Source organism: Ziziphus jujuba, chromosome 3 (genome assembly GCF_031755915.1).
Source record: "Ziziphus jujuba cultivar Dongzao chromosome 3, ASM3175591v1".
Lineage (NCBI taxonomy): Eukaryota > Viridiplantae > Streptophyta > Magnoliopsida > Rosales > Rhamnaceae > Ziziphus > Ziziphus jujuba.
In genome coordinates, this window is record NC_083381.1 from 21781419 (window position 1) to 21898658 (window position 117240).

General features: G+C 33.2%; 14 protein-coding genes across 19 annotated transcripts; 4 read left to right on the forward strand and 10 right to left on the reverse strand.

Annotated features, from left to right (window-relative positions):
* Positions 1-25269: 25269 nt before the first annotated feature.
* On the reverse strand, positions 25270-27012 carry LOC107422975 (enoyl-CoA delta isomerase 2, peroxisomal). The gene has a single exon (XM_060815251.1). It carries the CDS (start codon positions 26914-26916, stop codon positions 26197-26199), a length of 720 nt encoding a protein of 239 aa, XP_060671234.1. The 5' UTR covers positions 26917-27012; the 3' UTR covers positions 25270-26196.
* Positions 27013-28846: 1834 nt separating this feature from the next.
* LOC107422964 (protein BIG GRAIN 1-like A) lies at positions 28847-29320 on the reverse strand. Its single transcript, XM_016032467.3, has one exon. It carries the CDS (start codon positions 29318-29320, stop codon positions 28847-28849), a length of 474 nt encoding a protein of 157 aa, XP_015887953.3.
* Positions 29321-57488: 28168 nt separating this feature from the next.
* On the forward strand, positions 57489-59519 carry LOC107422843 (polyubiquitin). Its single transcript, XM_048478271.2, has 2 exons — positions 57489-57676; positions 58249-59519. Exons 1-2 carry the CDS (start codon positions 57620-57622, stop codon positions 59350-59352), a joined length of 1161 nt encoding a protein of 386 aa, XP_048334228.1. The 5' UTR covers positions 57489-57619; the 3' UTR covers positions 59353-59519.
* Positions 59520-61173: 1654 nt separating this feature from the next.
* Positions 61174-64309, forward strand: LOC107422844 (uncharacterized). The gene is made up of 2 exons (XM_016032353.4): positions 61174-61360; positions 62355-64309. Exons 1-2 carry the CDS (start codon positions 61271-61273, stop codon positions 63306-63308), a joined length of 1044 nt encoding a protein of 347 aa, XP_015887839.2. The 5' UTR covers positions 61174-61270; the 3' UTR covers positions 63309-64309.
* Positions 64310-64495: 186 nt separating this feature from the next.
* LOC107422876 (CRIB domain-containing protein RIC7) lies at positions 64496-67251 on the reverse strand. Its single transcript, XM_016032383.4, has 5 exons — positions 66943-67251; positions 66376-66539; positions 66018-66115; positions 65719-65791; positions 64496-65539 (listed from the first exon to the last, which is right to left on the reverse strand). The coding sequence occupies exons 2-5, from the start codon at positions 66431-66433 to the stop codon at positions 65064-65066; spliced, it is 705 nt and encodes a 234-aa protein (XP_015887869.3). The 5' UTR covers positions 66434-66539; positions 66943-67251; the 3' UTR covers positions 64496-65063.
* Positions 67252-68505: 1254 nt separating this feature from the next.
* On the reverse strand, positions 68506-69715 carry LOC107422862 (uncharacterized). Its single transcript, XM_016032370.4, has 2 exons — positions 69526-69715; positions 68506-68835 (listed from the first exon to the last, which is right to left on the reverse strand). Exons 1-2 carry the CDS (start codon positions 69661-69663, stop codon positions 68602-68604), a joined length of 372 nt encoding a protein of 123 aa, XP_015887856.1. The 5' UTR covers positions 69664-69715; the 3' UTR covers positions 68506-68601.
* Positions 69716-72193: 2478 nt separating this feature from the next.
* On the reverse strand, positions 72194-75387 carry LOC107422846 (cysteine-rich receptor-like protein kinase 10). Its single transcript, XM_048476904.2, has 5 exons — positions 75376-75387; positions 74266-74535; positions 73832-74042; positions 72889-73729; positions 72194-72785 (listed from the first exon to the last, which is right to left on the reverse strand). The coding sequence occupies exons 1-4, from the start codon at positions 75385-75387 to the stop codon at positions 73488-73490; spliced, it is 735 nt and encodes a 244-aa protein (XP_048332861.1). The 3' UTR covers positions 72194-72785; positions 72889-73487.
* LOC107422863 (large ribosomal subunit protein eL14z) lies at positions 75297-77404 on the forward strand. The gene is made up of 5 exons (XM_016032371.4): positions 75297-75451; positions 75585-75686; positions 76470-76599; positions 76686-76798; positions 77152-77404. The coding sequence occupies exons 1-5, from the start codon at positions 75449-75451 to the stop codon at positions 77203-77205; spliced, it is 402 nt and encodes a 133-aa protein (XP_015887857.1). The 5' UTR covers positions 75297-75448; the 3' UTR covers positions 77206-77404.
* Positions 77405-77535: 131 nt separating this feature from the next.
* LOC112492311 (uncharacterized) lies at positions 77536-82617 on the reverse strand. The gene is given in 8 exon segments (XM_060815406.1): positions 77536-78959; positions 79022-79283; positions 79496-79795; positions 80161-80338; positions 80340-80628; positions 80631-81027; positions 81078-81431; positions 81475-82617. Coding segments are annotated over 8 exon segments (2244 nt in total). The 5' UTR covers positions 81787-82617; the 3' UTR covers positions 77536-78807.
* Positions 82618-85009: 2392 nt separating this feature from the next.
* LOC107422869 (putative protein phosphatase 2C-like protein 44) lies at positions 85010-87110 on the forward strand. Of its 2 annotated transcripts, none has more exons than XM_016032375.4 (5): positions 85010-85334; positions 85629-85919; positions 86186-86447; positions 86620-86747; positions 86834-87110. In XM_016032375.4, exons 1-5 carry the CDS (start codon positions 85302-85304, stop codon positions 86969-86971), a joined length of 852 nt encoding a protein of 283 aa, XP_015887861.1. In that variant the 5' UTR covers positions 85010-85301; the 3' UTR covers positions 86972-87110. The 2 variants fall into 2 exon arrangements, with proteins under 2 accessions (XP_015887861.1, XP_015887860.1); XM_016032374.4 differs by having other exon boundaries at positions 85011-85334; positions 85626-85919.
* An 822-nt stretch (positions 87111-87932) lies between these two features.
* LOC107422877 (COP1-interacting protein 7) lies at positions 87933-97809 on the reverse strand. 2 transcript variants are annotated; one of them, XM_016032385.4, is made up of 13 exons: positions 97389-97809; positions 96514-96693; positions 96023-96143; positions 95899-95938; positions 95676-95728; positions 95534-95589; positions 93949-94101; positions 93612-93820; positions 91199-92790; positions 90001-90948; positions 89144-89552; positions 88289-88354; positions 87933-88198 (listed from the first exon to the last, which is right to left on the reverse strand). In XM_016032385.4, the coding sequence occupies exons 1-13, from the start codon at positions 97445-97447 to the stop codon at positions 88128-88130; spliced, it is 3957 nt and encodes a 1318-aa protein (XP_015887871.3). In that variant the 5' UTR covers positions 97448-97809; the 3' UTR covers positions 87933-88127. The 2 variants fall into 2 exon arrangements, with proteins under 2 accessions (XP_015887871.3, XP_015887870.3); XM_016032384.4 differs by having other exon boundaries at positions 95899-96143.
* A 3972-nt stretch (positions 97810-101781) lies between these two features.
* On the reverse strand, positions 101782-103988 carry LOC112492241 (epsin-3). The gene is made up of 4 exons (XM_048478170.2): positions 103636-103988; positions 103145-103267; positions 102754-102915; positions 101782-102511 (listed from the first exon to the last, which is right to left on the reverse strand). Exons 1-4 carry the CDS (start codon positions 103740-103742, stop codon positions 101887-101889), a joined length of 1017 nt encoding a protein of 338 aa, XP_048334127.2. The 5' UTR covers positions 103743-103988; the 3' UTR covers positions 101782-101886.
* Positions 103989-106171: 2183 nt separating this feature from the next.
* On the reverse strand, positions 106172-106960 carry LOC125423145 (formin-like protein 2). The gene has a single exon (XM_048476724.2). It carries the CDS (start codon positions 106898-106900, stop codon positions 106235-106237), a length of 666 nt encoding a protein of 221 aa, XP_048332681.2. The 5' UTR covers positions 106901-106960; the 3' UTR covers positions 106172-106234.
* A 2204-nt stretch (positions 106961-109164) lies between these two features.
* On the reverse strand, positions 109165-116762 carry LOC107422884 (probable serine/threonine protein phosphatase 2A regulatory subunit B''delta). Of its 4 annotated transcripts, none has more exons than XM_016032397.4 (12): positions 116174-116762; positions 114462-114698; positions 114276-114381; positions 114031-114130; positions 112992-113097; positions 112737-112827; positions 111985-112126; positions 111115-111262; positions 110386-110495; positions 109980-110130; positions 109733-109858; positions 109165-109641 (listed from the first exon to the last, which is right to left on the reverse strand). In XM_016032397.4, the coding sequence occupies exons 1-12, from the start codon at positions 116324-116326 to the stop codon at positions 109504-109506; spliced, it is 1608 nt and encodes a 535-aa protein (XP_015887883.3). In that variant the 5' UTR covers positions 116327-116762; the 3' UTR covers positions 109165-109503. The 4 variants fall into 4 exon arrangements, with proteins under 4 accessions (XP_015887883.3, XP_015887882.3, XP_048333526.2 ...); XM_016032396.4 differs by having other exon boundaries at positions 109974-110130; positions 116174-116760; XM_048477569.2 differs by lacking the exons at positions 110386-110495; positions 111115-111262 and having other exon boundaries at positions 109974-110130; positions 116174-116760.
* Positions 116763-117240: the final 478 nt, after the last annotated feature.

The window sequence follows — 117240 nt, forward strand, 5'->3', positions numbered from 1 at the left end:
ATTTAAATCTAAATTGATTTTCATATACTAAAAATACATAAATAATTAATTTTTATGTAATTTAATATTTTTGAAAATAAAAAAAAAATTCAATATAATAACCAATCATGTCAATAAAATAACTATTCCTTTTTCCTTATTTAATTTTTATGAATAATTATTTCTATTCTGAATAATCTTTCTTTATACTAAACTAAACGTGACCTAAGTTTTTTAATAGCCAAAATAAAATGTTAGTCTTTTATATTTATAGAGAAATTAACGAGAAGAATAAAAAAAAAAAAGAATAATTGTGATCAATGGGGTAGGTTTCAGGAGTGTTATAGGATTAAAATTATTCCAATTGATAAGGTATACATACATATATATATATATATATATATGATCAAAATAATAGGATATATATTTCCATGATTATTATCTTAATAGTGTTTATAATTAAATAATAAAATAAGAAATGTAAATATGCTACCAAATTTTAGTCGTTAAAGCAAATCATGTTACTCAATTGCAAGTCTTAATCAAAGTTCTTGAATAACAAACTTATAGTGTCAAATTTTTGAGAATTCACCCATATATATTTTGAAATCTTGTGCATTTAAATTTTGATTACTTTAGTCATACTTAAAAATTAAAAATATTTTTATCAACAAAAATGAATATTAAAAGTTGAGTATAATAAATATTGCAGTCTCATAAATCGGAAGAAATCATATATGTGGAACTACACACTGCTTATCCTGTAAATAATGAAATAATTAATTAGAAATATTGTTAAAATATAATTATTATGGAAATATATTGTACATTATTTTTTATTTAGTCTGTATTTTTTTCCGTAAAAGTTATTATTTAACCATTCGATTTTAGAAACCCATATTTTATTAATTTATTTTAATTCTAAAATCATATGAAAAAAATTAGTACTGATTAATGAAATTTTTTCCAAATAATTGTGAAGACGTTGGCCGTATTATATATTATTCTGATTTTGATTTAATTTGTGATTGTTTTTTTCATTAAAAAAATAATAATAACAACTACTACTATCGTTTTAAAGATAAAAAAAGGAGGAGTGAATAATTAAAAGAGTTCCTAAAGCCCGGTATTTCCCTGGGCCAGATCCAGAGCATTTTTAAGTTGGGCCACACACATGCCCTCCAAGTCGAAGAGGATCACAGAGAAGCCGAATTTGTAGCAGTAAAATGAAAAAGGGGATTGTTAACTTGTGGATTGTGAACTTGGTGGTCAAACAGTGAGAAAGTTGGTGAAGGTTATCAGAAATGTTAAAGAATCTTCAGATACAGAAAAGAAAAGCAACTCAAACAGTGCATTTGCATTTAGGGATGATTTCTTTTCTGTTGTGTTAGTTCCTTTTTCCTTTTCGGATAATCAAATGGGTTGAGAATTTTAACTCCATGGCAGCCTTCCCAGCCAACCCAAATTCCTCCATCTATGGGTTTAATCCTTGAAGTTCATTGAGCTAAAATTCTAGTAGGAATATATAGTTTACTGTAATTTACAATCCACCATCCTTGTGGAGTGTGGATTTGAAGGAAAAAATTGAAGTGTTTTTGTTTGGAGAACTAATTATTTCGCATGAATGTTCTATTCAACTATCAAAATATGGAGTAAATCAACAAAGGCAGACCAGAGAGACCTTGGAATTAGATTCTGTCATTTTCATGAGTTCAAGATATTGATATTGATTGGGATCCTCTATGTGAGATTTTTTTTAAGCACTATTAACCAGAAATTTTTAAAGTATCGTTGCTTTGATAATTCTCTTGAAAGATTTCACAAGGCTTTCTAACCTGCAGCATCATGAGAGTTTATCTAACTGGTGTACATATTTTTAATTGGTCTTGATAAACTATCAACTTCATAACTCATTAGGAGAAAATTAAAATTTGCTTATTGGAATCTGTTCTAACCAGCAGCATTATGAGAGTTTATCCAACTGGTGTACATAGTTTTAATGGGTCTTGGAAAAGATGGTCTTCATAAACTATCAACTTCATTAGCTCATTAGGAGAAAATTAAAATTTGCTTATTGGAATCTGTTCTGCAGATTTATTGACTCAATATTAGATGATCACAAACAGGTGTCGTATGGAATCTGACAAGCTCCACAAAGACCTAGAAGCTAGAATCTGATTTGCTTTGCATACATATTTCGTATTTACATTTGATTGCCTCCATGAAAAATTTTGACACGGTACAAATGATATCCACTTTCTTGTCATTTGTGGCTTGAGTGTACTTGTCCTTTGTGGCTTGATCGTAACAATTCTTTATCTTTTGTCATAACAGAATTTCTCTCCTCTCACCTTTTGTTGTACCAGAACACCACCTGCTTGACCCTCTGTTGCCTGTTTAAATTTTGATTGTATCTTTCTGTTTATCAAACAAACTTGAAGAATTATAAGAGGATATTGACTAATGTTTATTTTCTTTTTTCAATGCTGATGAGTAAAATCAGGCGGTCACGGTTAAGGTGGCATGTGTAAGAAGTATACATCTTTTATCACTCTGATGCCTAATGTTTTGATGATGTTTTGATGCCATTGCTAAATATACCAATTTCTGCAAAACTATCTTCGAGTATATGTGTAAAAATTTCTTTTAATGTCTTTCACCATTTTCTAAGTGAAGGCAATAATTGATTTTGTTCCCATACGTTAATTACTTTCGAACGAAGATTTTTAATGTGATGAATCATCATCACTACAAACCATTCTATATTTTCCCTGTTAAGAGTGTTTGTTCATTGTATATGCGGATTAGAACACCAAACCTGTATTTTTTATTTTTTATTTTGGTTATATTATCTTGGTTTTCAAGTTTGTATGCCACATATATATGTTTTCTTATGGATTTCTGCTGATTCTTTTTGAGAGATGAATGCTAAATGATGCAAATGGCTGACATTAAAATGCCAAACTTGCTGAACTAGACAATATATTTGACATAAAGAATGTGGGAGTTGCAACACCAACTTTACAAGAATGGTGTGAAGCTGATGCTTGATGTTCCTATGACCAAGTAGAAATCTATTCGATAATATGGTACGTATGGATATGTACATATTGATGCTAGAGCTGCTTGTTAGACAGCTAGTGGTTTTCACATTACAACAAGTTCTCTTATTTATTTTCTTACCAAAAAAATCGGTTCTCTTATTTATTATGGAGGGGAAAGTGGTTTTGTCATCTTGGTGTCAGAAACATTAGCGGGATTGCAATAAAGAATTTAATAAATTATAATAGGATAGAGAAATAATAAGATTACATTTCATTTGGATTACCTTAGAAGGCCTGACAAAAAGAATTGTGTTAGTCTCTTTTTCTTTTTTTTTTTCTTTTTCTTTTTTCTTTTTTTTTTTAACAGTTTAGGGTGTTAGTTTCCTTTTCACACCATGCTTATATACTTGTTACTTGACACTCATGAAAGCAGAATGTGTAAGTTTCCTTCTTGGGACATTTAACTGATACTTACGTTTTAGAGGTCTTATTAATATAATTCATATCTAGCCTTTTATTTTATTAATTAAAAAAATATATATATTGCATGAATGGAAAATTTTATTAAATAGTATTTAAATATATTCATGTGAGCATACTTTGAGTTTGATATATTTGTACTAAGCTTAGTTAAAAAATATATCCATTTAAAAACATATTTTTGGAATCTCTTAGTCGACGTGATGTATTTATACATGTGCATCCTCATCACATTTAACGACTTTATATACCTTACTATTGTTATCAATAAAGTTCAAATTTTGCCTCAGATATTAATGGGGAAAAAGATGAATGCTCAGATAGAATATAAAACTCAGAAATATTTGCTTATGTTGTATAAATACCAAGCTAACAATTGGGTATGCAAAATAAAACTCGAAACATCAACGGAAAAAAAAAAAAAAATCTATATATATATATATATACACCTCTCTGATAGACTTTTCAATGTCACTATCATATATATTAAAAGCACATAGTTAAATGCACCAAAAATTACCCTTCATATGTCTGAACCTATATGTATTAGCATCTCTATACACACTCTCATTCACGTTATTATTCCCACCCTTATTGACATCTGACTATGCGTCCATCCCTTTCCCACATTAAGATTTTCCCACAGAGTATTATGGTTGAGCCCTGCCCATTTGAAGGAACATCTGAGTATGAAAATATTGGAGAAATATATTCCACAAGAGATCTCCCTTTTTCACTTTCCTCACCTCAATTAGGCGTAGTCTCTGTCCTGTGTGATACACGTGAATCATTTCTGACCTTGACACCCCCCACCCAATGATTACAAATTAATAAAGTTTACAATTACTCGGTAGTCTTTCAAATTCTTGGTTTTTTTTTTTTTTTTTTTTTTTTTTTTTTAACCTTCCCACAAAACAAAAGCTTATTAACTATTGGTTATATAAATATATATATATATATATATATATATATTTTGTTTCTTTTGTGTCGTTTTTAACTTTTATATACATGTATATAAAGTGGTTGCTAATATTGGTGAACGTCATTTCATTAACCTTTCACGGGAAGAGAAATGAGTCAGTTTATATTTAAATGATGTAAATTAATTACATGTAATAAATTTTTATCTATATAATAATTTTTTTCATTACTTTTTAATTAATGAAATAAACTTTTACAGTCGAACAAAAATATTTGAGTGTTGCTTATATAAAAATGTATTAATTTATCTTTAATTCAAAATCCATTGAATTTTTGTTATAGTATTTAGTACCTGTGCCTCGTTAATTATTAAGATTTTTCATTTTAGTTTCTGAATTGTTTTATTCGCATTTTGATCTTTAAATTTTATTTTTTTAATGCATTTTTACCTTTAAAATTACTTTTGTAAAATAAATTTTTATCTATTTTAAAATATATAGTGAATTTGATCAAACAAACAAATATTGTGTGGGATTTTTTGATTTTATAATATTGTTGTTTTGTTGTTGCAGTAAATATATTACATATTTCAAAACTATTAAAAAGTAGATAAAAATAATTTAAAAACCCATTATGTATGAAAAATTGAACTTTACGAATTAAAATGCAAGAAAATAAAAAATAAAAAATAAAACCCAAAACCAAAGTGCAAAAGCCTAATAATTGAAAAATCTAGATGATAAAAACCCTTATCATTAATACTATTTTAGCCTTACTCTTAAATTAAAAAACTTTTATTAAATTTTTATTGACTTGAAACTGGATAACAATGAAAGTGTGGCCATGGTGACAGTAATATTGTGAAGCAAAAGTATTCTCATTTGTGTTGCCACATTAAGAACTTGTAGATCATGCACTACTAACCAATGGTAATTCACATAAACCAACATTTAAAAGTTCCTCCCTAAAAACCTCCATCATATATGTGCTGAATTTTATTCAAGTTGCAGAAGAGAATTTGCAACAGCTTTATTGCTAATATTGATATTTTATGCAGAACAGGTTATAGCAATGCACCGTCCAGCATTACAAATAGACCCAATAACTTCAAGATGGAACTTCGGTATTTTGCCTGTTTAATCATGGGCATTTATGTAGAGGAATGTTATTGAGTGAAACCTGGAAACTGTGTGTTACTTTCTTTACCAATACAAAAAGTTGAGTTAGATTAAAGTACGTTCCTTTCTTTACCATTACAAAAAGTTGAGTTAGATTAGACTTTATCTTTATATAGGGATTGTGTCTTGCATGTATATTTGCATTTTAGTGATTAACAATAATCACTCACATTTTGTTTATATTATCACTCACCTTTTGTCATTAATGGTATTATGGTATAGATATGGTAACGATCATCTAACATGATTCTTATATCAATATCATCTTCTCTGCTTTATGTATATGATATGCGTTGCAGTTATTCTTCTCCATTATGTCCCACATTAAATGCTGTATGCTGCCTACCGGAGATAAATATGTACTTGAAAACCATAAGAAAATTAAGCTTACATGTCAACAAATCTGACACGGTAAAGGATGTCAAAGCACTGTTTCATGTTAAACTATGGATTTTCTGAAAGTCTTTAGGAACTCTGTTTTAATGGTGGTTGGCTCATGGATGGACAAAGACTTATAACAGGAGCATATTGAATTTTTAATGGTTCACAAAATTCAATCTGCATCAAGAATCAAGAGAGACAAATACAAAATAATATGATGTCCGTTCATATTTTTGAAAAGAGCCAACTGAAATTCCTTCCGACACATATAATGGGAACTAAGCTATGCACATAACATCTTTTGAGTATAGAATAAAATTAGCTATCTGCTTAAAGAGTTTAAACTGCGCAAGCACAGATAAATAGCAATACCCTTACACATGTTTAATTTAAAGTCCAGATCACAAATAACTTAAATATGGCGTTATAATGAGGAAATATATAATGGGTATCTTTGGAAGCAGCGTTACAAAGGAAAGGATTGAGACACAGTTCGTAACATCAAAGCAATTTTTGGGACCAAGGGAAGGTTCGAATTGGACCGATTTACTCTTGTCTACCATATAAAATTACTTGAAGAATGATATGTCTCGTAGGTTTCAGATATTTGTCAAGACTTCGGAAAGAAAAACCATAACTCTAGGGATAAATATTGTCAAGAATCTGTCTTGGAAATTAGTCTATCTTAGAATTTTTGGACAAACCCATTTCTATTTTAAAAAAATTTCACCAAATATGTATAGCCCCTTACATTTCGTTTTTGAAAAATAAAATAGTCAAAGAACCAAATGTTACTTCAAACTGACAAATATTAACACGTTAATACTATTCGAAAGAAACAAAACTCAATAGAAAAATATAGCTCTTTTCTTTTGCAAATTGCAATTTCTAATATTCTTTAAATATATAAATATCAAACCAACTTCAATCCAAAGTATTAAAGAACATGGAAAAGAAATGATAAAATTGTATCAAATATAAGTTCTATGACTTCTATATAAGCAGATTCTGTGTTGCTGGCTTGGGCATTCTTTTCACCTCTTTGCTCGGTACTCTCTTATTGCTGGAAGCTACGAAAGTTTTCATAAGTAGGCAGTACATATTGCCAATCTCTGATATTCTCAGAAATCTCAAACCATTTGAACTTTTTTTGTTTGGGATTATATAGACACAAGCCTCCATTCTGTAAATGAGATGGTGGCTGAGGATCTTTCTCATTCCTCACATGCAATAGTACCTCACCATTCTTACTAAACACATAAATGTCAAGTATATTTGCGGCTTAAAAGTGAAGGGTTCCATGGATATTTCCGAATATTGAATGCTCATCAATTTTGTCCACTTGAACTCTATCCACTTCACTAGTCTACTTATCGTATTATTACTTACTTTATTATCTTTTGAAACCCACATGTCGATCATCATCCTTCCAACGTGGTTTTGACATGCACAGAGTAGATTTTCTTGGAAAACAATCGACTCTGATTTAATGCTCTCATCAGCATCAGGAGGTAGTTCAACCCAGGTATAATTTTCATACGCTAAGTCTAATCGAAGAATCCTACTTGTGTGATAATCTCTTTCATGAAGATTCGTAAATGTCCTTCCACTAGTAACAAACCAATATAGAGCTCCGTTCACCAGAGTGCCGATATTAGGTTCATTGATTCCACTTTTATAGCTATTGAAAGCAGTTGCTTCTATTTTCAATTGTCTCCAAGAATTTGTCTTCAATGAATAAACCATCATGGATGGATAAAACTTTTTCACAATCTTATAATCATTACTAACAATGTCGTAACCAAATCCAGTAAACTGGTTCTTCAGGTTGGAAGTTGTTGAGATATTATGATATGTATTAGGAACGTAGTTGCTATTGTTTAGGATTGTTTCCTAAACTTAGAGTTTTACCTTAATTAGGATTGCTTGATGTACTATAGATATGCATGGATGAATATCAATTAGGGTTAAGCTTTGACCCTTTAATTAATTAGACAAGCCAGCAGAGGTCCTTGGCTTTGTTGTCCGTACAGGCGCTGGAAGAGGACGAGGAAAAACGGAGAGGCCCGTGTGTAGCCACTGCAAGAAGACGGGGCATGAGTCTTCAACTTGTTGGTCCCTCGTTACTTGTCCTCACTGTCACAAGCATGGCCATGACAAAAATAATTGCTATGAAATAGTGGGATATCCCGAGGGGTGGTCAAATCAAAACAAGGCTGATAGGGGTGCTGGCCGTAGTCGTCAGCAGGCTGGTCGTGGGCGTGGTTCAGCTCGTGCTAATGTAGCAAGTAGTACAGTTGGAGCATCCTCTACTAAAAGTTCTACCCATCAACTCTTCACACCCGAACAATGGAAAGCTCTTGCGGGCTTAATTGGTAATGCTCAAGTTCCGGATGACAGGTTGAATGGTAAGTTTGACACGAAGTCATGGATCATTGACACCAGGGCAACACATCATGTGACCAGTGATTTGTCTTGGTTATTTGATACTATGGCGTTGTTTGAGTGTCCGGTTGGACTTCCTAATGGTGAATCTGTTGTTGCGACCCAATCCGGTTCAGTTCGATTGTCGGCTAAAATCACTTTTAAAAATGTTCTTTATGTGCCGAAACTCAATTGCAATTTACTTTCGATTTCACAATTGAATGATGACTTACATTGTATTGTCCAATTTAACTCTTATATATGTGCTATACAGGACCACACCAGGGAGCTGATTGGAACGAGAGTTAGGCGAGATGGACTTTACTACTTCGGCGGAGCTGAAGGTGATTCGGTACAACATGTTTCTATCCACAACGCAACATCGACTTTGGAGTTGTGGCACAAAAGGATGGGCCACCCTTCAGAGAAAGTAGTGAAGTTACTTCCTCCAGTTAGCAATCTTAAGGGTAGTTTAAATAAAGCTTGTGAAATATGTTTTCGTGTTAAGCATCCTAGAGACAAATTTCCTTTAAGTGACAATAAGGCAACTAGAATTTTTGAGAAAATACATTGTGATTTGTGGGGCTCTTATAAACATGTCTCTTCTTGTGGAGCTCGTTATTTTTTAACTATTGTTGATGATTTCTTAAGAGCTGTGTGGATTTATTTGCTGGTCGATAAAACAGAAGTTTTTTGGATGTTTATGTCTTTTATTGTAATGGTAGATCGACAATTTTCTCAAACAGTGAAAGTTGTTCAAAGTGATAATGGTACGGAATTTAAATGCCTACTTGACTATTTTTCTGCAACTGGTATTTTATTCCAAACTTCATGTGTGGGAACCCCGCAACAAAATGGGAGGGTTGAGAGAAAACACAAGCATATTTTAAATGTGGGGAGGGCATTACGCTTTCAAGCAAATTTGCCTATTTATTTTTGGGGAGAAAGTGTTCCTACCGCCGCTCATTTAATAAACCGCACTCCGTCTCCTTTGTTACATAATAAAACACCATTCGAAATCCTATTTGGCACCCCTCCTTCATATGAGGCAATTCACACCTTTGGTTGTCTTAGTTTTGCTCATGATCAAAAATCCAAAGGTGACAAATTTGCAAGTCGAAGTAGAAAATGTGTGTTTTTGGGTTACCCGTTTGGAAAGAAGGGGTGGAAGTTGTTTGATTTTGACAAAAAGGAATTCTTTGTTTCTAGTGATGTCAAGTTCTTTGAGGATGTCTTTCCGTTTGGTAACCCGGGTGCTGTGAATATTATTCCGGAAAATATTGTGCCTACGGTAAATGTTGGAATTGATAGTGATTTTGCTGATTTTGTTGATGATGATGCTGATTTGCCTAACCCACAAGCCCAAACACAAAATCCCAACCTCATCCAACCTGAACCCCAAGCCCACCAAGATCAGGCGCCCCATTTTGATACAGATCTAGACCTGGGCTTGAGGGAGGGTGGGCCGGCCCATACTGAGGCTTCATCAGAGCCACAAACAGAGGCTTCTTCAGTGCCTCTTTCACCTGGGTCGGAAGTTGTTCCCACAGCTGGGCCCGATTCACCTAGGCTTGACAATACAAGCAATGGGCAGTCTGCTCCTATGGGAAAGGGAATGAGGGATAAATTTCCTTCGGTTCTATTACGAGATTTTGTTACTCATACGGTGGTTACTGAAAGTCCATCTCCCGCCACTCCGTCTCCACAGCATCCCTCAGGTACTCCTTATCCCATCGCACATTATATAAATTGTGACAATTTGTAACACCCCGTCCCGAACCATGTCGGAATTTTTGCACGTTAACCGAGGTTGACTATTGACCGTTGATCAAAGGGGTCAAAAGTTGACTTTTTGACTCGATTGGAATTCTAGGTTGACTGAGGTACTATTATGAAGTACACGTTGGCACGAGTTCGTAGACTAGTAGCACGTTGAAAACAGAGCTACGGTTTGAAAGTTATGAGCAAAACAAGTTGAGGTCCAAACTGTCCAAGGGGTGCCGGAGTTGACTTTTTATTCATGCAAAGTTGAGCTTTCACTCATGCATGGTTGTAAAGTGTTCATCGATACGAGTCCGTAGACTAGCGGCACGTCCGATTTGGACATGTGATTTGAAAGTTATGGACCTGTAGAGTTTTTCAAACACCGTATTATTTTAATATTATTTTTAAAACATGTAACGATGTGCCACGTGTGACTTAATAAAGGTGACCATGTGTCACCATGGTGAGATGCCACATGTCAACCATGTATAATATCATGTTATTTTATTATTATTTTATATAATATTGTTTTTATTATTATTTAATTATTTAATTATTTTTATTTTATTTTATTTTCCTTTTTCTTTTTCTTTTTCTTTTCTTTTTCCCCACGTGGGAAAACACCTTCTCTTCTCTTTTCCTTTTCTTCCCTTCTTCTTCCCCGAGCTCGTCAAAAAACCAGAGGAATTTTCCCTCCCTCTCTCTCTCCTTTGACTCTCTCCCCTGCTCTCTTTGACCGGCCATTTGGCCGGATTTCAGTCGCCGAAAAGCCACACGCGCCGGCCACTGGTGAAGCCCAGCTCGTCGCGACCTCAACCTCCAATTTTCCCGGCCAGTCGCCGCTGGATGAGCCCAGATCGGGCCGGTGAAGTCGGCGGCGGCCGGTTAAGTTTTTCCGATGATTCTCGCCATTTCCGACCAACCCAGCCCGATCCATACCTCTATTCCACCATTTTTGACCCCTCTGAGTCCATTTCCGAGGTTAGATTGCCCAAAATCCCCACCGTTTGAGAGATCCCTCAAGTTTCCGGCTGAAGCTTTCCGGCCAAATTCCGGCCACCTCCTGGGGAATTGGGGTCGATGGAGACCGAATTTGTAATCCTCATCGCTCAAGCTTTGATTCAGTATATTATTCAACTATTTTGGATAACGTTTGTGTTTGACCCCCGCGTACCGGGTATTATTTACCCGATTAAAATATTAATTGATTTGACTATGTGTAAATTGTGTTCTAGGAGCATCGGTGAGTCGTGGAATTGATCCCATGGTGGATCATGGTTTAATTGCGTGCTCCAGGTGAGTAACCCACCTTTGAAAATGTTTTTGGGATAATTAATTGTATTTATGCAGTGTTAAATTGATATCTGTAATTGGTGCTCATATGGCGTATTTTAAATATAATCGGGAAAAATATTATTCTATATATATATTTACCCATTGGTGCTAAATGAAATTTTGAGGTCATTAGAAATTTCTGATTATTATTTTATTGTGATTAAATGGTATTTATTATACATGAGCAAGTATTTTCAGTAATTCGTTGTGTTTGAATTTTATATTATTTTTGGACATAATTGGTTTGAATATTTTAAGAAAATTATTTGTTCAAATTGGTGGTTTAATTTTATAAATTATGCCTGCGGTATTTGAATTGTTGAACCTCGTATTACGAGAAAATTATGGTTTTATTGGTTATCGATGTTTTCGTACCGGTTTGTTAAATAAAAATATGTGGGATGGTAAGTGTGAAAATTTAGTATATTTCCCACGGTAATTTTGGAAAAAGGTACGGTTGGTTTAATAATTATTTTAGACGCATTCACACAGTATTGGTGTTCTGGTATATGTATATGTGGTTCAGTGCGCAAGTATTATTATTTCACCCGTGAGTTGCCATTGGACCGTGGGCAGGCAAGTTTGTTATTGGCCACAGTCGCCCCCCTCCTTGGCCGGGATGATGGTTTCAGCAGCGGTACTGTCGGGATGCCGAAGTGCCGTTTGCAAGTTTTTCTCTTTAATCTCCCCACCAGTCGGTGCTGAGGACGCTGGGTATCGGAGGGCATCACTGGTATATGGTTTGGTGCGTCAAGTACAAATTTTTCGGATAAAAATTTTAAACCCCAAAGAGTACAAAATTATTTTTTATAATTTATTGCAGTTTATTTATATTTGGGGTATTTATTTATTTATTTGTTGTTTATTAAATTATTTGGTCCCTTGGTTTTCGGGAGGTACGAATATCGGGTTTTGTGAAAATGTTTTAAAAGGGGAACATTTCCAACAGAGTGAATAATGAGGGTTTTGAGAGAAATTGTTACCTCAATTGTTTATTTATTTATTTATTTAATTGTTCAGTATTGATTAATTAAATCCTTTTATTTGGTATATTAATAATATTAAAGGTGTTCAGTAGTCAGGGTCACTCACTGAGATGATTAGCATCTCACGCTCTTAAATTCCGTTCCCCTAGGTCCAGGTTGGAGACTTTGATTGTCCGAGGCGAGCCCAACGTCTCAGTTCGTTGCCGAAAGTTCATGAAGTATTTCTTCCCTTTTTCCTCTCCATCCTGTATTACTTCTTATCTGTCGTGGTATTAATTCCACATTTGTTGTATAATGCTCTGTATACTGTATTGGACATGTAGTTATTATTTATGCACTGGGTTGTTGCTGTTATTATTTTGAAGTGCTGTAAATTTGTGGAAACAAATTGTAGTAATGTGGGAGGAATAAGGGGATGTTTATAGAAGTGTGTTTTCAGTGCAGGAAATTTTTGATTAGTCCTACCCTTAGGGGAGGTGCTGCCGAATTTTCCGTTGGAAGGTTCGGTGGTATTTCCCTGGGATCAGGGCTTGTCTAGGGTTCCGGGGAGGAATTCTGGACGGGTCCTGACAGTTGGTATCAGAGCTCTAGGTTCTAGTATTCCTAAGAGACTGTGCATTGTTGTGCATCCCATCTGCGTCTAATCTCTCGTTTTACCCGTCTTAAGGCGTTCTTTCCCTTTATCTCGAAGTAAATTCATGGTCCGAGTTGACATAACTCTAATCTTCGAGGGTGTCAAAATATTTTTCCGATCGATTATCAAAATTAAATGCTTTTCAAAGTGGTATTTGAAATTAGAGGTGTTTTATTCAAGTATTGTTTTGTTTATGTTCGTACATATATTCGTATGTTATATTGTTTGATATTATACTGCACCATGTGGAGGCGGCGAACCAATGTGGTCCATGTAGAGCTAGCCCCATAATCATGTTGCCTACGAGTCCAGGGGATCGGACGGCCAATATAGGCAACCACCCTGGTTTGTATTGGTAGCAGAGTGTCGGCGACAGTTGGAATCATGGATCACGTAGTATGTCAGAAGGTATCGTACGTACCTCCATTACAAGCGTGCATATTTTATTTTATACTATGGATTTTAAGATATGATTTTATGCATTTATTCATGTTTTTATTATTGTTCCAATGTGGAGTTTTAACAATTGCCTATGCAAGTTAGGTATATTTGAAAAATATATTTTAGTATTTGTTCTATGTTATGGTTTTTCCAAGAGTGCCTTAAGGGTTAAGTATCGCCAATTGAGAATTCAAAGTAGGATATTATTGAGTTCAAAAATGAGATCCTATATGGAAGGCAGCGCCGAACTCCGCAGTGTTGGAGTGAAGTGGGTGAGGAGAAGCACCATACGATGACCAACGCGAATTGGATGCAAACACCTACGGGTGACTATGAATAAGGTGAAGGTTATCCAAGAGAGTCTAAAGACCGCTCAAGATCGACAAATGAGTTAAGCCGACGTGCGTGGAAAAGATGTTGAATTCGAAGTCCGAGATTGAGTTTTCTGAAATTATCTCCATAGAAGAGAATCGTATGCTTTGGTTGATAGAGAAAGCCAAGTTCTTGTTACATTGGTTCTACGAGGTTACTGGAAGAATTGGTTTTGTGGCATGCAAGTTAGTACTTTTGGGAAAGCAGACATGGGTATGCAGCGTAATTCACTTATTGTTGCTACGAAAGGACATCGAAGACCTGTCATGTAAGGAGCGACCAGTGCAGATTTTAAATCATGAAGAATGCGTATGGGTCAATAAGACTATTTTCTTAGGTCAAAAGTCTCGTGGTGAATTAATCTAGTCGAGGAAGCAACGTGGAAGCTCGAGGCACAAATCCGCGACTGATGTTCTTATACGTTCAGCGACGTAAAAAATTTCGAGGATGAAATTTTTGTAAGGGGGGAAGGTTGTAACACCCCGTCCCGAACCATGTCGGAATTTTTGCACGTTCACCGAGGTTGACTGTTGACCGTTGACCGAAAGGGTCAAAAGTTGACTTTTTGATCCGATTAAAACTCTAGGTTGACTGAGGTACCGTTACGAAGTACATATTGGCACGAGTTCGTAGACTAGTAGCACGTTGAAAACGGAGCTACGGTTTGAAAGTTATGAGCAAAATAAGTTGAGGTCCAAACTGTACAAGGGGTGCCGAAGTTGACTTTTTATTCATGTAAAGTTGAGCTTTGACTCATGCATGGTTGTAAAGTGTTCGTCGATACGAGTCCGTAGACTAGCGGCACGACCGATTTGGACATGTGGTTTGAAAGTTATGGACCTGTAGAGTTTTTCAAACACCGTATTATTTTAATATTATTTTTAAAACGTGTAACGATGTGCCACGTGTGACTTAATAAATGTGACCATGTGTCACCATGGTGAGATGGCACATGTCAGCCATGTATAATATCATGTTATTTTATTATTATTTTATATAATATTGTTTTTATTATTATTTAATTATTTTTATTTTATTTTATTTTCCTTTTTCTTTTTCTTTTTCTTTTCTTTTTCCCCACGTGGGAAAACACCTTCTCTTCTCTTTTCCTTTTCTTCCCTTCTTCTTCCTCGAGCTCGTCAAAAAATCAGAGGAATTTTCCCTCCCTCTCTCTCTCCTTTGACTCTCTCCTCCGCTCTCTTTGACCGGCCATTTGGCCCGATTTCAGTAGCCGGAAAGCCACATGCGTGGGCCACCGGTGAAGCCCAGCTCGCCGCGACCTCAGCCTCCAATTTTCCAGGCCAGTCGCCGCCGGACGCGCCCAGATCGGGCCGGTGAAGTCGGCAGCGGCCGGTTAAGTTTTTCCGGCGATTCTCGCCGTTTCCGACCAACCCAGCTCGACCCATACCTCTATTCCACCATTTTCGACCCCTCTGAGTCCATTTCCGGGGTTAAATTGTCCAAAATCCCCACCGTTTGAGAGATCCCTCAAGTTTAAATCCGGTCGAAGCTTTCCGGCCACCTCCGGGGGAATTGGGGTCGATGGAGACCGGATTTGTAATCCTCGTCGCTCAAGCTTTGATTCGGTATATTATTCGACTATTTTGGATAACGTTTGTGTTTGACCCCCCGGGTACCGGGTATTATTTACCCGATTAAAATATTAATTGATTTGACTGTGTGTAAATTGTGTTCTAGGAGCACCGGTGAGTCGTGGAATTGATCCCATGGTGGATCATGGTTTAATTGCGTGCTCCAGGTGAGTGACCCACCTTTGAAAATGTTTTTGGGGTAATTAATTGTATTTATGTGGTGTTAAATTGATATCTGTAATTGGTGCTCATGTGGCGTATTTTAAATATAATCGGGAAAAATATTATTTTATATATATATTTACCCATTGGTGCTAAATGAAATTTTAGGGTCATTAGAAATTCCCGATTATTATTTTATTGTGATTAAATGGTATTTATTACACATGAGTAAGTATTTTCAGTAATTCGTTGTGTTTGGATTTTAAATTATTTTTGGGCATAATTGGTTTGAATATTTTAAGAAAATTATTTGTTCAAATTGGTGGTTTAATTTTATAAATTATGCCTGCGGTATTTGAATTGTTGAACCTCGTATTACGAGAAAATTATGGTTTTATTGGTTATCGATTTTTTCGTACCAGTTTGTTAAATAAAAATATGTGGGATGGTAAGTGTGAAAATTTGGTATATTTCCCACGGTAATTTTAGAAAACGGTATGGTTGGTTTAATAATTATTTTAGACGCATACACACAGTATTGGTGTTCTGGTATATGTATATGTGGTTCAGCGCGCAAGTATTATTATTTTACGCGTGAGTTGCCATTGGACCGTGGGCAGGCAAGTTTGTTATTGGCCACAGCCACCCCCCTCCTTGGCCAGGATAATGGTTTCAGCAGCGATACTGTCGGGACGCCGAAGTGCCGTTTGCAAGTTTCTCTCTTTAATCTCCCCGCCAGTCGGTGCTCAGGACGCTGGATATCAGAGGGCATCACTGGTATATGGTGTGATGCGTCAAGTACAAATTTTTCGGATAGAAATTTTAAACCCCAAAGAGTACAAAATTATTTATTATAATTATTCTCTTTTTACTTACACTAAGGGCAATATTCAAATAAATGTGCTAGTGTATGTCGACGATCTTATTATTTCTGGGAATGATTCCGCTGCACTTAAGACCTTTAAAGCCTATCTCAGTGATTGTTTTAAGATGAAAGATCTTGGTGCTTTGAAGTATTTCCTCGGAATCGAGGTGGCAAGGAGTTCGGCTGGTTTTTTCTTGTGTCAACGCAAGTACACGCTTGACATTTTATCGGAGGCCGGATTACTGGGAGCCAAACCGTGTGGCTTCCCAATCGAGCAAAATCACATATTAGGACTCACAAATGGGGAGCTCTTATCGAACCCTGAGTCCTATCGCAGATTAGTAGGTCGACTCATTTATCTGGCAGTGACCCATCCAGATTTGGCCTACTCGGTTCATATATTATCTCAGTTTATGCAGGAGCCTAGAATTGAGCATTGGGAGGCGGCTTTGAGAGTCGTTTGTTATTTGAAAGGTACTCCGAGTCAGGGTATCTTGTTACGTGCAGATAGTGATCTGTCCCTGCATGGTTGGTGTGATTTTGATTGGGCAGCATGTCCAGTCACTAGACGCTCTTTGTCTGGATGGCTTATGTTTCTTGGGCAATCTCCTATTTCTTGGAAGACAAAGAAGCAACACAAAGTTTCCCACTCGTTTGCAGAAGCGGAATACCGAGCTATGGCAGCAGTTACTTGTGAGCTCAAATGGTTGAAGGGGTTGCTTCTGAGCTTGGGTGTGCACCACCCAAAGGCAATCAAGCTCTTTTGTGATAGTCAGTCAGCCCTTCATATGGCCAAAAATCCAGTATTTCATGAACGCACCAAACACATTGAGGTTGATTGTCACTTTGTTCAGGATGCGATAACAGATGGTTTGATTGCTCCGTCATATGTTCCTACTGTTACACAATTGGCGGATATTTTTACAAAGGCTCTTGGAAAGAAACAATTTGATTATCTTCTTGCCAAGTTGGGCATTTTTGAACCTCATGCTCCAACTTGAGGGAGGGTGTTGAGATATTATGATATGTTTTAGGAACGTAGTTGCTATTATTTAGGATTGTTTCCTAAACTTAGAGTTTTACCTTAATTAGGATTGCTTGATGTACTATATATATGCATGGATGAATATCAATTAGGGTTAAGCTTTGACCCTTTAATTACTCTTTACAGAAGTACTACCATCATTGATCCATTCAGAGTTTGGTGGTGGATTAATATTCTTGTATTCATTGGTTAATGAATTCCACAACATAAGATTGTAATTGTAAACAGCCATTAGAGGAACCAACTACATACTGACCTCCTCCTCCTCCTTCTTTCAGTGGAAGAGTAAGCCATTTGATGTTGGATGATGATGATGATGATGATGCGTCATGATCTACAATCTGAATCTGTGTTGGAGATGAAACTATGAGTTTGCAACTTTTGTAAATCCCTGGTATTATGGAGTAGAACCATGATTTGCAAACACTTTTGAACCTTGCAAGATCTTCAAATGAAACTCTCTCGAGTATGTTATCGATGATATCCTTCAAAATAAAATCCTCTGCCCTTGTATATTTATCTTTTTTACTCATTATCCTATGCTCCTCCATTCTCTGTCATTAAATATGTTACGCCGCTTAAGCGAATACAATTGATCTACGAGAGAAGGGTTTTCAGGTTTATATAATATAATTTTGTTAGGTTAATTTCCAATTAAAAAAGGATTAGTGATCAGTTGGCAATTAATAAATAAATAGAATTCCAAAACCGATTAGAGAATTTTTACCTCTTTCCTTGTTACTTAAGACGAAAGCAATTAGTCAAGTTTTCTTTTGCAATAAAATTACCAATTCGGATTTTCGGAGTCTAGTCGATTGGTTGCTATTAATACGTTTTTATTTTTTATTTTTTTATTTTTTGAAAATCTTATGATTATATGTAGCCTTTTGTTCATCATGAATCATCAAATAAATATTAGGATTACCATTTTTTTCAATAAGGATTACCAAAATTTCAAAACCAAATAATGAGGCAAGATTGTTTCAACACAATAATAATAATAATAATAATAATAATAATGTGGCAGTATAATATTTTCATAAATCTTCACATAAGTGTTAGGACTATCCCTTTTTTTTAATAAGTATTTCCAAATTGGCAAAACTAAATAATGCGGCAAGATTGTTTCAATAATAATAATAATAATATGGCAAGAAAATATTGAGTTCACTTTTTCTTAAAAACAAATAATCTTAAATAAATAATTTTGATCGTTAAATCAGTTTAACCTAACGGTTCAAATTTGTTATTTTTTCAGAAAAGAGAACTCTTAAAAGTCTCATACCCCATCCAAATACTTCTTTTTTTTTTAATAAAAAAACTTAGGATATGAAATAAATAGTGGAATAGAATAAAGATTCCTAAAATTTTGATATTCCTTTATTTCATTGGATTTTTAAAATTTATTTTATCTATTTCTATGGAATCCTGATTTTTTAAAATAAGGATGTATTATTTTTTCTAAAAAGCTCAGAATCTGCATTCCCTAAAATAAAGGAATACAAAATACAAAACACGCTACTTTACATCGTTTTTTTTTTTATTACGCCTTGATATTTTTTTAGTTTCATATTAATTTGTTTGTTTTTTTTTTCCTACCAAACTAAATAATAGGAATAAATATTTTATTCCATCTTTTTATTCCTAAAAATTACTAATCCATAATTTTTTAAAATAACTAGACTTTTAACCAAACATAACCTTAGTTAATTTTTTTTAAACCCCGCCCCTTTAAATAAGGTAATTATATTATTTAATGTTTTTTGAACATTGTCTGGAATATTTTTGTTAATAAGTACCTTTAGTGTTTTATATATATATATATATACACACCAACAAAGTACTTCTTAGATTTTTGTCAAATACTATTACAAATGTTTTTTTTTTTTTTTCGTTTCCTATTAGAAGTGCTTTATTTTTTTTTCATCAAATTTCTTAGATTTTTGTCAAAAAAGCACTTCTAAGACTATCTAGCAATAATAAGTATCCCTTAATTAATTATCAACTAGGAAATAGTGATTTATGTTAAAATAAATATTTGAAATAACACTTATCTAATCTAGTTTTCTTTTTTCTTAAAAAAGAGTCCATGAAATTTTATTTTATTTTGTATAAATTCAATGACCAATTCATTTGTGTTAGTAACAATTTTTTTGGTAGAAACTTTGTGTTATTAACCTATTAATTAGGAGGACTAAATTTTTATTTATTTATTTTTTTTATGTAGTCTCCATATAATCTTCTACTTAATTTAATATAAGTATAAATAATAATATTTCATATTGCATGTGTTGGAACAGGCAAATATGAATCCGGAAGGTCCAATGTCTTATACCCCTCATCTTGAGGAGGAAGCATTGCATCAGTGTCTTGATAAGTCAAGGGACGATTTCTGTCCTCAATTTCTTTCTCTCATCAGCTCATCAGTAAATTATAGTGCTCTGTGGAGGATTAATAGCCATTGGCATTGGTGTAACAAGCTCAGCTTCTCTTAGAGGGGGGGGGGGGGGGGGGGTGGTCACTCCAGGTGTGTAAGCTGCTGCTGCCATCGGAGTTGAATTACCCATAATGGTTGCAGCAGGGGTCACATCCCATCGAGACGACCTCTGCCTTTTGCGGCTGGGTGTCTCATCCCATCTGTTCCTCCTCCTTGCAAAAGACAACAACGATGATGATGATAATGATGATAATGATGATGATGTGGTTGAATTCGGCAGATTATATATATATATATATATAATTGGCTTACGTTTGATTGGGTTTCCTAAAATGAATTCAGTCAGTTTCCTTTTTGTACCATACTTTTTTATTCCTCCTTACTTGACACGAAGAAAAAAATTTAGAAAAAAGAGAAGAAAATCTGATTAATTGTTGTGGTTCTCTGACCACTTTAGAGAAGAAATATGAGAAGAAAATAAAAAGAATTCTATTACTCTCTTGGAAATAGAATACAAAAATAAAAACTTCTCTCGTGGAGGATTCTTACATGGAACCTCTCTCTACATTGTTAAATTCTCTCTGGAATTGCTCACTCTTCTCTTAAGCTCTCTCTGGAACTTAAACACTCTCTCTCTCGGAGTTTACTCTCAATACTCCTCACTTGGGATGATATTGAGCTTGCTCTACTTAGCTTTAATATGCATGCAACGGGCCTATTTATAACCTTACTAAGTCGGCTGCATGGCCACCATTTTCAACTTCTTCTGACAGGTGCCCACAATTGTTGAGAAAATTATTTTTCGGTGTTAATTGCAGCAACCATTGTCAACAATGGTGGCTGAGCAGTCTTCACATTGTCGGTGCAATGGTGGTGCGGCTGGACTTCACAATTCTCCCCCTCCAGCCACATTTAAAAACTGATGGTCATCTGCCATCCATTCCAGCTATGTCTCTGCACAGCTTCAGCTTCTCTTGAGCAACAACTTTTGTTAACATGTCTGCTGGATTCTCTTTTGTGTGGATCTTCATCAGTTTCAGCAACTGTTGATCTATTACTTCGCGTATCCAATGATAGCGGATGTCAATGTGCTTTGTACGGGAATGATACATTGAGTTTTTGCTCAAATCTATGACACTTTGGTTATCACAATGTATCTTGTAGTCTTCTTACTTGATGCCCAATTCTATGAGAAAATGCTTTAACCACAACATTTCCTTACCCGCTTCCGCTGCGGCAATGTACTCTGCTTCAGTAGTGGATAAAGCAACACACTTCTGCAATCTTGACTCCCATGACACAGCTCCCCCAGCAAAAATGTAGAGATAACCTGATGTAAACTTTCTATTATCAGGGTCTCCGGCCATATCTGCATCTGTATAGCCTTCTAAGATTGGAGCACCTCCCCCATAGCACAAGCACAGCTTCGATGTACCTTTAAGATACCTGAGAATCCATTTGACTGTTTCCCAGTGTTTCTTTCTAGGATTTGAAAGAAATCTACTCACAACACCTACTGCGTGAGCAATGTCTAGTCTGGTACACACCATTGCATATATCAGACTTCCTACCGCTGAAGAATATGGTACTGAAGCCATCTCCTTTATTTCTTCTTTGGATGAGGGGCACAATCTCTTGCTTAACTTAAAATGATTTGCAAGTGGAATGCTAACCTATTTGGCTTTATCCATGTTGAATCTCTTTATCACCCGTTCAACATACTTATCTTGAGATAGCCATAACCTTCTATTCTTCCTGTCTCGGATTATTTGCATTCCCAAAATTTGTTAAGCTAGTCCTAAGTCTTTCATATTAAAGGACTTAGACAATTCTTTCTTCAACTGACTAATCTTCATTGCATCTTGTCCAACGATCAACATCTCGTCCACATATAGCAAAAGTGCAATGAAGTTTCCATCTGAAAATTTTTGAATATAAACACACTGGTCTGTTGCAGTCCTTTTATAACCTTGACTCACCATAAATGAGTCAAACTTCTTGTAATGGTCTTGGTGCTTGCTTGAGGCCATACAAGCTCTTTTTCAGCTTGCATACGAGGTTTTCTTTCCTTGAAACCTCAAATCCTTCTGGCTGCTCCATGTAGATTTTTTCATGTAAATCATCATGAAGAAATGTTGTCTTCACATCCATCTATTCAAGCTCTAGGTTTAGACTTGATACTAAACCAAAAATGACTCGAATTGAAGTCATTTTTAACACCGGTGAAAAAATCTCATCAAAGTCAATTCCTTTCTTCTGAAGAAATCCTTTGACCACCAATCAGGCTTTGTGTTTCACCACCCTTCCGCTGCCATCTTTCTTGAGCTTGAACACCCATTTATTCTTTAGTGCCTTCTTTCCTGTTGGAAGCTCAACTAACTCATAAGTATGATTTTTCTACAAGGATTCCATCTCATCTTGCATTGCTTGCAGCCACTTTCCTTTGTCTTGATAAGAAACAGCTTCTTGGAAACTCTCTGGCTCCCCTTCTTCAATAAGCAGAATATACTCAGATTCTGAAAATCTCATGATGGAATTCGGCCTCGCTCAGATCTCCGAACTTGTAAACCACTGGTTTCAAGAGGTGTACCATCATCTGACCGCTGTGATGATTTCTCATATTATTTTGGCTTATTTATGTATTTTAAAGTCAATTTGTAAATAAACCATCTTGATTTCTTCGATCTCGTTGTTTTGTGTTACTTAATAACACAAATGCTAATTCGTGTAAAATAATTAATAATTCTTTTAGCAAATAAAGGACAAACATGTTTGTAAAAATTTCACATAGTTTTATCATTCATATTTAGGAAAGTCTCATTTAAATTGCAATGTATTTGTTAATTTGTGATATTAGAAAAAAGGAAGAGAATCTTATCAATGCCTCAATAGTTTTCATGTATATGCTGGTTGAGCTAATAAATTATCAACTGGTCTTTTAGTAATACCCATAATTTACTAAGACCCATATATATATATATATATATATTTGGCATGATATTGACAAAAAGGCTTTAATATTTTTCCTTTCTTCTCTTGTTGTAAGCCTATAGATTCTTTATTTCTCATATATATCCTAAAAGTCGATGAAGTAAGGAGAAGAATAATCCAAATATATATATATATATATATATATATATATGTATAAGGCAATTGAAGTAGCATAACTAAGAAAAACAAGCATTTGGTATATTAAAAAAAGCGTTGAAAACTCAAAGATTAATTTAGAGTTGGAAAAGCACCCTAATAGCATAAGCAAATTTCAGTTGGCACGTCCATGATCCTATTATATTGATTAGCTTTCAGTTTCATTTCATACGGAGTATAATTTTCTTTGTCCACTAAACGTTTCCTAAATTTGGTCATTTATTTCAGCATCTTCGAATATTACATGTCAGGTAACTCTTCCATATTGCATGTAATATTTTGTTTTCTAGTCTGAAATTCTCAAAACATCTACATGATCAATCATATTTGAAAATTATTGTATATTGTTAAAATATAATTCTTTGTTTCCCTTCCTAACAAGTCTTTGGTTCTTAGATCGTATCTTATTCGGCCGTGCTTTTTCTATACAATGAAATTAAAATTGAGCATTTGGAATTTAGGTTTAGTCCAAATGTGTAATTTGCACTTTATCCATCCATGTAAATTATTATTATTATTGCTGTTTATCCATCAATGTAAAAATTAATTAGTTATTCTCCCATATAGACGTATTTACAATTTTAACATTAGAACTTTTGTTATTAATATTTAAATCATTTTAAAAGTTGATAATATACTAAAAATATAGAAAACTAAATTCAATATATTTAGATTCATATAAATTTCAAATATAAATTTAATTTTTTAATCTCTAAATCAATTCAAAAATAATAAAGTTTAATGGATGATTGTCACATAAAAATTTCTAAAAAAAATTATGGAAAAAAAAATTATTTTTTCAGATCCAAAAAAAAGTCTCTCTTTTTTTTTTTTATTAAGATAAAAATAATAATAATAATAATAATAACTACTACTATCGTTTTAAAGATTAAAAAAGGAGGAGTCAATAATTGAAAGAGTTCATAAAGCCCGGTATTTCCCTGGGCCAGATCCAGAGCATTTTAAGTTGGGCCACACACATGCCCTCCGAGTCGCTAGGCAGCGTGGCAACCCAAAAGGATCACAGAGAAGCCGAATTTGTAGCAGTAAAATGAAAAAGGGGATTGGTAACTTGTCTGTTTTCACTTTTTGATTTCTGATGGTAAAATGGGTCGCCAACCGTTAGGTGTGGGAAGCAGAGCCTGTTGATAGGGCTGGTGATTGAATCAGAGGGACTATACCAGTTTTAGTGCTTTTTTTTTTTTTTCCCCACCCATCTTCAATCATTTCTTCAGGGTGCTGGAATGTGATAGTTTGGTTATCGCTGGTATGTAATATTATTCAATTCTATCTGAAATTTCCCTTTTTTATTTTGTTTAGTTTTTGAGTAGCATTCACGGCTTAGATGTTCAAAGTTAAACATCTCTCATGTGCCTCTTTTCAATTTAGAGGTGTTAAATGGATCGGATCGTGCTGGCACAATTTCTGTACTAGCTCATTTTTTTATGGTGTCGTACTTGTAATGGCACATTCTTTCTCATGCTAATCTGTCTTATATTTGTGTCAATATATTTTTTATTTATTGATTAAAATATTATAAGACGTAAAATTAACAAATAATTTAAATTCATCAGAGTAAATTTTATTTTTGGTTTGTTATATGCAATTAATATTTACATAAAAAATTACATAATTAAAAAAAGTTGTAAATAAACGATTACAAATTATATCATAAAGATTAATTTAATAAAGTATTATATATATTGATTATTTTGAAAAGATTAACATGTGCATGCACCACATCTAACCCATAATAGGTTCATGGCAATGTGTAGCATTTGATCCATTGTGGTTCGTGGCATGCTTAATCAGTTATTTGTTTCATATCATAGGTTTATGTCATGGTTTATTATTTGTTTGGTCAAAGTTTATTATGTGTTTGTGTTTAATTTTAATATGTTATGTTTTCGCTGTATTTCATTTTTGATAACTCTATTCCTATTTATCAAAGTGCCATAACATAAAAACGAGCTTTTTATTATAAAAACAAATAAAAATGATAAAAGAAGGAAGATGTGTAAGGATGAGAGGGTATTAAGTGCATCTTATGTAGAAGAAGAGGGTCTTGTTCCAGTATCTAAATAAAAGCAATTAAAAGCAGATAATTATCGTAGATAAAAATAAGACAGTCATTGATAACATAAACGACCAAGCCCTTCATTCAAACCACTGGTTGGCAGATGGAATTCTAGAAACTATTATCCGGCTAAAAACCTGTTTCAAAGATGTTCGTTTTGCATGGATCCCTAGAGAAAGAAGTTTTGTAGCCCATTTTGTCAGCAAATGGTGTCAGGAAAAAAGCCTTGTAGGTCATATTAAACTGGATTGTTTTCCCTGGTTTTTGCCTTTTTTTTGTTGCCCAGGAGAGAGGCTTACCGGCTATCTCTCCCCTTTGTAGGCAGTTAGCCTTTGGGCCTTTTGGGTTTTGTAAACCGTTTCTGTTTAGCACTGTGTAATGGGTCGCAGCTTCCCCGGTTTATTTGGGTTTGGAATTCAGGACCGGTACATAGAGGAAAACTGAAAGGTCAAGCTCAAGAGTGCTTTTTTGAGCTTTTCCAGTTCCTTTCCGGGGGAGACTTGCCTTATCCCTATCACTTGTTTGCCGAATTTCCCTTGCCAGAATTCCTTTCCCATCGACTGGACCTTTCACAGGGACCAGGACGAATAGGGAACGGGAACTACACACGTAAAAAGCTGGAATCCGAGAAGACAAGGTCATGGAATGGTTTCATTATCTAAAATGAAGAACATTTCCCACCATAGGATCAGTCCAATAATACCACTCACTGGTAACTCGGGAGTTATGCACAGCCTCAAAATAAGACTCAAGGAAGATTTTATCCAAAGAAAGAATTTTCCGTAGTCAAAAGAGTGGCTTTCTAATAAACTCATTATGATTGTACGTTACCTGTACGAGGAAAGGCCTCAGTATAAAAGTCTTATTTCCGAGATGGAACTGAAAACAAAAAAATAAAATAAAATAAAAATTAAAAAAAAAAAAATTTGTTGTCAAAGATTCGGAGTAATGACTTTGGCAGCCAATCCAAGCACGCCACATAACTCCGGGTACAACCCCTTCCTAATCTCGGCGTACACTTCACCGTCCCACTTCCTCGACGCCAACTTCTCCCCCAAGCGCACCGCAGCCTCCACCGTGCTCTCCGCGCTATCGTGCGCCGAATCCACGATCCCCATCCTCACAGCTTCCTCGCCCTTGATCTTCATCCCTCTCAGCATCACATCCCTCCGAGCCGACACCGATCCGATCTTCGACCTCATCGCCACCGTGAAGTAATCCGGGAACGGAAGCCCCAAGTCCACCTCGCTCATGTACAGCACACCTCTATCGCTCCTCATGAGGATGTAATCGTGGCAGAGAGCGAAGAGGAATCCTCCGGCAGCGGCGTGGCCGGGTAAGGCGGCGATGGTTGGCATCGGAAGAGAGAGAAGAGCTCCGACAACCGGTTTGAAGGAGACGACCATCTGGTTGAGACGGTCCGCGGCGACTGATTTGGAGCCTGCGGATTGGGCCCAGGCGAGATCGAAGCCATTGGAGAAGAACCTGTTGCCCTGTGCGGTGGTGATGAGGGCGGAACCGCGGGTGGCTTGGGAGGCGACCTGAGAGAGAGAGGAGATGAGGGAATCGATGACGGCCGGACTTAGACGGTGGTCGTCGTCGCCGGTGAGAGTGAGGAAGAAGAGGTTTCCACGCTTCTCTAAGGTGCACATGGTTCTGTGGAAATGGTGAGCCTCGGCCTGCGTGTTGGTGTTGGTGTTATATCATCCTCCTATCTATATGTGCTTTGCTATGCAGCTTATTAAAGTAGCGAGTGTATAAAGTAATTAATATCACAAACAGAGTATTTACCAAAAAATATCACAAACAGAGCTTGACTTTTAGTTTATTATTTTTAAAATTAATATGGTTGGTAATTTATAAGCTTTTAAATATATATATATATATATATATATGTATAAATAGATGATTATTTTTGTTGTTGTTATTTTTTGAATTCATAACCGTGTTGTGCGAATGATAATATGACAAAATTTAGTAATGTAGGTTTGTTTTTGTTTTATTATATATTACACATTTTTAATAATAAATTCATAGAATATTAAATTATGAACAAGTACCATTTTTTTGTCATAGGATATCCAAACTTTATTGAAAAGATATTGGAGAAAACATCATTTTGCACGAAGCAAGCCAAAGACTGAATAATACAACTTTTCGTGAAAATATTTATCTCCAAACAAAGTGAAAAAATAAAAAATAAAAATCATTTTAAAGATTTTGGACCAACACAAAAAGCGGTTTTTTTTAATGCAAAAATTTGCAAGTTACTTTAATAGTTTTTTTTAACTCCATACCAAAATTAAACAAATATGAAAGATACAGAATGAGGTAAATAAGGTGAATGAGAGCAAATTGAGAGGAGAATTTAAGGCAATAAGACAATCTATTTCAATATGTTTTAATAAATAGTAATAAAAATGATTAATTACGCCAAGATTTTTTGGTTAAGGAAAAAAAAAGAAAAAAAGAAGAAGGTATATTCATTATTATTTTGATGGCTGGGAATAGAGATGGTTATATTTAACCTATTTTCCCTATCATCCCTGACCATGCAAAGGATCGGGTGGGAATCAGGCCAAAAACATTGTCCTGGGTACAAGTAGGAATAGATACAAGGACTACATATTTAGTGTTAATAAAAATACATAATTTATATTTATATTTCATTTTTTAATACTTAAATATATTTATATAAAATAAATAAGATTATATTTTATAAATATTATAATATATTTTACAAAATATATATACTTTTAAAGTTAAAACTTTAAGGGAATAAAATCAAGTCAATGAAGTCCATATATAGCATCTATCAATACGGCTAATACGATTCAAGATCAAAAATGTCGATACCCTCTCAATTGTTGTGAATTAAGAGTATATGTGAACCAACCAATTTTTCCTTTTTTTTTTTTAAATTTTTTTTTAGGGTTAAAACAGCTAATGTTTTCCATGTATATTCAATGAAGTATTTTTTTCTTTGGTAATATATTCAATTATCTCCTTTATAAAATAGTATTCCATATATATAATAACCTAAACGTATATCAATCAAAATTAATTTATTTCAGTGTTGAAAAGGAAACGTATATCAATCAAAATTAATTCATTTCCTTTATAAAAGTTGCATTAATCTTAAAAATCTCCAAAAAATAATATTTTGAAAAATATAGTTTGAGTATTATTTTATTTTACTTTTTTTTTTCTTTTTTTGGGGGAATTCCTAGTTGGTAATGCAACGTTTTAGTAAAAGGGAGGACAAGCCGATAGATAATCTAAAATTGACTAGTTTTTTTTATATAAAGCAATCATTATCAATAGGAAAATAAAAACAAACGATGAGGAAAGTAATGGCATATACAAAAGGCTTTAAACACAATTTATATTATCGAAGAATACGAAAAAACGTTGTCATGGTTAGATTTCTGGTATCTCATATTTTGGCCAGTGCCAGTGTGCATGAAACAACATCAACAAGACTAATACAAGACAATAATAATAAGCAGAAAAGATATAAAAGAAGAAAAAATGCTGGTTTATATTATTCCGTATGATATTAAACAACAAATGCTACATTATTTACTCAAGATTTTCAAGCTCGAAAAGATCCGAACTTGAATAGGAAACTGCATCGTCATCCCAAAGAAAATCTCTCTGGATTTGACGATAGTATCTCCTAAATTCCTCTCTGGCTACTTCCTCCACTCGCCGCGTTCTCTCGGACACTTGGGATTCATGCGACCGTTTGTGACCGCATGAGCGACCACTCTCATCCACAATGACAGTCACAGGGTCGAAACGAACGGTTTTTTTAACTTGATCAGGACCACGTTTTCCACTCCTACCAGAAGGTGATTGAACGGCATGGGCGGAGGACGAGCTCTTGGATTTTTTGGCAGTGAAAAGAGAGTTAAGGAAATGAGTTGGCTGTTTCACCTTGCTGTAAATCTTCAAAGCCCCTGATTTCAAAATTTTGTCAAGCTTAGTCCGAGTGTGTGTGCTGTCCTTCTCTGTTTCGGTAATGGATCGAACAGGCTTTGGCGGCTTGGGCATCGGCGATGTGAGTGTCGTGTAACACACAGAGAATGATGGCATTTTCTTTAAACAAAATGAATAGAAGATGACACACAAACAAAATGGTAACAATGAGAGTGTCGTATAACACACAGAAAATAATGAAGGACTAGAGGTTGTTATGCTTTCTCTCTTCTTCTTCGTTGAGACTTTATAAAGGACAAAGATCCTTTCCATCTCCCTTGATTAGTGCTAAATTTTCTCTTACCCAAGATTTAATGGTTAATTGATTGAATTACGCTTAAGGAAATTAAAATCAGTCACAAAATATGATCAAAATAATAGGAGATATATTTCCATGATTATTATTTTAATAGTGTTTATAATCAAATAATAAAATAAGAAATGTAAATATGCTACCAAATTTTAGTCGTTAAAGCAAAACACGTTATTCAACTGCAACTCTTAATCAAAGTTTTTGAATAACAAACTTATAGTGCCAAATTTTTGAGAATTCATCCATATATACTTTGAAATTTTCTGCATTTAAATCATGATTACGTTAATCATATTTAAAAATTAAAAATATTTTTATCAACAAAAATGAATATTAAAAGTTGAATATAATAAATATTGCAATCTTATAACTCGGAAAAAATCATATGTAGAACTACACACTGCTTATCCTGTAAAATATGAACTAATTAATTATAAATATTGTTAAAATATAATTATTATGGAAATATGGAAATATATTGTATATTATATTTTATTTAGTCTGTATATTTTTGATAAAAGTAATCATTTAGCCATTCAATTTTAAGTATCCATATTTTATTAATTTATTTTAATTTTAAAATCATATAAAAGAAATTAGCACTGATCAATGAAATTATTTCCAAGTAATGGTGGAGACGTTGGCCATATTATATATTATTCTGATTTTAATTTATTTTGTGATTTTTTTTCCTTAAAAATAATCCGTTGGTCATTCAATTTTGGCTATTCATATTTTATTAATTTATTTTTAATTTGAAAATCATATAAGGAAAATTAACACAAATCAGTGACTAATGAAATTAAAAATGTTCATAATTGTTGTTTCCATGTTATAATCTAGATAAGTTTTACTTATATCTCTGATATATTTGTAAAAAAAATTAAACTTAAATAGTTCGTTATATGGTAAAAATATATTAATAAATATAAAAGTTTACTTTTAATATTGATTTTGACCATATTTGATTTTTTTTAAATATTTATAAAAGGCTAAATTTTGAATCAAATTTAATATTCTTACCAAACATATAAATAAGAATAATTAATTTTTTTTCTTTGTTTTTATCCCCATAAATAGCTATTTTTGGTCAAATATAAATTTGCCATAAGAATACAATTCACTATTATTTTTTTTGGTATATTTCAATTTTAAAATTATTTATTCCATAAAAATACATGTTCTCCTAATTTAAGAAATAGTTATTAATTTTTAAAAGTTCAAAATTGATATTCCTTTCTTTCCACGATATTACCATATTTAAAATATATTTAAATCTAAATTGATTTACTAAAAATACATAAATAATTAATTTTTATGTAATTTAATATTTTTGAAAATAAAAAAATTCAATATAATAACCAATCATGTCAATAAAATAACTATTCTTTTTTCCTTATTTAATTTTTATGAATAATTATTTCTATTCTGAGTAATCTTTCTTTATACTAAACTAAACGTGACCTCAGTTTTTTAATAGCCAAAATAAAATGTTAGTCTTTTATATTTATAGAGAAATTAACAAGAAGAATAAAAAAAAGAGAATAATTGTTATCAATGGGGTACGTTTCAAGAGTGTTATAGGATTAAAATTATTCCACTTGATAAGGTATACATATATATATATATATATATATGATCAAAATAATAGGATATATATTTCCATGATAATTATTTTAATTGTGTTTATAATTAAATAATAAAATAAGAAATATAAATATGCTACCAAATTTTAGTCGTTAAAGCAAATCATGTTACTCAATTGCAACTCTTAATCAAAGTTCTTGAATAACAAACTTATAGTGTCAAATTTTTGAAAATTCACTCATATATATTTTGAAATCTTGTACATTTAAATCTTGATTACTTTAGTCATACTTAAAAATTAAAAATATTTTTATCAACAAAAATGAATATTAAAAGTTGAATATAATAAATATTGCAGTCTCATAAATCGGAAGAAATCATATATGTGGAACTACACACTGCTTATCCTATAAATAATGAAATAATTAATTATAAATATTGTTAAAATATAATTATTATGGAAATATGAAAATATATTGTACATTATTTTTTATTTAGTCTGTATTTTTTTCCGTAAAAATAATTATTTAGCCATTTGATTTTAGGAATCTATATTTTATTAATTTATTTTAATTCTAAAATTATATGAAAGAAATTAGCACTGATTAATGAAATTGTTTCCAAATAATTGTGAAGACGTTGGCCGTATTATATATTATTCCGATTTTGATTTATTTTGTGATTGTTTTTTTCATTAAAAAAATAATAATAATAGCTACTACTATCGTTTTAAAGATAAAAAAGGAGGAGTGAATAATTGAAAGAGTTCCTAAAGCCCGGTATTTCCCTGGGCCAGATCCAGAGCATTTTTAAGTTGGGCCACACACATGCCCTCCGAGTCGCTAGGCAGCGTGGCAACCCAAAAGGATCACAGAGAAGCCGAATTTGTAGCAGTAAAATGAAAAAGGAGATTGGTAACTTGTGGATTGTGAACTTGGTGGTCAAACAGTGACAAAGTTGGTGAAGGTTATCAGAAATGTTAAAGAATCTTCAGATACAGAAAAGAAAAGCAATCCTCAAACAGTGCATTTGCATTTAGGGATGATTTCTTTTCTGTTGTGTTAGTTCCTTTTTCTTTTTCGGATAATCAAATGGGTTGAGAATTTTAACTCCATGGCAGCCTTCCCAGCCAACCCAAATTCCTCCATCTATGGGTTTAATCCTTGAAGTTCATTGAGCTAAAATCTAGTAGGAATATATAGTTTACTGTAATTTACAATCCACCATCCTTGTGGAATGTGGATTTGAAGGAAAAAATTGAAGTGTTTTTGTTTGGAGAACTAATTATTTCGCATGAATGTTCTATTCAACTATCAAAATATGGAGTAAATCAACAAAGGCAGACCAGAGAGAGCTTGGAATTAGATTCTGTCATTTTCATGAGTTCAAGATATTGATATTGATAGGGATCCTCTATGTGAGATATATATATATATATATATATATTTTTTTTTTATGCACTATTAACCAGCAATTTTTCGAATATCGTTGCTTTGATAATTCTTTTGAAAGATTTCACAAAGCTTTCTAACCTGCAGCATCATGAGAGTTTATCTAACTGGTGTACATATTTTTAATTGGTCTTGATAAAAATGGTCTTTATAAACTATCAACTTCATTAACTCATTACGAGAAAATTAAAATTTGCTTATTGGAATCTGTTCTAACCAGCAGCATTATGAGAGTTTATCCAACTGGTGTACATAGTTTTAATGGGTCTTCGAAAAGATGGTCTTCATAAACTATCAACTTCATTAGCTCATTAGGAGAAAATTAAAATTTGCTTATTGGAATCTGTTCTGCAGATTTATTGACTCAATATTAGATGATCACAAGCAGGTGTCCTATGGAACCTGACAAGCTCCACAAAGACCTAGAAGCTAGAATCTGATTTGCTTTGCATACATATTTCGTATTTACATTTGATTGCCTCCATGAAAAATTTTGACACGGTACAAATGATATCCACTTTCTTGTCATTTATGGCTTGAGTGTACTTGTCCTTTGTGGCTTGATCGTAACAATTCTTTATCTTTTGTCATAACAGAATTTCTGTTCTCTCACCTTTTGTTATACCAGAACACCACCTGCTTGACCCTCTGTGCTTATTGATGCTAGGGATAAACCTGTTTTGCCATTACTAGATCACATTCGTGATGTCTTGCAAAGGTGGTGGTATGAACGTCGAACTAACGCTGCTGCAATGCAAACTCCTGTTACTAATTGGTTGGAAAAAATCATGCAGGACCGCTCAAATAATGGCAGAGGCTTACGTGTTATGCCAATGAACTTATATGAGTTTCAAGTTGTTGGCCATGGCATGTTCGTTGGAGTTGTTAACTTAGAAAATAAGACGTGCTCATGCAAGGAATTTGACATTGATGGATTTCCTTGTGTCCATGCAATTGCAGCATGTAAGCATCGACATATTTGTCCATATTTCCTTTGCTCGGCACATTACTCAGTTGACTCACTCCGTTATGCATATTCGGAAACCATATATCCACTTGGAGATAAATGTCAGTGGTATGCTCCAGATGATGTCATAAACCAGGTTGTACTTCCACCTCAAATTGGCAAACAGTCAGGAAGACCGAGAAAGAAGAGGATTCAATCTCAAGGAGAGGAGCGTCATCAATATAGATGCGGGAGATGCAAACAGGTTGGTCACACCAGCCGATCATGCTCCGCTGCCGTACCTCTTGATAGCACTAACAACCAACAGCACCATTGAAACGAACGCCCATCAATCGCATGATGCTATATTTAGACAATGAGGCCATGTTATGTGGTATGCGTGTGTATGAAATGTAGTCAGGAATGCAATTAGTTGGTCAACCGCGTAACATGTGTTTTGGCGTAATAGACGTTGGCTTTATGTGTTCTTTTATTGTCAAATTCATCTGTCGTATTGTTTTGATAACATATCATTCTGTCTTCAATTTTTGGTTCAGTTGTTTGTATGTTTCTTACTATTGCATGGATGATATTACTGCCCAATGGTAATGACCAATGCATCATCGGTAATTGACATTTGTACACCGTCATAAAAGACTCACAACAATTCCAGCCGGCAACTTCAATCATGTGTGTTCCAACCAATAACATGCTAAATGTAGCATTATTAATGATAAATTCTGGCAAAGTTTGTGATCAAACGGCATTAAAAAATGAAAACGTTCAATTTGTTTTTGATTCAAGAATTACCGAAGGTTTCGTCGATAATTACCGAAACCCTATAGCAATCACATTTTACCAATTGTTTGGGCCCCACAAGTCTCCTAAGGCGTGTTGAATGCAAAAAAATGAAAAATATGGATTCTAAAATTATCCTAAGGAGAGAAAATCCCAAAGTCCTTAAAAAGTTCTCAAATTTTGTAAAAAAATGGGATGACAGTTCCCCCTCGGTAATTCCCGAGGAAACCACCGGTAACCATCAAATTCCCTCTGGAATCATTACCGACTGTTCCGTCGGTAATTCCCGAGGGTGAACAGCATATAAAATTTTACCAATTTTTTGGGTCCCACAAGTCCCATAACGTGTGTTAATGCAAAACCATGCAAAACAGGGATTCTAAAATTGTAATAAGGAGAGAAAATCCTAAAATTTCATAAAAGTGTATCAAATTTTTTTTAAAAAAAAGATAACTGTTCACCCTGGGTAATTCCCAAGGAAAGCGCCGAGAAACTACAAATTCGCTAAGGAAAATTTACCGACAGTTTCATCGGTAATTCCCGAGGTTGTACAGTTCATCATATTTTACCAATTTTTTGGACCCCACAAGGCCCCTAAGGTGTGTTGAATGCAAAAACATGCAAAACAGGGATTCTATAATTATACTAAGTAGAGAAACTCCCAAAATTTAATCAAAGTGTATCAAATTTTGCAAAAAAATAGGATAACTGTTCACCCTCGGTAATTCCCGAGGCAATCGTCGGTAAACCCAAAAATGAACTCAGGAAAACCTACCGACAGTTTCGTCGGTAATTCCCGAGGGTGTACAGTTTATTATATTTTACCAATTTTTTGGACCCCACAAGGCCCCTAAGGTGTGTTGAATGCAAAAACATGCAAAATAAGGATTCTATAATTTTACTAAGGAAAGAAAATCAAAAATTTAATAAAAGTATATCAAATTTTGCAAAAAAATTGATAACTGTTCATGCTCAGTAATTCCCGAGTAAATCGTCGGTAACCACCAAATTCCCTCTGGAAAAAGTACCGACGGTTTCGTCGATAATTCCCGAGGGTGTACAGTATGTAATATTTTACCAATTTTTTGGACCCCACAAGGCCCCTAAGGTGTGTTGAATGCAAAAACATGCAAAACAGGGATTCTATAATTGTACTAAGGAGAGAAAATCAAAAAATTTAATAAAAGTGTATCAAAGTTTCCAAAAAATAAGCTAACTGTTCACCCTCGGTAATTCCCGACGAAATCGTCGGGAAACTGCAAATGCCCTCTGGAAAAATTACCGACAGTTTCGTCGGTAATTCCCGAGGGTGTACAGTCCATTATATTTTGCCAATTTGTTGGGCCCCACAAGGCCCCTAAGGTGTGTTGAATGCAAAAACATGCAAAACAGGGATTCTATAATTGTACTAAGTAGAGAAACTCCCAAAATTTAATAAAAGTGTATCAAATTTTGCAAAAAAATAGGATAACTGTTCACCCTCGGTAATTCCCGAGGCAATCGTCGGTAAACCCAAAAATGAACTCAGGAAAACCTACCGACAGTTTTGTCGGTAATTCCCGAGGGTGTACAGTTCATTATATTTTACCAATTTTTTGGACCCCACAAGGCCCCTAAGGTGTGTTGAATGCAAAAACATGCAAAACAGGGATTCTATAATTGTACTAAGGAGAGAAAATCCCAAAATTTAATAAAAGTGTATCAAAGTTTCCAAAAAATAATCTAACTGTTCACCCTCGGTAATTCCCGACGAAATCGTCGGGAAACTACAAATGCCCTCTGGAAAAATTACCGACGTTTTCGTCGGTAATTACCGAGGGTGTACAGTGCATGACATTTCGTCGGTAATACCCTCTGGAAAATTTGATGTACTGTACACCCTTGGTAATTACCGACGAAACAATCGGTAATTTTCCAGAGGGTATTTTTGCGATTATTGACGCTTTCCTCGGGAATTACCGAGGGTGAACAATTGTCAGTTTTTTTGCAAAATTTGATATGCTTTTATGAAATTTTGGGATTTTCTCTCCTTAGTACAATTATAGAATCCCTGTTTTACATGTTTTTGCATTCAACACACCTTAGGGGCCTTGTGGGGCCCAACAAATTGGCAAAATATAATGGACTGTACACCCTCAGGAATTACCGACGAAACTGTCGGTAATTTTTCCAGAGGGCATTTGCAGTTTCCCGACAATTTCATCGGGAATTACCGAGGGTGAACAGTTAGCTTATTTTTTGGAAACTTTGATACACTTTTATTAAATTTTGGGATTTTCTCTCCTTAGTACAATTATAGAATCCCTATTTTGCATGTTTTTGCATTCAACACACCTTAGGGGCCTTGTGGGGTCCAAAAAATTGGTAAAATATAATGAACTGTACACCCTCGGGAATTACAGACTAAACTGTCGGTAGGTTTTCCTGAGTTCATTTTTGGGTTTACCGACGATTTACTCGGGAATTACCGATGGTGAACAGTTGTCCTATTTTTTTGCAAAATTTGATACACTTTTATTAAATTTTGGGAGTTTCTCTACTTAGTACAATTATAGAATCCCTGTTTTGCATGTTTTTGCATTCAACACACCTTAGGGGCCTTGTGGGGCCCAAAAAATTTGTAAAATATGAGGGACTGTACACCCTCGGGAATTACCGACGAAACTGTCGGTAATTTTTCCAGAGGGCATTTGTAGTTTACTGATGCTTTCCTCGGGAATTACCGAGGGTGAACAGTCATCAATTTTTTTTGCAAAATTGGACACACTTTTATTAAATTTTGGGATTTTCTCTCCGTAGTACAATTATAGAATCCCTATTTTGCATGTTTTTGCATTCAACACACCTTAGGGGCCTTGTGGGGTCCAAAAAATTGGTAAAATATTATGAACTGTACACCCTCGGGAATTACCGACGAAACTGTCGGTAATTATTCCCGAGGGAATTTAGTGGTTACCGACGATTTCTTCGGGAATTACCGAGGGTGATCAGTCATCAAGTTTTTTGCAAAATTTGATACACTTTTATGAAATTTTGGGATTTTCTCTCCGTAGTACAATTATAGAATCCCTATTTTGCATGTTTTTGCATTCAACACACCTTAGGGGCCTTGTGGGGTCCAAAAAATTGGTAAAATATAATGAACTGTACACCCTCGGGAATTACCGACGAAACTGTCGGTAATTATTACAGAGGGAATTTAGTGGTTACCGACGATCTCCTCGGGAATTACCGAGGGTGAACAGTCATCAATTTTTTTGCAAAATTTGATATACTTTTATGAAATTTTGGGATTTTATCTCCTTAGTACAATTTTAGAATCCCTGTTTTGCATGTTTTTGCTTTAGCACCCGTTATGGGACTTGTGGGGCCCAAAAAATATGTAAAATGTGATGGACTGTACACCCTCGAGAATTACCGACGAAAAAATTGGTAATTTTCCGAGGGAATTTGGTGGTTACCGACATTTTCCTCGGGAATTACGGAGGGTGAACAGACAGCCCATTTTTTGGCAAAATTTGATACACATTTATTAAATTTTGGGATTTTCTCCACTTATTATAATTTTAGAATCCCTATTTGCCATGTTTTTGCATTCAACACACATTATGGGACTTGTGGGGCCCAACAAATTGGTAAAACTTGATGGACTGTACACCTTCGGAAATTACCGACGAAACCGTCGGTAATTTTTCCAGGGTTTATTTGTTGGTTACGAAAAAGCGTTTCTGTAATTACCGATGGTGAATCGGGAATTATCGATGCACCATCGATAATCATCTTTCCTTTAATTTTTACCACAACCGAGGGTTTTTTTTATCTTTTTTCTTTTTTCTTTTTTTTTCAACGGTTTTCATTAGTAAAGATAGGTTCAGCATATTAAGATAACATTAGTATAACATTAGTATAGATCGTCATAACATTAAACATACGATCTACGTTGAAAGTTTATTAAAGTACAAATCAACAGCATATTTTTTTCTAAAAAACATAATGTCTTGCGGACCAAATGAAGGGTTCTCCTCACTACTCATGTATTCAATAAATTTCAGAGTGTAGACGCCACAATCACCCCTGCAGAATAGCATTAATGATTAGCATTAATGAAAACCAACCACGTGTATTTTCACACGTAACCACAATAAAAAATAGCAGCAATACAAGTTGTTTGAAATGACAACACATTCATACCCATTATCTTGGCGGGGTGCATCTTTGATCATGGTCATCGTGAATGGCTCTAAAGTGGGAGACATGTCCGGATTCTTCCCGTAATATCCCCTATCCCTCAATAGGTAAGGCAGCATATACGTAAGGCATTCCGCATTCTTCAACTCTCTATTCTGGACATATTTATTTCCCATATTTGGATCGTATAAATCAATATGTCGGGCCTTCAAGTCCACACATGCTGTCAACCAATGCGCGCCTCCATTGTTGACAAGGATGTACACCTGCAAATTAGAACATAACCTCATTATCCACAAAATGGGAAACTTAGTGAGAATTTTTTTCAATATATGTATGGACTTACATAATCACATATCTGCCACGACACGCTAGGTTTGGGTGACCTCCCATGTACATAGTTACAAAGGGTCGCATCACATGAATATGTGCCACGAGATGCCCTCCATATGGGATAACGCCCTTTGATGGATGACTGCCAAATAATGAAATATATACAATATAAAATATCATCAATATAACATTAAGCAACGCAGTAACATCCCATCATCCTACCCAAAATAACACGTCTAATATGGCACAGGTGTTGGTGAACATCTTCTCATTATCAAACCGCCTTTTTCGTATGAAATACAAAATAGTGTCAATATGCTGCAAAACCCATTAAAGGAAATAAGTAACAACTGCGAGGTGATAAATAAAACATCATTCCAAACGTAGGACCACAATGATTTTACATGAACATAAAGCATATAACTTACATCGGAATTCAACCATCCTTCATCGGTCAGTAGCTCAGCAAAAAATTCCTTTCCCACCGTCATATAAGATGTACACACGGTTGCTTCCTTCGGTGCCACCCTATACCACTCATCGAACGCCCTCTCCTTTGATGCATCAATAGGTCGAGTAAGATTAAATTTGACCTTCTTTTTACACGGGTCGGTGTAAGGAGAGATGACGTGATGTGACTGGTGGTAAACTCGACCGAATCGGCTTGTATCACCAACGTTATGCTTCCGATCTTCCACCTCAATCTCAGCTGATTGGTCATGATGTGGACTGTCAACTGAAGCACCGATATCCCACCCTAAATGCAAAGGCCAATATGGCACCAAAGCCCAGGAATCCTCCACATAGGGTCCTCCAGGTACGATAGGCTCAAACGGTGTAGTACAATCATCATCCTCCTTCCTACCATTGGAACCGTCTATGGGTGCATCAAATTCTTTAGCTTGCTCTCCAACAGACGGTGCCACAGGGGATGATGGTCTAACCGAAGATGACGGTGAATGGCTATGCATATGATGCTCGGCCTGCAAAACACAATGATTATTTTTGCAGTTCCCAAACTCTAACAACAAATAATTGCTGAATTACAATATGTAATTTAATAATGCTGAAGCACTAAAGTAAAGTATACTAAGTTGTCTAAATGATACCTGATGCTTTTGTTGGTCAATAACAGAACTAAGCATCTTCCTTAACGCTGCCATCTCTTTATTTAATTCATCAACTTTTGCCTCCAAGCAAGCAAGCTAATCAATATTAATATCCAAAACATAAGTCAACATATATTAGTACAACATATGAAATACAAATTTGCGTGCAAGTAACAATTGCGTACCCTGAAATTAGCATCTGGAGGGCCACTAGAATGCTCCTCAGCTTTGGATGCATCTTTAGTGCTAACATCTTTAGCGCCAACATCTTTAGCGCCAACTATTGGTGCTACAATTGGAGGTGACGTGTAGCGAACTTCATGTATGTCAACTGCTATTGTTCGCCAGTAATCCATAGTCTTCTCCTCATCGGTAGCATCTAACGTCCAGTGCACAACATACTACATGCAATGAAGAAAGGAAAAAAAAGTAAATTTGGAAACTGACTATGGTAATGTAACTTGAATGTAGTCATACCATGTAGTCTAAACAAAATTTGCCTTACATTGCTATTGGAGGAGAACCAATTATGGACAGCAAAATGGTTCGGTTGCCTTGGAGTATGCCATCCAAGGATCCTCGGACAACGGGTTTCCAACCAGTCGGCAAATTGGTTACCAAAATCAGGGATTGCTTCAAACCCCCACACCTACAAAATACAAATTATAGGTTATTAAATATAAATTTTAAGTAAACGCTACATGTATTAAATATATTACCGTACCTGAAACACCAATGAAAACCTTTTAGGTCATAATACTGTGATATATTCTTTACTGCACGTCCTCGTCCTCGTTGCTGGAATGCATTGTGGAATGAGTTGATCGTCTCTTTGTAGCTTAGAATGCCCCAAGGGTAGGAATTAAATACGTCTAGATCAGCAACCAAATCAATGAATTTTTTTTTTTATTTGAACCTTCGGATCCATTCCGAGTACACCATGAACTAAGAAATATAGTAACGCAATTCTAACAGCATCCCAATCATCCACAAAAAGTGTATCCTTGAATAGTCATTCCAGTTCAGGCGGTTTCAAGTCACTCCTGTCATCTAGCAACCTCGTGCGCAGCTCATTTCCTTTGGAAATTTGCATATCATACATCGAAGGGTACCTACAAAACTTTAACCCACTAATGAGTGCGAATTCCCACTTCGTAAACCGCACTGCAGATCCGCCGAAGTTAAACTCCAGTACTTCTGGATTGTTGGACACAATTGTCTGCAAAGCAGGTGATGCACTAACTGACCAGAGAACCGGAGGTTCTTCATGTCAAGTAAGTGTCCAAAACATGTTTGTCTATACTTTTCGAGCTGCTCACTTGTGAGGACACTTGTAATTACTTTGTTCGCCCCTATTGGATTCCCGAATGAATGTGCCCTAACTTTATTTATATCGGCATCCTGCAACATCCGTTCCTTTGGAGCATCGATGGGCTGCAATATGAATTACATAAATGGAACTGACATCAACGATTTAATCATACCCTATTTTTCCACCCTAACTTGATAATAATAATTTCCAACTAAATCTTAAGACATATGGGTTCACATTTTTGCACAAGTGGTAATTACCGATGAAACCATCGGTAATCAACCTACAATGAACTAAAAAAAAAGCCCGATGGCCTATCGGCAATTACCGATGGCCATCGGGTGAAGTTTTTCTTCAGTTTTCACATTCATGAATAAATACTGTCACATGTCTTATCATTTACCGCACAAAACAACATAAATGAATATAAAACTTACCATATCAGATGGGGGAGAGGAAAGTGGAACGTGCCCTCGAAGTTTGGTGCTTTCCGTCTCAGATTTGGATTTCTACCTAGTAGTACGTTGACGCTTAGAGTCGGGTGCTGCTGCTGTGCTACCACCACGTCTCTTACTTTCCACCTTCTTAACTCCCTTCTTCGGTTGACGTCGCAAGTTCCTCTTTGGTGCCATTATAAAGTACAACCTACAAATGTACATTGACAACATTAATAAACTTTTATCTACCTTTAACAACATTGTCAACTATGTATACATACATGTATAAATATCCGCAATCCTCAATTTCATACGCTCTCTTCCTAAGGATATTGTGCATGCCATAACATTTACTAAACATTTAATGTATAGCAGTGTGCATGCCATCTAAATCTTTCTATCTTCTTCTGCTTTAATTTTTTATTTTTTTCTTTTTTGGGGATAAAGTGTTTGCGTGTTTTCTTCTAGCTAACCATGTACCTAAAATTTTATGCATCGATCTTCTCTCTCTCTTTCTCTCTCTCTCTCTCTCTATATATATATATATATATATATATCTATACCTTTAGAAAGTACTAACTCTGGAATTCTCAACTTCAATTCTAATTAATCATAAAGTATTTTTCTCTTATCTCCATGTACTGATTTTTAGTAATAAATTACCCTAGCAAAAAGGAAGAAGAAAAAACTTAAAAGAAAAAAGAAGGTCTGAAAAGCAACTAAGATTTCTAATGCAGCTATAGTCTAAAGTGAGGTTTTAATAGAGCAACCCACAATTGTGGCCAATTATGATGCTACATGCAGAAGCAGATAAAGTGAAATATTGAAATGACTGGAGAGGAAGTAGTCAATTCACCCAAAATAGAAAAACAAGAAAGTGAAGTATAGAGGTGGAAGACTAGATAGAAGCGACGCAACAGACAGATTGTTATAAGCCAATCAAAAGCAATCCTTAGACTGTATATATACATATCATATTCATGTTATATTTAATTATTTCTTACCATACAATATATGTCTAAAAAATGTGCACAGAAAGTTGCAGACTATAATCTGAACATATAGGTTAAGCTGGACTGCAACATGTCCACCACTTCTATATGAGTATGTCAACTAATGTAGCTACATCTCTTCCCCATACTGCTTGTGTTTAACTTGATTTGGTTGTAAAAGCTCAGACCTACCGACACCTATATATACTATACAAATCATTCACTTCATATTTATTTTATCTGTATACAAATCCAAAAAGAAATATAATTAGTTTCCTAAGGGTCAAGTACGTTTTTTAAAAAATTCTTTTTTTCAACCCACAAAAGCAGTTTTCTAGACAGAGTTTGAGTATCATGCACTAGTGAGATAACACCTTTAGCTTAAGGATTTAAACTTTGATCAGGGTAAAAATCCTTATATCCCTAAGTTGTAACAAATACATATATATACATATGTTATGTTTTTTTATTACAAACTAACATTATTACAAACTAACATTATTCTTCATCAAATTCATTGATTTCCCTGCCTTCATCCTTTATTTATTTTCCATGCTCAGGGATGTCTGTCGATGGAACCCAAAAAAAAACATTTTTTTATAAAAATTAAAAAACGACGTGTCGTCTGGGTGTCATTCATCCCAGACGACATGTCGTTCAATCCATCTTCAACCCTTGTCCGGGTCGACCCGAACCCGCCTAAACCAGTACGGACCCGATTCTTGACCCGGTTATTTCTTCCACCTCCGGCCACCGATCAAGGCCAAACCAATCCCATTTTTTTCCTCTCTTCATTTCCTACTAATGCCCAATATCAATCTATCCTAAATTTTCAAAAAATAAACCCGCCTAAACCAGTACCGACCCGATTCTTCACCCGGTTATTTCTTCCACCTCCGGCCACCGACCAAACCGGTCCCATTTTTTTCCTCTCTTCATTTCCTACTAATGCCCAATATCAATCTATCCTAAATCTTCAAAAAATATAAACACAAAAAATATAAATAAAAACCCACACTCCACGGCAACGAAAGAAATAAACATAAAGCCAAATCCACACAAAAACAACCCACACCGGTCCCATGGCAACAAATAAACAAAGAGATTCAACCAATTACCTTATTCCCTGTGCTGAGATGAGATCCTAATGTTTGGCTTTTCCACGACAGCTTCGATTTGGTTGTTTGTATTTGTGTGTTCGTGTAAAGCCGTTTGTTTGCTTTTTTTGTATTTTTGTATTTGTATGAAAGTGTAAAGACATTTAGAAAAGGAAAAGTTGATTTTTGTTTGGTTTTAAAAATAAGAGGATATGTAAGTAATTGTTTTTTGTTTGAAGGTTATAAGGGATATTAAGGGGTAGATCAAAAAAAAAATGAATTGAGAGGGCAAAATTCATGAAGCTCGATCCTATGAGGGTATTGGGCCAAATTCCCCAATTGAAAATTAAGCATTTGGAGTTCAGGTTTAGCCCAAATGTGTGATTTGGGCTTTATCCATCCACATAAAAATTAATTAGTTTTTCTCCAATTTAGACATACTGATAATTTTACCATTATAACTTATAATTAATATTTGAATCCCTTTAAAAAGCTGATAAAATACCAAAATAATGAAACGACAATATAATTCTATATAAATTCTTGTAAACTCTAAATGAAAATTTAATTCTTGGCTTTCAAATCAATTCTAAAATAATAAGGGAAGTCTAACAGACGGTCATCGTATGAAAATTCCTAAAAAAAAATAATTAATTTTTAGATATAAAGAGAAGTCCTTTTTTTTTTTCTTTTTGGTTTTTTGGGAAACCAAAAAACTCTCGTTAAAAAACTTTCTTTGTTAAAATAAAAAAGGAGAGAATAATTGAAGGAGTTCCTAAAGCCTGGTATTTCCCTGGGCCTGATCCAGAGCTTTTTAAGTTGGGCCACACGTTGAAATCAAGGCGGTCCAAGTCGTTATTCGGCAGCGTGGCAGTTTCGTAATCGGGGCATCAAGATTTTGTAGTCTCTCGCTCTCTCTGTTGTATTCATTCTCACTTCAATCTTTCTTTGTTTTTGATTGGCGGGGTTGTAATTATCAATGATACAAAAACCCAAAGGCCAATAGAGCACAAAGAAGCAGAATCTGTAGCAGCAAAATGAAAAAGGATGTTGATAACCATTTTTTGCTTTTTAATTTTTGATATTTGAGTCCAAACCGTTAGTGTATATATATTTATAATACCTATTTGCATTTTAATGATTAACAATAATTACTCACATTTTATCTTTATCATCACTCGCATTTTATCATTATTGGTATATTATGTTATGAGTTACAATGATCGAACATGATTCTTATATCAGCATCATATTCTCTGCTTTTTATGTATAAAAAAATATGCATCGCAATCATCCTCCACCCACATGAAATGCTATATGCTGCTTGCAGATAAATATATACTTGAAAATCATAAGAACAATAAGCTTAAATGTCAAGAAATTTGACACAGTAAAGGATGTCAAAGCATTATAACATGGTAAGTACGGATTTTTTAAAAGTCTTCAGGAACTCTGTTTTAATGGTGATTGTCTTAGGGATGGACAGAAACTAATGGACTGTGGTGTTCATAAAGAGCCTCCAGCCTTCATCCTTCATCTTGGAATCCTGATAAGCGTAAAATATATGTCAAACTGCCACCAAATCCGCACACCATGGTTGTTGAAGCAAGCACTCGAGACACTGTTCAAAACATTATCAAGACAAAGAAAGGATTGAATTGGATCAGTTTATTCTTGTCTACAATGGAAAATTACCCATAAATCTGTCCTCGGAGATTTTCAGATATAACTTGGAATGAAATTAGTTTATGTTAATAAAACTTACACCTAAGAATATCACTTGGGATAAATTTCATTTTTGGCCAGATTTTTTTTGACAAACACATTTCTGTTTTGAAAAATTTCACCATGTGTAGCTCCCCTTTATATTTCATTTTTGTAAAATAAAATAGTCAAAGAACCAACTGTTACTTCAAACTGATAATACTGACACATTAGTACTATTCAAAAGAAACAAAATTGTTTCAGAAAATGTAGCTCATTCTTTTGCAAATTGCAGTCTATAATTATTACTTAAATATAGTACAAACCATCTTCAATTCAAAGGAAAATGGAAAACAAAATTATAAAATTGTCTAAAAGATATCAAATCAAATATGAAAGTTTGTGGTTTTTATCTAAGCAGATTTTGTTTTACTCAGCTACAAGGGAACAAATTTCCAGTGCTCCCGAGAGCACAATCGATTTTTTTACTCAAGATGTCTTAACCATCGTTGAGTCCCTTGGCAAAAATAACAATAATTTAATTTATTATTATTTTTTTTATCTATATAGATAGATATATATATATATATATATATTTTTTCATTTTAATGCAAAGTTATCAATTAAATCTTTATATTAAAATTTTAATAATAAAATCTTTTTAACTCGTAAACAACCAAGTAAGAGCAGTAAAAAAAATTATTTTGTTCTATACTACCAATTTCCATTAAAAAAAAAAAAAAAAGGTGTACACCTTGAACTACAACAATAACTTTTAAAATTCATGCAAAATAAAAAAAAGTTTTGAGAATAAATAATAGATATAAATTTATTAAATAAATAATAACAAATAGAAAATATCCTAGTTAACCTTTTGACATTTTAATTTCAATTTAGTCCTTTATGATTTAAAAATTACAACTAACACCATATGGGATGTCGATAAAATTATTTTAAAAGGTGTGAATAAAATAACATGGGAGGAACATATGGAATTATTTGAGGCATGAAAGGAGAAAAATGATATTTTTAAAACCACATATATCAATTTGTATTTAAATCAAGCCTTATAAAAGGTAATGAAATTAACCCTAACAAATAATATCACATTCTTTTGTGGTACTTTAAATCAAAATATGTAAACTATATAACAAAATTTAGCAACTTTTAGATATGAAACATGAATAAAAGAAAATTAGTAGAGTCAAAGGAGATGGAAAAATCTTCACTGGTTAAAGCTTTAACTTTTTTTTTTTTGGGCCATTTTAACACTTTTGCTTTTTTTTTTTTTTTTGGGGTTCTTAATCTTCTATGGTTAAAGCTCGAGACAAATATAGTAAATAAAGAATTTAATTTTTTTATAGAGAAAATTTAATAGTTGACTGATATTCTTTTTCAAAAATAAAAATATATTAATAACAATTAAACTAAAAACACGAATTGGACTTCTAAAAATTCAAAATTTTATGTTTATAAAAGGAAATTTTTCCATCTTATTTACTAAATGAAAAGTACTAAAACAATATATATATATATATATATATATAATTAGTATAATTCTATGGTCAGGACCAAGAAAAAAGAAGACATTTTTTTTTCCCCAAAAAACGTCGCATTTTCCCTGTTTGTATGAGAGAAATGGCAATGTTTTTTTTTTTTTTCCCCCAAAAAAGTCACTTTTTTCTTTGGTCCGCATGCGGATGATCCTGGTCATAAAAGGACTTTATATAATCATATATATATCAATTTTAACATGAAATTATTTTAATGATAAATATATATTTTTATATATATATATATTCTTTTTTTTTCTTTTTTGTAAAAAAATATATGAATTTTTTTTCGAACCCTCTTTCTTGTGGGCCGAGAGGCCCATGCCTTTCAACCGGCCATGTTTTTGCTATACGAAGAGTTATGTAGATCTGTCATAAAATTTCGTTAAGTTGACTCCTAGTTAGCAAAGGATTAGTGATGAGTTGGCAATTAATAAGTAAATAAAATTCCTTGCACAGTAAAATTACGGATGGCAATGGGATGGATCAGGACCACGATAGTCTCTCGTGTTACCTGTCCTATGGGGATTCCCCATCCCATCTCCAATCCTACTCCTTGTGTATTGTTGAGTTGAGGCAAGACAGGGATTCCTCATATTGGAGTGGAGATTCCCATTTTCCCATTTAATTATTTTTAAAAATTTTTAAAGAATATATTGAAAATAAATAATAGCAATAACAATAATAATAATAATAATAATAATAAGCCTAATTGTATATATATGTATAGGAAAATTCTATAGTGTGGTCGGTCCACATGCGTACCTACAGTATTGACGATGGTTTTTGAAAAAACTGTTGTCAATATTGTTTCTGTATTATAGTATTGACGACGGTTTTTGAAAAATCGTCATCAATATTGTCTTTGTATGATAGTATTGACGACAATTTTTAAAAAACTGTCGTCAATACTGTAGGTCCGCATGCGGACAGACTGCACTATAGAAGAACTCTATATGTATATATATAAACATAATTTTTCTATGGTATAGATATTCACAAGTTTTAACTTGCAAATGTCTACATCAAGTAACATGTTGTAATATATTACTAATGTGTATTCACAAATTAAAAACTTGTAGATATCAGTACCATAAAAAGATCATATATATATATATATATATATTTAAATCATAACATTTATTTTTATTAAATCTAGACCTTTGTTAGATGATCATGAATCGTTACATAAATGTTAGGAGTACTAAATCTTTATACCAAATTTCTAGTTTAGTGAGGCAAAATGTATCATATTAAGGCCATACTCCAAAATGTTTTTTGAATCCTTAAATCTGAGTTACCCATGCATATAAACGTAGATTATATGCTTGGGAAACCACTAAGCATAATTGCAACCTTTATCCCTTGACATGCTTCAACCACAATCGTTGATGCAATAACACCTAATACAATTTTCAAATCACACATCATGATCATATATTTCACACATACTGAGCCTAAACTGTAACATCCCGTCTCGAAATACACTGGAAATTTCTCAAATTTAATCGAGGTTGATCGGATTTGACCATTGTTGACTAAGAAGGGGTCAAATGTAGAATTTTTGCTTCTGGTGGAATTTCACATTTACCGAGGTCCCATTACGAAGTACACGTTGGCACGAGTTCATAGACTAGTAGCACATTGAAAACGGAGCTACGGTTTGAAAGTTATGAGCAAAACAAGTTGAGATCCAAATTGTCCAAGGGTACCGGGTTGACTTTTTATTTATGGGGATATGAGCTTTGACTCATGTACGAATGTGAATTACTCCTCGATACGAGTCCGTAGACTAGTGGTACACCTGATTTGGACATTTTGTTGAAAAATTATGGATCTGTAAAATTTTTCAAATACAGTATTATTTTAATTATTGGATTTTTAAAATGTTTTCAATGTATATATTGAGTTCTAAATTAATATTTGTATTTATGTGCATTCTAAATTGCATTCCGTTTAATTTGATATTTTCTTGATTATTTTTTTATGTAAATTTTATTATGATTTTCCTTATTTTATTTATGACATTTTGTGTATAATTTAATAATTGTTATTAAAATTATTCTTGTTTCTTATTATACATTCTAGATTTTTAATTTAATGTATTTTATTTATAATTTATTTAATTAATTATTCCTTGATTTTTGGGGTACAATCATTGGGTTTTGTGAAAATGTTTTAAAAGGGGAATTTTTCCAACTGAGTGAATTGTAAGGGTTTTTGAGAGAAAACATTATTTCAAATATTTATTATAATTATTTATTTAATTGTTTGGTATTGATTAATTAAGTTTCCTTTATTGTTATATTATTAATATTATAATTGTGTAATAGATTGGGTCACTCACTGAGATGATTAGCATCTCATGTTTTTAAATTTCGTTCCCCTAGGCCCAGGTTGGGAGACGTTGATCGTCCGGGACGAGCCCGACGTCTCAGTTCATCACCGAAAGTCCAAGAAGCATTTCCTTCCTTTTTCCTCTCCATCTTGTATTGCTTCATCTGTCATTGTATTAATTTCATATTTATTTGTATAATACTCTGTATACGATTGGACAGATATTTGTTTAATTGCTTACTGATTCCCTGTTATTATTTTGGAGTGTTGTAAATTTGTGGAAACAAATTGTAGTAAGATGGGAGGAATAAGGGGATGTTTCTAGAAGTATTTTTTGTGTAGGAAAAATTTGTAGTAAGTCCAACCCTTAGGGGAGGTTCTGCCGGATTTTCTACTGGAAGGTTAGGTAGTGTTTTCCTAGGATCATGGTTTATTTAGGGTTCCGGTGAAGAATCTTGAACGGGTCCTGACATAAACAGTCTACAATAAAACTCTTTAACATGAATTACAATATATAAAGAGTAAAAAAAAGTATATATATATATATCATTGAGTACCTTTAAGAAGAGGAAAAGTTGCATCGACCAATTCCATTTTCACATCGTTCAATGCATCAGCAGTTGGTGTGAAATCAAGCAAGTGTAGGATAACAGGCTAATCAACGTCCAACATCAATCCCCTAGTAATCATGGGGACGAGAAGTGATATATGTAGGCTATATAACCAATTTCACCTGCACACCAACAATTATACACAAACATAACATAACATTCAAATGAAAAGCATTAACTCTAAGAAATGGGAAAAAAAAAAAAACCAATGATATATGTAGATCATAACCAATTTCACCTGTAAACTAACAATCATACACAGATATAACATAACATCGAAATGAGAAGCATTAACTCAAAGAAATGGAAAAATTGTCAGTGATATATGTAGAACATATCCAATTTCACTTGCAAACCAACAATCATACACAATTGTAACATAATACTCAAATGACAAGCATTAAAAATAAAAAATGGGAAAAAGACTAGTGATATAAGTAGGCCATACCAAAAGTGAACTAAAATGTGCAAAGAAAGGTCCTCACAAACGAGAAGACATCATATTACTAAACCAAAAGAGAAAAAAAAATCATTCTAGAATTTTTACAACTAGAACAAGCTGTTTTACTTCTAACATAGGCATTTTTAAATCTCCAAATAACACTAGTGGAGAAGAAAGCGTTACTTGGTGTTATTTAGCTTTTTACCAATGTCGTTTATTTTCTTTACCAGTGAGCTTCGTTTCATTAAGTCCTTTTATTTTATCATTTACTTAACTTTTGAGTGTTAATTAGTAAATGACTTAGCTATAATAATTGTTGATCAAAATGACCTGTGTAACACCCCGTCCCGAACCATGTCGGAATTTTTGCATATTGACCGAGGTTGACCGTTGACCGAAGAGGTCAAAAGTTGATTTTTTGACCCAATTGGAATTCTAGGTTGAATGAGGTACCGTTACGAAGTACACGTTGTCATGAGTTCGTAGACTAGTAGCACGTTGAAAACGGAGCTACGGTTTGAAAGTTATGAGCAAAACAAGTTGAGGTCCAAATTGTCCAAGAGGTGCCGAAGTTGACTTTTTATTCATGCAAAGTTGAGCGTTGACTCATGCATGGTTGTGAAGTGTTCGTCGATACGAGTCCGTAGACTAGCGGCACGTCCAATTTGGACATGTGGTTTGGAAGTTATGGACCTGTAGAGTTTTTCAAACACCGTATTATTTTAATATTATTTTTAAACGTGTAACGATGTGCCACGTGTGACTAATTAAGTGTGACCATGTGTCACCATAGTGAGGTGCCACATGTCAACCATGTATAATATCATATTATTTTATTATTATTTTGTGTAATAATATTATTTAATTATTTTTATTTTATTTTATTTTCTTTTCTTTTTTTATTTTATTTTATTTTTCTTTTTCTTTTTCTTTTCTTTTCCCCACGTGGGAAAACACCCTCTCTTTTCTTTTCCTTCCCTTCCCTTCTTCTTCCCCAAGCCCGACAGAGACAAAACAAAATGCAGAAATTTTTCTCTCTCTCTCTCTCCTTTGACTCTCTCCCTCTCCCTGTTTGACCGACCTCTTGGCCGAATTTCAGTCGCCGGAATGCCCCACGCGCCGGCCACCGGTGTAGCCCATCTCCTCGCGACCTCAGCCACCAAATTTCCTAGCCAGTCACCGCCGGACGCGCCCAAATCAGACCAGTGAATTCCGCGGCAGCGACTTGAAATTTTCCGGCGATTCTCGCCGTTTCCGACCAACCCAGCCCGACCCATACGCCTATTCCACCATTTTCGACCCCTCTGAGTCCAAATATGGCCTCCAATCTCAAAAATTCGAAGCGGTTTGCGAGATACGAGGAATTGAAAACCGGCCGAAGCTTTCCGGACAAATTCCGGCCACCTTCGACAGAATTGGGGTCAATGGAGACCGAATTTGTAATCCTCGTCGCTCAAGCTTCGATTCGGTATATTATTAGACTATTTTGGATAACGTTTGTGTGTGACCCCCCGGGTACCGGATATTATTTACCCGATTAAAATATTAATTTATTTGACTGTGTGTGAATTGTGTTCTAGGAGCACCGGTGAGTCGTGGAATTGATCCCATGGTGGATCTTAGGATTATTGCGTGCTCCAGGTGAGTGACCCACCTTTGAAAATGTTTTTGGGGTAATTAATTGTATTTATGTGGTATTAAATTGATATCTGTAATTGGTGCTCATGTGGCGTATTTTAAATATAATCGGGAAAAATATTATTTTATTTTATATATATTTTACCCATTGATACTAAACGGAATTTTGGGTTACTAAGAATTTTTCGAGTATTATTTTATTGTGGTTTAATTTAATTATTGTGCATGAGCAAAGTATATTTCAGAAATAATCGTACGTGGTTTTAAGTGTTATTTTTTCGGGCATAATTGGGTTAAATATTTTATGAAAATATTTGTTTAAGTTGGTGGTTTAATTTTATAAATTATGCCGCCGGTATTTCAATTGTTGAATCTCGTATTACGAGAAAAAGGTATAGTTTTATTTGTTATCGATGTTTTCGTACCGGTTTGTTAAATAAAAATATGTGGAATGGTAAGTGAGAAATTTTGGTATATTTCCCACGGTAATTTTGAAAAACGGTACGGTTGGTTTAATAATTATTTTAGACGCATTCACACAGTATTGGTGTTCTGGTATATGTATATGTGGTTCAGCGCGCAAGTATTATTATTTCTCCCGTGAGTTGCCATTGGACCGTGGGCAGGCAAGTCTAATATAGTGCACACAGCCGCCCCTCCTTGGTCGGGATGATGGTTTCAGCAGCGGTACTGTCGGGACGCCGAAGTGCCGTTTGCAAGTTTCTCTCTTTAATCTCCCCGCCAGTCGGTGCTCAAGACGCTGGGTATCGGAGGGCATCACTGGTATATGGTGTGGTGCGTCAAGTATAAATTTTTCGGATAGAAATTTCAAACCCCAAAGAGTACAAAATTATTTATTATAATTTATTACAGTTTATTTATATTTGGGGTATTTATTTATTTATTTTTTGTTTATTAAATTATTTGGTCCATTGGTTTTCAGAAAATACGAATATCGGGTTTTGTGAAAATGTTTTAAAAGGGGAACATTTCCAACGGAGTGAATAGTGAGGATTTTGAGAGAAATTGTTACCTCAATTGTTTATTTATTTAATTGTTCGGTATTGATTAATTAAATCCCTTTATTTGGTATATTATTAATATTAAAGGTGTACAGTAGATAGGGTCACTCACTGAGATGATTAGCATCTCACGCTCTTAAATTCCGTTCTCCTAGGTTCAGGTTGGGAGACGTTGATTATCCGGGACGAGCCCGACGTCTCAGTTCGTTGCCGAAGTCCAAGAAGTATTTCTTCCCTTTTTCCTCTGTATCTGTATTGCTTTTTATCTGTCATTGTATAAATTCCACATTATCTGTATAATGCTCTGTATATTGTATTGGACGTGTAGTTATTATTTATGCACTGGGTTGCTGCTGTTAATTATTTGAAGTGCTGAAAATTGTGGAATCAATTTGTAGTATTGTAGGAGGAATAATGGGATGTTTTTTGAAGTGTGTTTTCCGTGCAGGTAATTTTTTGGTTAGTCCTACCCTTAGGGGAGGTGCTGCCGGATTTTCCGTTGGAAGGTTCGATGGTATTTCCCTAGGATCAGGGCTTGTCTAGGGTTCAGAGGAGAAATTCTAGACGGGTCCTGACAACCTATTTGTACCCTCTGTGTTGGTATAAAGTCTATCTTCTTTCTCTAACAGAGACAAATTTCTTTAGTTTTTCGTTGTAAGAGAAACTTTCATGAAGCTAAAGCTTCTCTAATCAATGAAATCCTCTCTCCACTTGAATCTTTGTAGTTTTCATAGCTCTTCAATTGGATTTAGTTTTATTTTCTCTATTTGCTACATCAAAGATGAATTTGATTTTTTTTTCTTGATAACTGATAACATCGGTATCACTCAGTACCGTTCTAGCTTATGCATAATCATAGACAATCATCGATGACATAGAAAAAAATGCTAAAGGAAAAACAAGATTAACAATGAGAAAAAATCAAAACAGGTTGAAATCGAAAAACATGGTTTCATAAAATTTGAAATCCCTTTGAAATTAGAAAATCACATTTTGATAAATCTAAAATTGATTTGAAGAAGAAGAAGAATAGTGATATCGGTATCTATAGCTTTAGTAACGAGAATGCAAAGTGGCTCATTGAAATCCATTGGAAACGATATCAAGGAAGCACAAAGAGAGAGAGAGAGAGAGAGTGAGAGTGAGAGAGGAATCAATCTTGAATGAAAACAATGTGAATTTGGGGAAGTAGTCATTGAGAGAGTGAGAGAGAGAAAGAGAAACTCATCGTATGAGACTCAGAGCAAACCGCCTTTGTGTAGCTCATGTTTAAAATGCTTTAAGTTATGGCGGGAAAAAGGAGTGGACGGCGTTAAATTTTGTGTCAAAGAGCTGATGGATGTCTCATGTCCTAGAAAGGAAGATTCTGTTTCCATTAGAATGCTGCTATGGAATTCAGAGAGATTGAGAAAGTGAGCTCACTTTCATATTGAAGGTGAGCTATGAAACGATGATGTTTTCAAACGGTGACTAATATATTTGTATTGATAAATATGAAAATTTTAAAAATATATTAATAATGATTTTCTAAAAATATGAAGTCTAAATGAAATCATAGCAAAATTAATAAGGTTGAAATGAAAGTTGCTTTTGACTTTCATCAATTTTTCAATAAAAAATTCCAAAATTAAGGGTTGTTTGGTCAACTGTTTTCAAAATTGGAACACACATGTTTATCCATTAGTTTTCAAAAATAGTTTTTGAAAACAAATTAAAAAAAAATAAAAATTAGAAAGCATAAAAAATTTGTTTTTGTTGTTTTCACTTTCATCGAAGCCATCTGTTTTCACCTTCACACCCATCATAGGTCTTGAATCGCATTTCTTCGACACATCTTGAGCAGATCTCAGCTTTTGGAGTTCCAGGTTTCCTTCTCTTCTCTTTCTACCCTTATCTCTCCATTTCCACCCCCTCTTTCTCTCTCTCTCTCTCTCTCTCTTTCTCTAATCCATTTCTTTGGCTTTTTCGTATTCTGATTTTCTTTACCCAACTACAAAGTAGAAAATTGAAACTGAAGGACAAAAATCATAGAGAAAGAGAGAGAATGAGGGGGTGAGTGAGAGAGCACAGGCAATGCAAGTAACTGATTCGTCCAATTCGACTATGCAATGCAAAAAATATATATTTATTAAAATATAATATAATATATATATATATATTATATTATAACATAATATAATATAAAGAGAGGATGAGACGAATCAGTGATTGAGCTGCATAGATTCTTTAAAAAAAAAATTCAATGGAAAAAGGAATCTTGTATTATATTTTAATATTATACATATAATTCATTAATACATGGATGAATTAATATTATGTGTGTGTATATATATATATATTTATATATTTTATAGTTATATATATCATATATAAGGTTTTTTGTATTAAAAAAAAAAGGAACTGTTTAAAAAAATTTAAAAATTATTTAGCCAAACATATTTTTTATTTATTTTTTTTAAAACTGTTTTCAAACATTATTGTCCAAATATTTTTTATTTTTATAAAACAAATAAAAATATTTTTTTATTTTTTATTTTTAAAATAATGTTTTGAAAACAGAAACAAAAAAATGGCTAAAAAAGGCCTTATAGTTTTCTTTTTTTTTTTTTTTTTTTTTGGGGGGGGTCCTAGAAGTCTTACATTATACACATATTGCTGAGCTTGAGTATTTATGATCAAGCATATAATTTTTTGGATTCGCTCAAATATGAAATAAGCTTTAGGAAGAGTAACAACAAGCTTAATAGTACCCGTCCATGCAATAAGTAACCCCATCCTCCATATAGTATAGTTTAATTTACTACCTTCGTTTAATTATTACAAAAATACATATTTTTAATTTATGGGAATAATTTATTAACATTTTTAAATTTTTGTATTGGTTTTTTTATTTTATATTCTCTTATAAAATTTCAAACAATCAATTGTTCTGAATAATTTTGTCTACCCCAAATCATATAAAAAATAATATATATATATATATATATATGTAGTTTGTATAATAGTATAACTTTTAGATTTTTATGAGCCATGAATATTTTTAAAATTTAAAATTATCTTTAAAAAATCTTTTTAAAAAATATTTTTCTCTTACATTTTTTAATTATTGGCTCATAAGATTTTGAAAATTTAATAATTCAAAAAAAAAAATTTTTTTACTTACCTAAAAACAAATTAACTAAATGGCATCTGATTTTAAGAATAAATAATTGGAGAATAATTTATACATATTTTAAAAATGTTATCTTTTTTAAATATTTCAAATAATAAATTACTTTCATTTTATATAAAAAATATATTTAATATCTTTAAATATTTATTTATAAAAAATATTTCTTTTATTGAAAATTATATTTAAAACTTTTGGGTGTTTAGGATTTATTATACATGTAGTCCCTAAACTATATAAAAGTTTCACTTTAATATTTTGTGATAATCAAATTTTGGATGGAAAGCTAATTAGAAACAATAGGATAACAAATTAGCAAATTCATAGATTAATTTGTTAAAAAAAATTAAAAACCTAGATATAATTAGTAATATAATTTAAAGACTTCTTCTCGCATTATCTCTAAAATTAATTATAAATGTAGAAAATGATTTTTTCTTTCAATTTTGCTTTTTAAAAAAGGTCATAAGATTAAATCTTTCGAAAAGTTACTAACTGCATCTTGCCAAAGTTTAAAAATTTTAAAATGACCAATGTCCAAAACTAACGCAAAAAAAAAAAAATATATATATATATATATATATATAATTTTATAATTGGATCTTTTGACCAAACTATAATTAATAACATATTTGATTAGATCTTTTGACCAAACCATATTTGCAAAGATAATTTATAACCTAAGTTTAAATTGTTACATATAACCTAAGTTTAAATTGTTACATATACTCAACGATCCCAACACAAACATAAAAGTATATGGAAACTAATAAAACAAATTAATGACAATACTGGATTAGTAATGGTTTATTAGTCCTCTACACATTTATTATCAAATCATTTAGCTCACACTAATTTATTAGTATTACGGTATTATGCTAGTTGTTTATATTTGCACCTAATTAAATGCGGAAAGATGGGGGAAAAAAAAAATTTCAATTGAGATTAAAAAAAAAGTACAAATAAACAAAATCATTGCAGTTTGTTTTCTCTCATTTTGTATTTTTAAAAGTGAAATTATTTTTTAAAATTTCATCGAATTTATCTCCATCAATAAATAAATTTTGGGTTTTATTCTGGAAAAGAAAATAAAAATACTATATCTTTTAAATTTATTTTTGAAAAACAGTATTTTTTATATAAATAAAATTTATTATACTTTTGCAAACTACTAATAATAATAATAATAATAATAATAATAATAATAAAAAGGGCAAAACTTTTGTACTATGATCGTCCGCGTAGGGTTTACAAAAACGTCGTTGACACATTTCAGTCAATTTTGCTGGTTTGGATATTTCGTGTAAACCCAGAGTTAGAGATTGAGCGATCGCCATGGAAGTGACCCCACTAAGACGATCCTCCGAACCCTCTGTCGAAACCCAAGAAGAGGTTCAGCAAATTTTTATTTTATTTTATTTTTTTCTTTGAATTTCGTTCATTTTTATTTATTTATTTATTTATTTGTTGTTTTATAGGAAGTATGTTGCTATTGCATTTTTCACTGAATTATTTGATTTCTCAGAGTGGAATTTTTAAGGTTTGGAATTAGTTTATATATATATATAGTTTTTGACCCTGTTTGGTCGCCGACAAAACATAAAAGAAAATGTTGCCTTGGAATTAGAGTGTTATTTTGCCTATCTAATCATTTGGGTTGAGTGAAACCTAGAATTTTTGGGGGTGATTTTCTTAACCAATACAAAAGTTGGGTTAAATTAGATTAGACTTTTATCTTCTTATAGGAATTGTGTCTTGCATATATATATATATATATATATATAAAATACCCATTTGCATTTTTAGTGATTAACAAGCACTCACATTATGTCATTATTGGTATAGACATAGTAACCATGATCTAACATAATTCTTATATCAATATCATCTGCTCTGCTTCATGTATAAAATGTGCTTTGCAATTTTGCTCCACCACTTTAAATGCTATATGCTGCCTGTTGCAGATTAATATATACTTGAAAATCATAAGACCAGTAAGCTTAAATGTCAAGAAATCTGACAGAGTAAAGGATGTCAAAGCATTGTTACATGATAAGTTTGGATTTTCTGAAAGTCTTCAGGATCTCTGTTTAGATGGTGATTGTCTTAGGGATGGACAAAGACTTATGGACTGTGGTGTTCAAAGAGACTCCACACTTCATCTCGTTCTCCGGAATCCTGATGAATTTAAAATCTATGTCAAACTACCATCAAATCCAAGCACCATGGCTGTTGAAGCAAAGGCTCGAGACACAGTTGGAAACATCAAAGCAATTATTAAGGACAAGGAAGGGATTGAGTTGGATCATTTTACTCTTGTCTACCATGGAAAATTACTTGAAGATGACAGTACTCTGGTGTCACTTAATATTCAGCATAAGTCTACCCTCCACGTGGTTTTAAATCCTAAAGATTTGATGTCAATTTTTGTGAAACTACCAAGTGGAGAGTTTATTAAAGTCGAAGCAAGGGCTTTGTTTGCTGTTAGTGATGTGAAAACAATAGTCGGGAGCATTGTAGGTGTATCGGTAAGTGACCATACTCTGTTCTATGCAGGAAAGAAGCTTGATGATTTCAGGACATTGGCTTTCTATGACATCAAGGAAGAATCTGTGTTGGAGATTTTACTTCTTAAATTTCAGATATTTGTCAGGAATTGGGATGGAAAAACCATAACTCTTGCTGTGGAACGACATGATACTATTGAAAACATAAAGCAAAAGTTTTTCCATAAGTTGAACTTGAGGATGCCTGCTCATTTTCTTAGTCTTGTATTTTCAGGCAAAACACTTGAAAATTCCCGGGATCTGGCTAGTTACAATATGCAGCAGCATTCCACTCTTATTGCTGTCCATACACCGAGAGCAAGCCGGATTAAGTTGGCTAATATTGGGAGTTCTGTAACAGAATCCACTACCATTCCTCAATTAAAGAATATGATACAAAGAAAAAGGAATATTCATGTAAAGGAAATATACTTCCAAGGACTGGCACTTCAGGATGACCGTAACCTGTCTGATTATGGTGCTTTTGACAATAATGCTATATTTTGGATCGTTTCTGAATAGTTCAAGTGACTTTTGTATATGGAAATTGGATTTTTATGGAAGAAATATGTAGGGAATTGTATCTGGATCTACTTATGTTGATGTGAAACATTTATTTAGTTATTTTGTAATTAGGTTTCTGCATCTATATGTACTTTTGGGTTCTTATTATAGTTTGTTTTGATTTAGTTTCCTATGTAGATCAGTTTGCCCTCTGCACAGAAATTGTTTTCATTTTCTTTTCTTGGTAGTGATATGTTCTTTTTTTACCTTAGAATGTTTAAGCTCTGCCACAACCCGTTAATAGGCTTGCTTTGCAATTATTTGGTTTTCTCATTCTTGTTGTTGATCATGTATATAGGTTTTGACATAGATCAACTTTTTGGATATATTGGAAAAGAGGAATGCAAAACCAACTTTTTTATTCCTTTCACCAGAAAAACTCATATCAGTCTAAAGGCCGTCAAGTTTGTTTATTTAATTATTTTTTGGGTCTTACCTAAGGGCCAAGCCTTAAGGCCATCAAGTTAGTAGGATTAATACTTTTCTTTCCTTGTTGGTGGGTTTTTTTTTTTTTTTGTTTTTTTTTAAATATTTGGATATTTTATGCCTTTTTATAATGTAACTTGTTCAATAGCTTCATTTAAATCATTATCCAGCCACTAGTGTAACATATAATATGAACATAATCATATGCATGTGACTCACATTCTTGATATTATATAGTCACAGATTGCTTAAAAAAAAAAAAATTGCAATTGATCCAATTTCTTTAAAGAAAAAATTTAGACATTATTATGAGGAGTAAGTTTAGAGATACTGGTTTGACCTAGATGAGATGAATTATTTAAAACATATAATAAATAAATTATATATATATATATACACACACATGTCACAAAGTGATCGTGCCACAAGCTAAATTACTAATAACATAGTGAATATTCATTTATATTTATTTTATGTGTTTAAATATATATTACGTATGAAAATTAAAATTTTGTGACAAAGTGAATCCTTTCTTTTGGTTCATTGGTCAAAGAGCACTTTTTCAATGCCATTCAAGTACAGCCACTTCGTAGCACTACAATTATATTCTATTGAAAGTTGAAACTATTTGGAAAGTTATGGTAGTTGGTCATTATATTTTAGTATTTTTGATTAATAAAGAATATTAACATTCAAAAAATACTATATATATTTCCTTTGCACTTAGGTCAACTACACGTTTTATGCCACATCATAACTTATTATCCTTTTTGCAAATTGAGAAAACTCTCCTGATTAAAAAATTATTATTATTATTATTATTTGGACAGAAATTATTATAGTTTTGTTGGAAGGCATTACTATAAACTATCCTATAATTATATAATCCTCCCATCTTATATCTGAAATTTTTTTTATAAAAAGGAAAAGAAAAACGTACAATGTTGCATTTTTCCTCAAAATACATGAAACAATTTTTTCTATAAATTAGAATAATTAAAAATTGTACATGCACCCATCAAAACCCAAAGAAAGATCCATAAAATTAATATATAAGAAATTAAAATATATTAAATTACATGTATACATCATCGTTATTATTATCTTGTCTCCCCATATTATTTTTATCTTACACGTAAAAAAAAAAGATTAAGATATTTATTTAATTATATATATTAAAGGTGTTATAACCATCCAATTTGATTGGGAACCAATTACATATTAAATAAAATAAAATAACCACAATTACAGTTTTTATGAAATTAAACTTCTAAGAGAGAGAAAGTAATGAATTTTTCCTGCTTATACACTCCGTCTGATGATAAATTAGAAAGTTTCCCTATAAATAGGACTTCATAGTTCATAATACCAAAACTTCAAAATTCCTCAATAGCTGAAAAAAAATCAACATTCTGGTTCTGGGTTTTTTGGGTTTTGGAATTATCCTGCAATGGAAGAAACGCCAAGAAAATGCAGAGTCCTAAGCAAAGATTACCAGAAAATCCCATCAAGCAACTCCTCCTGCCCATCTAAAGAAAAGGTTCTTCTATCTCTCTAAAACTAAGATTAATTATCATTCATTACTGTTTTGCTTTCCAATATCATAATCTTTAATTTTCAATTCCAAATCTGCATCTTTTTCTTGTTTCTTGCATTGCTTTTTGGGTTATTCTTTTTCCTGCTGTATACGACACTGTTTCATAACTTCTTGTTTGATTTCCATGGTGACTGAGTGATTCTTGATCTTGTTTTTTTAACGCTTTGTTTATCATTAATTGTTTGTTTTAACACCATAAACACGTTAATCATCAAAGTTAACATAATTTCCTCTCGAGTTTCATAAACGACTCTGTTTCATAGTTTCTTGTTTTGATTTCCATGGTGGCTGAGTGATCCTTGATCTTGTTTTTTAACGCTTTGTTTATCATTAATTGTTTGCTTTAACATCATGAACACGTTAATCATCAAAGTTAACATAATTTCCTCTCGAATTTCATAAACGACTCTGTTTCATAGCTTCTTGTTTTGATTTCCATGGTGGCTGAGTAATTCTTGATCTTGTTTTTTAACGCTTTGTTTATCATTAATTGTTTTCTTTAACATCGTAATCACGTTAATCATCAAAGTTAACATAATTTCCTGTGTTGGTTTTTATTTTATTTTATATTATATTCTTTTTATGTGAATCTTTGTTCCTCTGTTCAGAGCTTCTTGTTTCCGTTTCCATGGTGGCTGAGTGATTCTTGATCTTGTTTTTTTAACGCTTTGTTTATCATTAAATGTTTGCTTTAACATCATAAACACGTTAATCATCAAAGTTAACATAATTTCCTCTCGAATTTCCTGTGTTTTTTTTTTTTTTAATATATATATTCTTTTGATGTGAATCTTTGTTCATCTGTTCAGAGCTTCTTGTTTCCGTTTCCATGGTGACTGACTGACTCTGATCCTGTGTAACAATTTGTGTACAAACCCTTTTGGCTGTTTCCATGAAAGTTACACAATCATGTTTTCGTTTTTCTTCTTTGTGGCAGAGTAATATGTTCCGGAGGTTCATGAATGTAGTATCCTTGAAGGTCAAGAATTCTCGGACAATAAAAACTTTCAAAGCCATATTACACAGGAAAGAATGCAATTCAAATTCTGAGAATTTTGAAGAAGAACCGCTTTTGGCCATCGATTCGTCTGAGAATGATCAGAGACTAGTTGATCAAGGCCTTCAGATGGTGCATCAAACTCACAGTGTTGATAGCCAACTGTATGGTCGAAGGACTATATATGTGAAAATTCCTTCAGACCAGAAAACCATGGTTCTTGGTGCAAAAGGTTACCATTCAGTCCATGACATCAAATCCATGATTCAGAACAAGGAAGGGATCGAACCGAGGCAGTACACTCTAGTCCATGGTGGAAATCTACTCGAAGATTACCGGACATTGGAATCACTTAACATTCGAACAGAATCAACCCTCCATTTGATCTTGAATCCGAGACATGTGTTACCAATTTTTGTCAAAACGCCAAGAGGGAAGACAGTGAAATTTGAAGTTGAGTTTTTGTACAAGGTCAGAGATGTCAAAACACTCGTGGAGAGCTTTGTGGGATGCCCTGTAGGTGACTGTAATATGTTCTATGAAGGAAACCAGCTTGAGGATTGCAAGACTTTGGCCTTTTATGAAATTGAAGAAAATTCAGTTCTAGAGCTTCAAGCTTCTTGGATTCAGATATTTATTAAGGTTTCGAATGGGAAAACCATCACACTTGATGTACCACGTTCATGTACAATCAGAGAAGTCAAGGAGAAACTTTGTTGTAAGGTAAGAGTACCAATTTGTATTCAGAGTATTGTGTTTGCTGGAAAGCAACTCGAAGAAGACCGGAACCTGGCTAGTTACAACATTCAGAAGCACTACACTCTTCACATGGTACTAACGCCTTCAACATTAGTGATTAGGCAGCAAGTTGATGATTCAAAGGAAAGATTATGATACAGAAGAGAAAATTGAGGTTTGAAGTTACTTGAGTCACTCTGAAAATAGCATTGGTGAGGAAGTGGGATTGAGTTTTCTGTGACAGCTTATGAGATTGGCAGTAAGGAAATGTAAGAAAGATTCCCAATTGTTACAAAAGATTTACCTGTTTGACTTTAAAGGGAGAAAAATCAGTTATGCCTCATGATGTTTCTACTTCATGTTGCCTTTATAATTTTGGTATTTAAAATTCAAAAAAAAAAAAAATACCTGGGAATCTCTCTGGATAATATAATATATAAGTATTTAGAACAGAAGACATCAATTCCTGAAGAAATTTTAGAAGGTAAGAAGAATTTCTGAAGGAAGAGGATTGGAAGCTTAAAAGAAGATTGATGCAATCAAATGAGATCTTTTTTAATCTCTTGGATTTGATTTCAAGGACATGGTTATAACTTTTTAACATTGTCTTGAAAAACAGGAAGAAATTTACCATTTCATAGACACAAAGGAAGTACGGGTACAACTTAGAAGAAATTGGAAACTCTGAATAGAAATTGGAAAACCTCACCTTACAAAAAAATTTCTTCTTTTCATTTTCTATTTGTACATGAACGTGGCACATAAGTGTCATTTTCTTCCATATCATAGAAGGTCAAGATTTTTCTATCCTCGAGCTTTATGTCTCAACGAACGCATGGTTTGACATCAGTCAAGGTGATTTCAACTTCAGATTTTACAGTATTCCCACTTTCTGCTTTCACAAAAATTGGCAAACACATATTTCTTGGATTCAATATCAAATGAAGGGTCGATTTCTGTTCATATATTAAGCGAGTCCAGTGTGCAGTAATCTTTCAGGAGCTTTCCACCTCTTTGGATCCCTTTCATATCCTGAAATCGAGATATGGATTCTTGCTTCAAGGGCAATGGTTTTCTTGTTTGTTGGTATTTTTTATTTATTTTTTTTTTTTTTAACATGTATAGTCCTTAGGGCACACAGCTGGCTACTCAAACTGGATCTTTTCGTCAATTCGATTTTATACAAGGAAAGCTCATTTTTCATAAGTTACTTGGAAAAGAAGTTAGTTTGGAAGTTGTTTGAAGAATGTTCTTCCCAAGACTTTTTTTTTTGGGGGGGGGGGGGGGGGGGGAATTTCCCCAATAAAGCATACAGTGAATGACATTATACAAAAAGGTTCGTTTCAAACTATATTATCTATATCTTGGAATTACTATAATAGCATGCATTTATATGTTTGGAGATATGCATATTTTGAATCACATCCATGAATTTTTAAGCTTAATTTTCACTGCAATTCTTTTTCTTTTTTTCTTTGTTTTTTTGTCTGTATACATATAATTTATCCAATCTCAACAAGTATATCCCTCAAGGGACAAAAGTTTACTATAATTACAGTAAACATTATTTCTTAATGCTTAAGGTTGATGTCTAGCTTGGAAACAAAAAGAAAACCAGGAAAGTTTCATTGGCAGAGTTACATTATATTCTAACCTCAGCCAGTTGAAACTTTCTTTGTGTTTTCTAGGAAAGACAAACACAGCTTTTGCAAGAGAAACCAAAGTTTGTTGGGTTTGGCTTTGTTTTTGCAGGAGAAGAGCTATCAAAATGAGAAGTGAAAAATGACAAAAGGAGGATGAAGAAATGTAAACCAACAAAAACTCACACCTTGCATTGGAGGATTATGTTAAAAATCTCTTCGAAAAATTAAAGGGGAAAAAAAAAAAAAAAAGAAAAGAAAAGGAATTCACTCATTCAACCTTGACTTCCCCCACAAGTCTCTTTTCCTCCACCAATCTCTCAATGCCCTTCACTCCCTCCCCTGACTCAGTCACTGATCCAAGTTCAGCAAATTGCATTTCTGTTAAAGAATCCTGACCTTTGGATCTCGATGATCTAGTTGAACCGCCTCCAGTTGATCCTTTTGACTTCCTGTGAGACCTTTTTGGGATGCCGGGTGGTTCTTGTGCAGGGGATTCAGATCCAAGATTTGAACTTCGGTGTGATCGTCGTGCATGCCTGCTGCTGCCTGATGAATCTTTAGATGAGTCTGGTGGTATACCATCACGGGAGCGGTGGCGTCTAGAATGCTTTGATCCATCTCCTCGTTTGGTTGGTGAACCTAACGGTGAAGAATGACCACTCCCGGATGAAGAATGGCGTCTTGATCTCGGTATTTCATTTTTGACCACTTGTTCTTGAGCTCCAAGACCAGCTTTGCTAATATCTACAATACAATACACATTGATTTTTGTTATGTTTACTGCTAGGCAATGAAAATTAAATTTTAACTTCAATCTGTTCAACCTCCCTAGTTAGAGTGTTAAGAGTCTCTTATTGAAAATTCTAATCATTACTGGTTTCATATACAGTTTAAATAAGAATGTCATAGGAAAAGAAGCAAACCTTGAGAGGATAATTCTCCATTAGAATCCACTTTCCCGGATGAGACTTCCGAAGAAGATTTGAAGTCATTCATCTGCAAAAATTTTGAAAGCATATATATATAATCACATTTTTTCTTTTTTTCTTTTTTTTTTTATTTGTATAGCGTTGCTAATATGCTTGAATCTCAAATTTGGATACTTTTTTTTTTTTTTTTTTTTTTTTTAAGGAAAATGACTGAAGAAAATTTACGTTTTGCAATTTGGGTTGTTAAAGGGAACAGAGGAGGAAGAAGACAAGAAAGAAAATGGTTGGCATACCCAGCTTGGAGTGTTTGCCGAAGGGCCATCGCATCCAATGTGTGCTACATGCTTTACATCTGTGGGAAACCCAATTTGCATTTCTTCTTCTTTCTCATCTGCAAATTATTTTTTTTTTTCCCCAGTTTTTAATCATTTATTACAGATTGCAAAAACTAGTTTTGGTAATAAGAAAGTGGTGCACATGTATTATGGATTTGAAGTACATATATACTATATGAAAATTCCAATATTTTCCACATTTTCTCGGAGACCAAACAAAGATTTAGTTTGTTTCTCTCTGTAACATGTTAAAATAATGAAGATAAAAATGATACTAATTGATGAATGGAAAATAAAATTTGTTTGTGATACATACCAAAAATCTGTGAAATGTATCTTAGGCCTTTCAAGAGGCCTTTCACTTTGGTCGTCATAATGGAGGAAGAACTTGATTACAGGCTTCCTCAAAAGTTGCTGGTTTGTGTACCGTTTCTGCTTTCTAACTTCAAATTCAAAAAAATCAAGATCTGCAAAATGCTCCTGAACCAAAAAAAAAAAAAAAAAAAAAAAAAAAAAAAAAAAAAAAAAAAACCATTTGTTAATTAAACCATGAGGACAATCCCTGTAGCCAAAATTGGTGAAATTTTTATTAAAATTAGCCCATTAATGCCACTTGCTTCATCTCTTTTGGGGGGAAAAGGGTTAGGATATTATTAGAATAATGGAAGAAAGGATTTTAGGCAGAGGTTTGATTTCCATGGTTGATATGCTATTTGTATGAGATAACATTATTTTAGTTGGGAAAGATGTTGATTCACCATGGAAAATTGAGGTAGAAAAGTGTTTTTTGTTTTTTTTTTTTTTTTTTGAATTTTTTGAAACCCCATTTAGAGGAAAAAAAAAAAGTACAAATTAAATCGAAAGCATTAATTAGAAGCAATACCTTCAGAAGAACGAATTGAGATAGCGGCATGATATCCCTAAGTCTTGCAACCTTTCATGAAATTTTCCAAGCATAGTTTCATAACCTGATTGCATCAATGTTAGATTGCAAGATGTGAATTTTGTTTTTTTTTTACCCTTTCAATTCTTGATTGCAAATTAACAAATTGATTAAATTTTCAATCAATTAATTTCAATCAAGAAAAGAAAGAGTGAGAAGAGAAAAAAAAAATGTTCTATTAAATTTGGACAATATTACAAAAAAAAAAAAAATTATCTGAGGATTGAAATTCGAAACACAGAGTTTTCTCGATTACCTCGGAAAGACGAGGATGGTGTCAGTGTGTGCCGTGGTGGCTAGTCAATCAAAACCTGTAGTTAACCGGAATTTCAGGTAGAAACCAAGAGAGGGGTTGGACTAAAAAAATTCCCAAAGTTTTAATTTATTTTTTATTTTTTTAATTTTTGCATAGCCTAATATTGAGGGGTTTAACGGTTTTTTAGTGAATGCGCGGGAAAAACGGTTGGGAAAAAAAAACAAACTGTGTGGCAATTGTGGCCCAGCAGCTGAATTCCTACCTATTTGTATATTTCACATCAATTTCTAGTCTGGTAATTTCCACAACCCACACCTCCCAATCTGATGTTGCAATGGGACCCACCTCAGCCAAGTGGACATTATGTGGAACCCACCGAACCAGCCAGAGGACAATCATGGGGGATCCACCTTTCACAATATTGCTGATGTGCTAAAAGACGGGCCCCGACGTGTGCAACAAGAGTGGGTCCCACATGATATTGTGATTTGCTTGCTTTTTATTTCTCAGGGAACAAAAACAAATTGTAAAACGTTGCTGATGTGCCCAAAAAAGTGGGTCCCACATGATATTGTAATCTGCTAGCTTTTTATTTCTCAGAAAAAAAAAATTGTACAATATTAATGTGCTAAAAGTGGGTCCCACATGACATTGTAATTTGCTTGCTTTTTATTTCTCAAATAAATAAATAAATAAATAATTTTGGTTGCTTTCTATTTTAGATGATGGCAATATTGCATTATCCATTTTCCCACTTTCTTTGCAGAGTTTTTTCTTCCTTTCTATTTGTTTATTATTATCTATCATCCTCTTTTGCTTTTTGAGAAAAGTAGTACAGTAATTTGGTTAATAGGAACACTTTAGCACGTATAGGCTGCCGACAAAAAATAAAAACAGCTCTATAAAGCAATCCCTAAACATTTTTTTCCTGTGTGGAAAGTGAAAATTGCTTTAGATATGTCATGTTGGTCTCCATGCTATGGTTATTGGGGAAGAAGATGTCTCCTTGAAGTGGTGCACTTGATCATTCCCCTTTCGGTTTTGGGGTAAACAAATTTTAATTAACATATATTAAAAGAATATATTAGCATATATAAGACTTTTATTAAAAATATAAAAAAATAAAAATAAATTGTTGTACTCATATATGTTAGTAAATATTGTAAGATGGATGAGCAGGCTACTTTTGTTTTCAAACCAATACATATTCAAAATTACAAAAAAGAAAAGAAAGGAAGATAAAAAGATTCTGTGAATTACAATTTGATTTATCATCAGTAGTAAATAGATGAAATATCCATCTAAGAAAACAAAAAAAGAAGTAGAAAGTAGAGATATTAGAATTAGGTTATGTTGTTAATGGTGGGTGGGTATTTGATAGCATTTTTAAGGATCTTTTTGGAAGCAGCATGGCCCAAATCAATACCACAAATATCAGACAGCCTGATGAGGTATAAAAGTACATCAGAAAGCTCTTCACCAAGATGCTCCTTATCTGATTCCTCCCAATTTGGCAATCCTCTGTCCACTTCTCCCTTCCATTGGAATATCTCTGATAGCTCTCCTACTTCTCCAACCTGCTCATCATATCATATCCATACACATACAAAGATTTTTAAATATTTAACAACCCTTCGCTCTATTTTATTTTATTTTTCCTTCTTTGTCAATTTTAACCTCCTTGTTATGTTTGGTCAGTTGTATATGCATAGTATCCTTATGTACATAATCAAATTTCTACAAGTTTAGGTTTCTATAAAGCAAAAGTAGAGGAAAACATATAAACTCAAAAAATCTCCCTTTTGATGCTTTCTACTAAACTCTTGAAATGGGTTTTAATATACAAATCCTATACATGATCAAGGAAATATTGCCTTTTTTTGTTTTTTGGCATTTGAAGAAGACCAGAGATTTTGACATTTTGACTGTTTGCACTCCAATTTTGACCTGAATTATAACTCTACTTTATTACCAAAGCAGATTTTTCATGTATACAATAACAAAGAAATTTCATATATTGGAAACAAAATATGTTTGGCTCTGTTGGTTATATATCCATCATGTCTAGAAAACATGAAGAAAAGTGGAATTGCTCTTTGAACTGAACATTTATATCTATATATAATATTTTCCTGAAAAAGCGGTTAAGATTAGTTTAATGATGTATAGCAAACTATATATGCATGAGGTATTAGCAATACATACATGAATTAAGGCATATAAATACAGTGTATAGACATAGATATGAGGAAGCTATAAGAGTATACCATAGCAAGGAGTAGATTTCTGGGACTATGGTATTTTTCCCAATCTCTGGCTTTGGCAAATTCCTCAAGCTTTTTGGAAAGGTCCTTAAGACTAATGTCAACCATGTTTCTCTCCTCCACAATCGCTTCTTCTCCCATGGTTTAATTGACTTGAGTCTTTCTGGGTTTGCATGAAGAGAAATGACAACTTTTATAGCACCAAAAAGGTTATAGAAGGAAGTCACTATCCTTTTTACTAATTTATCTTTTCAAGGGAATGAGTATCTATGTGCAAATAAAAATTTTAAAATTTAAATTTAAATTAAAAAGAAAAAAAAAGGGAAAAATTCTAGAGCTTCTTCCTCTCCATGGTTTGTACATTAAATTCCCCTAAATCCCTCACCAAGCAAAATGGCCAACTTCATTGCATAAGATACATGATAGAGAATATTCCAATTTGACCACTGCTCTCTCATATGTTTATCTTTGACACACCGAAAGGCGAATTAACCCAACCATAAGGTACAATACCAACTCCTAAGGTTTAAAAATGGCTACAAAAAAGTTTTCTTATTTTATATTTTGTTGTTATATGCTAAATTAGAGGAAAGGATTTTTCTATTTCATAGATATGATCAATCACACAATCTGAAGATTAAAAACTAAAGTTTATTGTCATTTAGAGTGTTGTATACCACGATAAATGGGTCATCCTGTATTTTTGTTTTTTTAATCGTATGAATTATTCAAAAGATTAGACTGATCATAAATTATAGAAATTATAGTCATTTTCTTTTCACATGATTTGATTATTTTATTATATATATATATGTATATTTTGAGAGACATGATTTGATTAATTAGTCGTAATGGGGTAAATAAAGCTGAAGCATATATACCTCAGAAATTCTGCACCGGCCGACCATCTGGCTTGTTAAAATAATTCATAATTAATCAATATTTTCACACAATCTTCAAAGTGGGCCTCTTAATTTGTCAACTGCCGAATATGCATGCATGCAATTAACGATGGACAAAATTAACTAAAAAAATAAAACTTTTGCAACCAATAATTAATTATAAAAAGAATATGCTAAAAAATTATAAAGTTTAGCTTCTTAAAGTCTTTATTTTTGTCACTTCAATATATAATCAACTGAAAAAACTAACATGGTGAAATTAATAGTATAGTACTCTTCGTCATTTGGAAATATTCCACAACTCAAAGATTTTTTTAACGTTGCTCTTAATTAAAACATGTTTTATTTCCTTGGTTCTTTCTTTCTTCTTCTTTTTTTGTTTTTTGTTTATATATATATATATATATAATACTTAATTTCCTTTCATTGTTAAGGGAAAAAACAAAAACAAAAAAAGGAAAAAAGAAAAAGAAAAAAGAAGAGAAGGTCCTTTATTGGCTACATGCATGCATTAAGACATGTCCTCTTACCACATTGTTTGTCTGTCGAGAAAAAAGATTAAACAGTCCAAAAGTTAGCCAATTTCTTTTTCAAAAAATTTTGAGACCTTTAGATTATATTCATATTCAGTGATTCCATAGTACGTTTAAAAAATAAAAAATAAATAAAAAATCCGAAAGGCTTTCTCAGGCACTCTTTAATCATTATAACTAAAAGCCACGAAAGCAAAGCCATCAAAGTGTGTTTTGCAGTTTAACCGATAGAATTAGGCCGATGTTAAAGTTCAAATATTTATCCTATCAATCACTTATAAATCAGTAAATTTTTGGTCAAATTTAGATGTTAAATGACTTACTGCTTAATTTCTTTGTATTAAGTAATTAATTAATTAATTTCCACTCATTTCTATATGAAACTAATTTACTTATTCTTTTAAACGACCAAGATGGTATTCATCCGAATTTTGATTAATTAATTTGATGTCTATATGAATATATATTATTTGATGAGAAATTAGTTGGGTTTACAACAATAAGAATATTTATCATGAAATATGCAACAAATAGTGACAAAACATAGAAAGTGAATATAATTCCTAGCAATATTTCTGTGAAGAAACAAGCAAAAGCAAAGTTACTGAAAAGAAATGCTGTCTAAAGGCATCAATTCTTTGTCCTATTCCTTATATATATATATATATATATATATATTAATGTAAAGCAGTATTTTTCTTTAAGTATATGTATATGTGTATAGGGTATAGGAACCAGGAAAGGGCCTAAATCATATAGGCTCTGCAGAAATTAAGATGCAATAAGATAAACTTAACAATGGCTTTAGTGCTACAGATACGATAAGATAAATATACTGATGGCAGCAGCAAACCGAAATAGGTCCTTCATTTCGTTTTCTTCCACTTTAATAATATAAAAGAAACTTCTTTCACAGAATTTCCAAGAATCTAGTTGTTCTTTGTAGATATGTAGAATGAAAAGATTCATATTCTTGAATTCATTACCAAAAAAAAGAAAAAAAAGAAAAATATAACCACTAATCATGTATATATATGATTGTTTATGTAAAGGCAAATGATCTGATCATCATATAATTAGTGTTTTGTTGTTTGTTTTCCTAAGTTTGGCAGAGAACATATGTTTAGGCCATATTGTACTTGATATATGTATATGTATGTTAGAGATTAAATATTTGTAGAAGTCTAAAGGAATATTAAAAAGTAGATGGAAACGTATGTATATAATCTTTGGCGACTAAGGAAGTCAATACACATTTGGAACCAAATTCTGAACCAAAAGATTGTAAGTGAAGCTTGAGGTGTTATGGCATGAAGATGGAATATGACTATGATGGAGATTGATTTGATACTTTATCTTACAAAGATGATTTGACATATAGGGTTATTATAATACTGGACTGGCAAAATAGGCAAAAAAAAAAAAAAAAAAATTGTTTTTATGATTTACAGTTGCATGGTAAATAAGTTTAATGGATTATATGGAAATTTCATAATCAGAATTCATCGTGCAAGAGCGAAAAGGATTAACTATCTGTGCGTGCAGATTGCTCTGCCTCTGACTCAGTCCCTCCTGAATTAGTCCCCAAAGGCAGTGCTGTCTCTCTGCTATGGTACATAAAAAATGCAGGCTGTGAAGGCAGTGGAAGAGTGAAGGAATGGCTAGTGAGCATTAGAACAACTTTAGCCATGGTTGGTCTATCTTCTACTTTTTCTTGAACACACAACAATCCAATATGAATGCATCTTTTTATTTCGCTTCTCGAACTAGCCTCCAGTGTTGGGTCTATTATGTTCGAAACTGTACTTTCTCTCCAGTTTTTCCATATCTGCAACAAGTTTTTTGTATGTTAAAACTTAAAACTAAATATTTGCATATAGAATAGTAAAACACAAGTGGTTAAAGGGGGAATCTGGTAGTGAAAAACTTACATAACTTGGAAGGTGTACCACATAAGCTGAACCGTCCAACCAGCTGTTCTTCTTAGCACTCAATATCTCTAAAATTACTACATCGAAACTGAAGACATCTGATTTCACTGAAATATGCCCGTGTAATGCATATTCTGGAGCCATATAGCAACTACATAAAACATTATAAACCAAAACAATTGAGTTTTAGACCGGATACAAAAAAGTAATAAGAGAGGCACACAGAACAATCAAACGTATCGGACGTATTCTTGAATTTGGAATGAAAAGAGGAGTAATGCTTCCTAGCACGGCACACAGAATAAGACCACTTAGATCAGAATAGCATTCACAGAAATGTTACTTAGATCAGAATAGCATTCACAGAAATGTTCTAACATAGAGTAGAATCGAACATTGAAGAGATTAGTTGACAACAGTAAAAAGATGGGAGCCTACTTCCAATACAATAGGGGTCTATCAGTGCAAGTCAGCTGAACAACGTGATTGATGAGTGGGTAGGTGGGTTAGGTGCACCTCTCGCAAAGTTTTTCCCCTTTCATTTCTCTGTTTGAGTACAAAAGCATGTGATTAGTATTTAGGGCGAATTTAGTGCATGCTTACAGGGTTCCCATTTGTCTACCAGTATTGTCACGACTTTGATCTGCAAAAAGCAGCCTTGCCATACCAAAATCTGAGATTTTTGGATTCATCTCTTCATCTATCAAGTTGTTACTCATTTTCAAGTCACGATGGATAACTTTGAGCTGAGAATCTTCATGAAGATAAAGAAGTCCTCGAGCAATGCCACATATGATTTTATAACGCAGTTCCCAACTTAACTGGGTAAGCTTAACAGGATCTACATGTTCATTTTAACTCAGCGATCAGTTTCAAGTTGTAGTTTTAAAGATGCTTAATATGCAGATGGATTTTCTTTATGAAAAATGGTGAGAAGCTATACCAAACGTGAAATGATCCAGGCTCCCATTTCCTACAAACTCATGTACCAGGAGTTTTTCCTCAGCTTCCGAGCAATAACCTAGAAGACTTACAAGATTTCTGTGTCGTAACTTAGCCACTAACAGAATTTCATTCCTGAATTGTTCTTCTCCTTGCACAGAGTGTCCGGATAACCGCTTGACAGCAATGTTTTGACCACTTGGAAGGCAGCCCTGAAGATGTATACCAAAGTAAAGAAAGAAACAAAACCTTCTTGAAAAAGCAGTCTAATATTGGTTGAAAGTCAATGAAGAACAGGAAAGCTTTTCCCTAATATTGATGTGATTCGATTTTTCTTTAAAATAAGATTGAAAAAGATCAATTACAGTTTGTTAAGCCTAAAAAAATGATAAATTTGTATTTGCCAGCTCTAATTATGAGAAATTTAGATATTACCTTATAAACTGCACCAAATCCACCTTGTCCAAGCTTATTAGCATCAGAGAAATCTTCTGTTGCTGCTCTTAACGTGTGGAACTGGAACTGCAATGCCTCGAGCCTCTGGATTGCATCATCACCGGCGGTGACATTGTAAAAACCACCGTTGGCGGTGAAATTAGAAGGAATAGAAGAGAGGACGGCATTAAGATTGTTGCTGTAGGCACTGTTGGTATAGAAAGTACCTCTATTGGAGCAAAGCTGTGTGGTTGTGCAAGGGTCAGTAGTCTAAAACGTCCAACGAGAAAAACCAAGCTTGAATAACCTATTACTGGAAGGACTAATGGGTGACTTCCATTTATTGAGTTGGATCTTATAGAACAATGAAATTGACATGAAAGCCAAAACCTTTGCTAGTCTTGACTTTGAACAAAGCAAGCAAAAAAAAAAAAAAAAAAAAAAAAAAAAAAAGAAAGAAAGAAAGAAAGAAGGTACCTGAGGAGATATTGGAAGAAAGAAACAAAGAAACAAAGAAAGAAAGCGAGAATTTACTGACTAAAAATAAATAAATAAACCAAGTTTAGAATAATATATTCATGGGTTTGATTATATTTGACACATTTAAGTTTTTGGTTAGGGAAATGATGGTGAAGTGTCTAGGAAAGGCAAATACATGTAACATAGACTGTACAAGTGGTTCTCATGGAGTAGGAAATTCTTATCGTCGGAATGGTTGTAATAGGAGACTATTTATTTATTTATTTTTTGATAATAGTCTTAAAGGGAGACTCACTTTCTTTCTTTCCTTCCTTTTTTTGATTTTAATTTGTTAGGATGAGGAATTTATCCAATAAATAAATAAAATTTAAAAAATAAAATAAAATAAAGTACATTTCACGCGGCATGGGCCTTTTTTCACACAGCACAAATCGTGTATGTTTGGATCTCTTTTTCTAAGGAGACAGAGAAGGGAAAAAAAGACCAATTAGAATTTCAATGGGCTAAAATAAGGCCAAGAGGCCCAATAGACCCAAAAACCTTTGACCCGTATCATTATCATAAGCCCTAGATCGGACGGTCCAGGACTACTATAAAAATACACATAAACAAAAATAAAAACCCTAATACTCTGCTCGTCATTTTCGTCTTCTCAACTCCGCCTCTCTTCGCTTTTCACGGGCACACAGCACACTACCCGAAAATGGTGAGCTCTCTGTCTCTCTCTCTCTCAGCAGCTCTCTCGGCTAATACGATACCATTTTGACGTTCTGTGTGTTGTTCTGTTATAGTCTTCCTTCTCTTTCTGATTTTCATGGTTTGTGTTTTTGGCTTTGTAGCCTTTCAAGAGGTACGTTGAGATCGGAAGGGTGGCTCTCGTCAACTACGGCAATGACTATGGAAAGCTTGTTGTCATTGTCGACGTCATCGACCAGAACAGAGTACGTTTGATTTTTTTAATGCATATTCATTCGTTTGCTTCGCGAGAAAACAAGAGGAAAAAAAAATGTTTTTTTTATATTTTTTTTTTGTTTGTGGAGGTAGAAAAAAATTGTTGTTGTTTGTGGTTGTAATTTTAGTCAATTAGGTTAGTCTATGTAAGCAAAAAGGGCATTGATGTTAGGATTTGTGGGCACTGAAAAAACCGAGTCTTTTAATTTTGAATTGGATTTTATAGAACTGAAAATAAACTATAATGGTCCGGATTTTCTATTTTTATTCTTATTCATTAGTTTGCTTCCCGAGAAACCTGAGGAAAAGAAAAAAAAGTGTTTTTTTTTTTTTTTTTTTGGTTTTTTGTGGAGGTAGGAAAAAAATGTTGTTTGTGGTGGTAATTTTAGGCCAAATAGCTCTTATCTACGTAGGGAAAAGGGCAATGATGTTAGGGCACTGATGTTCGGTTTTGTAAGCACTGAAAAAACTGAGTCTTTTAATTTGAGTTAGGTTTTGTAGTACTGAAAGTAAACGATAATGGTACTGGTTCTTGTGTTTACTTTTGGTATATAAGAATAATATGGTTCAGTTAAATCTACAGGTTTTCAATTTGTTAGGAATTCTATAGTACAGTTTGGTTAAGAGACAGTATCGTGTTTTTGCTTAAAATTTGTATGCTTTCCTTTCTCTTCAGTATGGATGAAGAAATGGTTGTCTTAGACCTATGGCATTGTCACATTTTAAACATGTAAGACTTTATCTTATGGTCTCTGCTTCACATGGCTGCACAGGCTCTTGTTGATGCTCCCGATATGGTGAGGTCTCAAATGAACTTTAAGAGACTTTCCCTCACTGACATCAAAATTGACATCAAGAGGGTTCCAAAGAAGAAGGAACTTCTTGCAGCTATGGAAGCTGCTGGTAGGTTTTGGTTGCCTGTTAAAAGTGGCTGATATCGTTTTCCATATGGTGTACTACCTTTGAGACTAAAATATGTTTGTTTGCAGATGTAAAGAAGAAGTGGGAGAACAGTTCCTGGGGACGAAAATTTATTGTTCAGAAGAGAAGGGCATGTCTCACTGACTTTGATAGGTTCAAGCTCATGTTAGCTAAGATTAAGGTCAGTGTCGTCATCTGTATGCCATTACCTTCTTGTTGTGATAATTCGCATGCACATTAGTTTTAGCTTTTTTTGGTAGATCATGTTCCCTGATTGTGTAATTACCATTCCATTTGATAAAATTCATGTTTTTCATAAAAAATATTGAACTCATCTTTGTTTATTCTTGATTGGGACACAAATTTTTATAGTTGGTAGCTTCAGATGTCTATGTTAAAAAGCAGTTTTCTGCCTTTTATGCGGGCAACATGCTTTACAGATGACTGGTTTTTGTTTGTTTATTTTATTTTATTTATATTCTCTTGAACCTTGACTTGGAAGGTGACTAACTATTAACCGCTATTTATATGCAGAGGGCTGGACTGGTCAGGCAAGAGCTTGCAAACCTGAAAAAGAATGCAGCTTAGACCACTATAGTGATTTCACAATTTTGTTATCAATTCCTGGAATTCTACTTTTGGATTTAATCTTTTTATATTTTCAATCAATTTAGAGTTTCAGCAGTTTTTTATGGTTTTCTTTTTCTTTAAGCATTGTTGCCTTGTTGTTTCTAGTTTGATGACATCACCATTTAATGTAGAATTTCTAATCTGAGTGTTTGTGCTACTTTCTTCAGTTATATGCTTGTTATATATGTTTACATTGAAGGGTCGTTGTGCAGTGGTGCGTAACGAACCCATGAGAGTACGATCCTTTCTAGAAAACGCGGCAAAACCCTTTTGGATCGAAAATGAAAACTTGTAGTCATGACCAAGGTTAGCAAGTAGATTTCAGCGACCTTGTTGCATTCTCAAACTACCAAGTATCTAGAAATATACATTTTGTAAAAAAGATATATTTGCAGTCAATAATGAGACTAAAGCATGAATGGTTGGAATGTAGGTTTTTTCCTAAAATAACTGTTCCAGAACCAGTCTTGACCTGCTTGTTTTTGGAACTCCCTCTTTTGGTTAACCATGAAGTATGGAAAATCGTTTTACTACAACCAGAAAACCATTAGCTTTACCAATATTCGACTGAAAAATGGAATCCACTGACCCTATGCCCATTGAACACTCAACCAGCTCTTAGTCCATTAAGAAAATAGCAATTTGGTATTTAATTCACCTGTTCCTATGGCCATTGAACATTCAACCAGCATCCAAGACCATTAGGAAAATAGCAATTTCTTTGAGATTTTCTTATCTGCCTTTTGATTATTACGAAGAACCGAATTTGCTAACGGGAGTTGATGAGATGCTGTTGTAGGTACCACTAGTAAATATGAAATATGGTCACTGTCATCAAAACCCACCAATGTTTTCCTTCTTTAAACCCGAATTGTAGCATAAAAAAAGGTTTTTGTTTGGTTGCTGAGAAGGAAAAGAAAATGACACTGTTTCAGAACTAGGAGAGGTGTGAGTTAGGTTCTACTTCTAAGATGGTATATCCCACACGAGTTGCACGAACTGGATGGACGTATAAAAGAATGTCCTGATCATTTGTCACCTTAAAATGCTCCAAATTGTTGAGAGAACTGTTTCTTGTTACCAAATAGTTTTACAATACATCAACTGTCATTTTTTTTTTTTTTTTTTTTTTTTTTTTTTTTTTTTAACTTATCTCTAATTGGACAAATGAAGTCAGAGAATAGCATATTCACCATTTGAATCCATGGTACAGACGGAACATGACCTAATTCTATCCAAGTTAAGAAAAACATGAAGAGAAATAACAAAATGAGAAACTAAAGTAAATAGTGGAACATGGTTGGATCTTCATGGTAATTTTAAACCCAATCTACGTATAAAAAAACTGCACCATATATATACACTTCTTATTGGGCATTTGTGATTTTGATGGGTTAGTAATTAGTATTACCATGCTCTATAAAAAATCCAACTAGAGAAGAACTACCTTGTGTAGGAAAAGAATTTTCCTACTCAATACTAACTTTAGGATCTTGCATAGCAAATTCAATCAGAACCATCTAAATAATATTTAGCAGCCAGATTAGTGATTTTAGTGCCCTATGGAGAATCCTTGAGATTTTGCAACAATCTGTGCAAAACGAATATCACATGCTTTCTTTCTGTAGGCTGAGTCCATAGTAGTTCAAGAACTTCTGGAGGGTAAACTGGAGCAGGCTGAGCAATCCACTGTTTGATATCTAACTTCAATCACAATAGCAGCAACATTAGAGAACGCTTTGACAAATAATCTACACAGATTATTGATAAGATTCATTTTACCTGTTCAGAATATTCATCATATTTGGCCATTCAGCTATCTTAAAACGCACATCTACTATGTATTTCTGGCTAAAGAATACATTCTTCACTTGCCCATAAGAATTGCATATCTTTCTGACATGTCTACTTTTATTTGAGGAGTCAAAGTTCAAAATCCTTACAACAGTTGTTCTGGGCACATCAATTCTGAAGGTTGATAACTTCCTTCCTTGAATTGTATGTTTTGCTGGGGCCTTATCTTAGGCTTCTTCTGTCTGCAAGGAGGCATCTTCCAAGCACAAATATATGAATGATGGTCAACGACATTCAGCAACAACTTAATAATAGGGAGAATTTCGTTCAAACTTCAAACCACACTGAATGGAGATTCTGGCTCAAAACATTGAAAACCCTTAGAGAAAGTTGTCATTTGATAATATGATGCACTATAACTAATGAGTGTAACCAAAGTTAAAAGAAGTCTCACCTCAAACTCCACGTAAGCAACAGAGCTTGATGAACCAAAGGAAAAACCAGATATGCCATTCCCACAGAAGCCAAGAGCTTCTTTAAGCTGATCTGAGCTTATGTCACTGCTCAACTCTTTAATCATGACTGTTCGGGTGGGATTCTTCATTAGTTAAACAGGAACATTAGGGTCACCAATCAGGTTAGGAATAGAGATCCTTTTAGGCACATCTTCCAAACAAGTTGGCAACATTAGGACATCTCTTTTTCCTATTGTCAGATCAGTTTTCATGAGCGCTTTATGCAATGCTTCCCTGGTCTGCAATAAAACCACAGGTTAGTTTGGAAGATTGTCAGGTGGTCAAATTGGAATGATTATTGTGATTCAATGCACAAACTTTCCTAACTGCAACTCAAATATTAAGTGTGATCGACTTTTTTTCCAAAATATGGGGTCATAAGAAGTAGGAAATAGAAACAAAGAAGAAGAGAGTACAAAGCTCTTTCTCACCTTCTTCTAAGTTTAGATCCACAAAACAAAAAAGTTACATCTAAATGTGTATTCATATATATAAATAATAAATAAAAAAACAAACTTAAAACATGAATTTGTGAAGAGTACAAACTGGAAACTGGAAGACCACTTGAAACTTAAAATGAGGATGCTTGCCAATGAATACTTGCCTTAAAGTAAACTTAAGCATCTTTAAAGATGCTTCCTTTGATTGAGGAAAGTAACTGTCTCTTCATGATAGGTCCACAATCCTCAAAAGCATAACGAATGTCACTATGATCAACATTTTCATTCAAAAATCTAATCAATAATTTGTTTAGTTTAGATCCGTTTTTCAACTGATCCATTCATATCTAAGCCTTCTTTCGCAATTGAAATATGGAACTTGGGGCTTGCTTCAGACTTTTTGTGATCATGAGCAATCTCTAAAACACTAGCAACGCTCCTAGTCATAGAGCCTGTAAGTATCATGGAAGGGGTTCCTCTATGTGATTGTTCATCACTACTACTCAATTTGTTACTCTTCTTGCCCATTACATGACCCCTTAATACTTTTAAACTATTTTTAGTATAACTTTCATGAGAATTAGCCACCTTTTTAGCTGGCCACTTGTAGCAACTTGAACAGCATTGTTGGAGCGGATACAGTTGTGAGATGTAAAAGTTGATGGTTTTCCACATGACACCTGAATGCAGGAAACTAAACCTCCGATTCCAATTCTATTTCCTGTATCTTCACCTGAAGGCTTACTTGAAGTTCCCATGAAGCGATTTGGAGTTGCCAGCATACTGGTCTTCTCACTGGCAACTCTTTTAGCTATTTGATCTTTTATTTTCCTCACATATTGGTCTGCCAAGCCATTAGCCATGCATGACCCATCCGATGATGTGTGCACATTACAAACATCAGAGCCTTCATCTAGTGTTTGAACAGAAGGTACAGTTTTCTTGTCAATTTTCTGGTTCCCATGTTTGGCAAAAAATCCATCTGCAGCATCTTTGGGCAATCTTGTAGAAGCTTTCACCTGGTGACTTAAATGTTAAACAAGATTGATGAAACTTTGCTTCTTCATGCTGCTTCTGCTCATTTAGATGGTTGACTCCTGATTGATCCATATTCTGAGGATCTTTTCCTTTGTACATAAGAAGATGCACTAACTGGAACACATTTCTCATCGCTGAGAGAATCCACAAGGACCTCTGATGATTGAGCTATACTCTGACTTTTGCCAAGCTTACTATCCTTTGGATCAGTATGCACCTTACCAATTCCAGCAGCAACTTCATTGACCAAATACTCGTCCATCAAATGTGATCCCATGTTTGAGTTATTTTCCTGACTTTTAGAAAAAAGTACAGCTTTTGAGGATTCAAAACCTTTTGATAACCCAGGTTTGTTGCTGCCCATGTCCTTGTGTGTCTCAACAAGCTCAGAAGTTATAACCACATCAGTAGAGTTTCACCCGACAACGTCAGAGTTTTTAGTTGTTGACATATTCTTCTTTGCAACTATACGAGTCCAGTATTTCCAGTTTTGCCTCTGAAGGATTAGTACTATGATTTTTACCACCAATTTCATTATGTTGACTATCCAATAACATATTAACCTGAGATTCTGTCTTATCAGCAGCCAAGTAAGTTCTTTCACCAATGGCTTCACTCTGAAACTGACTTCCCAGAATCTTTGCCTTCAGAGTACTAAGAAGTCCACTCAAATTGTTCCATGATCACCCCACTTTGTTTTCGCTGCATGTTGATTCCAAGAATCCTAAATGCGTTTTCATATAACTATACATTTGTCGTTTAGAATATGAATTTAAGAACTATAACAGTCAGTTAGCTCCAATTATCAACCCTCTCCCACCCCAACAAACAACAAAAAATCCCGAGAATGATAACAATGAGCAGCTGTTGCTGCAATAGCACATTTATTTACTTTTTCTCCTTTAATTACTTAAGCTGGTCTATTACTCAGAGTTTTCTACAAGCTCTAGGCAAAACTATATCAAATAAAAATAAGACAATACAACTATAAACTCTAGAGCACAGGGAAATATATATATATATATATATGAATATAACAAGAACATACACACACACACACACACACGGATTCCCAAGCTTCTTTGTTACACTGTGAGACAAACCAGTCAGATACATCGAAGAGGGTGTATGATTTGCAGGTTCAGGTCCCAAATAACAAAAAGCATTCACAAAGTATATAAAACAAACATGAAAAATAACAACAACTAGAAGCTGAAACAAAAAATGGAGTTGCAGGGTCCACTTTTTCCTGTCTGCCTCCACGGATTTAGCCTCTTGATCACTCGCTGCCTCCGACCTTGTTGATTTGGAAAGCCCTGAAAGGGTATTTCTCGTTGTTATCATCAAAAGTGACAAAAACCATAAATGTTTTCCTTCCTTTAACACCAATTGTTGCATTAAAAAAAAAGGTTTTCTTTTTCTTCTTCTTGAAATGGGTTTTACCTCTTCTGTGGATGTGAGGAAGACGAAGTGGCGGTTTCAGAAAAAGGAGACGAGAGAAAGCCATTTTGCCTCTCATTCTTTCCCCTCTTTGCCCATAGTGGGAAAAAAGGAATGAAGAGGGCTTAAAGGAGGTTTAAGGAAAATTTTGATTTTGTTTTCTGCTTCTTCTTTCTAATTTTTACTTTTGGGTACCATGATTGTGACAAAGCTGGGGCGTGGAGCTCCATTGAAATGGGAAAAGTTAGTGGTATATTTTATTATATTTTATTTTTTTAAGTTCAATTAAACAAATGATAGAATGATTTCTTTTTTTTTTTTGTTTTGGTTTGTTTATTGAAAATTAGTAGTTATTCTTCTAAACAGAAAATTATTATTTTTGAAAATTTTATTTTATTGAATCATTGTTGACATTTTGTTTTCTTTTCTTTTAGACAATATATGAAATTTGTATTGTTAAATATTTTCATGTTGTTCAATGTCATTGAAGAATTATGACTTATAAATTCGATTCAATGATTTTATGATTTTCTTTTTCCTGTGTACGTCTATTTCATTAATTGGGAATTGCCATAAACTAAAAAAAAATAGAACTAAGAGACTTTTCTGTATGGAAATTAGAAGAATGTTATGGGAAAAGAAATAAATAAAAACACCAAAAAAAGTGTCATGCATGCGTCATAACAGTGCTTTGCAGAAAAAATTAGCATTAAAAGAAAAATCACCAACCACCCATATATCTATATATATATATTCTTTTATTTTTAAATATTTCTTTATTTATTTGAGTGGAAAAAAAAAATTAATTATGAAAAGAACAAAGTTTCTACCATGTTATCTCTCCTACCATATCAGTCTTTGTCAAAAATAGCTTCCAACAACATCTATAAATTGTGTGTTTCCAATTTGCAATAGTTCTTCTCCAATCACAAAAAGAGAGAAGAAGAAGAAGAAGAAGAATTTTCGTAGTCCTAAACATTCTGGTCGTTTTGCAGTGTAAGAAATTTAGAAAAGTTGTTCAAAGGTGTTAGTTGACTGGGAAGATTGGAATGGAAGACTTGTAAGTGATTCCCATTTTGTACTCATGAAGAAAAGTTTTTACGAATCAAAGTCATTTATTTTGTGTAAGAGATTTGTTGAATTTAATTAATGTTTTAGCCAAACCTTTTTAAAGCTAATTAATTTACCCCAACTTCTAGATTCACCATAAATCAATCTTTTTGAAAATTTGTGCACTAGTCTTGAGAGAATGTATTAACTTTCTAGTTTGAAATTAAACTTGCTAGGATATTCAAAGTTTCAAACTACTTGAGAAAAAATGAAGCTTCAAAGATTTAACATATAGACTACCCAAAAAACAAAAATAAAAAAAACGAAATTAAAAATTCTTCTAGAGTATATATCTGTCGCATCTTGTTGATGGAAAATTCCTATTATTTCAATGTAACAACCATTATAAAGATTTTCCACATATGATGCACTCCACAAATGAGTTTAAATATGGTGGACGAAATTGAAATGTGTTTTTTATTTTAAAAAAAAAATTATTATTATTTTTTAAAAAAAAAAAACTATGCATTATGGTTATGCATGGATATTGTAACTATGGCAATCAATTTCCATTGGAATAGGTTGGTGACAAGACAGCCATTTTCTCTAGTAAAGCTTCATAGTTGAAATCCCATCACAGTAAATCCAAATAATGCAGGTGGTGAAGACATCAATTTCGATTTTTGTAGTATGGTAATTTTTAAGTTGTTTTCAACATGGTTATTTTTTTTTTCCCCTAAATAAATATTAATTCAAACCCAATATACAAATTATTTTTTTTGGTAAAACACAATATATAAATTTAAAAATGATGAACTTTTTGAACAAAATGGATTCACCCCCAACAAAGGGGCATTTTTTTCATTTACATATTTAGATTTGTTGACCGATATAATTGAATTTTGGATTATAATAAAATTTAATTCAATTAGTATATTGTCCCAAAAAAAATATATATATATGTTGGACCACAGTTTGCTGATTAATTTATTTTGTTGACCAAGTTAATCATCCAGTTAGGCTTTCACACCTTCATTTTCAAGACAAAGTGACATTACTTTGCAAAATTGTCCAAAACTAGAATAATAAAAGTTGGTTATTAATCACTTCAAATGTTTATAATAGGAATATTATCATATGAAGTCCCTGAACTGTATATGTTTTGTGACGTATTTTCAAAGTAATCCCTACGAGCGTGTCAAAGTCTAAAGAAACCATTTTGAGGTTTCTTTCAATTTAGTTTGGTTTTTGTCATTTAGTTTTAGCAGAAATCCATAAAACGCGTATAAATTTCTACATTTGTAGTATTAGTTGACTATAGAGGAAAAAATCCCACAAAAAAAGCCACTTTCTTTTTAAAGCTCAGAAAAATATGGATGAGGGATTTTGTTTTATATATATATTTTCTTATCACAATTTTCCATTTTGATTTTTGAAAAAAGACTCACTGATGGATTAGTTTACCGGCCATAACAAAAAAGCAGAAAACTGAGCGTTACATATTTTTAATTCTCTCCCATACAGATAATTAAAGCTAATAAAAATTTTCCTTTCAAGGTTTAATGCTATTAAGTGTTAACCCCAAAAATACAACACATAAAATAGAAAAGAAGTCTACACCATGTTTAGACTCCTTTTTGACTTTAAAATCTCTTGGAATTTATAAACCCCAACCATAAACAACAAAGCTTTTAATTTCAAAAACCTTTGTTTTCTCCTCCAGAACACAGATAAATTCATCTGAGTTTTCTTTTTACAAAAATTTCAGAGGCAGAACATGGGTCTCAAGGATCTTCATCACAAGCTCAAGGTAATTAATTATATTATCATCACCCTTCTTTTCCATTTCCCATTTTTTCTATTTTCTGTTTGGTTGATCAGAAAATTTTGGTTAATGGGTTTTCTGAGATATGTTTGATAACTATATAGTTGTGATTCTGAATATAAAATGGTGAGGAAAAAGGGAAAACAAATTGTTCATTTCATCCTGTAACTTTTTTCACAAGAAAAGTTTATGAATTTCTTGAAATGAACATGGAAACTTGACTTGTTTTTTAGGGTATAGTAAACTGAGAATCTAGAAGTTGATTGATGTTATCAGCAGGGTTTGGGGCTGAGAAAGCTCTTGGTGGGAGATATAGGAAGGGATAAGAAAGAAGGTGCCATTACAAAGAACGCTTCATGGATGATACCAATATCACATGGATATCATGTGGTGGAGAGACATAAGTCGTTTAGCGGTGGTCTTGATGACTCGGACTGTGACTCAGTTGTGGTTCAGAGGGAGCAAATTGAAGAGATTGAGTTGTGGTTTTTTGGACTTTTCGATGCTCTAGTTGGTGACCGAGTCACCAAGTACTTGCAGTCACACTTGTTTGGTAGGAAAATGAAAGAGGTAAAAACTTCCTCATTTAAAGCCTGCTTAGTTATTCAATGTGAATAAAGGAAAAATTAGTATGCATTAACAAGTTTCTTTACCTGCCATGATTTATTGATTTGTCAAATTGAGAAATGTTAGCATATAGAACTTTAGAAAAATGTTATTAAATTTAAACCAAGAAAAAAAAAAATGGATTCCATTTTTTTTTTTTTTTTTTAATAGCACTAGAAAAATCATTTAGAATCAGAAATGTGTTTGAATATACATATATTGGAATGCAGTCCCGGATAGGAAGAAAAAGCAAAGAAACAATGAGAAAGGCATATCTTCGAGCTAAGGCAAAGATCAGAGACACCCAGGAAGCAGAGGAGACAAAGACAGTATTGGGTTCAGTTTCTGCGATGGTCATCAATGGAGAAAAGCTTGTTATAGCTAACATGGGAGACTATAGAGCTGTGGTTTGCAAAGATGGTATTGCTCATCAACTTGGTAGCAAAAACCTGCAATCAGCTAAAAGACATTGGTCTCGCAGACTCATTTCGGGTATGGAACACAAATCTTAAAACTATTTTTTTTTCATTATTATTATTATTTTTGTTTTGGAAAACCCATTTCAGTCCCGGAATTTTCTAAAAATATTTCAGAATATTTTTTTTTTCTTTTTTTCCATATTTTTGATTTTCAAATAATGGGTTCTGAACATGTACAAAAACAGTGAGGATATTACCAAGGAAATCAAACAATGGAGGAAGCCCATCAAAAGGCTCTGAACTTCTTGTTGGTGCTGAGAGGATTGATTCTGATACAGAGTTCGTTATCTTAGCAAGCAATGGCATATGGGAGGTAATAATAAAATTAATAGCATTTCTATTTTATTTTATTTGCTGAAATGATAAACCAAAATTGTGACATGGGTTTTGTTTACTCAGGTGATGAAGAATCAAGAGGCTGTGAATCTCATAAGGCACATTGAGGACCCACAAGAAGCTGCTGAGTGCTTGGCAAAAGAGAGTTTGACTAGAATGAGCAAAAGCAATATTTCTTGTTTGGTCATTAGATTTGACTAACATGTCCAAAATTCCACTAATTATCATTTGTTTTCTCAGACAGAGGGTTTTATTATTGTTATTATTAGTGTTTTCTTTTTTTCTTTTTTTTTTTTTTTAATTGGTCATATGAATTAGAGTCGGTAGAGTTGGGTGTTCATATTTTCGTCTCTCTTTTACTGCTCTGAAGTGAATGAGACACCAACTAGGCTCACCGTGAGTTTCTCCTCCAGCTTTTATATTAGTGTGGTTACATACGCAAAGCAAAAGGTTAAGGATTACTCAAATGGGGGATTTGACAAATATAATCTGGAGATGAATGCTTTACTCCATCCACATTTTACCTAAAAAAATACCTTTTCTCCCCATAATCAGAACCACATGATTATCCCAACAATTTCCTTTCAAACTGGCATAGGATCAGTGCATTATGGACAGTTTATTCCTATGGTTACTAAATCCACATCATTCATTTGAGACCAATCACCAAAAAAACTAAAATCGGAATAAGTTGAAACTTCCTTTCAAAGAATTTCCAGTTAGTCTGAATTTCGGTTCTTAAACATCACTAAAAGTTCCAAATGAAATGATGATGTAACAAAACCGTTACAAGGCAAACAAAAGTGGACATTTCATGGCATCAGTGCAAATTTGAAGTACATATTCATTCTTTGAGGTTGCTGACTACTGCCTAGTGACTTGCCATGGAAAGAATTAGGGGTACTGGAACATTTCCTCAAAGATTTCACATCGTCTTATTATTACAAAAAGAATGAAATGTGCATTCTCAAATGAGTGAGATCCGCTGAATGGAGAAAAAAATTTCCCTTTTGATATGAAACCCAAGAACCCATGATTTTTCCTGTGGTTTCTTCTAAATTATGTGGCAAGAACAGATTCTGTCCGGTTAATATAGTTAAGGTATAGAGCCACAAACTAATTCAGCATACAAGCATTAATGAAGGTAAAATGTATATATATATTTAAAAAAAAAAAAAAAAAAAAAAAAAAAAAGCTCTATACAACAACAATTTGACATTTTGTGTTTTTTCAAAAATAAGAAAATTACAAAAACAAAGTGAATTAAATAAAGTATGATAATTTACTTCTGACCAAAATGTTGGAGAAAGAAGAAAAGCTAGCCACTTTCTCACCTTCAAATGTAAAAGTATCCGCATCATGCCGTTGGAAGCTTCTTGTCACTATTCTTACTCCGGAATGGTGACAATAAGGAGAAATGGCGAGAAGCTGTAGCCAAATAATGAATAAATGATGTTTATGGACAGCCAAGAAAGGAAAAAGATGATAGAAACATGATGAAGATATGCGAAAACTTACGCTTTTGTGGAGTAGCACTTGCTGTGGGAGTTTCATCCCGAGAAATTAGATTCTTCAATGTATGAACTGATGATGACAACCACAAACAAAAAGTTAGCTTGTGTAATCTTAGTTTATCATGAAGCACCAGTAGAAACTTCCTAATGACATTAAAATTTAGATTTCAAAATTGTATCTTTACAGTCAGTGACATGACACCTTTGTAGATATATTAGAACTTCATAATCACTTCTTAGTCAATGCTCACATATCTGACTCATAAATCAGAGGATAGATAGAGTAAAGTGGATATGGATGTAAAAATATCGTTCCAAACATCACAAGAAAATGAGATATCCTCTTTGTTTTTTCCATTAGCACTTAAACATAAATTATACAAAGCATTAAGCATCAAATAAGGGTTGTGCTAGGACTTGGCACTTCGATGGTAAAATAGAATAATCTGGCCCATCTATCAAAATCAGAAATACTCTTTTACACGAACATGTAAAAGAATATGTATTTCTACTTTTTATAATTTTGCTCCCACCATTCCAAACTTGTAAGGCACATGATATTCACTAGGCATTGCAAATCTATGAGGATAACATTTCAAAAGATAGATATGCTAGTTCAGGTCATAACTACTATCCCACCATATGCAGGGGAATTTAAGTACAGCATATAACACTAATAGCATACATATAAATCTTTTTCATAATAGAAACCCTAGTTATTAGATACTTGATAACTTTGATTAATGTTATTGCAAAACTTATGTAATGTTTGGTAGACTTGGAAATTATGACTGTTACCAACTTTCGTTGTCATTGTTTAACAAAGACTGATAGTAACAGAGCATATGCAGAGTTATACCTTCATCTGAAGCAGCAGTAGCTATCCCATTATCATCTGCCTCGGAACCATTGATGCTGATATTGTCTGATTCAGCATTATATTCACCTGCACCTGAACTATGATTCTTTCTTCCAAACTTTAACAGCCGTCTAAATCCTTTTGATGATTCCTTTACCTGGGGCTTCTCCAAGGTTTCTGGAATCTTTTCCAGCTTCAGGTTCCTAGATTCAAATACATGCGCTTTACCAGACACTGAACTGGTTGCCATACTCTCTAGGTTTACAGGGGGTGCTTTGCCATACTCTGTGTTTTTAGTACATGGATCTTCCAATGAAGAAACCCGAGCATAAGGGGCTTGATATGGTTTTTCAGCAACACCAATGCTTGTTGAGTTTGGCGGTTCCTTCCCTGCATCACCCCTAGCGTCCTACCATTTAAGTTGTTTTATCAATATTAGAACAGCAAGAAACAATTTCATCACTGCCAATGGAAACCTAGAATAGAATTGCAAGATAATGCTATTTTATGTTGATGGAGAAAACATAATTAATCAAACAATGGCAGTAAGCAAGCAAATCAATTGCTTGCAATTTTCTATTACTGTTACCTACTTTAACTACAAAGTAGGACTGCAGTAATACCAAGGTTGACGTATTACGTGTACCACAATACATTAACAATAATTGCAGCACTCGAACCTATAAATCATCAGATGTTCTAGATGCACATCACATCTGTTATGATTAATATACATCAAACAAATCTAGCCCGTGAAAAATTGTCAGGGAAAGCCAATCATTCACCTTTGCAGTCAGATCAGATCAAAAATAGATTAATAGCGGTCAAAGCTTATAGTAAGATCTGAATAACCATACCTTATAGGAACTAATTTGCTTTGGTAATTGGTGTTCAGTAGGTTCTTCATCAGCAGTGTCCATGGAAAGTGGAGAAACTGGTGCACGAATGGCAGCATAATCTGAAACTGTAACAGTTTTATCACTGGTTTTCAAATTATCAAACTTTCCCTTCTGTATGCTCGAATTTTCTTCAGATGCATGTATGACAGGAATGGAAGGTTTCTCACGTTCGAGCATCACAACAGTCTTTTCAATTATTGGATTGTCATCAACATCACTATGGGCTGAAAATTTCTCACCATTCTTACTCGGTTCACCACCTTCAGATGTTACAGAAGACTTATTTCCAGTACCCTTTTGTGACGTTTCTTTTGCTGTTGATTTGCTCTGCACAGTATCAGGTCCTTTGGATGTTCTGATTTTCAGCTCCGGAAGGGTAGCTGCCTTGGTTCTATCATAATTCACTATTGCAGATATTTTTTTGATCTCAGGGCCATCAGATACTTTTGTTTTTGACACTGATTCAGCACTTCGCTGCTTCACTGAAGAGACATGATGACTGCTATTCATTTTAGGCTCCGATAATCTTCTAATCCGTGCCATAGATGCCTTTGTATCACCAGCATTCTCTTTCTTGGCCTCAGACAGGGAAGACACCGACTGGCTTAACCTATTTCCAGCAGACTGGCTTCCTGTTTTTAATTTACTATGTTTGGTCTTCTGCAAATCATTGGGTCCCAAAGAAGCAGCTCTAACAGGATACCTTTGCAGAGGTGAAGTTGACCCTGGTTCTGAATCACTGAACTTTGAACCTTTGTGAGAGCTAGGTGGAGTCTTTGTTGGAATTTGTTTCCTAGTCAGCTGCGAGGATTGTGATGATTGAGCAGAAATGGAGCTGCCTCTTGCAGCAATTCTCTTTTGCCTCTCCATCTTCAGAGCTTCTAACCGTTTTATCTCTTCCTCTTCCTGAAAAGACAAGAAAAGTTATGCACCAATTCTATGCAGAATCTCTTACTTAACTACCAATACGAGATGGGCAGATATCATGTAGTAAAGGGCACAGACAGCGACAATGCATATAGTGTTCTTGCTCTTCCTTAGCCAAGATTTATTGAAAAAGGAGAGAGAGAGAATAATAAAAGAGAAGAAAGAAATTTACTGTATTATTAAGGAGTTGAATAAAAAGAATAATCAAAGAAAATGATGAACAAAGTACCCTCTCTTTCTTCATTTTCTGGAGATCAGCTTTATAGGTTCTTAGCTTATCAGCACGTGCTCGAGCTTCATCCAAAGGACTCAACTTTGAAGGCTTTCCTTTCCTTATTGGCCCTACATTCTTCTTCTCTGGCGTTGGTTTTGACCTAAGGTCCTTGCTTGATTTCTTAGCCCCTTGCTTGATGTCAGTCACCACCTCCTTATTTTTCTTGTTCAGTGAAGCACCATCTTTAGTTTGAACTTGCATTTCATAATCCAAAGCAGGATCATAGCCAGTTGCTCCTCTTTCTGCCCCACGTTCAGGCATCAAACTCAATTCATCTGGCTCATAATTGACTTGGCTCCCAACCCGATTAGACAAGTTTTCTGCTTTCTGCATGGCTGATTCAGAGTCCATGTCAATAGCATTTCTGTAATCATTTCCAGTTTGATATAGTGAAGTTGACCTTAATGAAACTACATAGGAATCATCATCCATATTATGGGATGCTCTCCTATCTGTACTATTGGTTTCACGTCCAAATCCATTGACAGCCAAATGATCTGGAGAACTTGTAAACCCTGAATGGTTTTCTTGTCTATGAATCACAAAATCATCACCTGTGGACCTTTGATATCCCACTCTTCTGCCATCTATTTCTGTATACTGTAAATCCAATTCACCATCCCTGGTCCTCCCACCATCACCTAACTGATGCCCTCCCTTAGAAATCAATGATTCATCAGTTGTTTGCATGCGAGTAATTTTTCCACTTAAGTTATGTATATCTGCTACACTACCTGTTTGAGTTTCACCCTTATCTTGTCCACCAAAAGTAATAGGATCATCACCCCCCATATTTTGTCTCCTTTTCAACTGAGCCTTCTTTTCCATGGCAAACATGGCTTCATCAACACCGTGTTTATCTTCGTCGGCATCTTTAAGTAAGAAATTCTGAAATGCTTGCCAATGTCCACCATCTGCCTCCCCAAATGTCATTTCTTCTTTACCAGAAGACTTCGAATGATTTCCATTTCTTTTGGAGGATCTAAGAGAGTTCTTATGTTTTCTCTCTGAAGAACTGACATGTAAGCCTTCACCTTCCTCATCAGTTTGAGATTCAGAAGCTGATTGTGATTCAGTATCTGAAGAGTCCTGTCCCTTTGAAGTGATGTAATTAATGTTTCGAATGACAACCATGCCTGCTTGTTTTTTACTTGACCGGCCAGCCTTCTTCTGTGATTCTCGACTTTGCAAAGTTTCCTTCTCTGACTCTGCATCATCTGACGATCTTGTTCTGGGAACATCCATGTCCCATGTTTCGGATTCAATATTGCTTTTACTACTGTCCATTGAATGCCTTCTTTGTCTGATCCTTTGACCTGGATTTACACTAGGATCCTCAACAGGTAGATAAGGTGGCTGAAAATATGGGCTAGCTCCTGGGTAGTTCTTATAGTAAGGCATGCCTTGCATGGGATATGGTTGATAAACTGGCAACATGCCAGGAGGAGAATGCATTGGCCAGGGAGGGTACATCTGATGTGGAAACTGGCCTTGAAAGTATTCTTGGTGGCCTAGTGGTGGTTGGTTATCCATAGGAGACTTTTCACCTGGTAGAAGAGCAGACATAACATTTGCAACTAAATGTTCCTAAAATAGATACAAAAAAAGATAGTACTGCAAATTACATTTATAAGTAGTTGTGGAACAACATCAAAATATTTTTATCCAACAGGGCCATTCAAGTATTTCAAGATGCATACTTCTTATAGAACTTTCAGGCCTTAATACCTCTCTCTAGGTTCGTTTAAAGCATTATGACTTTTCATGTTGATGTTGAAAGCTGACATGTGCATTATAAATAAACTATGACACTAAAATACTTTCAGCAAAGACAGAACAGAAATAACGTTTTTTGGGAAAGAGAAACTAAATGATAGTTATGATAGTAAAAACCCTAGAAAGGATTGGAATAGCAGTTCTGCTCCTTAGGAGGCTCCAAAATGATCACTTGGATCAGGATTTTAAGACTAAAGATTACACCACCTCTAATAGATTGGCCTCATCCTTTGGGCGGCAGTGTATCTATTTTAGATCTTACTGGGTGTGACAGTATATCAGGCAATTAGCAAAGACATGAGCCCTATTGTCTAAGTCACGAAGGATCCAGAGGCCATTGCACTAAACCAAAGTATCAGCATCTTATTTTTCCTAAATGGAAATCAGATTCATCACATGATCAGTAAACTGTGAGTTCAGAATAAAAGATAACCATTGGAACTTTCTTTATTTCTCTGAACTGCAGCTGGTAATTTAACATGTTACTCATGGAATCAATGCAGCATGCAGTTCTATTATGACTTACATGAGGAGAGTAATGACAATAAGTTAAGCTGGCAATTTTTGGAAAACTTATTATTTGTGCTCTTACTTGCACTAGTGACACCACTTGATTTTCCATTATTTTCTGATGCCAACTCAGTATGGGATTCGTTGGCCACACTAGAAAGAATAATTCCTGATGCATTCATGGCAGAGAAGTCAGGTCGGCTAGACATTGCTTCAGCTGCCTCAATTTCAAGCCACTGCCCAGTTTCATGCTTTTTCTTCCACAAGTCCTTAAATCTTATACAAGCATCCCTGTTACATTAATAAAATTAATACTAGGATGAGAGATACTGTAGCAAGATACCGGTCAACATGTGAAAATGATCAACATCTTTAAAAAAATAGCATCAAATGGACCAGAAAAAAGAGAATCTACTTACTTCAAGCGTGAGGCTCCAAAGCATTCAGAAAATGACATCAATGGGGACATATTATCAATGTCAAAACCAGCTGCTACAGCACGGGCAAAAGCCATGCCTTGCTCTTTCTGAAGCACAGTTTTGCGAGTTTCCAGGACTTTTAGAAGCTGAACTCTAGAAGAGATACAAAATAATAGATAAATGACACACAATTTATTTACTGGGGCAGTTTAAATATACAAGTAGAATGTAGCAGTAATAATGAGGAAACTTTGAAACATGATGTTTCTTAACTTCACATAGGCAATGCTTACTTATAACTAATTAGTTAATAATTTAACATTGAACACTGGGAAGCAATTGCTAAATGTGAACCAAGCATATACAAAAGAAGGAAACTTCCCCAACCATGGCCTGCCTCTTTGGCATGGTATTTAAAGGACTTGGTTTGAATGGAAGAAATAAAATATCTCTGCAAAAAAGGGACTTGATTTCTAAATTTGTTCTCATGTGTGTGTATGTACATGCGTTTAGAGTTTGCAAATCACTAAAATGCATATGCATGTGTTTATGAACATTGGCTTCTTAATCAGGTTATAATGGTACATCTGATTATTACATAGAGATTCTTTTTGGCATCCCTTGTTCACTTACCATAGACAAAAGATTGGAGGAAATTAAAGCTGGTGAGGTTTCAAACAGTCACCTGACATTGTTAGCAATCATATGTATGATAGAACACAAGAGAAACAGCTGCATCATCAATCTAGTGCCATGTCATTTGAAGAATTAAACATGGTATTATTAGGTCATTCACAAGACCATTATCAGAAGGATATTATTTTAAAAGAGTAAGTCTCACGTAGAGCTATCTCTAAGGTGGTAGTTTGTATTAGTTAAGGATAACTCATGACTGTTGTAATGTATTACACTTTCCTTCGTTAAATACTTATATAGCACCTGTACCAAAATGTCATGATAAAAAAACAGTTGAGTTAACACATAGTGTTTCAGTTCTTTCTCAAAGTTCATCATGGAATGATTGGAGGAGTTGAGTTTGATAAAGATAAGGCAGGAATATTGATGGAATGATTGGATGGTAAGTCTAGGTTCAATTCAATTGAGACACAGGACGGACTGCTCTGATACCATGATGAATTTTGAGAAAACTAAAACATTTTGTATTATTTCAACTGTATTTTTCATGGTATTTTGATAGAGGCGCTATACAAGTCTTTAAAGAAGGAAAGTATAATAGATTACAACAGTTGTGAGTTATCCTTAACTAATTCAAACTACAACCTTAGAGATAGCTCTACATGAGACTAACTCTTTTAAGATAATATCCTTTTGATAACAGTATTGTGAATGACCCAATAATACCATTTTTTTTTTTTTTTTCTTTAATTGACATGGCACTTGATTGATAATTTGGCTGCTTCTCATGTTTTATCATTATACACTTATATAGGCCCTATTAAAATTAAAATCCACAGACCTTTTTCTATCGTGATAGGAATGTCATGCAGGATTAAGCGGTTTTAACATAACAGTACGCAAGACAACTTTATATAAAAAGAAAGGCAAAGAGTGAAATAGTATCTACTTGGAATTTCCCTCTTGTGCAGTTGATCTGTTTGCTTCGGGTGGATTTCCACCAGGCTGCCAAACATCCAAAGAAACTGCAAAAGAATTAATTATTGAAAATGAAATAAAACATGCATAATGAGGATTTAGGGCCTCCTAACCTGGTACAGAACAATTGCTTTATCCTCATTTGCATCCAGTAAATGTCTGCTGCCTGTCCAACAACATTGAGGGTTTTTATAATCTAATAGAAAATTAAGCAGAAGATAGACTAAAACTTTGCATTTATTTTTTCAAACAGAAACTGTAGCACCAAAAAAAAAAAACATGGTTAACAACTAGTAAAGAGTGTCTGCCCTTACTAAGACAAGAAGGCAGCATTACCTTCAATACTTTCCACAGGTTTTGCTTGACTTTCTTCTACCTGCCACACAAGAAAAAGAACTGAAATCAAAGTTTCTACAACAAGCATGTAAATATTCTTCTGGACATAACAGAATATATTTACCGTACTAATGCCCATATCAGTGTTTCCTTGAATTGAAATTGCCTCCTCAATCTGTAATATCTCGGATTCCAAGTTATACACCCTTTCCAAAACCTCTGGAGTGCTCACAAAACGAACAAACCTACAGAAACAAAAGTATATTAGTCTAGAAAATCAATATATGGTTAAAAAGGTATGAACATGCAACAATGTTAGCAAGACAACCTGCACCAACAGTTACCCATTCCATATGTGTACATTTTGAACCATGAAGCAGAGTACACCTGGTTTTTGCTTTTGTAAGAAAAGACAAATATTTTGAATTCCGCTCTTAAATTGACAAAGCCACAAAAGTACTTTCTTATTCACTGAAGCATGCACTTTGAAAAGCATTCCCTTTTTAATTGCACTTTAAGAAGTGACGTTCTCAACTAAGTAGGGTACACTTAGACGATTCCAATTATGTGGAAAGTACTCAAAATGAGAAGCAAGCATAAGATACCAATACAAACCTTTCCACTGTACCCTTTGTGAACCACGATGCATCAGTCCCACGCTCAGGCTCAAGAGTAATTGAATATCCCCCCTTGGCCATCTGTTCTTGTGCAGTCTTCAAGTGGGCAAGAAAGGGATTCAACAACCCTGAAGCTAGTTTCTCTGTCTTTCCATTTGCAGATATCACTAAATCACACCTAAAACAATTGAAAAAATAAAATGGACGAAGTCATATTTCTTATGGTAGGATTGCAACTTTTATTAATACATCTTCATATAGCTAGTATTGATTTTCAAAGAAAGTTGAAGTCACAGAAACAAATAAGAATGCCACCAACTCCGAACTGGTCATGACAGGATCTCAGTTCAAGCCACAACACACAAACAAATGAACAAATAGTCTTGTCAACCAACAAATCCTCAAAATTTTACCAGAAAAACACCAACCATCCCAGTGAAGAACCTAAACCTGAACTTTAGCCATTGAAGAACCTACCTACCTCAAAAAACTTAGAAAATGGCAACTGAGAAAAGAAAAAGAAAGAGAAAAAGAAACCAATTCGTAATTTTGAATATTGAGAACCATAACCTTTACAAGAATTACTTAACAGCTGAAAATAAAAATTTCCAAAAAATATACCCCAAAAAAAACACAAAACGAAAACAACCAAATAAACATCAAGTACTACAATACGACAGTGCCTCAGAAGATCCAGAAACAAAATGTAAATGCACTCCCTCAGATCGTTTAGAAATTTATAAAACTTCCATCTTAGTCATTGCTGATAAAAATCCAATCTATCTACCAGAAGATCAAAAGAACGAAGTAACCCATTAAGCCAAATTAGCTGTAGAATCTATTTGATTAATTAAAAAAAAAAAAAAGTATTACCTGGTTCTGGTGGGTGTGAGCTGAAACACAGCTGAGTCGAGCTGAGTCAAAGACTTCATCTTTGAAACCGAATTGGTCAGAAAGAAAAGTTCGGCAAAGAGAGTTTTTGATCAAAATGGCAGTCAAAAGTGGGGATCAAAGACCCATTTGGAGAGAATGAAAATATGAAACCAAAATCTGTGGTAAAATGGGTTCAGAGCTTAAAGATAGAAGTTGCAGAGAAAACCCATAAAGATGAAAGCTTTAAGCTCCAGAAAACTAAAAAACAAACTTTAAGACACAGAGAAAACACAGAGAGAGACACAGAGAGAGAGTGTGTGTGGGTTCAGAAAGAGAAAGCTTTAGAGAGAGAAAGATGGGATCCAAAGAGTGTTCCACATTGGATGCCAACCCAGAAACCAGAAGTGAAAATTTCTTTGTCCAAAAAAAATAAAATATCAAAGGCGTTGAATTTCTCTTGTTCTGTAAATAACACAAATCTTGGAGGGTATTTTAAGAAAAGCGGGAAAAGTTGACAAGCGGTTCTTATGGGAAACGGACAAATATCGTATTGCAGTTGGATGATGACGTTCGAAATTCTCTGCTTTAAATTACGGAAATGCCATTGTCATTTTCAATGTGACTGTTGTGACCTCCACTCTAATTGTGTGGCAAATGGCATAACTTCAATTTTCCTTTTTTTTTTTTTTTTCCCCTCTAAATGTTTACGCAATTACATTATAAACAGATTTTAAAAAAAAATTACCCAATTCGTTTTTTTTCCCTACAATTTAGGCTTCTTTTTTTTTGGTGAATTTTAGGCTTTGTTATCTGGTTTCTATTTAGTATTATTACATACCTGTAAATATATAGTTCTAATGTACATTATTTGATTTTTTTTATTTCCAAAAGATGGAATTTGCTTTTTAGTTGATTAATCATTTTTCTTCCTAATTCTCTGATAATTAATTATTATTATATTTTTTTACCGATTCAAAAAAAATATTTTTCTTTTATTTTTCAACCCCAATAGTAAGATTTCAGCTTAGGAGTTACCCAAAATCCAATACTAAAAAGTTAAAAACTTAATAAATCATGATTTTGTTAGGATTGGAATTTTCTTGCAAAACAAACAGTTCTTATCGTAAATATATTTTGGGTTAATAACAACAACAACCAAAAAAAAAAAAAAAAAGATAATGGGTTAGGTCTTTTTTGATGAAGAGGAATCTAAAGCAAATTGGTCTATACAATTAATGATTAGATGATGGATTAAAAAGCAGCCACATGAATGGTCAATGTTGCCATTGCCAACCACTTTTAGTTATCACCATAGTTATTATTGATGTTGCATGGATGTCCCTTTATTTTTGTGTAAACTTAAAAGGGCCGTACAATTTCATATACTTGATTTGTGACCCTTGAGTTTTCATCATGTTATTATTTTTAGTTTTGGTAATAGGATGTCTTATTATTATGGTACACTTCATATATATTCTATTCAGTTGGCGTTTATTACAGAAAGATAAAGAACAAAAATAGATTTACATGCTGTTGGTATATATGCAATTTGATTCAAATTCTTATACCACTATACTTCTATTCCTGTGCTATTTTGTTTTGTACCCAATGATAATACTTTCAAAGAAAAAGTTTAATTTTGAACAAATTATGACCTTTCAACAATATATTTATGTGATGACCAATATAAAAAAAATAAAAAAATAAAAAACCACATATTTATGGGTTAATTTCAAGTTGAGTGATTTCTTAAGAAACCAAGATATTATTATATATATTCTTCTCCCCCCAAAAAAAAAAAAATATTAATATATATATATGTTCATATATATTTGCAACATATGGGTAAAGTTTATTAGCAAAATCGATAAAGAAAAAGTATGGCTAAAATTGTAAAAATGGTTTTAAAGATTCCTCTTGTTTATTTTAGTTATTTCATTGTCGTTTACTTTACTGAAATAAAATTGAGTGTACAGTAGTCAAATGACTAGGATACCCTTATGTATCTGTCTTTCTGTTTTTGCTCACTGGGATTTTGTTCAAAGTAAACTTAATTAAACGAGTGGGTCCCACAAAATGAAATTGCAAAATACCTTTAAAATCCATAATCACAAAACCTTTGAAAAAACACAAACCTAGTAGAGAAATGAAGTCACAGATCATTCTTGAATAGCCAAATAAATAAATTGTAATATATTTGGTGAAAATGTGATCCATTTACTTACTGTCGCCCAAATTAGATTTTTAATATCATATTTTTTTATAAATATTTTTCGTCTTCAGAATAAATGAAATAATTGCAAACATTGAAACTGAAATTAAAAATATATTATTTTTTTTCAATGACAGCCAGCCATGCCCTCAACAACTATAACTTCATTAATTTATGAACTAAATAAATATTGAGTTGCAATAAATAAATGGAAAAAAAATATATATATATATATATAGGTATACTGTGGGGTATATATGTGTTTATTATCCTTTTTCTTAATTATTAGAATCACAATTCACTAATCATTCTTGGGCTACCTAACTTTTTAAGATTCTTCTCTCCGCTTTTTATACTATCTTTGAACAAAGCCCAATAGAAGTACGCTAATCTAATCAAAGAATTATTGTTAATTATTAATTTTATAGACAAAAGTTGTATGTCCTTTTTGCTCTTCAACCCCTAGACAAGGAAATTGAACTGATTATACACCCTCTATACCATTATTAATTAAAAGGCTCTCCATTTCAAGTTCTCATATTTTGCTCTCATAATTTAACAATATTCAATCATTGTTCATGGTTGTCAATCTTATTAGGTTAACTCATTATAGATACATACATATATATTTATATATATATATATATATTGAACACAACAAACCATAAACTTTATATTATTATATATAAGACCAATAAGTTCCTTATGAAAATGAGTTTTAATAATTAAAATTTAAAATTATATTTAGAATTGATACCATGTAATAAGATATTAAAATATTAAAAGAGGACAATGAATATTATATAATTTATTTTGATAAATGCTATTGCAAATTTATATTAATTTTAAATGCATATTTAGATTTCAAATTCTGAAATAATCAAAATTGATAAATGAGGTTCTAATAATTTCCTTTTAAAACGGTCCTAATGTAATAATAATCATAAATATATAAGTGCACCAATTATCATGCATATAATTATTTCAATAATATGCTGAATGCTTTATTTCATGAACTAACATTAGTGAACCAGAGCCACAGAAGCTAACTAATGAATTAGTAAGAGTGTGTTTCTTTGAAAAGTTCAGTAGCAATATTCACTGTTATTATGAACAAAAAATTGGAATTCCAATATCTTATCCATAACAAAAGAAAAAAAAAAGATTAATAAAAGTAAAAGGATTTTAAATTTAAAAATAAAAAAAGGGGTAGGTCTTGATTAATTTGTGAAAATTTGAACTTTTTTTTTTTTTTTTTTGGCCTTTTACTGATGAGGAATTCACTAACATAGAAACACACATTTATTTTATATATGAGATCAACTGTCATTATTATATCCAATGATTTGCATGGTGGAAGGATAGGACTGTACTTTCACCCCAAAAGAAAAAAAAAGAAGATATGACCGTACTTGTGACCATTGTTTTTACACGAATCACTATCACAAAGTATTACCCTATCATAACACATGTCAAAATAATAGAGGTTGAGATCTAAACAAACAATGCATCTAAAAGCATAAATAACCGTGTAATGATGAAGGTCTAAAATTGGAGCAACTAATTTTATGGGTGTTGAGCTAGCGACCATATATACTAATTGTGGCTATAATAATAAGTAAATCACAGCTTTAACCTCCATGCATAATGGAGGGCCCTGCACATGGGTGCATAATTGTCTCACTTTTTTATCACAGCAAATAGAAGTTTTTTTATTTTCTTTCTTTTGTTTTTGTTTTTGTTTTTTTGATATTGATATGAAGCTTATTTTTGGTTTGGGTTTCCATGCATGCACGACTTCTATAATCTGAGAACAAATTATTTGGCTGGTCCATTCCTTGCTAACTAGCTAGTAAACTTTTATCAATACCTTTTAATCAATTTCTTGTGTGAATATTAATAACTTCCAAGTCCAAAAAATTCATTGGATATATTTTGGGAAAGGAATATGCTTAGCTAAGGTATTAAGATGGTTGGTGATCTAGGCTATGAACTACTTAAAGCTTATATATAATTTCCCTATAGCTAATTTATTAAAGAAAAGTATAATGATGAATTAACTAAAAAAAATTAATTAAACCCTTTGGAAGTACTAATCTGCCGATTAATTAAGGTTAATTACCTCCTCTAATTAACTTGCTGGCAGTACAAATTAATATTGTTCTCCATTCATACTGGAAAAACAACAAACTTTGTCATATATATAAGATAATTAAGATTAATTACTTGTACAATATTAACATGATTTCACAACCAAAATGGACCAAAATAGTTTTTAACACTTAATTAATACCAAAGTGAAAATTGTCGATCAATCTTCTTCTTCATCCTCTTTCCAACATCAGAAATGCTTTTGAATCCATGACTTCCTGGATTTCTAACTCTATCAATCCTCGTGTACATATTTTTACTAACCAAATTATTAGTAATATTCTCATATGCACCATGATCATGATCATCATCTTCTCCTTTAAGTAAAGAACCTTTTTCTTCACTTTGAGGACAAGTCCATAAGTGTTTTCCTTCAACATTTCCATTCTTTGAAAGTGGTGTCCACAAACAATGATCTTTCTCATTGACATTATCTCTAATTACACCTTCTGGATACCTCTCCGCAGCTGGTTCCTTTTTGGGTGAAACTAGTTTAATTGGAAGGTCATTACTCATGTGATCATGATTGTTATTGAATAATGTAGAAAATGAACCAAAAGATGAAGTTCTTGAGGATGTAGAGGTTGATGATCCCGGAGGAGATAACGCGGAATTAGGCGAAGAAATTGGGTTTCCAAAACCTTGGATTTCTTTTGTTATTTTGAGAGCTTTGAGACGAGCTTGTTTCAATGTCGGTCCTTCACCTAGAAGTTTAAGTACCTCATCTGATTTCTTTTGCATTTTAAGCCCCCAATCGAACCTAAACATGAAGAAAATAACAAGAATAAAGGGTTTCAAAATATTTTTTTAACATTAATTTTAATTAATATATTTATATATAGCGGATCTCTTATTAGATAATCTCAGACAAAAATTCCTTATTATATGTAATTAGAAAAATTATGGACAAAAATTTGTCCAAAATTCATAAATAAGAGATTTATTTTGTTTTATATATATATATATATATATATATGATTGTATCGATTACTTATAAATTACCCTCTCTCATCTGTGTACTGAAACGATCCCAACTCTTGGATAACATCTACATCACATTGAAATTCTCTGGCAAAATCTTCGGGACCATGTGTTAGTAAGAACTCAAGAACTATCAAAGATTTGTAGGATTGCCTCCATTGCTTCCAATCAACGTTGTAGAACCTGCACAATTTGATACTTCTTATATATATATATATATATACATACAAAAATTGGCGACAAAAATAGCATCAAATGGGATCTTAACTAGGATCACTAGTGATAATATAAAATATATTGGCATGAATAAAAAAAATAAAAAATAAAAAAGAAGAAGACGAATAAAGGTGCATAGTCACAAATATTAATTGATTCAAAAGATCTAATTAATTAATAAAGAATCAATACTTACTTCCGATGAAGAATATCAACAATTCTCCAAAAATCATCAATCCCAAAAGAAGCCTCAGCTATTTTATTCATTATTCTAGTATCTGGGCTACATGGGTCACCATTTGTTGCTTCCTCAGCCAAACTTAAGACGGTTAAAAAAAAAAAAAAAAAAAAAAGAAAGTATAATTCAATGAACATATAAATAAAAATTATATATATATATATATAGAGTTTTTATCATGTTAACATAAATTATTATAAGTTAATATATTTCTTCTCCTTTCGTCATGAATTGAATCAAGCACAGGTAAAAACAACTAAATATATTCCAATTAGTTTTAATATGAAAATAATTAAATTTCCTAAAAAAAATTTTTTCTTCATATTTTACCTAATTTCATTAAATAGTGTCTTTTTTCATGCAATTACTTCTCAATAATTTTAAGATAAATTTTCTTTTAATTAGGGAATTTCATGGATAAAAGAAAGAAAGGAAAAAAAACGACTTACAGTTCAGCTTGAGTAACATCGGTTAAGACCAGCCTAGCACTTCTGTATTTCTCTTGAAGAAAAGAAGATGCCTGCTTCTTAATTTGGCCCAGCAGCAAAGTTCCCATTACAACAATGAATAATGAAACCTTAATCACAAAATTAATATATAAATATTGCAAACCAAGTGTAATCAATCAAATCAATCAGATATCTTAGGGCCAGAGTTTTCCTACAATTTGAAATACTTATCAGTTTTAATGAACAAAATTGATAGATCTAATAATCTTCTAACACCCTCAATTATTAAACAACAGGAAAAGGGTTTTCAATGAATCAAAAGTTTGTGATGAACAAACTCATCAAAAGGCTAGCTAAAATCTTAAGGAAAACCTACAAACAGTACTGAGATGCAGATTAAAAAGCAACTATTTATGGGTAGCCTTAATTATAGCTCAGATAATGAAGGAGAAGTGGGAATTGAAAAAATAGGGGAACAAACAAGTTACTAAAATTATAGATTTATTTGACCAAAATGTAATCCATTACTTAACCTGTTTTTCTTCTTACATATATATATATATATATATATATTATGCTAGTTAATTTAAAAGCATATATAATTAACGTCATTATCCCACATTTATGCATGCTCGATGGATATATAGAATATAATTCCTTTTTTTTTTATGATTTAAAATTTACCATCCAAGTATATCTTTTTTCTTTCCCATTGGAAAGTTAAGCTCGAAAGAGACGTTAATTAAAGACCCAAATTATTATCAAGAAGTTTATGTATATAACACTGTGGAAAAATTATAAACTGCAATGTATATAGGTTTCTGCGTCATAAGCAAATTAATTAACTATAATTTATCTTCGAGTGAATTATAGTCCTTTAAAAAAAATATATTATATAGGTTTCTGCGTAATAAGCAAATTAATTAACTACAATTTATCTTCGAATGAATTATAATCATTTAAAAAAAAATAAAGAAACTATAGTTCATAAAAAATTTTGATAAATTCATTACAAATATTAATTGACAAGGACCGTACATACATATCCATCAAAAATATCTAAAATGTACGCAAGACTTAATTAATTTATGTTGATTAAATGCCATATTAATTAAATTTGTTTCAATTTGGTAATCAGTTATATATAAACAGAACCATTAAAACCCGCATAGTCGATTTAAATTCTTAGTATATACCAAAAAAAAAAAAAAAAAAAAAGGAAAAATTCATAGGGCTTCTTCTTGGATCAAACTTTAATGCAAACTTGATTGGTTTGAATGCATTAATAATAAGGATAATTAGCAATCAGCCACCGCATGAATAGTTTTCCATTAACGTTTCGTTGCCTACTGGAAATTATTTACTCCTTGGTTGTCACCTTCCTTAATGACTAATTTCTCTATGTGTACATAAAACTCCATAAATCAATAGTTACTTGCACTATAAGTAAATATATTTTTATTAGAATATGCAAGGGATAACATATTATATTTTGTTTTAATATATATATATATATATATATGCATGAGTAGCCCCCCAAAGGGCCACCCAAGTGATCCAACACCTGCTTTGTAAAGATGGCTTTTAATATTTAAATCTTACATGTTGAAAATTCATTCTTTTTTATTCATCACAAAAGATGATAAATGTGATAATGTGAGTAGTATTATTGAATGATATTTAATTTTAATTTTTTTTATCTTTAATAAATATGAAAAGACTGGCCGTTACTATATGAACTGCAGTCACATAATAGCTATAATATTTATCATAGCTAATTACAAAATAATAATTTTAAAGAGCATTGTTATTTATTAATATGTAGTTCTAGTAAACATATTAAAAATTTATACATATTTTTACTAGTCACAACTCACAAGTGACAATAAATATGATAATGTGACTAGTATTGAATGATATGTAATTTAATTAAACTTGTATAACCAGCTATCATAGTATGAATAGATACATGATAACAATAATATTCATCACTGTTAATGTCAAAAATAATGAACTAGCATTATTATTTGTTATTAAGCATTTTAATAAATATATTAAAAATTTATAGTTGAATAATAATTAATTTAATTTTTTTATTTCTTATATAAATTGGCCGTTACTGTATAAACAAACTCATAATTAGAGAATCCGTTCATACATGATAACAATAATATTCATAATCATTAATGACAAAATGACAATTTATGAATATTGTTACGAATTGTTATGAATTAGTAAATATTTTATCCAAAAAAATCATTTTTAGTAAATATTTTATTCAAAAAAATCATTTTTCTTAATATCTTCAATTTGTTATTCATCCCATTTTTGTTTTGAATTTTTAGCAATTCGGAAATAAAATCCGGGTACGCCTTTGGCAACAAAAAATCTGGAACATATACATTTTTGTTGGCAAATTATATGATCAAAAGGAAATAAAATTTTAATTAATCCACTGATAATTTTCTTCTTAATTAAAGTAATGCATACAACAACAACAACGACATGAAACAAATAAACACAAAGAAAAATCAAATTCAACAGCCTACACAATTCCTATCTAAATTAGCCTAAAAATTCCATCCCTATTTGATATGTTTCACAGTTTCAAGGTCAAATCAAGCACAATCCCATTTGCCTTCTCTACCACCTCACTTGGTTTCTGAATAGGGCGCTCCAACAGACTAAGAAGAGGTTTGGTATAGTCACTAGCATTAATCTCCTCTATAGCCACCGATCTCCGCTGCTGCATCGGAGGTGGGACGAAAGTCATAATCGGTGTCATCACCGGTGTCCCAACCGTCATCATGTTGTTTCTCATCAAAGGAGAAACCGGTGGCGGTGTCGGTGGTGGGAGGATTAGAGGCTGAGAATTAACAATCTGGGGGACAATAGGCAAAGGTGATGAGAATTGCACTGGAAAAAATGTCTGCGCTTTAAGAGTGGACGGTGGCAGCGTCGGCACCGGTGTCGGTGACGGAAAAGCGGGACGGAAAGGGTTGACAGCAAAAAGGTCTCTTTGTGTGGACATGAAGTTTGTTTGCTGCTGTTGTTCTTCTTGTTGTTTTTGTTGCCTTCTTGAAGCAGCTTTTGCTTCATCTTCAACCATGTGAGTTTCTATATGGTTTATGAGAGCTTGTGTGCTCAAGAAAACTTGATCACATAAACGACATGCAATTTGTGAAGGATTATGAGGGAGTTGTTGTCGTCCACGGTTTAGTCCTTGCACATTACCATGCCTTAAATTCCAACCATACCCTGCCATGAAGGAAAGAAAAAAGTTTTGAAAAACTAGGGTTTAGGGTTTTAAGGGCTTGAAGAATTGAGATGAATATTTCTTTGGGGGACCTTAAGCCTTAAAAATGTATTTTAGATGTGAATTTGAGAGTTTGAGATACAATGAGTATTTATAGGGTGAAAAATGTAATATTTTATTTTGCCAATTTTCTAGGTTAATTTTGTAGTAATACAAAAGTATGCAACTTATTTATGGTTGCCATTAAGGCTTGGTGGTGTGTGTATGAAAGAAAAGTTTAATGGCATTCTTCATTAAGGGTTTGACTAATTAATGCTAATTAAATATTTGTGAAAATAAAACCCAAGTGTTGGACTAATTAAGGAAGGAAAATAAATGTAAGTAATGAATTTTTAGAATAAATGATAGTGTTTTTAATTGAGAAATCTAAGGCAAAGGCTAGAGGGTTGGATTGTTAGCTAGAGAGAATTAAAGAAAGATGAGAATAATTATAGTAATCATGACATTTCCAAATAAAATTAATTTGATTATGGGAGTAAACCTGTCCGCCGAGTAAATAATTTAAAAAACCACTAATTTAGAACAATTCTTATCTGATTTCAATATATTTCTTTATGTTTTATTATTTTGGTAATACATTTAATTGCTACTTTTTTAATGATAATATTGTATATGTTTACATATTTTCCCGTCTAAAAAAGTTTTCAAGTAAATTCCATAAGCATTGATTTTTAAAATGTGCAATTGAACTCCAAACTTGGTAAATTGAATAATTATTTTAGTTATCTAAGCTGCCGGATGCATTTTTAGATCTCATCTGCTATATCATCATCTCTTCTTTCATTCAAAAAGTGTTATCAATAATATCTATCAACAAGATTGATATCATTCCATGAATGAAAAAAATAGACTGATTTCTCTTATGATTAACATTTATTTTAGAAGCTAAACTTACAGAATTGTCAGCTCATTTAAGTCAAGGCTATATTCATTGGTTTTGTGTAATCACTGTTTAATTATTATTGCCATTATACAAATCACTAGTAGCTTACCTTACATAATTGCAGAACCAGAAGTGTTACTGTGGGCAACGTGCATTTATCACCGTCCAATACACACGGTTAGATACAAACGCATGCAATCGGACGGATGTCCCCCATCAAGTGATGGATGACATGGGCCATATTAACATAATTGATTACATAACTATATATATATATATATATACACTCTTAGTTTTGCAAAAAATTAAATATATTTTTCTAATATAATGTGGTAAGTGTTAAGAGTTGTAATTTGCTGAAATAGTTTTTTTCAATTTAAATAATTAATCAAGATTGTTATGCTTTGGCATTTATTATATCATCACAATTCCAAATACAAAAATCTATAACATACATATATATATATATATATATAGTTTATTCCCACCGCAACTTAGGATTTTAAATTTGAATTTAAATATTAATTATTATTCTATCTAATGATTAAATACATATATATATATATATATAGAGAGAGAGAGAGAGAGAGAGAGAGAGAGAGAGAGAGAGAGAGAGAGAGAGAGAGAGAGAGAGAGGGCAATCAATGGCTGGTAACTATCAATAATTAAAAATAAAATAAAATAATTGCTTCCATTGAAGGGTTTGCAAAAACATAGTGAGGCACAGAAATTGCAAATGTAGGTGGCAAAATATAATTGGTTCGTACAGGCCTCTGCTACAATATTGTTTGGCTTGAGGGCCATGCCTGCATTTTCAGTGTGAATCTGCCTTTCGTTTTGATAAACAAGCCAAATGGGATTGAATTAAGAATGAATTAGACTGCTAATGCTTGATTTGCTATACCGATCATCTTAAATAACTTTTTATCACTAATAAAACTACATGAGTTTATCCTGAGAAACCTAATACTTGATTTAACTCAATTTGTTTACATCCTAACGACCTTAATTAAACGACTTTCTATCTGAACAAATAATCTGGATTTAGAGGCTAAAATAAATCAAGTTAAATTCCTTCTCTCCAAATTATGATCTTGTTGAGGTTGAAAAATGAAAATTAAATCTTCAAAACAGATAATCAAGTCATTACATAATTTAAATCAAGTGTTAAAGTTTCATTAAGTTAATTAATAATAAGTTAAATCATCCTAAGCTTTGAGAAGTTGTGAGATTAAACTCAAAACAAGATGTTAAGATCTTAATCAAACAAGATGTTAAAATGGTTATCGAGTAACTTGGAAAAAAAAAATGGAGTTAAGATCTGTTGCCATTAGCAGGAATTGTAGTTTCTTCATTTTGTATTCTATTGTTCGTACGCCTATATCACACCACCAAAAAATATTCCTTTACAGTACAACTATGACATATAATACAAAATTCATGGATAACAATAAAATTTACAGAATCTCAAAATTCGCCTTCACAAGTGACGAAATGACAGGAAAACACGCAGCCATTGAAGAAAACTTTTTTAAGCTTTTGTACTGCCACCAGTGGCAGCCACTCATACAGATATCCTTCAGAAAGATGTCTCAAGTGGCTCATCCCCAACATCCTCACTTCCATGTGACATTTCACTTGTTTCTTCCATCGAAAGCTCAGAAATCCTTCAGAAAGATGTCTCAAGTGGCTCATCCCAGACATCCTCACCTCCATTTGACATTTCACAAGTTTCCTCCATCGAAAGCCTAATATATTCTCTATGTGCAAAACGATCCCATTCTGTCAAAGTTGGATCCTCGCGTTCCTAAAGGTGTATCGGTCTTATAATCAGCACACCCAGCAACAAAATAGAACAACTCCAATAATAAAATGAAGATATTGAATTTCGCATGTACCTGACGAATAATAAATGGATGACGACTTTCAAAAGCAACAAACTTTTTGAGATTGAAAAGTATGTTAAAAACATGCCCTGCAAGTTTGCTGCCTTTAAGATCGCGTAGTGTGATGTAGCTGTCATCCTGTAAATAAACTTATGAAGTATTATATATGGTCTCTCACTGAAAAACAAACCGTATTTAAAAAAAAAAGCAACTAATGGCAAAGATGAATCATCATTAAGAATCAGGGAATGACCTTAACTCCAATCATGTCAAAAATCTGACACAAAATATCCTCAAAGAGAATTGGCTCTTGGGCCATGCATTTCAACCGATGTATCTGCTCCGCATAAAAGAATTGCATTTCATGTTGTGTCAGCACTCCATTTTCATCCAAATCAATGCATTTGAACCTAGAATTTTGCAGCCTCAGTAATCATGAAACATGCTTAGCATTATAATCTTTTTCTCTTTTTATTCTTTTGCACATAAAAGGTAGTTTTAACTCTGGAAATGGAGTATTAATTGAAGATCATCACAACATGATAAAAAATCTAGAAACTCTGGAAAGGTCCAAATCTACGACTCTCCTAGTAAGATAGATTTGTAAGAGATGATTAGCACTTTTTTCAGACATGTTATAACAGAATACAAATGACCAAAAGTACCAGTACTCTAGACTAGGTTCTGCTGATTTATCCTCCTCGGCAAGTAGGAAGTAAACAAAATCTTCATAACCCATCTTCCCCTCAACCCTGCTAGTAAATTTCCTTGGAACCTGAAATAAACTTCAAGAATAAATGAGAACAGAAGGAATTTTTTTTCTTTTTTTTTTTTTTTAAGAAAACAAATTAATCCCCTTGCATTTTAGGTATGGTGTCAATTTAATCCCTGAATTGCAACAATCAAGTCTACAGCTTTATGATATGTGCAAATTAACCATGGTTGAAACCATGTAATTTAATAAATTCTAAGCATGTAAAAGCTGTGTAACCCTCACAACAATCACAGGATAATATCACTCGCTTCAAAATTTTCAATTTAGATATTAATTTTATTTCTCATTTATTATTTATGAACTTCAGTACCATTAAACTAAGTAATAAATATGCTTCTATAACGGGCATATGTAACAATATTTAGATGATGAATGCACACTGTTTGGGGCCATTAGGTAAATTTTAAAAAATATGAGGTTAATTGATACAAATTAAAAATTTAAAAAAAAAAAAAAAATTGGAAGGCTCTGCTGCAGTTAAAAGTTAAAGATTGAAATTGACTTTATCCCTCAAATGTATGAGATAATTTATAGTCAACCCCCTGTTTTAAATCACTTGCAATATTGTGCAACTTGATATGTCAGAGTAACAGCACAAAGATAAAAGTTGATTGCTAACCTGAGAAAATATTCTATCAACAATCCGGTAGGTTAGAGCATGGTTACCATATCTACTAAGATTCTCTTTGTCAATCAAAAAATCATGATCAGTGTCAAGCTCCCAAAATTTGCAGTACATTACATAGAAGTGTTCGTAAGAAAAGTACCTGAAGTATCAATAATTAGAAGAAATCATTACTTTTGTAAAGTCGACAAAAGTAACTAAATTACTAAGCTCTATCCTCTTGTCCACGAAATCCTCCCAAAAATGAAAAAGGGGTCCACTACCAGAGTCCATTTTCCAAAGTCCTAACTCCTGCAAGCCCTTAACATATAATTTTCCTATCAAAGCTTTACTCTACTAAAGTATGTTGAATTAGTATTATAATACAAAGTAGGGACACATCCTATTAGCTTAAACTTTGCAGAATGACTTTACATGGTATGACCAGGTTATCCATTTATTATTGTGTTAGAACCATAACGACACCCCATTGCCAATACCATAATCTACTTCCAAGTTACATGATAGACCTCCATTTCATTTGTAACTATTACGCAGCTTAAACAGGAGAAGTAATAGCAGCTTGACTCATAAAACTGAGCCAAAATCCTATCATTATATTCTTTTTGTAATAAAGGATGCTTAAAACCATCCCCTGCATCTTTAAGAACAATATCCTTGCTCGTTCTATTCACTTACTTCTTGCCTTTCTTAAGCCAAGTTAGTCCAACAAAAAACAATTTTTATAATAATCTTGGCCTCTAAAGTCTTAGCAACAATTTAATTTTAGGAACTTCCCAAGTCATAACTAAAAGAACAAAAAACTAAGGACACGCCAAGGAAAACAGCATCTCCTAATTTTAAGAGTAACTCTAGGGTGCTTACCTTAAAACTTTGTTAATATCTTCCTCCTCATCAACAAGCTGCATTGCAGCAATTAGGTTCCCATGCTTCAATTCCCTGAGGGTGAGACGACCATTTCCTGACCTATTAATGTAGTAAAATATTCTGTATATGACTGTTTCAGCTGTTCCATTGCAAAGAGGTTTTATGTTACTAGAAAGAGGAAAAGTACTTGATTCTACAAGCATTAAAAAAGTTGGCAATCCACTTATATCAACAGATTATTTGAAAGGCAAAGCTAGAGTCATCAAAAATGTTATGTGATAAACAAAAAGTATTTATGAGATCATGCCAGCTATACCAAAAAAGCCTAGTGGTGGCTACCTTACTTCAGTTACTAAATAAGTAAATACAATAATGACAGTGATATAGCCAACTGAAGTCATACATGGGTGGTGGAGAATAGATAGGAATATTATTATTAGGGTTCTATAATTCTCAGGATTTTAATATTGTTATGCTTTACTAGGGTTTTAATTTAGTTTCTTTATCATAATTAGCTTCCTTAAATTAGTAGGTTGTTTTAATATAAACAGGGATCTCTATAACCCTATTAGAAAGTTGACTATTATCATGAATTATAGAGTGACAATACTCTTTCTTATACTTATTTATCCATCTAACATTCAATCTGTTTCTCCCTTATTTGTCTAAAGCCGATGACAAATATTAAATTTTATATAAAACAACAATAAAAGAAGATAACATCAGAGTACAAGGGTTCATGCTAGTACCATATCTTTCCTGAAACTCCGGCGTGCCTTGCAAAAACACCAATCCTGGATGAGTTGACAAAAGTTCATCTAGTACAGGTCTAAAATCATCCTGCAATAACAATGGAAGAATTACAATATAGCTTACAACATAGTACCAAAACATTCTCTTCTCTAACTCAAGTCCCAAAATGTTAGTTTCAAACAGATGATACATAGAAAGTACACATCAGGAGAGAGTTCTGTGATTATCACAGCTTCTAAATCAAAACCAACCTGAGTAAGGTACTCGTGACCTGGTTGTTTTAGAATTGTATATATTTGTGTTGCTAAGTCCATTGTCAACATGTTGCTTTTAATCCAATAATCAATGAACTGATCCCTACAATTGGTTAAAAGGCAACAAAAGTAAGTGCATGTCCCTTAAAGTGTATAATATGCCTAACACACATAAAAAATTACATGTTAAAGCAACTTGAACCTTTCAAGTGTCATATATCATATTGGTTCTATACTTCTATTTACTCATCAATTGACTGGTTTTTGTGCGCAAGAATGCATCTTTTTTCCTTTAGAAGAAGATAATGATGAAGTTTATTGATTAAAAGGGCAGTGCATGGAGGAAGTCCATGTTCTTTTGGCAGAAACTTAATGAAAACTCCTACAAATAACTATCATATCAAGAACACACACAAGGACAGTTATGGAACAAAAGAAAATGATACTTAAATAGGATTTATCATTTATGGCTTTCACATGGAAATGAACTTGTTGAATGATAATGAAATCTGTTAAGACATAAAGAGTAATTACCCCAACAAAATAGTTACTAGCCATTAACAAATGCATACAATCAAGATGAATGAGAATAAGCGCCACTTGTTCAGTATCAATGGCAAGTGAGTTTTCTTAGCAGTTTTCTTCCTTGGCAGTTATGCATATCCTGTATAAACGTGTAAAATGTAAACTAACAGATACTTGAAATGTATAGTATAAATTTTCAGCCGAGGGTGACTCTCATGAAGTCTAAGTCAATCGCAAATAGGCTTGAGGAATGAAGGCATGAATGAAATGAAAGAGGCCATACCTCATCAAGTAAGGTTGTTTAGTTCCATTAACATGGAAGAGATGTTGTAAAAGAAAAACTATCTTTTAAATGCTATGTTGCAGCTTTTGTTCTGATAGCGATGATATTTTCATAGAGTGCATTCTTTAATGAAACAATAGGTACAGCACAATAAAAACACAAGCTTGAGAGAAATTCTGATAAATTCCTACAAGTACAATAACCCAACAAGAAATTAGAAATTTCTACCTGGTTACAATACCAGTTCCAATAACATCAATCTTTCTGAAAAGAGCAGTGGATAAAAATGATGGTAATTCACATATATCCTTTGCGACCGACTTAAATTCTGCAAAGCCAAACAGAATGAGGTTAATAAAAAGAATGTATATTTTTACCCCTTACTATTTCCTAATTTGGCCATCTAATAAACGTAATTTCCACCCATAAAAGACAAACATAAAAAATATAATTCCTAGCAATGGTGTCTTTACCATGTATTTGCAATCCATTGAAGTGACCATGGAAGTGCTGATCAATTTTAAAGAAACAGTGCTCTTTCATTTCATTTGGGGGTGGACGACCATTTTTGAAGTAGAACTGCAAGCATTCAGAAAGCTGTGTAAGGACCCTTCTAAACTATTCTATCTACACACTAAATCAATAAAGCATCAACATACCTGAGGTATCACTTCTTGTACTGGCTCACTAACCAATTTCAGAGAAGCTGAAAAGGGGTTGACCCTCTGTTCCATGACACGTGGAGAACTAGATACACTACGTGGTGATAGTGGAGGTGTGCTGCTACCAGGAAACATGGAAGGTAATGAATTGTTGGAAGCAGCACTAACACTGGTATAGTTACCAAGGGCATTCAGAGAAGTCCCCACCTTTGCATCAGCAAGCAAAGACTTCACCTATGTTCATAATAGATCAAAAAATATCTGTCAAGTTACAAACTAACAAGATACAACTTCAAAAAGAAGAAAAAAAGGAAGGGATAACAGAAAGAAGAAATAAGATGACTCTCTGGAATATCTACAGCATATCATGGGATAGACTTTTTATCATTGGATAAGAGAACCGTTTCTTATTGATGGATTGTTGGCCAACAAAACAGAAGCCTTAACCATACTGTTGGGCTTGGTTTCCTGAATCATTTTATAAGGGTAACAAAAAGCTAAACTAGTTTTTGCAAAAGAGATATTTATATAGAAAATAATAATGGGAATAGTGGCCCACTTAGAATCATATTGATTATCATTTATTCTAACAATTGTTCTGTAAAGCCTTTTCCCTGGATCTGAACACATCCTTTGAAACTATCCATTGCCTTTTATTAGTGTCAACAACCACTAGAGACCACATGAAAACCTGTCCTGATCATTCATTCTTTAGATTTTATGCTCACATATTGTTAACAATTTGTCTTCTCTTCAAATGTCATTTTCGTCATAGAACAAGCTATACCCACTTTATAATATTTTACTACAAAACAGATACCCAAAGAAAGATCATTGGACTTCTATCCCTCCCTCCCTCCCTCCCATTCTCAATGGGCTTTGCATTGTATCATCAATATCTCATATTCTCAATTTTATGGTCTTAACCCACAGTCTATGTCCTTAACCATAGGTACATTAATAAGCAACTTTCATTGCAATCTGCAAGTTGAAAAGTGAAAGCAATAGTCCTAGTTTTAATCCATAATATCCAAGATAGAGAACCAAGCCAGATAAAAGACCTCTTACTGAATTTTGTATTTAAATAAATAAGAGAACAATATGAGATGTGGGGCGATAAATGGCACCCATCAATCCTTAACTGGTAGACCCTAAGTGGCAAAGACAACATATTATGTTAAAAGGAAGCCATATCATTTTTCTGTAAGCGCTGTCAAGTAAGTGCTATACAGTGTCCACCAAAAGTAGTAGTCAATGACTCAATTGTGTTTGTTCTGAAACCTTAAGAGACATTTGTCATATACTTTTACTGCCGACTCAACACAAGGGTGATTGCCTATCCATGCCTCGTTATAAGCTCAAAGCAACCATACACTATTTGAAATTCTAGTCCCCTGCGCTCTATAGAAATGGCTCTCCTTCGTGTTCATTCTTAGAAACATGGCAACCAGAAAACCAGAAAGTGCAAATACAGTATACCCAACTAAGAAATAGGGAATCAATTCAATTTAAATCCATATTTTGCTTCTGGGTTTTAATAATTAACCACCACCCTAAAGATGTTGCATACATATAAATAAAAGTTCAAAAAAAAAAAATCAACAACACTAACATAGAGCGAAATTAATGAATTGCATAATTCAAAAAAAAAAAAAAAAAAAAAAAAAAAAAAAAAAACAAACGAATAGAATAAAATTAAGAGAAAGTACCAATCGGACAGTGTCAGGAAGCGAAAGCCACTGAGCGAACAAGTCATCGGCAACGGAAGGATTTGACTTCATTACGGACGGCGACACCTCCGGAAGCTGCAACATTTCCGGGTCCAAGAAAACCACATCCCGTACTACCTCCATATCCATCATTCACCACACACACACCCCCGACCCCCACCCCGAACCCAACCCCGACCCCGAACTCGCCAATCCAATCATATATGTTGCCAAAAAAAAAAAAAAAAATCCTAAATCCCTCGATTCCTCAATTTCACCTCTCAGCTCAAAATTCAGCAATGGAAAAAAAAAATTGCAAGAATTAATCCTCAAAAACACAAAAACCAATCAGAAATCGGGAAGTTTTCGCAGGGCGAAGAAGCGCAGAAGAAAAACACTAAAACATTACGAAGAAAGAGAGAGAGAGAGAGGATGGTGGTGGGTATTGGTTTTTTTTTTTTTTTTTTTTTTTTTTTTTTTTTTTTTGGGTTTGGACAGAGAGGCAATACGGTGTAGCAGCAACGGAGAAACAAACACTCATCAGTAATGAGATCGCAGACACGCTATAGGTTGGAGGTTGGAAACACGAGCCCATTCTCATTATTGTCTGTAAATTGTTAAAGATCCAAAATAAAAAAATAAACAAAAATAATTATAATTTTATTTTTTTTTTATAAATATTTAATTCTTTGATCAAAGCCACGTCGTTTTGACAAAATAATTACAAGCTTAGTAGTTTGATTAGTATTTATGTAACCACTCTTTAATTTACCATGTACAAGTAACAAACATTTGGAAATTGATGTATGTTGCAATAACTAAATAAAAGAAAAAAAAAATTTATATATATAAGAAATTAAATTAATGAAAAAATTGATGTATGTTTCTATTTACTTGGTTATTTTTGGATGTACTCTTCTACTCTTAAACTAAAAGCCCAAAATCATAGCTTTTTAAAGCTGTTTAATAAATTAAAAGATTACATTATAAATGGTATTTAATTTGACACATAAATTCGTAATTAGTAATTATGTTTTGTATTAGGAAACCTCATATATTCCTTATTT

Bases quoted from the DNA above. Each gene is read 5' to 3' on its own strand.
- LOC107422869 (XM_016032374.4), top strand. From the start codon at position 85,302: ATGGGTCTCAAGGATCTTCATCACAAGCTCAAG. The intron at 85,920-86,185 runs GTAAAAACTTCC...ATTGGAATGCAG, and splicing joins TTGGTAGGAAAATGAAAGAG to TCCCGGATAGGAAGAAAAAG. The intron at 86,448-86,619 runs GTATGGAACACA...GTACAAAAACAG, and splicing joins GTCTCGCAGACTCATTTCGG to TGAGGATATTACCAAGGAAA.
- LOC107422862 (XM_016032370.4), bottom strand. From the start codon at position 69,663: ATGGGAGAAGAAGCGATTGTGGAGGAGAGAAACATGGTTGACATTAGT. The intron at 68,836-69,525 runs GTATACTCTTAT...TATGATGAGCAG, and splicing joins GAAATCTACTCCTTGCTATG to GTTGGAGAAGTAGGAGAGCT.
- LOC107422844 (XM_016032353.4), top strand. From the start codon at position 61,271: ATGGAAGAAACGCCAAGAAAATGCAGAGTCCTAAGCAAAGATTACCAG. The intron at 61,361-62,354 runs GTTCTTCTATCT...TCTTTGTGGCAG, and splicing joins CCTGCCCATCTAAAGAAAAG to AGTAATATGTTCCGGAGGTT.
- LOC107422975 (XM_060815251.1), bottom strand. From the start codon at position 26,916: ATGTGCACCTTAGAGAAGCGTGGAAACCTCTTCTTCCTCACTCTCACC.
- LOC107422876 (XM_016032383.4), bottom strand. From the start codon at position 66,433: ATGACGACCAAAGTGAAAGGCCTCTTGAAAGGCCTAAGATACATTTCA. The intron at 66,116-66,375 runs GTATGTATCACA...AATAATTTGCAG, and splicing joins ATACATTTCACAGATTTTTG to ATGAGAAAGAAGAAGAAATG. The intron at 65,540-65,718 runs GTTTGCTTCTTT...ATTGTATTGTAG, and splicing joins TGGAGAATTATCCTCTCAAG to ATATTAGCAAAGCTGGTCTT.
- LOC107422846 (XM_048476904.2), bottom strand. The intron at 74,043-74,265 runs GTAATATCTAAA...ATACATCTTCAG, and splicing joins GATTTGGTGCAGTTTATAAG to GGCTGCCTTCCAAGTGGTCA. The intron at 73,730-73,831 runs GTATAGCTTCTC...ATGAACATGTAG, and splicing joins CCTGGATCATTTCACGTTTG to ATCCTGTTAAGCTTACCCAG.
- LOC107422964 (XM_016032467.3), bottom strand. From the start codon at position 29,320: ATGCCCAAGCCGCCAAAGCCTGTTCGATCCATTACCGAAACAGAGAAG.
- LOC107422877 (XM_016032384.4), bottom strand. From the start codon at position 97,447: ATGAAGTCTTTGACTCAGCTCGACTCAGCTGTGTTTCAGCTCACACCC. The intron at 96,144-96,513 runs GTTTGTATTGGT...TTGTTTCTGTAG, and splicing joins ACAAAGGGTACAGTGGAAAG to GTTTGTTCGTTTTGTGAGCA. The intron at 88,355-89,143 runs GTATAACTCTGC...TGTCATCATCAG, and splicing joins TACTGCTGCTTCAGATGAAG to TTCATACATTGAAGAATCTA.
- LOC112492241 (XM_048478170.2), bottom strand. From the start codon at position 103,742: ATGGGAACTTTGCTGCTGGGCCAAATTAAGAAGCAGGCATCTTCTTTT. The intron at 102,916-103,144 runs GTAAGTATTGAT...CAAATTGTGCAG, and splicing joins GTTGATATTCTTCATCGGAA to GTTCTACAACGTTGATTGGA. The intron at 102,512-102,753 runs GTAATTTATAAG...CTTCATGTTTAG, and splicing joins CAGTACACAGATGAGAGAGG to GTTCGATTGGGGGCTTAAAA.
- LOC107422884 (XM_016032396.4), bottom strand. From the start codon at position 116,326: ATGATGGATATGGAGGTAGTACGGGATGTGGTTTTCTTGGACCCGGAA. The intron at 114,699-116,173 runs GTACTTTCTCTT...TTATGAACATAG, and splicing joins TTCCTGACACTGTCCGATTG to GTGAAGTCTTTGCTTGCTGA. The intron at 114,131-114,275 runs GTAAAGACACCA...TTGGCTTTGCAG, and splicing joins CAATGGATTGCAAATACATG to AATTTAAGTCGGTCGCAAAG.
- LOC107422843 (XM_048478271.2), top strand. From the start codon at position 57,620: ATGGAAGTGACCCCACTAAGACGATCCTCCGAACCCTCTGTCGAAACC. The intron at 57,677-58,248 runs GTTCAGCAAATT...TGCCTGTTGCAG, and splicing joins CTGTCGAAACCCAAGAAGAG to ATTAATATATACTTGAAAAT.
- LOC107422863 (XM_016032371.4), top strand. The intron at 76,600-76,685 runs GTAGGTTTTGGT...GTTTGTTTGCAG, and splicing joins TGCAGCTATGGAAGCTGCTG to ATGTAAAGAAGAAGTGGGAG. The intron at 76,799-77,151 runs GTCAGTGTCGTC...ATTTATATGCAG, and splicing joins TCATGTTAGCTAAGATTAAG to AGGGCTGGACTGGTCAGGCA.
- LOC125423145 (XM_048476724.2), bottom strand. From the start codon at position 106,900: ATGGCAGGGTATGGTTGGAATTTAAGGCATGGTAATGTGCAAGGACTA.